General features: G+C 40.7%; 2 protein-coding genes and 2 non-coding genes across 11 annotated transcripts; all 4 read left to right on the forward strand.

Annotated features, from left to right (window-relative positions):
• The first annotated feature begins 4,941 nt into the window (after positions 1 to 4,941).
• Positions 4,942 to 71,258, forward strand: inpp5d.S (inositol polyphosphate-5-phosphatase D S homeolog). Its single transcript, XM_018265844.2, has 27 exons — positions 4,942 to 5,371; positions 6,105 to 6,168; positions 19,736 to 19,883; positions 28,148 to 28,301; positions 32,682 to 32,822; positions 39,098 to 39,185; positions 42,088 to 42,168; positions 42,271 to 42,342; positions 43,799 to 43,922; positions 44,618 to 44,724; positions 45,293 to 45,395; positions 45,500 to 45,696; positions 47,502 to 47,619; positions 48,376 to 48,472; positions 49,506 to 49,644; positions 52,390 to 52,498; positions 52,941 to 53,029; positions 53,158 to 53,239; positions 55,495 to 55,584; positions 56,057 to 56,179; positions 56,712 to 56,791; positions 59,877 to 59,964; positions 60,962 to 61,111; positions 61,775 to 61,844; positions 64,100 to 64,183; positions 64,416 to 64,646; positions 70,593 to 71,258. The coding sequence occupies exons 1-27, from the start codon at positions 5,238 to 5,240 to the stop codon at positions 70,927 to 70,929; spliced, it is 3,300 nt and encodes a 1,099-aa protein (XP_018121333.1). The 5' UTR covers positions 4,942 to 5,237; the 3' UTR covers positions 70,930 to 71,258.
• A 13,622-nt stretch (positions 71,259 to 84,880) lies between these two features.
• On the forward strand, positions 84,881 to 113,089 carry atg16l1.S (autophagy related 16 like 1 S homeolog). 8 transcript variants are annotated; one of them, NM_001097968.1, is given in 19 exon segments: positions 84,951 to 85,125; positions 88,104 to 88,197; positions 88,988 to 89,093; positions 89,947 to 90,020; positions 90,222 to 90,473; positions 91,706 to 91,771; positions 94,260 to 94,343; positions 96,350 to 96,409; positions 97,898 to 97,942; positions 99,248 to 99,350; positions 99,886 to 99,991; positions 101,382 to 101,452; positions 101,559 to 101,630; positions 102,066 to 102,186; positions 102,786 to 102,891; positions 103,751 to 103,900; positions 104,885 to 104,932; positions 108,952 to 109,053; positions 110,285 to 110,676. In NM_001097968.1, coding segments are annotated over 19 exon segments (1,869 nt in total). In that variant the 5' UTR covers positions 84,951 to 85,010; the 3' UTR covers positions 110,379 to 110,676.
• On the forward strand, positions 99,466 to 99,736 carry LOC121394381. Its single transcript, XR_005961703.1, has one exon.
• Positions 101,682 to 101,962, forward strand: LOC121394383. Its single transcript, XR_005961704.1, has one exon.
• Positions 113,090 to 119,166: the final 6,077 nt, after the last annotated feature.

Raw genomic sequence — 119,166 nt, forward strand, 5'->3', positions numbered from 1 at the left:
TTACTTTGGGGCTATGCTGCCATCTCCATTGGGTGACCCAAAGATCTGCTGCTGGGTACACAGAATAGGCCTTTGTACTTGTCCTGCTCTAGTCACAGACCAAGGAAGCAGTATTGTGTATGAAGTCAGGAAAGGCAGACAAGAATTGAGTTCTATGTTATACAATAGCCTGCTAGCTGCTGCCTTATATCCTCCGTGTTCTTCATAACGTCAGCTTGGGCCAATGATCAGGTTATACTGTGGGCCTATAGAGACTCATTGGAAGAGGACTGCATCAGTGCACTGTAGCAGTCCTCACCCAAAATAATTTTTAGATCAATATTGGTCAGGCCTGCTGTTGGAAGGGCCCCATAACCCAATGGTCGGATACCAGTTCAGTCTGGTGAGCTTTTTTCTATCAGTCTGTGTTTGGCAATCAGATGTTTTATGCACAGGCCCCCTCTTCTCTCCATTCTCATAACCACAGGCTATTACTAACATCACACAGTGGCACAGTGAGAAGAACCAGGTGCACAGTGGATCAGTACAGTGGGAAGCACAGGGAGAAGTAAAGTGGAAAGCTTTAGGGCCATATTGGCACCAGAGGGTCAAAGCCTAGGGCAGCAACTTTAGGGGGCATCTTTCTGGTGTCTACATTGCAAAAAAAAAATACACAAACAAAAACCCCCACAACCTGTTTCTGGATACTTGCTGTTAAATCAGTAGTCGGCAGGAAGTAGTGTTCTGGCTATTATGTTAGACATCCAGTCACTCCAGCCTTTATACATTAAATTTTTTTTTTAAGGAGGAAATACGTCTTCAATGACGAAAGCTTCCAATGCCTTTTTAAACCATGTGTATGTAATTGTTATTTAATGCCTATGATTACGTGTGGCAACACACGAAACGCGTTAGGATATATGTTTGTGCAATAAAGAAATAAGTTTTTACCGCTACCTGGAGTCCTGTGGAGTGCGTGCCAAGCAGTTGTCTTTTTACATTTTTGGTTAACTAACTATATTAGAAATATTTTTTAGTTTGAGTGGGCTTTCTATTTACCCAGATTTTATTTTCATACTGAACAATTCCTTTAAGCTGCTAGACTCGGTTCTCCCAAAAGACTTGCTTATCTTATTAGTTGTATCTTTGCTATCTTAAATTGTTAAAAATGTATCTAAGTGCAGGCGCTGAGTGTTCCCCGCTCTCTGCCAAAAGCCTCTTATTTCAATTAATAAGTTTCAGAAACTTTGTATATTTTCCTGGCATCAGTGCAGGAGATCAAAGAGAAACTTGGGACTTTTTAATAAAAATCCTGGACTGCAGGCTGAGTTGTCAAAATTGGGACTATCCTGCAGAAAACGGGACAGTTGGGAGCTATGACAATTGCAGTAAGCAGGCAGGCTTTGCGGACACTGTTATTAAGACAAGCTTGCTTCATCCCAAAATCTTGTGTATGTGTCTGAATGGGGAACCTAATGCCCACGCCCAAGCAATTAAATGGTGAGGAGGGAGGGGGGTATGTGGGCAGAGCAGGGACATTTAGGATATGGCGTAAAGTGGACCTGTCACCCAGACACAAAAATCTGTATAATAAAAGTCCTTTTCAAACTAAACATGAAATCCAATTTCTATTTTTTATTAAAGCATTCATAGCTGTTGTAAGCTCATTTAAAAATCTCAGCTGTCAATCAAATATTGTCTGCCCCTCCTCTATGCCTTAGGCAGACAATTACTTTCACTTTCCATTCAGCACTTCCTAGTCACTGCTCTCCCCACATTTCCCCATTCTCTTTACCATTTAATTGTGTAGCCAGGGCATGGGGATGGACATCAGGTCCCCTATTCTGGTGCACAAACAAGATTCTGCGATGATACAAGGCTTGTCTTAATAACAGTGTTCACAAGATGGCTCCTGCCCGCTTGCTATAATTTTGAAATCCCAGACTGAAGGAAGCAAGATTCAAATAATTTACATAGTGTAATTAAAGTTCATTTTGCTTGACTAATGTGATAAAATAGGATTTTGAATAATTTTTTTTGGGTGACGGGTCCCCTTTAAGGCATATTGGTGTGGCACAAGGCGGAGGGGATTTTTGTTCTTGGGAAGGCTACTTACCCTACTCCTTGCCAGCATGCTTTGACTTTACCTCTCTGCGCATGTCATAGAAGAAAGAGAAATTACTGTGTTTTTTCTGCTACCCCATATACCTTTCTATTTATCCTTTTGCTCTCTTTAGGGCCGTATTTATATACCTGTGCCTAGGGTGGCAGGTTTTGGGGGGCGGCCCTCTGGTGCCTATAAATTGAAAAAAAACATCGTCCATTGGAAATCCAGTGAAAGAGCTGGGAGGTGAGGGGTAATGGGCCGGGCTGCGCACATGCGGCGTGTGATGTCACTTCCACTCGCACACAACGTAGGAAAGTCTTTAGGTCTGATGCCTAGGGCAGCATCGGACCTAAATACAGTTCTGGCTCTCTTACTAGTTTCTCATCTGCAAGTGCCACTACTGTATCTATACTATTCCTCATTTTTCTTTTTACACTGCTTTCTACCATTGCCTATACATTCTATTTTTCCCTCCTTTTCTCTTAGTTCTTCTCATTGCTCCAATCCATCTTCTCATCTATCACTTTACAGATCGTTTGCATTTTTTACTAGTAACCTTACATTTTGGTGCCCCCCATAATTCTGTACTCAGGCCTGGATTTTTGAATTTTAAGGGGGCAGCATGCTGTCTACCCACATCCACATCGGTTTGGAAGCTCTAGTGCTGCTCATGAGATACAATAGTTTTTTAAATTTCCTGTGCGCCAATCCCCAGTGTTCCCGACCTGATGATGACAATTTGTGCACAAATGAAGGGGAGGGGACAAGGGTGATGAATGGCAGTGGGCCGAGGGTAGGGTTGCCACCCGGCCGGTATTTTACCGGCCTAGCTGGTAAAACACCTGCCAAGGCCGGGGCCGGTATTACAAATTTACCGGCAATGTACCCTTCAAAAAGACCCCTCAGCCTGCCCCCAATCCCCTGTAACTTAGCTTTTGTCCTCTGTCTTCGGTTCTCCGCGTCGTGGCCCACCCCTTTTTGTGCCATGGCCCCTCCCCTTTTGATGTCACATATATATATAGGAAAAGGTGGCAACCCAAGCCGAGGGGTGCCCGCTATGTAAATCCCGCCCTGTTTTTACTCTGACTTCATGTTCCCCTAACTTGATATGCACACTCTACTGTTATTTACTACTGTTTCCCAGCTGGTGGGGAAAGGGGCAGAAGGCAATTAAAGAAAAGGAATAAAGAAAAAAACAGGAACAGTTTATCATGGCAACAGACAAAGACTAAACTTTAACTTTTTCTCCCCCTCAAAGTGCAAGTCCCGGTCCAGCTACTAGGGGATTGGCTAGACTGCAGGAAGCTTCACATTTCTTGCACCAGCCTAGCCAGTCCTCTTAAAGCTGTAGTGGGACTTACTGTACACCTTGAGGGGAGGGGGGAAGGAAGTAAACCTCTTTTTCTTTTCTTTCCTCTCTTGAATTTATTTTAAGTAAGGTTTGGGAAGGCTTAGCCTCCCCTAGCCTTAGTGAAGATCCGCCCATATGTGGCAAGCATTATATGATTGACAGCTGAGATTTTTTTAAATATCTTTATATGGGTATGGGTGTGTTACTAAAAAAAGGAATTGGAGTTTAATGTTTTGTATTATAAAGCTTTTTATGTTTGGATGACTGGTCCCCTTTAACTAGAATTGGCACTCTTGAAGTATTGTGGGCGGGCCGGAGGCTAATAATGCTTATGTTCAGGATTGTAAAAACTTGTACTTGACTCATAGTCAGTTGCCATGGTCATTGCGGAGAATCATTGTTGACAAAAATGCTGCAAATTTTACATTTCACAGGTTCCGGCGTTTGCATAGCTGGGGCAGTGGTTTGGTGCATGACAGGTGCAGCGTCGAGTCTGCGCCCCTCCCCTTTGACCCAACCGCATACCTCCTAACCCAAGGATAACACACACACCACTGGTTTGGAAAGAGATGGCCGCAGTTGTTTATTAAACAAAGTGATCATAACTTAACATGTATAACATTTTTATAAACTTTTAACAAAACGTTTGTATAACAAACCTTTTAACAAGCTTTAGATTATTATTATTGCCCCCCGCCCCCCCCGGGGGAAAAAGAGGGGGTGGGGGGGTGACTGTGCCGCAAGAGCCAAGGTGGGTTCCTGCTCCATTTTCCCGGGCCCTAAACCCGTCTGCCTACCTTCCCATGAGGACCCGGCCTACCAGGCTACTTCCACTTGCTGTGAAATACCCCATTTTCACTTCCCCTGGGGGTCCTTGTCAAGGTACCCTCCGCCAACTGCGACAATAAACATACACATCTGATGGGGAGGGTGGGCGGGATGCTGCGTCCTGCTGCTTCCGCGACCTGGAACCGAATGGTGAGTACTAAGCGTAGCTCAGCCTCCTCTCCAATACCCGGGAACAGCCAGCCAATCACAGCGCGCCTTACCAAACGGGGGCGGGGAGTGGCCCTCTCCTAGCACCCTCAAGTCCCTGCTTTCCTAGGCGGGTCATTGGGTCCCAGGCTTGTGTTATACACAGTGTTTGGCAGGGGGTGTTCCAAAGAATCTGGAGGACTTTCTTTTGCCTGGTTAATAGTGTGGAAGAAGTTTAATATAATCAAACAATGAAGTGCTTAGTAAATAAGCTCACCCAGACATAGCTGTGCGCCTACCCGCAGGGATTGATAAGGAGTGTTTGCTATGGGGATAAGACATTTTTTGTGCAAGGAGTGTTTGCAGGGACTTACTCCACAAGCAGTTTTTGGCATGTTGCACTGACCGGTGTGGCGCACTTGGCAGAGAAAGCCGTTGTTTAGTTGTTCTATTTGCAGCGACTAACAATGAATATGTGTGTGGGGCACTCACATATAAAGTAACTGATGCCAGAGCAACCTGGAATGCCCTGTGGGTGAGGAAGGCAGCTAAAGGTGCACAGGTACAAAGCAGTCACATTCTCCCCTCCTTCCCTTCTCTGCTGTGGTTACAATAAGGAAGTCCCCATGTTTCTGTTTCCTTTTGCATCTCTACATTTAAAACAGGAAACTGCATGTTACTGACGCAGAAGAAGAAGAAGAAGGGAACTTAGGGAGATTATTCTGAACAAGTGCACTGCCTGCAGAGTGGAGTGCAGCTGAAGAGGGTGCAGCGGGCACTGAACAGGGACACTCTGCTAACTGCATCTCACTGACTCCACCTGACATGTCTTACAGCTGGTACCATGGGAACATCACTCGCTCCAAGACAGAGGATCTTCTCTCCCAGTCTGGCAAAGATGGGAGCTACCTCGTCCGGGACAGCGAGTCTGTCTGTCGTGCCTATGCGCTGTGTGTCCTGTAAGTTTCACTGGATTGTGTCCAGGCACTGGCTGATAGTGGGGATTACCATATTCTCTATGTTTCTATTAGAAGAGCTGGGCAGTAACAATAAGTATTGGGGTAATTTGTGTCCTTTGTATCTGTGAGTTTGGGCGGGCCTCCACTATAAATCATCTTTGTAAGCGTCATCACTAAACTCCCCAATTGGCCCTTTTGGGCCCAGTACATATAGGACATTTGGTTTACCCTGTCAGGAGCAAATTAAGGCAAAGTCAGAGATGACATTTAGATATGACTATAATAAGTATATATGAAATATTAATATGTTATGTAGTTATAGTTTGATTACAGTTTACATCCTTGGTGCTCAACTTGTAGTCATCCATCATTGTTTAGCCTGAACTCTGTGTTGATGCGTCAGCAAACAAGTTACTTAGCCAGTATATGAATAGAGAGTGTATGCATAATGTCATAGTTACACCTACTCACATCTGCACAGTTTTATTTAAAGGGTATACAAATGATAAATATTACATGATATTAAAGGGAATGGTGCCTTCCAGATGCTGAGAGGCCAGGGTAAATGCCATATATGTACTACCCTAAAATCAGCCTTATTCAAGGGAAGAGTTGAGGCAGCTGGCACATTGGTCAGTAGTTCTTAGTCTGCCATGATATTTAATGTGTTTGCCATTGAAAAATGTATATTTTAAAGCTGTGTTATAAGCTGATACTTTCTTTCTGTTGGCAGAAACCAGAGCTGCGTGCACACCTACAGGATCATACAGAATGCTGAGCACCAGCTGTCAGTGCAGGTCAGAGAATCTTCCTTGTGTATCTACCAGCACTTTCATTTGCCTACAGTGGTGCTACTAAACTGTTCTTTCTCCAGCTCTTTCAAAACTTTTCAAAATTTTTTAGTATTCTTAGCTATTAATAAAGGTGAATGTTGGGTGCTGTAGTTCAGTAATCACCGGAAGATTGCCCTCAAATGCTTGACTGGGTTCCACCGTTTTCCTGAGAAATCAGCGCCATGTCTGATAAAGGCAACCAATGCGGCTAGACTTTCACATGAGCCTGTAACCGTACTCTATTAAGATTGCTTCTAAAATGTTCTAGCTGCTATTAAAGAATAGCACCAAAAATCCACCAATTTGAAGGTTAATGGATTGTGCATGCATTTCCCATGGTGTCATTTAACTCTCATTTGCCCTTAAGCAATTTGTGAACTACAGCTCCCAGTATCCCTAGATAGGCAAAGACAAAAAACCAATGAATGAAGTACATTGACGTGAGCTAAACACAGTACAGATTTTTTTTTTTCTGTTCCAGAGGCCAGAGACAGGAACTTGTTCTGTTATACAATGTAACACTGTTATTACATGGTTTGGCTTTGTTTCACATCCCTTTTATTCAAGGTCTCTGTTTTATTGCTGTTGCAAAGCAAATATTTTAATGTTCAGTTCTGTGAACACACACATTTTAATTATTGTTAGCTGTGGCAACAAACAGGGGCACCATCAGGGGTGGATGGGCGGAAGTCCTATCAGGTGCTTCTCCCATTGGAGGCCCACTCACACATGAGCTCCTTCTGATAGTCCAGATTGGCTGAGTCCCAAGAGGGGCATGGCTGGTCATGGTTTAGGCAGATTGGTTTGGATGGTTTAGATGTAATAAGGCATGGCTGGGTGGAACAGGGGGCTTCATCTATTTAGACTGTGCAGCAGTGGGCTAATAAAATGACTCCGCTGGATAGGTAGGACCCAGCAACTAATTAGTATTGGCCCTAGTGATTTGTGATGGTTGCCCTAGTTACAAGCTTTATCAAAGGTTCAATAAAATGTACAGGTATGGGATCTAAAACCCATGATACAGAAAACTATAAATTACAGGGAGGCCATCTCCCCTATAATCCAATTTAAATAAATAATTATCATTATCATCATAAAATAGTAACTTGTTCTTGATCCCAACTAAGTTATAATTAATTCTTATTGTAGGTAAAACAATCTTATTCCATGTTTAAATGATTTTATAGTTAAGGATATAGATCCAAATTATGGAAATACCCCTTATCTGGAAAAGCCCGGGTCCCCAGTATTCTGGATAATAGATCCCATACTCGTGCAATGTGTTTAAACAGAAAGAGAAACTGCTATAAAAGATATTGTATTTTCAAAATGCTCTTTCCTCAGCTCTTTCCTTCTTTTTGGTTTAATACAACAAGAAGTAAGCAAAGCAAAGCAAAGTGTTTTTTAAAGTCTCCTTAACAGTAATGGCAACACCAATGACCTTGGTAACACAATAAAAGCAAATATTTGATTGGCTGTTGTATGTTACATCACAGGTGCAAATTTGCCCAATATTGATGCCCACACATGGGTGTACAGCCTGACCATTCCTTTGTAGTAGGCTCTATATACTGTATATTAGAATAAGAATTAGAGATGTTGGTATATTCCTACTGCAATACTGGTGAACTTAAAGGAATACTGTCATGGGAAAATATTTATTTTTCAAAATCAGTTAATAGTGCTGCAGAATTCTACACTGAAATCCATTTCTCAAAAGAGCAAACACATTTTTTTATATTCAATTTTGAAATCTGACATGGGGCTAGACATATTGTCAATTTCCCAGCTGCCCCAAGTCATGTGACTTGTGCTCTAATAAACTTCAATCACTCTTTACTGCTGTACTGCAAGTTGGAGTGATATCACCCCCTCCCTTTCCCCCCCAGCAGCCAAACAAAAGAACAATGGGAAGGTAACCAGATAGCAGGTTCCTAACACAAGATAACAGCTGCCTGGTAGATCTAAGAACAACACTCAATATTAAAAAACCCAAAACAGCAGCCTGCCAGAAAGCATTTCTCACCTAAAGTGCAGGCACAAGTCACATGACCAGGGGCAGCTGGGAAATTGACAAAATGTCTAGCCCCATGTCAGATTTCAAAATTGAATAAAAAAAATCTGTTTGCTCTTTTTAGAAATGGATTTCAGTGCAGAATTCTGCTGGAGTAGCACTATTAACTGATTCATTTTGAAAAAAACATGTTTTCTGATGACAGGATCCCTTTAATCAACTCTTATCTATCTATTTCAATAGTAGATTGATCATTAGGGATTCTCTGTGTTTAATGCACACAAACAAAGATATTACAGAGACCACTGACATTTAACAACTGTCGCTCTCTGTTTTTTCTTCCTCATTTCTAAACCACAGTCATTTTGCTTGTTAAATTTAGACACCCAGAAACAGAAGTTAGGAAAGTGACAGGTGTGAAATTATGTGTTTTCTCCTATTTGTTAGTTGTTGGAATTAGCATTATTACACTGATGTACAGTAACTGGGTACAAATGATATCTCCAGGGCTGCTTTGAGTCCTTTTGCCAGTGGAGGTAAAATTAGTTGATTGGCCCAGGCTTCCCCTTATCTCCCCTTGGTGGCCTCCAACTGTGCAGTTCTTCTCATCCAACTGCCATATTGAGAGAAAGAGAGGGTGAATGCCAACTTAGACTTCAAGTGTTCACCTTGCCTGATGGTCTAGATGCCCCTGGGTAACTCTGCTGATGCCATATAACTAGTTCACTTATTGTAAACTGTGAGTATCATGTACTATACAGTTGTTTGGTGTCAGCTACGCCCAGATTACATCATGATCATTAGAAAAGATGTGTCTTAGGCTAATGCCAGACGTGGTGCTTCTCAGCTAGTGCCTAAAATGGTTTTCAACTTAAGCAAACGCATAAATTCATTAAAGCAATTGCATATTTCTATAAAATGAATATGCATAGTGACTGCCTAATATTGTGTTCAGTGCTGATGCAGAGTTCAGCATTACTCAGTCAGGACAGCCTGGTTCCAAGCACTACTGTACATGCCCCATTTATCCCTGTAGTACAAACCCTATAGGCTGACAATTATGATTATACTATTCAAAAAGAGGCAGGTCATGCCCAATAACTTTTGAAGCTTCACTTCACATTGCCAAGCTCTGCATCAGCATAGATCAACCTTTTAGTTCAACCTCGGCTCTAAGCAGAATATATAACATTGTCAACCCTCCTTTGTACACAGAATACAGTTTAGAAAGCAATCGTTTGTGGGGCACTGCATCAAACACTTTGGCAACATTCCAAAAGATCACATCTACTGCTCCCCCACTATTCCACTTCTTACTAACCTCATCCTAAACTAACAAACTGAGCAAGTAACGAGTAGTCTATTTATCCGCAGGTTTGTAGAAATAATATACTACTTGTTGCAATTACTGAGACACAAAGGACAATGACACCTACAGTTTTGTGCCATTCATTTACCCTCCAGCGGACCAGTTCAGATGACCAATACCATTCGAGAATTTGAACACGGATAACTTCACTTTTATTACAATATATAAAACAAAGTTTGTACATGGTCCAAGTACTTTTCCAAAGACTCACTGCATATCAGACATCCATGCAAGTGCTCCTTATGCCCCTAACGAAGCCATTGTTATGGCAAAACGCGTTGGGCGGCATAGGTGAATAGTGGTGTGGCTAACTCCCATCCGCTCCCAATGTAGATACAGAATTGGCTACAATGGGTATTGGCTAAAGGGGCTTATCGAGCTCACTTAGTACATGTCTCAATGTGAGACTGATTTAACTGGAGTTATTTTGTGTAGCGGGAACAATGTGTAAACACCTTCCAACTTATGTATTTGTATTCATGTTTTTAAAGGATCCTGCACTGCATGGATATTTAATATGCAGTGAGTCTTTGGTGTTTTTGGAAAAGTACTTGGGTGGTGTACAAAGCATTATCCGCTTTTCAAACAAAGTGCTTGATTGCCCCTAATATATCTTGATAATATTTGAAATTGACAAGTAGGATGAGCCAAATACCAAAAGCCAAGCTGAGAGGAAGTGAGGAGATTCTGTGGCTCACCACCTGCAGTGACAATGTACATGCACTGGAAAATAATGTTTCAGAATATTAAAGTAAGCTATGTCCACTTGTGAGCATAGCTGGCTGGATCTTCTCAGTGGGAATGCACTCCCCCATGAGAATGGATCTCCACCTGTACATTAGCTAGTAAAGGTATTAGCTGCTTTTGAGTCAACAGCCAATCTCAGAACCACATTCAGCTAATAGCAAAGTACTAGTACTAGCAAATCCCCACTGCAAAAAATGCCTACCTATAATGTCACACTGGAAGAAACATATAGTTGCTATGTTTTCTGGCTTTCAGGCTCACTGAACCTGTCAACCCAAGATCAGATCCTATAAGGGTTTTAATTTTATTGTAATTCTTTCTTTTACTTCTTCTCTTTCTTTTCTTTCCCTCTCATACTGATCCTTTAGTCTGATTCTAAACTGCCACCTAGTTGCTAGTACTTAAAGGGCACCTGTTGGCAAAAACTATTATCCCCAACCAAAGGAGCAGGATAATAAAGCCCACATTCCAGTTGGGGGTAACAGAATTCTTTTTTTCTTAAATAAATGCCCCTCCACAACTAGGACACTTGCACTGGGAGGTAGCTCCCAGTTTCGAGCGACCATGTCGGTCAGTTGCGACATTCACTCATTGGGGCAGATATACTAAAGGGCGAAGTGACTAACGTTAGCAAAAATTCACTGGCGAAGGAGATAGACTCTAGCGGTAATTCGCTCCCTTACGCCTGGCGAAGTTGTGCTCTGGCGAATGGACGTAACTACGCAAATTCACTAAGATGCTGATTTTACTGAACGTTACCTCTTGCGCCAGACTTGCCTTCACCACCTCAGACCAGGCGAAGTGCAAAAGAGTAGATAGAAATTCCTCAAGAAATAGTTGATAGTCCCAAAAAACGCTGGCGACTTTTCATTTTTTAGGGTGATAGGCTGCATAAGATCGTAATTTTTTTCTGGGGTACCCCCCTACATTTCCTAACATATGGCACATAAACTATACACTGGGCTCATGTGTAGGACAATATAACAACTCTATTTCATTTTAATAAGGTTTCCCGGGCTTGTGTAGTGTAATTTATTGGCTGCAACATATACGTCCATTCAACTTTAACTTCCCGCCATATGCAAATTAGCCAATGCTAGCGCAATTTCACTTCGTTTGCTGCAGTCACGCTAGTGCAACTTTGCCAGAGTTCGGCGTCCTGGACGCAACTTCAGATTTTAGTGAATTAGCGCTGTCCAGGCGAATCTGCGACTGGCGAAGTGATGCGATGTGAGCGAAGCCATCGCTGGCGAATTTTCGGAGGTTAGTGAATTTGCCGCATTATGCACATGTGTGTGCCCCAACATGGCCGCTCGAAACGGGAGCTCCCTCCTGGTGTGGGTAGCCTTGCACTGACGGGGGGCAATTTAAAAAAAAACTACTGTTACCCCCAACTGAACTGAACCTTTGCTTGGGGGTGATATTTTTTGGCAACAGGTGCCCTTTAAACCCTAGCAACCAGTTAGCAATTAGAATTGCAAGTATAAAAGCATCATAAAAAGCTTATACTAGAGCAAATGAAGAATTTTAATTTGTGCAGACTCACACTCAATAAAATCTACAGATATACTGCTGATGTTCCTATTCAGGTGCTCCAGCCTTGATACAACTGGTCATGTATATTACACCTTCTACATTACATATTTCTCATCTAGGGGAGAGTCCATATTCCATACACCTGTTCTGCACTCCTTTACCCGTACACTTCCTCATTCAAAATAATAAAGCAGTGTTCTGTTCCACAGTACTCGCCTCATCATCAATAAAGGGAGAACTAAAGCTTAACTAAAGAAGTAGAGCAGAAATGGTGTACATTATGTTTTGGGCTTCTGTACCAAACCAAGACAAAGATGCCCCAGTAGCTCCCCATCTTATTTTCTGCTGATTTACTGCACATGCTCTGTGCTGCTCTCACTTACTAACTTAGGGGCCAATGCACAAGATACTAAATATATATCTTATGAATGTCACAATATAAGCCTGAAGAGAAAAACTGCAGCACCTCCTGTTTGCAAATTGTGAAAATTTATTACAATTGGTCAGTAACAGGCCTGTTACTGACCAATTGTAATAAATTTTCACAATTTGCAAACAAGAGGTGCTGCAGTTTTTCTCCTTTGCTGTATATTAGGCCCATGGCAAGGGCCTGTACGCTGCTTTGCACTCTGACCGAAAGGAACTTATATGAGGTGGTTGAAGCACACACATCTGTATACTTACAATATAAGCCTGAGGCTGATTAGTAAATAATTATTGGTATGCAGCAGCTCTGAAACCAGCACAATTATTAGCAGAATTAAATAATGAGCCCAGTAGCATCAGCTTCGATGACAAACCTTATCTTCTGCTTGACGATTTGTGACAACCCCTAAGCTTAGCTTCTTAACAGCTGCTCAAAGCCAATGAGCATGTGCATCACATAAACTCCTAACAAAATCCAAGATGGGAAACTCATGTGACAACTTTGAAGGCCTGGATCTAATATAGAGATGCTGAACCTTTAGGCTAGTTCAATAAGTTTAATATATTTAATATGGTATTTCTAGTATAATCATGCTTAGTGTTTAGTCCTCCTTTAAAAGGTACTTTAATAATAAGTTAATTGTGACAAATGACTAGCCAGTAGTAGATATTCTCCAACAATACTCTCCAAACCACTTATCACTGTGCTAACACAGAAAGCAACTTCCTTGCCAGGTACATTGTCACAAGCAATATTAAAAATAGACACAATCCTGTTCTTGCTACAGTAGCAATTTGTTCTGCTTATCAATGTTTCATTATTAAGAACCTAGGCTTTTCCAAGATGCAATGCAAAACAGATAGGGGAAGCCAGGTGCAGCTGAACACAGACAGGATCAAAGATCCCATAAATTACAAATGTATCAGATTATTATTATTAATAATAATAATTATGTAGATAGGCTGTCAGCTATATATAACGTTCTTAAGGTTTACATCTATCTATATCGGTATGAATGGGTTGCTCGATAGATAAATGTCTGTGAAGGTTCTCATTCATCCAGCTCATGATATATCTATATCAATAAGTCAAATCAACTGGAATTGCTGTATTTTTTTTCTTTCGCTAGTCATCCGATCGAATTGAGTGAGTCAGTCGGATGACTAGTAAAACATCTTCAAGAGAAAAATAAATACAGCAAGTCCAGTTGATTTTTCTTATTACTATAGATCTGATATCAGTGGTTTTCAGTGGCGTAACTACCGGGGGAGCAGGGGGTGCGATTTGGCCAGGGCCCGCACCCCCTCAGGGCCCCCCGGCAGCTCGCGCACCACTCAGTTCTGCGGCCGTTTCCGGCCGTACTGAGGGGGCAGGGCCCGGCTGCACGTCCCGCGCCAGGGCCCGCCCCCTCTAGTTACGCCTCTGGTGGTTTTAAAGTTGTAATTTAACTGTAAATGTAATGGCTATCGTAAGAAGTATTCAGTTGATTCTGAATGTAATGAAAGCTAGCAGATTATAAGGACTGTGAAGAAGCTTTCAAATTCTGACTTCCCTTTCATTGTGTCAGAACCAGCATTGCAGAAAGAGATGAACACCAATCAGATACATTTTTAGATTATGGAAAAATGTTATTCAGAATTATATTTATTTATAATTAGATATTTTTATAATACATTTTATATTTTTCTTTTAAAAGAGGTAATGGCCCATGGGGTGATTAAGGGTTTATTTTTTTTTATCTGGGCAATATTCACCTTGGTGGGCAGATGGCAAAACACTTCAAATGACTCATCATTCATTTCAGTGGCGATCACCTGACTTCAGTGTCGGACTGGGACACCTGGGGCCCACCCAAAAACCTTTGACCAGGGGTCCACCAAGTAATCTTAGACCAGGGGCCCACTCTCACTGCTATTATTCTTCCTCTCCTCACTCAACCTCTATTCTCCTAGTATCTTTTCTTTACTTACTATAATCTATTATTCCATCTATTAAGCCACTTAGTTCTCATTGAAATAGGGAATGGCCATGAAATAGGCCAAATGTCTAGCAGCATGAGGGCCCACTGACACCTGGGCCCACCGGGGCTTTTCCTGGTTTCCCGGTGGGCCAGTCCGACACTGCCTGACCGGTCAACCCAGGTTGACAAGCCAGGTGAATGAGGGTCAATTCTGAAATTTTTTTCAACTGCCAACTGAGCTGCAAATCATTTGCCAGATAAAACATCATGGATTGTCCCATGTTGTCAAGGTGCAAAAAAGAATATTAGGTTGCACCACACCCAAAGCGGGTACACAGTTACCATCCATATGGCTGCCGTTACTTGACTGTTTTTCAGTTTGATGAGGAAATATCAGTTTATTTTCTTGGCGGTGCTAAAAGTTAGGCACCCCAAGTGATTGTATTTACTTACCTGACACCCTGGTCCAGGGGCTCCTATCAGCAGAAAACGGCACCCATCCAGGGGTTCTTCCAGCAAGCAATCGGCTTCCTTCTTCTTCTTTCTTCAAATTTCCAGGGGCAGACACATGTGTAGTGGAGCGAAATAGCCGACTTCTTCATTAAAGTTCAGCTTTTCGCACTACTGCGTACCTGCGCGAAGAAAGAATTAGAAGTAAGCCAATCGATCCGTGCTCGCTGGAAGAACCCCCAGACCAGTGCCGTTTTCTTCTGATAGGAGCCCCGGCCCGGGTGTCAGTTAAATAAATACATTCACTTGGGGGTGCCTTACTTTTGGCACCCCCAAGTAAATACCAACTTTCTTTCTTTTTTAAAATGCATTGGTGCTAAGTAAATAAAGGGTATCTATAAATAACAAGGAACTGTCGTACTAAATCCTTCCTTGTTTTCGCCACACTATTTAAAACATCATGCCTTTGATATACAAATATCATCTAGAAACTGGCCTCATATATATTATGCTTACTAGCTCACATAATGAGTGCAAAAAAAAAAAAGTGACTTCCTCTAAAGTCCAGGGAGTTAATTTAAGACATACAAATACTTGCAGTGACTATTATTATTTTTAATAAAAACTCACATATTATAAATATTCAAAAACAACGCTTACTAGTAAATGATATGCTTCTGTTGTAACGGGATACATACTAACGTCAGATAATTCCCCCTGCATTTAATTATTTACCCAACCTGAACATTTTTTGTTGCTAATTTATGTCAAGTTTAGAAATAGTTTTTTTAATATTATCCTTTTATTTTGACTCAGAAAAGCATCATAATTACTTGCACTGTATCCCTAGACAATCTGCTATCATATACTTTAAAGTACCCCTAAAGAATGTGTTTTTTACGGGCCACATGAACACTTAGGGGCCGATTCACTAACTTCGAGTGAAGGATTCGAAGTAAAAAAACTTCGAATTTCGAAGTGTTTTTTGGGCTACTTCGACCATCGATTGGGCTACTACGGCCTTCGACTATGACTATGACTATGAATCGAACTATTCAAACTAAAAATCGTTCGACCATTCGACCATTCGAAGTACTGTCTCTTTAAGAAAAAACTTCGACCCCCCTAGTTTGCCATCTAAAAGCTACCGAACTCAATGTTAGCCTATGGGGAAGGTACCCATAGGCTTTCCTAAGTTTTTTTGATCGAAGGATTATTCCTTCGATCGTTGGATTAAAATCCTTCGAATCGTTCGATTCGAAGGATTTTATCGTTCCATCGAAGGAATAATCCTTAGATCGTTCGATCGCACTATTTGCGCTAAAATCTTCGACTTCGATATTCAAAGTCGAAGGATTTTAATTCCCAGTTGAATATCGAGGATTAATTAACCCTCGATATTCGACCCTTTGTGAATTGGCCCCTAACCAGAGGGGCACTGAACAAACACACTATGGGGAACACTTTTACGCACAGCAGATACATATATTACCCTGTTTTCTATGCAGATGATATACTTTTACTATACTTTTCAAAAGTACCCCCTTTTGTAAATTACAAGGATATTATAAGTTACCGAGGAGTTTCATGATCATTTAAAAACACGAGACCGGAGGCCAAATGTTTTTATACAGGTCATGGAACTCTAAGGTAACTTCTAATATCCTCATATTTTGCAACTGACAGTGAGTCATGTGACAAAAATGACATTACTACTCACCGTTTATAACTGATGACATCACTACTCATCGTTTATAAGTGATGACATCACTACTCATTGTTTATAAGGATATCATTTACAAAATATTCATGGCTTTTGTGTATTATATGCATATTATTGTAGATCTTTGGAAGCTTGGCAGGTACGTTTTTTGGCTACACTCTATATTTGCCTCCAATGTGTAGAGAAGCCTCTGAAAATGTATATGTTGCAGAAGCGTTCCATTACTGTGTTTTTCAGGGTCGCCTCTAACTCCATTCTATCAAATATAGTAATTATTTATATATTCATATTGTAATAGGCAAACAAATGAGGGCAATGCAAAGGTAACCTGCAGCCTGCAGGTAGCAGCGTCAGGCAATCCTGAAACAGTAAAGCTGATTAGGGGTGACACCTTTTGGCCTGGTTCAATCCAGGCAGGGGGCAGGCTGTGAACAATGGGGGTGGGGCAGTGACACTGCAGGGGCAGGTTGTGACATCATGGATGGGGCTATGACAAGGTGATCGCCGATTGGCTGCTCGCAACATCAATCATAAGGAATCCTGCCCGGTTTTCCTAATTTGGAAAACTGGGCAGGCAGTTTTGACCCTGGCAGCCCTTCAAAAAAACCGGGCAGCCCAGGTCAAAACCGGACAGGTGGAAACCCTAAGGCTGATGCCATGTGACTGTGTAAGGGATGATGGGTGAGAGGAAGTCAAGGGGAGACCATGCACAGATCTGGCAGCAGGGAGACAAGAGATCCCCTGGGATGTAAAGTTGGTAAAGTGAAGGAAGGGCATATGCATGGTAAATACTTAAATACTACTATTATAATTCACAAGTTTCAGTGAGTCATGTGACAGCAATGACATCAGAACTCACCGTTTATAACTGATGACATCAGAACTCACCGTTTATAAGGATATAATTTACAGGATATTCATGGCTTTTGTGTATTATAATAATAATAAACTTGTCCTGTACTCTAATGGCTATGACATACGACTAGGGCGGAGGACAAAATGCCCCTCTCCAGTTGTCATCAATCTTAATACTGTTGAATGGAAAATGTGTTACAAAGTGGTGACAGGTTGTCCTTGACCTCTTGGACTACTTAAAAATGCTCTCCATATAGACTTGTGTACCAGTTCTGATAGGTCATATGCCTTTTCACAGGGAGGTCTATTTCATAATGAGTGCTAATTGATACCACACTATGCTAGTTACTCTACAGGAAAACCAGGAGATTATAAAGAACCCCAGAAAAGCAAAGCAAGTGGTCATGCGTTAAGTGTGCAGTAGCCTCTTAAAGAGTTATTTCCTCTATATTTAATGTTTCTGTTTTCATATATACAGTATTTCATGTTTCCATTTCTCACTCACTAGTGCTACGTTGTGGTAGAATGAAGAAAATGAAAAGGCAAAAAAAGGAAAACGTAGAGAAGCATTAAGAGAATTCACTAGTGTGTGTGTGTGGCTATGGAGTATTAAAATGGCACCCAAAAAAGGAATTGAATTAGGTATTTCCTACTGAGGGTGAGCTTTTAGCTTTCCCACGATGATTTGTAGAAAATTGCATCCCTGATGCATATGAGAAGCTTTAGCAGTAGGGGTCTTCTTACATGTCCTTACATGTCTCTATCCCTTGCTCAGTGTTGGTGCATCCAGGATCAAAGCAATGCAGTTAGCATGGAGCAGAAAAGACATGGGCAGTACTATGTGCGGAGCTCTGCACTGCCATATTTTGATGATGTCCCAGGCATTCCCTGTGCTGTTTCTATAGATGCATGCTCAGCGCAAAAACCTCACTAAATGTTCTGTACTGCACATGCACTCACACAGGGCAGGCAGAGGATACATAGAAAGACTGAGGAATATGGTGGTGTGGTGCTTAGCATAAAATACCTTCAGTCTGAGCATTTCTTAAATAAGAAGCTCTTCCAGACCCCCCCCCCCAGTGATTTTAGGTTTGGTCTTGTAAATGTAATTATATGTATTAATCATACTGTATATTATATCATATTGTCAGTTGCTTTAATGGCCTGAAACTTCTAGGCCCGACCCATTAATGTGCACTGCAAATAAGGGTTCTAACCTAACCTCTTAATGGCCCTTTAGTGAGCTGGGCCATTTAAAACAAATGTTATCCCAGAAAATCAGGTACTGGAAATAACAGCACGATGAATTTTTAAAAACGTCTGTCAATATTTCTTAAACACACACAGAAAGGGAGGCAACTAAAAGTGTATTACTAGTATTTTAGTTTTATTTTACTCTGCCCTTGACTGGACCCAACAAAGCTAATTAATACCCTGGGTTCAAATTATAATTGTTTAGTGATTCACCGGATCCCAGATTTGGCCAAGTTCAGCATTTTTCAGCAGGATTTGGATTCGGGCAAATCCAAGTGCCTGGCAGAACCGAATCCGGAAAATCATTTGACTTTTTTAACCACGCACTCCACACACGGTTCTGTTCCACTGCTTTTGTCCCAAATATGCATATGAAAATTCGGATTTGGTTCAGTTTTCGGTCAAAACTGTGATGGATTCAGTCAAATCCTAAATTGGTGGATTCAGTGCATGCCTAGTATTGTTTCATTTCCCCTAAATGTGTTAGAGGAAGAAAAGTAACAATATAAATGTAAATGTTTTATTATGGTTATCAAAGACAATCAATAACCCATCCAAATTGTTGATCTTCAATATTCAGCACCCTCAAAAGGGTTAAACAAGAATGGGATCCATTGTCTGTAAACCCCTTACAAAAAGATATGAATTACGGGAATGTCATCACAGACTCCATTTTAATTAAATAATTAAATATGTTTAAAATCATTTCCCTTTTCTCTGTAATAATAAAACAGTATCTTGTACTTGATCCCAACTAAGATATAATTAACCCTTATTGGTGGCAAAACAAGCCTATTTCATTTCTGTTTAGATGTTTAATTAGTGGATTTAGGAACAGAGATCTAACTTATCCGAAAAACTGCTTTGAAACCATAGTTTCTTCAACAGAGACAATATCAAATGTTATTTTAGAAGACAGGCACATTTGTAATGCAGTCTTTAGTACAGAAACGGGGTTCTACATGCCATGGACTTACACAACATAGAGGTGTTGCCTGGCCATTCTCTGGCTAGTGAACTGTAAAATTTGCAGTTCAACCAGCTTCCCAAGCTGTAATTGTTCATTCCAGGGCATAGTATGGACACCGCATTTTCATGCTAACTTGGAAACATATAGATTAAAATGCCTCTTTGTGTACACTGGGCACAGCCTCTCTACCAATGGCCAGGAATAAGTGTAAATATTCTCTTTACAGGCATCAGAAGGAGTTCCAATGCGATTTTTCACTAACTTGGTGGAGCTGATTGAATTTTACAGAAAAGAGAATGTGGGTTTAGTCACACACTTGCAGTATCCCATAGAGAAGGAAGAGGAGGGCCCAGAAGAGCCAGATGAAGAGCAAGGTAAGGCTCAAACTGCAGCTGGCTAAAAAAATATTAATGACTGCTTGGTTGCTATGGGTTACTGCCCTGGTGCAAATGTGTCCAGTGTTAATACATGAGCCCCAAAATGTGTTATTAAACTGTGAGCACAGAGATGTGAATGGGTCAGAACGGATTAACTGAACGATTCAACACAAAAGTCTTTGTGTGCACCACAATTTGCCTTGTCCTGGTTTAAAGGGATCACTATATGTGCTCTGCTTATCATCTAAGCACCAGTAAAGGTGGCCATACACGGGCCGATAAAAGCTGCCGACAGACCGTGTCGGCAGCTTATTGGCCCCTTTATGGGGCCCCCCGACGGGCTTCGCCGATCTATTCGTTGATGCGGTACTGCGATCCGACCGCCAATTACTATTCGTTAGGATCCGATCGTTGGGCCCTAGGGATCAGCCCGATATTGCTCACCTCAAGGTGGACATATTGGGGAGAGATCCGCTCATTTGGCGACATCGCCAAACGAGCGGATCTCTCTGTGTATGGCCACCTTAAATAAGGGACTCCCTCATGTAATGTCACATTACAACTCATGTCACAATTACAAAAGACACCTCTCAGTAACTCTGTATTGCCAAAAAACCCCTTTAGCATCCACATGTTGCACCAGACAGCTCACAATACCCTCAACGTCTATCACATATTCTACAAATGACTAGAAAGCAGATTAAACCCAAGATACATTTAAAAATCTTTATTATGAATATTTTTAGCTCTTTTCCAATTGATCTTCCAGTCTGCAATCCGTAACCAGTGCATGGTTGTTAGGGTAGCAAGGACCTTAGAAAACAGTTTAGATTTTGACTAAAGAGCTACATTATAGCATAAGATAAGATAAACAAATGTTGAAATTTGATTTAGAATTCCATTCAACATAATACAAAAAGTTAATCAGAAGGTGAACTGCCCATTTAACAGTTTCAAATAATTATAAAGTAAATATTTAGCTTTAATTCTGTTCTATCAGTGAATTATTTAGCTTCGATTTTCATACAGTTGGTAAGTAAGGTGCTAGAATAGCTTACAGGCACTTTCCATCTGCTTATATGAATACATGAAAGTGCCATCTTAGTGGTGAAATACTTGACTATATATGTAAAAACTGTCAGCAGCACATCAACAATTCTTTCTTTTGTGGTGTCACTAAACTACGTTCTATGTAGGTTGCAATATTTACACACACACACTTAAGGACTGCATCGGCTATTTGATGCTGTCCTATGACCTGTTGGCGCCCATCTCCTTCATTGTAACCCTATAGTTTGAGCCTAGCGATGAACGATTGGATTAACCTGTTATCGCCCTGCCTTTGGTGGGCATATTGGGTTAAGATCAGCTAATTTGGCAACCCTTACGAGCGGATCTTATTGTGTATGGCCACCTTTAATCATGTGACTACTCAAGCTCTGCTTCTTTCTGTACAGCCACCACTAATACATAAGGAATTTGATCTGAAGGGTCCAATATTCATATAAGCACAATAATCTGGAATTTTTATGCACTTCCAAAACTGCCATTCCCCTGTCCTTGTGGTGAAAAAGGGCATTGGCAAGTACATTTTCAGAGCTGGAGAGTTAAAAGAGGAGGTGGATGGAGTTGCCTGACATCTTACCACATCCCCCAGAGCAAGGGAGAAGCAGAACTAAACCTACTGCAGCCAATATCTTCCCCTTCCACAAACAGTACGAAGAGTCTTGTGAATCAGTGTCTTAGTAATAACATAAAATAATACTTTCTTGCACTGTCTAACCAAACCACATAACGACATTTAGGAATCCAGCCAACTAACACAATAAAAACAGTGAATTGGGATTCAATGATTTATGCCACCAGCAACATATGAGGGTTATTGCAGTATGTAGATATGACATATTCCCTTACACTGTCTCTTAAGTTGACCTATTCTTTGCCATGACCAAAGCACAAAGTTATTCAGCAGTAAGAAATGATTGCTGGTCAAAGTATCAAGAAGAGAGAAGCAGGGCAGGGTGAGATTGATATGTGCATCTATACTGTATGTGTGATATTGAGTCTGAGTCTGGGCCCCAGGCCCCCCAGTCCTGCCTTGGCAACAACCCCTAAGCTCAGCTTCTCAACAGCTGCTCAGAGCCCACTGAGCATGTGAGTGTCTCAGACACTTTCCAAGATGGTGACCCCCTGTGACAAGTTTGAAGTCCTGGATCATTGCTGCTATTGACAAGCTGAAACTTTAGTCAGGTGCAATACGTTCAGTGTATACAATATGTCATTTTTACCCAAATAAATTTTTAGGGTTTATTTCTCCTTTAAGCTTACCGTCTGTTTTGGGTATATAAATGAAACTAGCAGTGCATTAGGTGCAGTGAGAAAGTAAAGAAACCCTAATGTTTTGTCGTAAATAAATGTTTCTTCTCAGAGGCGTAACTAGAGGGGGGCGGGCCTTGGCGCGGGACGTGCAGCTGGGCCCCGTCCCCCTCCGTACGGCCGGAATTAGCCGCAGAACTGAGTGGTGCGCGAGCTGCCAGGGGGCCCTGAGTGGGTGCGGGCCCTGGCCCAATCGCACCCCCTGCTCCCCCGGTAGTTACGCCACTGTTTCTTCTTTCCCTGGTTTAGTTTCCAGTGTTCTATACCATTATGTAACCCATTACAAAGCCACGGAATGGATAATCCTTATTTAATAATTCAGGCCTTGCATCCTAAAACTGGCCATAGTACTCATTTACAACTTACAGGCCAGGGTGCATCGTTCCCCGCAATTTGTACCATAGATGTAGGACGATGTAGAATGGAACTCAAAAGACCTGTGTTTCCCCCATGAATACAGTGTTATTGTCTTTCAGCAGCACTGTATTCATGAAGTTTAGGCTGGTGGAGCCATATAGGCATCCTCCATCATGCTGCTAACATGCACTTCATCCACAGTACTGGATTCATACCTGCCTGCTTTTTTTTAAAAGCGACATGATGTGCAGAGTGCAGCATTGTCCTAGACACAAGTGTTAAAGAATGACTTATGGGTGGTGATTTTTCATATAAACTAAACCCACTGGTCTTGTAGACCCTTGCCTATAGTAAAAGAACATGACTACAAAATATGAACCTGTGCTGTAAAGTATTGCCGCATATGTTATTACATGTATTATTATATACAGTTTATATTGCTGCATATTATTAACCAGTCCACATTGAAGCTTCTGTATTTTATCTCTTATACTGTAACTATAATCAGGTCTTTTGTAAACATTCAATCATCTTACATGCAATAATAAAAGGTAATGCAAACAATCACATACATGGTAAATAAAACTTGTGCAAATAAGAGGGTGGGTAAGATACTGTCTATGAGACATACAGTACATCGCAACTCCAACTGCCCTTAATTGGTTTTCTGAATAGAAGGTAATCTGTAGTGCATTTTAGTCCAAGTTAAATCAAATAAAAAAGAAAATGTGGAGAGTATTAGCAGTAGTTCCTGTTTTAAAACCCCAGAACCACACAAGTGCAGAAGTAACAATATTCTCAGGCGAGGAGAGGCAGCTCTGTTAGGAACAGAAGTGCAACTAAAAGCAAAAAAAATCAACTGAAAAGGATAAGTATTTGCTATTAGCTGCTATTAGCTGCTATTTTATAGTAAGGTTTTATATTTAAATACTGTGGTTTAGTTTTTTATAGTTTTTTTTCTGTCTTGGGTGCTAAATAGCTTGCTCTAGTGTTTAGCTGCTCTTAAGTGTTTGCTCTTTAAGTGGGGGATCTGTAAGTGGAGTTACAAGTGGGGGATGTGTAAGTGGAGTTACAAGTGGGGGATGTGTAAGTGGAGTTACAAGTGGGGGATCTGTAAGTGGAGTTACAAGTGGGGGATCTGTAAGTGGAGTTACAAGTGGGGGATCTGTAAGTGGAGTTACAAGTGGGGGATCTGTAAGTGGAGTTACAAGTGGCGGATCTGTAAGTGGAGTTACAAGTGGGGGATCTGTAAGTGGAGTTACAAGTGGGGGATCTGTAAGTGGAGTTACAAACACCGGAGTTTAAAACCAAAGGAGGTTGAAACTAGATCAAAAGTTTGTTCTAAACCCTAATTTTTATTTTATTTATTTTTTTATTCCTGTTTTGATCTGTAACTGGGATAATGAGTGCTAGCAAGATTGAAGGTCTGACTCAGGGCACAATCTGTCATATGTATGCAGATTTGGAACAAGAGATCCAAAATGCTTACCTCTGAGGTGGTTGTGAGCAAATTGCCACTTTGGAGGCTCGAGTTAGAGCACTAGATCTTGAAAGGAGTCTGTTGCTCACTGAGCAGGACCTAGCGGGGTCAGATAGTTTGTGGGCAACAGAACAGCAGCAGGATGTTGAGGCAGCTAACTGGGTGACAGTTAGAAAATCTAAGGTGGGCAAAAGAAAAATGGAGGCTTATCCGTAGCTTATACATCGCAACAAATTTGCCAGATTGTGTGATGATGATGAGAGTATGAACTCCGGATTGGCAATTCTAGACGGGCTGATCTCTCAGCCGGGAGACCAGTTTCTCTAGTAGTGGTGGGGAGGAGAGTAGAGACAGGCCTAAGCAGATTGTGGTTGTAGGGGACTCAATTATTAGGAAAGTGGATAGGGTAATGTGTCATCTGGATCGCTACAACCGAACAGTTTGCTGTCTACCTGGTGCCAGGGTTCGGCATGTGGTTGATCGGGTAGACAAATTATTGGGTGGGGCTGGGCACGACCCAACTGTCTTAGTGCATATTCGTACCAATGACAAAATAAATGGTAGATGGAAGACCTTAAAGATTGATTTCAGGGATCTAGGCTCTAAGTTCAGGGAAAGGTCTTGCAATGTCATATTTTCTGAAATCTTGCCCATGCCACGTGCAAGTTTAGGAAGACAGCGAGAGCTTAGGGAGCTAAATGCGCGGCTCAAGTCTTGGTGTAGGAAGGAAGGGTTTGGGTTCCTAGAGCAATAGGCTGATTTTTCCTTGGGGTACAACCTATACAGTCGTGACGGTTTGTACCTCAATGGAAGGGGGTCCACTGTGCTAGGGGAAAGAATGGCTAAGAGGTTGGAGGAGTGTTTAAACTAGGCAAGGGGTGGGTGGGTGAGATAAAGAATTATGGGGAAGCTAGGGTAGACGAGGCAGTGGGGTTAGTAAGGGGTCATTGGGGAGGAGTGAGGGGGGCATATAGTTTACCAGTTAAGGAGGTCCCTCTGTAGGAAAACAGAATAATGCTAACTTAACATATAATTCTCCAATAAGTAATGCAAATATCAAAAGTAAAAGTAGTAACCTCCGCTGTATGCTGGCAAATGCACGGAGTTTGTCAGATAAAATGGGAGACCTAGAATTAATTGCATGCTCTAAAAATTATGATATTATTGGTATCACTGAGACCTGGTGGGATGAAACATGTGACTGGGCTGTGAATTTAAATGGTTACACCCTTTTTAGGAGGGACAGAGGGATTAAAAAGGATGGAGGAGTGTGTTTGTATGTAAAGCCTGAATTAAAGCCATGCACTAAAGAAATAACAATAGCTGGCACTGGTGAGGGTGTAGAATCCCTCTGGGTAGAGATTTTGACTGTGCAAAAGGTAACAAAAAGAAATATCATTGGTGTATGCAATAAACCACCTTGTATAAGTGTTGAGTATGAAGCCCAGCTACTCTTGCAGATACAAGCGGCTTCACAGCTGGGTCAATTTGTTACTATGGGTGACTTCAATTATCCAGACATTGACTGGGGTAATGGGTTTGCTAAGACAGAAAAAGCTAGTAGGTTTGTAAATATGCTGAATGACAACTTTTTATTCCAGCTCGTTCAGAAGCCTACTAGGAATAACTCTCTTTTGGACCTTGTAATAACTAACAATACTGAACTCATCTCTAACATTTGTGTGGGTGAGAATTTAGGGAATAGTGATCATAACATGGTCTCCTTTGAGATTCTGTTGCAGAAAAAAATTCTATAAGGGAGTAACTAAAACACTAAATTTCAGACGTGCAAACTTTGACAGTATAAGGGCATCTCTGCAACATATTAAGTGGGAAATGCTTTTCACAGGGTTAAACACTGAACAAAAATGGGAAGTCTTTAAAATGCTGCTTAATTAATATACTTGTCAGTATATTCCACTTGTAAGCAAGGAACATCGTTGCAAAGAAAAACCTTTTTGGTTGAATAGAAGCGTTGGTGTTGAGGTGGGTAAGAAAAGACGTTCTTTTAAGGCTTTCAAGTTAGCTGGTACAGCCGAAACATTTATATGGTACAAAGAGGCCAATAAATCATGCAAATCCAAGGCAAGCTAAAATTTATATGGAAAAGGATATTGCAGCAAACATTAAAAAGAATCCAAAATTATTTTTTTTAAATATGTTAAGGCAGGAAGGGGTAGGACCTTTAGCATCAGAGGGGGGTCAGCCAGTTGATGAAAACAAAATAAAAGCGCAGATTCTGAATTCATATTTTTCGTCTGTCTACACAAATGAGGAACCAGGTATTGAAGGTTTCCTTCTTAACAGTCCCAATTCTAGTAATACAACTAATGATGCATGGTTCACACATGAGGAAATTCAAAAGAGACTAGAACATGTTAAGATCTGTCTGTTTTAGCCAAGGCACTCTGTTGCTGTTGATGATTTAGTATGAAAATCCTACTAAATCTTGTTGATTTGAGAAATTGATAATTACTAAAGTATTACTGAAATTATTAATGACTCTTTTGTGCCCTCTTCTTCCTCACCCTGCAACTCCCATGATTTTAGGAGACCCTTTTTGCCCTATTTGGGCTGTACAACAACATGACACTTTCTGCAGCAGGAGTGAAGTACTTGCAACTTGATGTGACTGTAAAGCCCAGTATAAGAATTTTTGGCCCATTATAATTGTGGGTATTAGGGATACCCTAGTTAAGCTTCTTCTATAGCTCGTCCTTATCAAACAAGTGTGTTCACACAAAGTTAAATCAGGTTGAAAAAAGACAAAGTCCATCAAGTCCAACCCCTCCAAATGAAAACCCAGCATCCATACACACCCCTCCATACTTTCACATAAATTCTATATACCCATACCTATACTAACTATAGAGTTTAGTATCACAATAGCCTTTGATATTATGTCTGTCCAAAAAATCATCCAAGCCATTCTTAAAGGCATTAACTGAATCAGCCATCACAACATCACCCGGCAGTGCATTCCACAACCTCACTGTCCTTACTGTGAAGAACCCCCTACGTTGCTTCAAATGAAAGTTCTTTTCTTCTAGTCTAAAGGGGTGGCCTCTGGTACGGTGATCCACTTTATGGGTAAAAAGGTCCCCTGCTATTTGTCTATAATGTCCTCTAATGTACTTGTAAAGAGTAATCATGTCCCCTCACAAGCGCCTTTTATCCAGAGAAAACAACCCCAACCTTGACAGTCTACCCTCATAATTTAAATCCTCCATCCATCTAACCAGTTTAGTTGCACTTAGTCTCTGCACTCTCTCCAGCTCATTTATATCCCTCTTAAGGACTGGAGTCCAAAACTGCACTGCATACTCCAGATGAGGCCTTACCAGGGACCTATAAAGAGGCATAATTATGTTTTCATCCCTCGAGTTAATGCCCTTTTTATGCAAGACAGAACTTAATTTGCTTTAGTAGCCACAGAATGACACTGCCCAGAATTAGACAACTTATCTACAAAAACCCCTAGATCCTTCTCATTTAAGGAAACTCCCAACACACTGCCATTTAGTGTATAACTTGCATTTATATTATTTTTGCCAAAGTGCATAACCTTGTATTTATCAACATTGAACCTCATTTTCCAGTTTGCTGCCCAGTTTTCCAACTTAGACAAATCACTCTGCAAAGTGGCAGCATCCTGCATGAAACCTATAGTTCTGCACAATTAAGTATCATCTGCAAAAATAGAAACAGTACTTTCAATGCCCACCTCCAAGTCATTAATAAACAAGTTGAAAAGCAATGGACCTAGTACAGAGCCCTGCGATACTCCACTAACAACACTGGTCCAATTAGAAAATGTTCCATTTACCACCACTCTTTGTAGTCTATCTTTTTGCCAGTTCTCTATCCAGGTACAAATACTATGTTCCAGGTCAGCATTCCTTAATTTAACCAGTAACTTAATTGTATCATTTATCTGCTCCTGTAAGGAGAGACGTCTCGGTATTAGCAAGGCTATAAGTGTGCATTAATGTTGTGATCAGTTTATGGTATGGTAAAATTATCCTGTTTTCTATTTATCTCTTAACAGAATCAGCTCCCCCTAATGTTCCACCCAGAAACTTTACACCAGTTTTAGAAACAAAGGAGTGCCAGACAGCAGTAGAGAGAGCACCAGCTGCAAATGCATCACTTCTTCTATCTGAGACATTGCTGCAGAGATTTCAGGACACAGACAGTCGTTGGTAAGTCCTCAAGCTGAGAAAAAGAGAACTACTCAGATCTCAATGAGCTGAGCTAGTAGTAGTCTAAGTTAAGTTAAGTTAAGTATAAAACTTATCTTCAGTAACCAAGTCATAATCAGGGGCAAGGATGGGCATTGGTAGAGCCTGTCTGCTCTATAATTTGACCAACTCTTACCTCCTAGACCAGACCCATGAGGGGTTGGGGAATTTCCAATGGGATGCGTTTTCTAATAAATTGCATACCTAGAAATAGTCAGTTCAGTAAAAAAGTGTTGCCAGTGTTGGTGAACCGTCTATTCTGCTGTTTTGATTCTGAAACTGAAAGATTGCTAAAGTATGCCTGTGCTATATTGTTACTGTGCATCACAGGCCAAATAGAAAGAGGTCACAAAGTTAACTCAACGAGTATAGGAAGAGTTTCAGGTGCACTGCCCTAAACCTTCAGCTAAGGGAGCCGATCCAAACTATAATGTAGTTGAACAGGCACTCATAGGACCATTCCTCCACACAGACATAATAAAAATCAAGATTATTTATTTGATTCTGTTAAGGCACAGCCTTACGCATTTCTTTGACTATGATTAAGTATCTGCTGTGAAAAGAAAGGCCATGTCTTAAAGGTAACTTTTAGTATGTTATAGAATGACTAATTCTATTGGTCTTCATTATTTATTTTTTATAGTTTTATAGTTATTTGCCTTTTTCTTCTGACTCTTTGCAGCTTTCAAATGGGCGTCGCTGACCCCCTTCTAAAAACAAATTCTTTCTAAGGTTACAAATGTATTGTTATTGCTACTTTTTATTACTCATCTTTCTATGCAGGCCTCTCTTATTCATATTCCAGTCTCTTATTCAAATCAATGTATGGTTGCTAGGGGAATTTGCACCCCAGCAACCAGATTGCTTAAAATGCAAATTGAAGAGCTGCTGAATAAAAAGTTAAATGACACCTTAAATAATAAAAAAAGAAAACCAATTGTGAATTGTCTTTGAATATCACTTTCTGCATGATACTACAAGTTAACTCAAATGTGAACCACCCCTTTAATAGAACCATATAAATATACAGGTATTGCATCTGTTATCCAGAATGCTCGGGACCTGGGGTTTTCCAGATAATGGATCTTTCCATTATTAATCTTCATGCCTTAAATCTACTAGAAATTAATTTAAACATGAAATAAACCCAATAGTCTGGTTTTGCTTTGAAAAAGGATTAATTATATCTTAGTTGGGATCAAGTACAAGCTACTGTTTTTTTATTACTGAGAAAAAGGAAATACATTTTTAAAAATGTGGATTATTTGGATAAAATGGAGTCTATGGGAGACATTCCGTAATTCGGAGCTTTCTGGATATTGGGTTTTTGGATCAGGGATCCTATACCTGTACTAGATTTTTATTGTCTGCGTGGAGGAATGCTCTTTTGAGTGCCTGTTTAACTACATTAATGTGCATCACAGGGCTGAGAAAACACTGATGTACAGTTGTACATTAGCGTCTAGCAGAAGAAAGTGATGTCCCCATGGAAATAAGCGTATTCCTTAAATCTCACCATAACTGCATGTCCATTAATGCGCATTTCAGCCTGCTGGTGAGATGAGCTAATGGCTTCCATCAATGTAATTAGTGACTAAAGAGAAGAAATTCAAAGTTGCTCCAAAGCAATTTCACAACATCTCCAAAACAGTTTCTCAAAAGCAGAAGCACTTTGTAGAATGTTAGTTTTTCTTTCTGTTTGAATCATTGGAAACTATTTTTTAATACAATTACTATCTCAGACATGGGCAAGACTTATTTACACTGTGCCATGGAAATGGCCCTTTTCAAACAGCAATAAAATTGCACGCATTATTTTCCTTGCCTCTGTGGTCTTTGAACCTTATACCTGCTTAGTTAGCCATGTAGCCAGACAGAAGCCAACTCCTGGTATTCCAACCTCTAGACCCACAGGCTGTATGGGCAGATACCATACAAGCAGCCATACATTTGTATTGCTTCATTTGTTTGGCCAACACTCCCGAAGGATCATATCAGCACAGTTTTGGCTCCTCTTCACTTCTTTACAGGCGACCAATGGAAACTTCCCATTGGGTTTGATAAACCCTCAAACCCCTGCTCAGATGGTCAGGCAGTCTGGTCCAAATTGGCCATACTATGAGGCCATCCTGGGCATATATAATCAGCTTTAACCAATAAATGTCACCAGTGTTTAAACCTCTTGTTCCTTCTGTGCTGTCTTTAACCCATATATTCACAGAACAATATAAAGCTATAAACCTATAAAAATTATTCTACACAGAATGAAACCCTATTTCATTCTTAGCTTAGGTTCCGACGTGCTGCTGTCTTAAAAAGTTGTTCAGGGTGGTAAATTGTTTCCAAAAAGGACCACTGGCTTGGGAATAAATTTAGCAATTTAATTCACTGAGTTTGCCTTATGTTTTGACACCCTCAGTGAATTATGGTTTCCTTGTTCCCATACACACATATTACACATTGCTGTGGCCTGACACATGATTTATCAGACCTGGTTGCTTTTCTGCTGGAATTTTGAATAAAATTGTATATTGTGGGTAAAACAAATGTGCCAGTTTTTGCACTTGGCAAATGGCACAAAAGAATAGGGGCAAGAGACCTAGGAGTGGCAAGGGATAAGTGGGGTCCTTCTATGGTGTACAATTTAAATATATATTTGCAAATAAGATTATTAAAAATAATTTTAATAAAAAGAGTGGTGGAAACACTTTGCCTATTTGCTAAAATACAAAGTTTCTCCTTGTCTAACTACGCCAGTTCACATTAATAGGTCAGGCGTATTTTCACAGCGACATTACAAGCATAGTTAGACAACATTTTGCTTCTTTAAACTGGAACTTTGGCTTTTATAGTTAGTGGCGGTAACTCATACAACAGGCAGCCTTAGTAGCTGCTATATGAGTGATCATGAGGCGTGGTGTACTGCTGAGGGTGCATGCCTCTCACACCCTCTATAACTGGGGGCCTAGAATTTTCATTGCTCTTGATCCCATCTCCCTAATGCAGTTGAGCTCTCTACACTAGAGACACAATGAAAATGTAATATAAGCTTCAGCATACTGAAATAAAAAACTTTCTAAATACAATCAATTAAAAATTGCTGAAATAATCAAGTTTATCTTCACTTTTCCTCTCCCAGCATCTGTTTCTCCTCATTCTCTCTTCATTCAGGAGTTGGGTGTCAGATGAGTGATCCAATAATTCTTATAGGGGGGCTCCTTTTGCCTAGAAAATGTATTAGAGCTCAGTCTGTTAAAATCACCAGACACCAAGTCTCTCTACATGTAGGATTTGTGCAAAAGGCAGTTATTTTCTTAGATTTTGTTTGTACTGGAATCAGTTATTTGAGTGAGCTCCAATTCAGCTGCCAGGAAAGGAAGCCCCCCTATAAGATATATTGGATCATTCATCTGACACCCAACTGCTGCATGAAGACAGAATGAAGAGAAACAGATGCTGAGGAAGGAATAGTGAAGATAAACTTGATTATTTCAGAAACGGTACAGAATATTTAATTGATTTTATTTAGAAAGTTTCTTACTTCAGTATGAGGAAGCTTACATTCATTTTTTTTTCATTTTTGCAATAGTTCCCCTTTAAGCATGGCAGTGGGAAGACTGGCTTAAATGGCACAGGGTGCACAATCACTCCTGCATGCTCACTGTGACATCAAACTCCTGCCTTCACTTAGTGCTTAAAGGGGAACTAAAGATTTACTGAAGAAGTAGCTAGATATGTTGTACATTATGTTTTGTGCTTCTGTACCAGCCCAAGGCAACCACAGTCCTTTAGCAGTAAAGATCTGTGTCTCCAAAGATGTCCCAGTAGCTCCCCATCTTCTTTTCTGCTGATTCACTGCACATGCTCTGTGCTGCTGTCAGTTACTGAGCTTAGGGGCCCACTCACAATATACAGTACACATAGAATATAAATGTCACAATATAAGGCTGATTAGTAATTAATACAGATAATTACTACCAGTGACCAGAAACCAGTGCAATTAGCAATCAGCCCTGTAGAATCAGTTTATATTACAGGGCAACCTCATTTTCTGCTTGATAATTTGCAACGACCCCTAAACTTAGTTTCTCAACAGCTGCTCAGAGCCCACTGAGCATGTGAGTGTCGCAGACACTTTCCAAGATGGTGACCCCCTGTGACAAGTTTGAAGTCCTGGATCATTGCTGCTATTGACAAGCTGAAACTTTAGGCTGGTGCAATAAGTTCAGTATATAGAATATGGCATTTTTAGCCATATTCATTTTTAGGACTTAGTTCTCCTCTAATGAATATGATGTTTCATTGCTGTAGTATAGTATAAACTGTAACTTTATTATTCAGCATTCCTGAGGAACATTTGCAAGCAATCCGTGATTACTTCAGCCTTCACATCGTCAGTGACTGTGAAATGGTACGCAGTGGATCTCAGAACCTGCCGCAGTTTAAGAAGCTTCTAATGACACTTTGCACAGGGCTACACAGGTAATAAAATTTGCCATATTCACAGATGCTGCAGGTGATTCCGTCCCTTTATAGGTTTGATACATGACCAGTATTTTGATGGCACAGCCATATGATCAGCATTATAAACTAAACTATACATTGTTAATTCATGCCAAGATTTGGTCGGCCAGTTGATTAAATCCTGCCATGGATTGTCAGCCCAAACAAAGGGTGTAACAAAATGAGGTCTCCCGTGGATATGGCCAGTCCTGTCATTTATGCCACAAGTTGGCCTGCTGGGAATTCTTTAGTGTCAAACAGTTTATGGCCACATTTACAGTATATTCCAAATAACATGGTGAGCATGATGAACTTTGACATTTTGTTATGGTGGGTTCTACTCACTTACTACAAAGCTCAGCTTGTCAGGACCAATTTAATATATGGAAAAAGGGGCATTTGCCTAGTGCAGGGGTGTCCAAAAGCAGGGTTGGACTGGGGGGCCACCAGGGCTGCTGTCTTAGGGCCCCCCTCCAGTCCCCCTGCTCCTTGCGTCCTTCTTTTTTTTGCCGTGCCTGTCCGTCTTTCCTCGTTTGCTTACAGCTTTTTTATATTGCCGATGATTCAGGGAGTGGGTCTGGGCCGGTGGGGCCCACAAGAGCCAGGCCCACCGGGTTTTTTCCCAGTGTTCTGCCAGCCCAGTCCAACCCTGTCCAAAAGGTAGACCGGGATCTACCAGTAGACCTTTAGCTGGTGATCAATCTAAAGACACAGTCAACAGCTTGTCTAAATTACCCTTCTGCTTAATGCTTTTCATTCAGATAATAATTATGTTAACGTGCTTTCATGGATGAAGATCATAATGGGACAACATCACTAAAAGTAGACCTCAGATTAGGGGGCCCATCATTATTCATTTTGTGTACAATTACTTTTCAATTAAGCATCTCTTAGAAATGTCAGATCCGTTGTTTTAATCAGAGGATATATATAACCAATGTCATATTTTAATGAAAAGTATGCAATTTATTTAATTGTGCTACAAAGCATCCAAACCTAGCTCAGGTTTTTTGCACTTATTTATTGTCACATTTTCCCGAAAATTTGCTTTGCAGGAAAAAATCAGGTTTTCAAGATTTTTTGGGATTTTTCATCCAATTTTCATGATTATTTCAAATTTTTCACTAAAAAACTAAAATTTTCGCCCAAAAACTTCGGGGTGTAGCACGAAACCCAGCTCACATCAAAAAATCATTGGGACTTCTCCAATATGCCACCTCGACAGGTCTGAGCAGCCGGACTTTCAGATTCTGACTTTTCTATCCTCTAGGTTTAATAAATTCAGAAAAATGTATGATTTTTTAAAAGTCCGATTTTATTAAAAAAAATCACAAATTTTTCATGACTTTTGCATGCGGAGTTTAGTAAATAACCCCCAAATGCAGCAGCATTCAAAATAAATCAGTAGGTCTTAGATCATGGGAGGAAACATTGGTAGAAAACTATGCCAACCTAAATTGAGCAAAAAAATTGTGCCCTGACCACAGAGATGCACTGGATATTCTAACTGACAGACCTAATATATACAACCCTTCCCAGCATTTAGGCTGTAGAGTATGGTAGGACAATATTTGAACAGATTTGTGGGGCTGAGGAGAAAATGAGAGATTGGGTGGACCCATCTGTGGCATCTCTGCCCTAGGCCCACCATTGTTTTTGCCCCTGAGTTTGTAATGTATTTGCACAGTTTGGCTTGTAAACTGCTGTCTAGTCTGCAGGGGGGTTCCTATTGCCTAAAGATGTATTAGTGCTCAATCTTTTAAATCCAGTCCTGTCTCTCTACATGCAAGATATGTCTGTTTTATTAAAGGATAAGTAAACTTTTAAAATAAGTGAATGCAAAATTGATGAAGGGCTATTCTAAGCACTTTTGCAAACTACATTTGTTATTTATTCTTTTTCATTTCCAAAATATTAAAGGGGTTGTTCCCCTTCCAAACATTTTTTTCAGTTCAATTGTTTTCAGGTTGTTCCCCAGAAATAAAGACTTTTTTCAATTGCTTTCCATTTTTTTTTTTGATCGTTTTTCCAAAATTTTAATTTATAGTTTAATATCCCTGTGTCTGGCAGCTCAGTAATTCAGGCGCAGACTCTAAACTGTTACAATTTTGCAACATTTAGTTGATACATTTTTCAGCAGCATCTGTGGAGTATCAGCAACTATTATATCAATTCTTTTCAATAGTTTTTTATTGATTTTCCAAGAAAAGAAAAAGGTTATACAATCAAGCAGTGTCGTCAGGTATTTTCAAACAGAGGAAAACAGAGAAGAGAGAAAGATAATGAAACGAGCTCATCCTCCCCCCCTCCAGACACTCTGTCAGAAGTGGGAAAGAGACGAGCTACAACAATGATAGTACTAACTTTAGATGACATGGTACAGTTGACGTATGCTTAACTGTATATGTGAAGCAGAGATGTTGGCGACTTCAGCGGGGTCCCTTGACTATGTAGAATATCTTGATGAGATGGATTCATTTTCGTTGGCTCACGGCTCAGGAAAAAACCAATGCTTATCCAAACAATAGTATCAAGTGCCCATTACCTCAGGTCACGTCAGGTACTGTCTAATGATTATAAACACTTTACATTCAGAGGGGATTACCAGAGAATAGAAGGGGTTTCTGCCAATGGAAAGGAATATCTGTACCATGGTTCCCAGATTTCCTTGAATTTTTGATATTTGTCCACAAGTATGCTAGTTAACCTTTCATTGACCATGATCCAAATTAGTTTCTCTTTAAAATGCAGTATTGGGATCTGAGACGATTTCCAATGTTTGGCTATTGTAATTTTCGCAGCAAGGAACATAAAAGTAATTAGGGACTTTGTATTACTATGAACATTGGAGATCTTCTGGTTCAATAAAGCCTGAATCGGATCTTTCTTAAGATTAACCCGTGTCACTGAATATATAATAGTATAGATCCGAATCCAGAATCTATGAACATGAGGGCAGGTCCACCAAATATGCATGACGGTCCCACTCTGACCACAGCCCCTAAAACAATCCTGGCTAAGTTGAGGATTAATTTTATGTAAACGAGTCGGGACCATGTACCATCGAGTAAGGACTTTATAGGCAGTTTCTAGTAACGAGACATTTCTGGAACAGTGGGCTGTAGTTTCCCAAATCTTGTCCCAGGTTTCCTTGTCAATGGTAACATTGAGATCTTTATCCCAAGCTGTCGTATATGACAAGGGGACCTGGGAGTCCATATCTAGCAGGAGACGATATAGATAGGAAATCAATCCTCGTGAGTATGGATATTTAATACAGGCATTTTCAAAGTAGGTAGTAGTCAAGGATATTTTTTCTTTGTTGTGCGAATGGAGAAAATGGCATATCTGCCGGTATCTGAACTGTTCAGACAATGGGAAATGGAAAGATTCCTGTATAGAGGACCAACTTTTGAGTCCCGAGATGGAATAGAAATGATATATATATCGGAAGCCGTTGGATGACCACCTGTGGAATGGTTTAGCCGATAAGCCAGGGGGGAAGGATGGATTCCCCAATATAGGGGCTGCTGGGAGTGTAGATGAAATAAGTTTAGCTGGATGTTTATATCTGTCCCAAACTTTGAGGGAGTGGGCCAAGGAAGGGTCAATGGCGTCAGGACGTAATACAGGGGGACACCATACCAACGCCTGTGGGGTGACCGGGTTTAATTGATGTTTCAACATTGTAGCCCATTTGGGTGGTATGGTAGCATGCATATGGATAAGTGGCACCAGTTGAGCTGCTGCATAATAATAGCGCAGATTGGGGACATTTAGGCCTCCTTGAGTTTTGGGGCTGTACATGGTTCGTCGAGGAATCCTGGGGTGTTTGTCTGCCCAGATAAATTGGAAAACCTTCCTTTGTATAGTTCGAAGGACATTTTCTGGTACGGGAACGGGTAGTGCCCTAAAGTAGTAGAGAATTTTAGGTAAAAGTGTCATTTTAAATGCCTGGATCCGACCGAACCATGAGAGGTCCATTTTCGACCATCTTTGTAAGGTTTCCTCTGTCATTGTCCATAATCTAGGGTAGTTCTGGCGATACAACCTGCTGGTGTCTCGAGGGATATCTACTCCTAGGTAATGGATGGCTACGTCTTGCCATTTGAAATCGAAGTTAAGCTGTAGTAACTTAACTGTATGATGGGGTAATGAGATATTAAGGGCCTCTGATTTAGTATGGTTTATTGTGAGTCCGGAAATCTTCCCAAATGTGTCTAATAAATGGATTAAGTTGGGTAAGGAAGTAAGAGGTCTTGTTATGGTCATTAGAATGTCGTCGGCATATAGACCCAATTTATGAGTATGATCTTGTTGAGAGATCCCTGAGATATTTTTGTCTTGTCGGATGAGTTCCGCCAAGGGCTCTATGGCCAAAATGAATAGTATAGGGGATAGAGGGCACCCCTGTCTCGTCCCTCGCTCGATGTGAATGGGTTCAGCTGTGTACGACCCCCATTTGGGGATTGCCTTGGGGGAATGGTACAGAGTCTGTATAATCTTAATGAAGTAGGGTCCGATGCCCCATTTATTTAGTATAAAATACAAATAGTCCCACGAAATAGAGTCGAAGGCCTTATGTATGTCTATAGATAGTAGCATCCCCTGTTGGTTAGTTTTATGTAATATATCTATGAGCTGTAGGGTTTTCCTAATGTTGTCTGTGGCTTGTCTGTTAGGGGTAAATCCCGTTTGATCTGGTTCGATCAGATCAGGGAGGAGCCTGTTAAGCCTGTCTGCTAGAATTTTTGTAAGGAGTTTGATGTCGATATTCATAACCGAAATGGGTCGGTAATTTGAGCAATCTAAATGATCTTTTCTTGGTTTGGGGATAAATGAAAGCTGAGCTTTCAGCGACTCTTCGTTACAGGATTCCCCTGATCTGATCGAATTGAACATTTCGGTGAGGTGTGGACTTAGTAAGGTTGTCAGTTTCTTATAGTATAGGCCAGTGAAGCCATCTGGTCCGGGGGATTTAGCTATCTTTAAATTTTTGATGGCTTTCGAAACCTCTTCATTCGTGATGGGTGAATCAATATGGTCAGATTGGGCTGTTGTTAATTTGGGAAGATTGAGAGAAGTAATGAGACTATTAGCTAATGCAGATGGGAAGGTTGCCGGTTTTGCATATATCTTAGAATAGCAGGCGGAGAATTCCTGCAATATTTTATGGGGATTACTAGTTAAAGTTCCAGTTTTAGTGCGTATCGTGGTGGGCGGCGATTTGTGGATAGTGGGTTGATTAAGTTTCCTGGCCAACATCGTCCCAATCTTATTACTATGGGCATAGAACCTTTGTCTGGTCCATTGTAGTTGTTTTTCTGTAATGTGGGATAAAAAAACATCTAGGTCAGTCCGAGCCTGACGTATAGAGGCTTTAAGGGTGAATGATGGAGAGGATTGGTCTTGTTGAACTAATTGATGTAATTTTAGTTCTAACTCCGTGATTTTCCGTTGGGTTTGCTTTTTCGTGACGGAAGCTAATTTAATTATCTCGCCCCTGATCTATTATATCAATTCTAACAGCTGCCTGTAATGAAACCCAGTGATTCTGCTCAGCAGGGACAAAGAAATGTTTCATCTAAATGTATCCATTTAGAACAGTCCCAGAGAACAGAGATGCTTTTAGAAGGTGAAAAATTGCACTTTACACTTCAATATAAGAAAAACAGTCACACATAGAAAATAGAAAGTAATTGGAAAAAGTCTTTATTTCTGGTGAACTGAATTTGAAACCAACTGAACTGAAAAAAAGTGCTGGAAGGTGAACAACCCCTTTAAAGGATGCATGTACTGTTAATATAAATGCATTTAGTTACAACAGTGCCACCTGCTGGTCAGTTACTGACCATTCTGACCACAAAGTAGTCGAGGGAGTTGTCAGGAGAAAGAAAGAGGCTGCTTTCTGCTTTGATGTTCTCCTGGTTAGGAAAAAAAATAGAAAACCTTTATAAAATCTAAAAATCTATGCAAACCTGACACCTGACTCCTGCATGAAGAAGGAATGAAAATAAACAGATGTAGAGGGGGTGGATAGTGAAGAATAACTTATTTGTTTCAGAAATGGCACCTACTGTAATTTTTCATGTTGTTTAACCCATCATGTACTAATAGTCGAAAGATCCCGGAGTAATGAGGGTGTGCTGGGAGTTGTAGGTACTACTTTGCTGATGGTTAAGCAGAGGTATTCAAAGTGAAAAAAAATGAATACCTTTTCTCAGTACACCCTAATTTCTGTTTCATTTCTATAGAGAGCTGTCACGAACATTGCCAACCTTGGAGTCCTTGCAGACCGCCTTTGAACCCCAGCTTTCTCCTGGATTGAAACAACGTTCTCCTGTAAGTGGTGCCTTTAATTCAGAGCTTTCTGGATAACAGGTTTCAGGATAAGAAATCCTATATGTGTTCTATACTTTTGGGTTCACCTCATTATATCACTGTAAGATATATTCCATCTAGTGATATGCGGGTCGGCCCGACTGAAGCAGGACCTGCAAGTTCACCGCAGGGTGGGGTGGGTTCAGGTCGACTTCCACCAGAGTTTTCTGGGTCACAGACGGCTTCAGGTTAAGTTCGTCCTTCTGCTCTCCCTGCCTGACCTCACACTGACGGCTTCTTCTCTATTTATAGGTGTGCACCTGTACTGCCACTTATAATGTCAAAAATGAGCTGGTTGGGCGCAGACGGGTTAGGGTCGGGTGTGGGTTGACATTTTGATGACCCGCATATCACTAATTCCATCATTCTGGGCTGGAAGAGTTGTCTGGCTAGGGTGCAACCATTTTGAGAAAGTAAGGGGGGTACAGTTGCAGAATATTAAATGCAGTGAGATTGTTAATGTAAGATGATTAGAAGGTACTATTCCACCTTTTCTCACTGTCCACTAATCCATACACAATCTTTTTCTTTTTTTTTTTTTACATTTGTTCACTTCTCCTGTCTTACAGGAAAATTAACTGGTATAATCACTGGCAAAGATGTGGGTGCCAAAATGTTAGGGAACCCCCAATGATTCTAATCGCTTACATTACCTGATACCCTGGTTCCAATTTTTGACAAGAAAGAGAATGGCCCAGGTTATGTTTTTTAGAAGTCCATTGTCGGATTTGGCCTTTTTTAGCAGGATTGGCCGAATCCTTTTGCCTGGCCGAATGGAATCTGAATCCTAATTTTCATATGTTAATTGTGCGCAGGGCGGGATTTCACGTGACTTTTTGTCACAAAACAAGGAAGTAAACCAATTTTTTACACGTTTTCCTTTCCCGCCCCTAATTTGCATATGCAAATTAGGATTTGGATTCCGTATTCGGCCGAATCTTCCACAAAGGATTCGGGAATTATGCCGAATCCAAAATAGTGGATTCGGTGCATCCCTAGTGTCAATGCCAATGTATGTGTGTGTCTGTGTGTAAAATTAACTGTTAGTGTTAATGTGTATAAGGGCAACTGTGTGTAAAAGGTCTGACAGACTATGTGACTTATAGAGACTATAATGAACCTGTGTATAACTGTGTAACTACATTCATTATTGAATCTTATAGGTACAGGTTGGCTTTGGGTTTTGCCTACAACCATTCTCCCAGTGCATTTGCCACAAAGCACATTAACCTCCACAGTTCCTTGTCCTGCTGCTCCATTGTATCCCCCGCCTATCCATGTCCTCACTCCATTCACTGTCCTCTTTTACCCTTTCCCTCCTCATTCTGCTGAGTTACCCCCACACTCACCTCTCCGTCACTAATAATCCTCTGCCTCACTCTATATATCTGTATAGAATTATCTATAATATTAATTCTGTATCAACCTCATTGTTTCTTTTTTGATCTCTCTTATCTTTTAACCCTTCTGCCACTCTGGGAACAAAGCAGCTTTCCCATAGACTGAAATATAATGTTTAAACATAGATTCTATGCTAGTAACATTTTGTGGTGCACAACCAGGACCACTTACAAGGGGCAGAAAAAGCCACCTGTTGTAACTTTCAGAGCCAAATTTCTGGGTTTAAACCCGGAAATTTGACTCCGACAGTGTAAGGGGGGCAATTGTATTCAATGCACTAGCGATGCTACCCCCTTTTGACTCGCTCTGACGGGGGGCGGCCTCAGGCAGCAGCAGCCCCGATATCGGCGCTGTGCGTAACCTTCTCCTGCTGTTGTTACTCTATTTTATGTACAGTAGAACTCCCATTTTACATTTTTAAGGGGGCCAAAAAAATGGTGTAAAGTAGTGTCAGACTCGGATGCCAGGGGCCCACCAGAAAGCCTTAGATTAGACCATGGGTCTACTTTTAAAACGATTTCTCCTCTTTCTCTCCTCACTCAACCTCTATTCTCCAAATCTCTTTTCTTTTTATTCAATAATCTATAATTCTATCTATTAAGCCTCTTTGCTCCCATACAGAAGTAGGTAATGACAATGGAACAGGCCAAATGGTGAGAAGCAGGAGGGCCCACTGACACTTGGTCCCAATGGGAGTTTTCCTGGTCTTTCGGTGGGCCAGTCCAACACTGGTGTAAAGTCAGGGAAATGTATTATGCATTTTATATGGGTGGAACCACAAAAAATGGTATAACATGAGTTTGTGTCACTAATAGAATGGCAATGCTATACATGTGCAACAGTTTTTTTATATATTTATAGAAAACCAAAATATGGGTACCAGTAATGTGTGTAATGTATTTTCTTCCCTGCCCCCCCCCTTAGAAAATTTTCTGCTTACGGCCATGTGCGTTACACAGTCCTGATTGACATCAGTTATCTGGCTTGGTGCATTGGGTGCATTTTCGGCAGATGTTTGGCTGCAATTATGCTGGAATTATGGGAAAAACTTGAGGCACACATTCAGATATTATATTTAGAAGTTCCTTTTATAATTAGTTATACTGCAGGGCTCTTACCAATGCCTTCTTTGTCCTGAGTTAGCAGTGGCCTTCAAATAAGCTACAGGAACTCTACATTTTAACAAAGGGACTAAAATATTCAACCTACGATACTGAGAGATGTGTTTTTTGATTTTCATACATTCCTTAGTCATGAATACTATACCAGTAAGTGAAAATGCTGTTGCCTATGGTTTTTAATTGTGTCCCAAGAGCTTTGCATTGACAGATTGATTTATTAACCCAGTAGGAGTATTATTTACCCATATATGTTTCATTTATGTATAATTTACCCAATATGTTTAATTGACCTTCCCAGATCATCTCACTCTTTTCTAATTAAAATGTTTGTTGTTTAACAGCTGCCTGGAGATTCTGCCACAAATAATATGGTCAATAAACTTACTAATCTCACCTCCATGGTCTCCAGCCTGGAAGAAAAGGTAGAATATTGTATAATGTTTAAACACTAAGATTATGCACATGTAAATTGCTCTAAATATTGCAATTATATCACTGCCATTGTTCCTTGATTCCTTTTCTAGGTAAAAACAGTGTTAATGGAAGGTGCTGCGGTGAAACATCGGCGGTCTCTAATCCCTCCAATAATATTCGAGGTATCTTGTATTTTCGTCTAAAAAAATTAAAATCCCCAGTTGAAAGAGATATTAAAAAGGCAGTGTTCCTTAATATGCCAGCTTTTATCAGATATATTGTTCAGAAGTATAGTTTCCCTTTTAAAGGAGACATATAGGATAAATGAAAACCCCCTAATTTTGTAGGCAATTGTGAGTAATATATGGTGTTGCTTTTACATGGTGCTAAAAATGAATATTATCTTTAAAAATAGCCCATTTATTGGAGCTTCCTATAGATGTTCTCTGGTCCCTGTCTGTGTTTCAAATGAGGGGTGGGCATGTCCTAACAGTCCCTGCCAGAAGCACAGTAGGAGGGAGACAACCAATCACAGCCCTGCACATAAGCAAAGACAGGATTCAGTTCCCTATCAGGTCCTGCTAGCTGCTGATTGGTTCTTGTCCTACAGTGCAGTGAGCTGAGAGCCGCCGATTCCCCTGCACAGCCTGGGAATTCAGGGAACAGGAAATGGAAGGGAGGGAGGGATTATTAGGGTTTTTGCAGAAATATTCAATAAATCAGCCTGAAACACTACTTTTTAATGAACAATTCTACATCTAAATGAGTATAATGTACTGGTACATTCTTATTTTTTACACAATATGTCTCCTTGAAGAGATCATTTTTATGTAAAAAATCTCCAATCAACAGTACAGGTATGGGACCTATTATCCAGAATGCTTGGGACCTGGGAGTTTCCGGATAAGGGATCTTTCCATTTTTCGGATCTTTATACCTACCAGAAAATCCTAAATAGATAGGCTGGTTCTGCTTTCAATAAGGATTAATTATATATTTTAGTTGGGATCAAGTAGAATTTAAAGTTTTATTATTACAGAGAAAAAGAAAATCATTTTGAAAAATGTGGATTATTTAATTATAATGGAGACAGCCTTTCCGTAATTCGGAGCTTTCTGGATAACGGCTTTCTGGATAACAGATCCAATACCTGTACTTGTGTTTTGGGCACTGTGTTTTCCATAGATTGCTTTGGCAGATGGGGGCATTTTAACTGTTGCTGTTTTCTGCCAGAGACATGATACAGGTATCAAATGGAAAAACTCACAGTTTTGGGTGAACCCCAAAAAAAGTTAATATGTTATTGGATCTCACTTTGCAAAATTACACTGGTCCCTCAAGTACTGAATTTTTATGTCTAACTCTCCTTAATGAGAGAACCTGCTGACCCTGTCCTACCTACTGCCAGAATGGCTAATGTTCCTCCTCCTCTTCTTCTCTCTCCCAGCCAGGTTGCAACCTTATCTCCCACAAGTAGCAGACCATTCATCAGTAACTTGAATATTACATCCCATGTCCAAAATTGCAGTTCCTTAGATTAAAGGTGGTCAACTAAAGTAGAGGGGGCCCAGTCAGCCTTTTATACACATTGGCTTATAAAAATAAAAACAAATAACGTGATGTCCCTTTATTGTGCAGGTGAAAGCCGATTCTATAGGTATCTCTCCGAAAACACACTTGAAGGTCGATGTTGAAACTGGGAAACTAATCATCAAAAAGTCAAAAGATGGTCCAGATGATAAATTCTATCCAAGCAAAAAAAGTAAGTTTGGATTTTATGGTTCAGTGTGCACCTTTTTCTGAAAAAAAAAATAACATATTCATAACATTAGCAGCAAGCATCAAGTTGCTACCCTATCCCCCAGGAGTGTTTGTACTGCATTATAAACAGGCAACTCCATCCATCGTTTTATAATGTACAGCTGCTCTGACCAAACCCCTTGCTCTGCCTTTACAGAATATAAATAATGGTGTCTTCCCAAAAACAGGTAATTTCATCCTTAAAAGAGGAGCATTGTGGGACCCTCACCCCTTGAACACTCCTAAAGAGATCCTGATGTCAAAATGCCGGGCTGCATAGCAAGATTGGTGGCTGCCATGTCTATTCACATTACTTCTTGTTTCCAGCTCCCTGGCACTGATCTACCAATGTGGACAAGAAGTGATTGGGTCAGACACTGCGTCTCCACTAGACAGCTCTTCTTTTTGACAAAAATGGGTTGCTGGATAAAATGAAAGGGCTATTTAATATCAGCTAAGAATTGCTAATGTTTTGTAGTTTCCAAAACATCTGGATAAAGTGTTTTCTTATGATGGCGGGCAAATTGGCCTAGATGAAGCAATGTGACTAATGCAGGACCTCACGCTAGACCCTTTCCTTGTGCTCAATTTGTTGTGTTATATGTGGTAAAGCTCCTTTCAATAGAATAGCATTTCATTCATGTATTCCATTCTCAGTTCTGCAGTTAATAAAGTCTCAGAAGTTCCCTAATAAACTGGTTATAGTGCTGGAAACAGAGAAGGAAAAGACTCAGCGCAAGGAATATGTCTTTGCTGACTCAACGGTAGGCCATTGTTTGAATGTTATTTGTGAAGCTTGAGTCCTGCTGATCAGCTCTTTACCAGCAAGTGAAGTGTTAAATATGCCCTTCCCAACACTTAAAAACTGCTGTACAAATATCTCACTTTTCTTTGAGCCGGTGTAGGTAATTCTAGGAATCATCTTTCGTAACCATTAAGGTGTGATACCCTTGGCTCAGAAATAATCTTTCAATAAAGTAATGAAAATTGTACTGCTATATATGTGTTGTAGCAATACAATAAAGTACAGTACAATTAAAAAATCAGTGGCTATTGGAGCTTTTAAAATAGGGTTGTCCATTCATTATTTTACCACTGTGGAACTGACGAAGGAAGCATTTGGGCTCTTATCTTATCATAATGCCACCCAAATCTGTGCCCAAATATGAGTTGTGCCTCAACCACAAACCAGAAATAACTAATCGCTGTATAACATAGAAATGCTGTTCTTTTTGGTTAGAAGAATTGAATATTCAGTTCCTTCTGCCATAATAAAAATGTGCCCAAAAGCCTGCAAGCAATCTCTATTTTTATGGTTCTCTTTCACAACAGAAACGGGAAGGGTTCTGCCAACTTCTCCAGCAAATGAAGAACAAACACTCAGGACAGCCAGAACCAGACATGCTAAGTGTATTCATAGGAACATGGAACATGGGTAGGTAAACGCTGTTCTCTTATACTACTGTTAGAATCCTCTGCACCTCATAGTTAGAAACCTCTGCATCCCATAATTCATTTAGCGCTGGGCTTGTTTCACAGGTGATGCTCCACCACCAAAGAATATTACTCCATGGTTCCTGTGCAAAGGCCAAGGGAAAACTAAGGATGACACCGCAGATTACATAGAACATGATATCTATGTGATTGGAACACAAGAGGATCCACTAAGTGAGAAAGAATGGACGGATAAACTTATTAATTCTCTCAGTGAAATTACATCAGTTGAATACAAAGTGGTAATACTCTTATTCAGTAGATTGTGTGCAATGTAAATCATCAGTGGTTCACCTTTAAGTTTACTTTTAGTATGTTATAGAATATATGTTTTTTTTTTAATTATCTGCCTTCTTCTTCTGACTATTTCCAGCTTTCAAATGGGGGTCACTGACTCCATCTAAAAACAAATGCTCTGTAAGGCTACAGATGTATTGTCATTGCTTCTTTTTAATACTCATCTTTCTATTCTGGCCTCTCCTATTAATATTCCAGTCTCTCATTCACATCATTGCATGGTCGCTAGGGTTATTTGGGCCCTAACCAAGAGATTGCTAAAATTGCAAACTGGAGAACTGCTGAATAAAAAAAAGCTAAATTACTCAAAAAAGCACAGGTACAAACTAAAAACCATTTGCAAACTGTCTCAGAATATCACTCTCTACATCATAAAAGTTAATATAAAGGTGGACAACCTCTGGTGTTTCTCAATAAGTATCAGTGTGCAGATATGACATTGTATGTATTAAGCCCACAACAAAGGGAGAGTGCATTTGAATGTTAGCCTTGTGACAGTATAGTCTACAGAGCTAGAGAGAGATAAAGAAGTCTCAACTGCCTCCCGTTGATTTTTGTGTATTTTCAGGTCAAACTCTACCCAATGTGCACAGTGACAGGCGGTTGGCTGTTAATGTTTGACTGCACATAACATGCTGTGTTAAGATTAAGCGTTTTTCCCATACATGGCAGTGTGACTTTAGCCTAACCATATCAAGGCTTTACCAATTTAAGGTGTCCATACATGGGCCAACACAAACTGTTGATTCCAAGGCTATAGGCACACACTTCAGCCTATCGGAATCAAATCAATAGGGATTAATAATCCCGTCGGATCGCGGCCGCATCTGTTCGTTGATGCGGTCCCGCGATCCGACCACCCGTTTGCGAATGCTAGGATCGGATCGTTGGGCCCTAGGGCCCACGATCGGATCAGCCCGATATTGCCCACCTCAAGGATCTCTCCATGTATGGGGACCTTAAGTAGGCAATTTATTGGCCAAATGTCTAGGGCGCTCTGATGGGCCTTCCAAATTTGTCCCAGGGTCCCTTAGTACTTAAAATGGCAACATATTGTATGAAAATGGTTTATTTAGATAAAGCAATGTTTTTCATATGGGCTGTTTAATACAATATATCTTTATAGAGACCAGGGGTATAGTTTTTCCGTAACTGCCTTCACCTTCTCCCACAACTGATTTCAGCTGTATTGTTTTCACTTTTTAGTGGAAATTATTACAAAAGTCGTTTCTAAGCGTTTTTTGTTTTTTTTTAGCAAAATGAGTTTCCAGCACAAGCCCTATATAGTGAACTTGTGGCAAAAATGTTTATGGTGTAATGTTTGAAGCCTTTTCCTTTTTCTGGCCTCATGGGGTTTATGTATCATGGTTTCAGTATAAGTGCCGGAGCATTAAGGAATAACCCAATTGTTACAGTAAACACTTGGATCACAACCATAGCCAGTGCAATGTAAACTTTGAGCATTTTCAGCTCAGTATAAGGCTTAGAGCCTTGTTTCATAATCCATGTATTAAATGGCCACCCACAGCAAGCATCTCTTAGAGTTCCTTCTTTGTGCCTCCTGAATAACATGCACAAAAGCAAGAGGCTGGCAAGAGGACATCCATGTTCTTTCCTTCGGTATGACAGGTGCAAGCAGCATGGAGTTGCAACATGAAGCTATAGTTCCATTAGCACCTGAAAAAAAAAAGGTACATATTTTGCCAGACCATTTCAACTAACTGGTTGGGAACATTGTATTTGACCACAGATTACAATCCAGACCCTGTGGAACATTCGAATTGTTGTCTTGGCAAAGTCAGAACATGCACATCGAATCAGCCATGTGTTTACCAACAGTGTGAAGACTGGGATTGCCAATACACTGGGTGAGACTCCATATTCTTCTTTTATCTCTTCTCTCCACCAAGATTTGTTGTAAATAGTGTCTATACAAAGGCCAAGGGAACCCATTTGATAAATAAGATGTACTGTAATGAAAACAAGCCGTTAACAAAATATGTTACTAGGCTCCATAGTAAATAGTTTTTAGCTGCTGAATCCCCAACTGCTTCCAGTGACCTCAAAGCATGTGCTTATTTTGGAAATCCTTTTATTAGCATAAAAAAACAGATGCACTGCCAAGTAGAACACCTGTAGTCCTGTAGAATTACCATATACTGGCTTGTCAGACCAAGCATGTTAGAGTGTTAGACCTGCAGTTAATGGCGTAGTTCACCTTTAACTTAACTTTTAGTACGTTATAGAATGTACTTAGCGTTTTTCCAATTGCTTTTTAGTTATTTGCCTTCTTCTGCCTCTTCTCAGCTTTTGAAATGCGGTCACTGACCCTGGCAGCTTTGAGGCTACAATTTAATAGTTATTGTTGATTTTTTCATTGCTTATTTCTCTGTAATTTCCGGTCTCTCATTCAGGTTGGTTTGGACCCTAGCAACAAGATAGTTGCTGAAATTCCAAATTGGAAAGCTGCTGAAGAAAAAGTGAAACAATTAAAAATTCCCAAAAAATGTAAAAAGAGCTGACTTGATAGGAACATGTCCATTCCACTACATGAGATTTAAGAATCTAGAGCAGGTAAAATAAAAACAAAAGGAATTAAACAGAGCTGTTTCTCTTATATTTAGGGAATAAAGGTGCAGTTGGTGCCTCTTTCATGTTTAATGGGACATCGTTTGGCTTTATTAACAGTCATCTTACATCTGGAAGTGAAAAGAAGCTCAGGTATGTAGGAACTTTTACATTTACCATTAGGTATTTATAGTTGTTGTGAATGGTATTTTCAAAGAAAGTTATTCCCTGTAAGGTATGTGCAGTATGTATCTGTCTGTTTCTGAAACAGACCTGAGCAATAACCCATAGCAACCACTCAGTGATTAGCATTATGTGTGCTTGCAGCAGTTTTCTAAGAGCATGTGTGGGTGCAAGTATCTTTGTTAATAGCATAACCTGCTTTCATGCTTTTCTCAGCCTGAGCTTACTGCTTTGGGAACTGCTCAGTATTTAAACTGCCAGTATAGGGAATGTGAAACAACATCGCCACCTGCAGGTCATTCGAACTGATTGCCTACAGTTAGCTGTAAATGAAATTCCTGAGAAAAAGAACATCTTGTAATATTGTTCTCTGCAAAAAATGAAGTTAGTGAGCAGAGATCTCGCATTTCTCTTGTCAGTTCTAAGCCGGAAATGTATTTTCAGCTGAATATAACTTGTCAACCAAATTAACCAGCAGGTGCTGTGGTTTCAAATTCATTATATGGGCAGTTTAAAAGCGGCTAATATATTGCAAACTAGAAAAATGCACGTACCTTGCCAAAGTGCTCTCTGAACAATTTCACATTCATTTGTTTACATATCCCTTAATATAATGTATATCGTAATGTAGTTGACTATTTAGAAAGTGTATCTTTTCCAAGAGATGAAGCTTATATTAAATTTGGTATTCATGACATATTCCTGTTATGTGGGTCTTCTAATGTATAGATGCCCTTATATATTTACAGTGTAACACTAATTCATTACTGTTGCCACTGCTTGGAGACTAGAATGAATGTGTAGACGTGTGTGTGCTTTGCTTTCTTCTACATTCTGGACATGTAGAGTGACATTAACATCCTGTGGTTTCTAGGCCAAAGGCATAAGAATCTCATCCTATTCAACCACACACATTGATGTGCCCATCTTTTCTGGCTAGGAGATCTAAACTACTGTTTATGGCTTCCTAACGTATGTCTCCTTGGCTCTCTCGTGCATTTAGGAGGAATCAGAATTACTTTAACATCCTACGGTTTCTGGTGCTGGGGGATAAGAAGCTCAGTCCGTTCAACCTCACACATCGATTTACCCATCTTTTCTGGCTAGGGGATCTAAACTACCGTTTACAACTTCCTAACACCGTAAGTAACTTCAGGAGAGGTTCTGAATTACTCATTTTATCAGCCTTTCTATAGCCAAACAACAAATTATGCAACAAATTTGGCCCTTAGTGATGTATTGCTTAAGTGATATTTATCTAGTGGCAGGCTGTTCATATTTGGACACTTGTCTTTCTTAGGGTAAGGGCACACCTGGCGATTCGGGGATATTTAGTCGCCTGGTGACTTTGGGGTGACTAATCCCCACGAATGGCTTCCCCCTGTCTTGCGCCAGCTATAATGAAAAGTCACCTGCGGCATGACACACGCGGCGCTTTGTTTTCCGAAGTCACCCCATGAGGAAACTTTGGGCAACTTTGAAATATGAAGCGATGCGTGTGCCATGCTGCAGGCGACTTTTTATTATATCGCCGGCGCAAGACAGGGGGAAGCCATATTGCTTATTTTCCCTTCATGGTCCATAACTCCCTCATTGTTGGGTTTCTACTTGCAGAATTAACCTTAACCTCCTTACATTTGCTTGTTTGCTTTTGTTACTCCTCATCTCCCAACTTTTGCTTTTATACCTGTTCCACGCTTAGGGGGTTATTGATTAGAGTCCGAATACCAAAAAATTGAAAAAACTATAAAATCCGGATTGTTTGTGGAAATAAAACTCACATTTTGTCAAGATTTATTATACCCCAAGGATGGGAAAAGTCTGAATCCAAAAATCCGGCATCTCAGATCTGTCGCGTTTGTATATAGTTCAGTGGGAGAGGTACCGGTCCTATTTGGAAGTTTCTGTGGTCTGCGCTGAAATTAGCCCGAAAATCTGACTATTTCAGAATTTTCGGAGAAAATTTCAAAAAAATTGGGGTTTTCGGGGAAATGTCCAAAAAAATTGAGCGATTCGGGAAAAAACCCTGAAAAAATGGTACGATTTAGATTTTAGCTCGATTTTATCGAGTTTGTCCCCGATCCACTTAAATTGTGCTTTTTTATTAATAAATAAGGTCACATCGGGGATTCTAGTTTGGTTGCACTTTTTTTTTTAAAATCTCATTTTAAATAAGGCCCGTAAAGTTTCAATTCCCACATCCGGCCCTTGTAAGCTACTTGATTTTTACATCTGCGACCTGAAGTGCTACTGTGTATTCCTCTTCAGTTCAAATTTATTCATCATCTTTGATACAGTTTTCTGGCATAGATATTCAAATGAGCTGAATGAAAGAGGCATGCACTGTAAAGCTTCATACCTGCACTACCTTATTAAGGGGCAAAAGTGGGAGAAATTTGGTCCTTAGCGATACATTGCTTTGGTGGTATTTATCTTGACAATTGAGTGTTTTATAAAATGGAGACTATTTGAGAAAACGTTTCTAGTTGCGGGCTGTTGGACACTTGTCCTCCTTATCTTCCCTTTAATAGATATTTAAAGCTTAGCGGGATTCTGATGCATTTTGTAAAAAAAAAATGTTTTCCTGTGACAGCAGAAAATTGCATTGAAATCTGTTTTTCAAAAGTCAAACAGATTTTTTTTGTATCTCATTTTGAAATCAGACATGGGGCTAGACATGTTGTTAGTTTCCCAGGTACCTTCAGCCTTGTGACTTGTTTTCTGATAGACTTCAGTCACTCTTTACTGCTGCCCTGCAAGTTGCAGTGATATCACAACCCCAGTAACCCATCAGCAGAACAATGGGAAGCAACCAGATAACAGCTCCCTGACACATGCATTGCTAAAAATGTGGTAGATACCACACCATTATCATTTGGGGGTCGGGAGTCCATATGACTGTTTGCGTAAATCCCTTAACTAGGCCAAAAGGGACCCGCCCCAGTTCCAAAGGCAATCAAACTGCAAAAAAATTTTATATCAAAAAAGATATATGTCCCAAGGCCTCTTAGAGTAAAAACAAGTCATTTATTAATAATCACATTTAAAAAAGTTTTCGATACATACTAACCCCACATATCCCACCTTACGCGTTTCGCACCCTCCGGCGCTTAGTCATAGGTGTGTCTATGACTAAGCGCCAGAGGGTGAGATACCACACCATATCTAGATGAATAGCACTAGTAAAAAAAAATCCAGCTCGGCCAAGTCATGACTCCTTCAGTTACATTGAGTAGGAGAAACACTGGCTTATCTGAAAGCAGTTCCATTGTGAAGTGCTGGCTCTCTCTGAAAGTACATGACTAGGCACAATGAACTGAGATGACTGCTTACACTCCAATATTACAGCTAAAAAAATAATCAATACAAGAATAACATTTTAAATAGTAGAATTCATTACTTACAGTGTACAAAGTGTAATTAGGTAATACAAACTATACCATTTAAAAATAATTTAAGGATCTGTACCAGCCCAAGGCACCCACAACCCTTTAGTAGTGAAGATCTGTGCCTGTGGATATGCCCCCAGTACCTCCCCTAAGTTTCCGAACCAACCCAATAATAAGTAGTAATGAATTCAAATTTGCATTTCATGGCAGCATAGAAATCATTGTATTCTGCATCAGAATGAATTAATAATCAGTACAATCGGCTTCAATAACTTGCATGACTTTCCTCCATTCCTTTGTAAATAGTAGAACCCCATTTTATGTTTTTCAGGGAACCAGAATAATGTAAAATCAAGGAAATGCGTTATGCATAATATATTTTGGTGGGACCACAAAAAAGGTTTAAGGATATGTAAAATGTAGGTTTCACTGTACTAGTTGCTTCCCTTTCTTCTGAATTATAGAAAGTATTATTGTTATTATTTGCACATTGAACAGGAAGCTGAGAACATAATCCAGAAGATTAAACAGCAGCAGTATCAGGAGCTGCTTTCTCATGACCAGCTGAATTTGGAGCGAAGGGAGAGCCTGATATTTTTTCAGTTCCGTAAGTTGACACATCCTATGTCTGACGTGAATTTGGAGCATTGCAGCACCTAAACCTTTTACAATCCAGCTGCGACTCTTCCTACACCATATTTTTAGTAAGTTGTTTATTGTGGGAACCAAATCATTTATAATCTTCGCTTGGTTATAAAGCCACAATACCTTCAGTTATATGGATGAAGTGCTTAGGAATCTGTTCTACGTCTTGGCTAAATCAAGCGTTTATCTAACTGCCAGATGTTTGTAAGTGAAAAGCTAATTACTGATCCTTATTTCAGCACCATAGATAGATAGGTAGACTAAACTGAATCTCCTGCATCTCTAGTTACTCACCATTATGCTATGGATGATTAATGCTAACATAATAGCAGATCACCAAAGTGAGGTCTGAGCCATGATTTAAAGGATTAGAAACACTACGGTAATCAGTCTCCTTCCCGCAGATGAAGAAGAAATCACCTTTCCCCCGACCTACCGCTATGAGAGGGGAAGCCGAGAACGATATTGCTACACCAAACAGAAAGCAACAGGGGTAAGGAAAAAACATTCAGTTACTGATTCTATAAGATGCTGAGATTGATGTAGCACAAACAGCTTGTGTATTACTGGCACAAGTGTCCAGAATTAAAATATGAACATGCAAGTTTTTGTTTCTTTCAGATGAAGTACAATTTACCATCCTGGTGTGACAGGATTCTCTGGAAATCGTATCCACAGATGCATATTTTATGTCAGTCTTATGGTAAGTGCCAGTTTTATTCTTGTAATCTACATTTGGTAGACTAGTGTCCGTTTAGACCTTTTGAGGCTGCAAACCCTTTCTTGCCTCGGCTATAGCAATATATAATTGACCCAGTTTACATCATAAAGCAGCCACATACTCGAAAGTACTTTTTAATACAGCCGGTACTCCTGAGACCCAATTCTAATGTAGCCAGTGCCATAACTATAGCCTCATGGGCTAAGCTGCAAAACATTCTAATGGGCCCCCGTACCCACTTGTATCCACCATTCTCCTTTACCTAAAGGCTATTTAGATGGTGCCACGGTATTCCCTAAGGGAAGCATTTTGGTTGTATAGAACACTTTGGGTCAGATTTACTATAGGGCGAAGTGGCTGTCCCTAGCGGAAATTCCCCAGAAATCCAATTAGCAGGGATATTGGCAATTTACTAACAGGTATAGAGAGAATTTGCTAGAAAAAGAGACCGTCGCTAACGTAATTTCGCACCCTATCGCCAGACGAATTTTCACTCAGTGGAACGATTGTTACTCCGTAAATTAACTAAATTTCGAATTTTACAGAATGTTACCTCTTACCAGTGTCTGACTGGCCCACAGGGATACCAGTTAAAGTCCCGGTGGGCTCAGGTGTCAGTGGGACCTCATGCTGCTAGACATTTGGCCTATTTCAGGGCCATTCCCTATTTGAATGAGAACACAGTGGCTAAATTGATGAAATAATAGATTATGGTATGTAAAGAAAAGAGACTAGGAGAATAGAGGTTGTGAGAAGAGAAAGAATAATAACAGTGAGAGTGAGCCCCTAGTCTAAGATTACTTGGTGGGCCCCTGGTCAAAGGTTTGTGGGTGGGCCCCTGGTGTCCCAGTCCGACACTGCCTCTTACGCCACCTTAGACCTGGCGAACTGATAAAATGAAGCTACATCCTCCTCAATCTTATGTCAGTGACATCATACCCTGTATGCCGGAAAGTCATAAAAGTTCTGAAAACCGCTGGCGTTTTTTCATATTTTAAAGCAGGATTGCCTTCAAAAGTCCTAACTGTTATAATTTTTTGTGTTAACAATTTTATTCAACCAATATAAGGGGCATGCCACATTTGATTTAGGATGGGCTCATGTCTAGGGCATTAGAGGATATCTTTATTCTTTATTTTGCTTCCCTGGAAATTGTAATAATAAGTGGCCACTTCAAGCATTTTAACCAACATCATAGTCATATATACAGGGCCGGAACTAGGGGTTGGCAGAGTAGGCACGTGCCTAGGGCGCAAATCTGGAGGGTCGCCAGGCACTCACCTTCTCTGCCTCTCCTACCCCCTAGTCCAGTCCTTGCTCTAGCCGACGTGTGCAATCTTTGTTTTGCGCATGCGCACTTGTCTTTTTCACGCATGCGCACTGGTGGCTTTTCGCACATGCACACTGGCGGTTTTTCACGCATGTGCACTGTCGTTTTTTCACGCATGCGCACTAGCGTTTTTCCGCGCACTCGCTTATTTGGCGCTTTGCCCGTCCAGGCTGCCTAGGGCGCCTGGCCGGGTTGGCCCGGCACTTCATATATATATATGACCTATATGTACCTGCCCTATTCAAATTGACCTAAGCATAAGAGTTCTAATAAAGTTTGACTAGGCAGAATTGAACGCTAGCAAAAGATCGCTAAGAAATGCTCGCGCTGATGAATTAACACTTGCAAAACTTCACCAGCATTCGGCTGCTGAGATGCAACTTCACATTTTAGCAAATTAGTGTAGTTATGAGTTTACGCCTTTCCAAGTGGCGCGTAGTGTGGTCGAGTGTTCGATGGCGAAAATTCAATTGATATTTAGAATACAGATCATTGGAAATGAGACAATATACTGTACTTTTCTTACAAGAGAAAAATATCCATAACTAGCCACACATTATGTAAACTAATTGTTTAGCCCTGCAGATAACTAGACTTGGAGAACATCTGGCCACTTGCATGGTGGACCAAATAGCACAGATTTGCTCCTCAATTCTTGACATACCGTATAACACATTTATGCTATCATCAAAGTCCATTTAATATCAATTTTGGACCCATGCAACACCAGAAAAACCTCAGAAAAAGCCCATGTTTGGCTGTTTTTGAACATCTGCATAATTACATTACCCAGTAGGTGGTGGAGAGAATTGGAATCACTCCTAAACAGAAAGCTGCACGTGGTGAAAAAAAGCATGAACTAATCTACTCTAATGGCCAATAACTTTTTTTCCCCCCAATCTTACAGGGTGCACAGATGATATTACTACAAGCGATCACTCACCTGTATTTGGCACATTTCAGGTTGAAGTAATGTCCCAGTTTGTCTCAAAAAACAGTAAGCATGTTTTCTTAACTACACTCTCCACAGAATACCTGGCAGTTCACACCATGTTAGTCCATCTCAATAGTAGATTTATAATCATATTTTATATAATTTTATAAAAATTTATGTACAGTGTATTGCTAATAGTAATGCATTTGTTATAAGGGCAAAACCGGTATTTTTCCCCTTTTCTATGCTGCTGTCACCCTTTTACTTCTGGCAACATTTTTTTTTCCTCCCTATTTCCCTTACTTCTCATCTGTTTATTGTCTCATTTCACCGTTTTTTGTTTTCTCTTCTGTGTCATTCATGTGCCCACTCCCATTCTATCATCTAGTGGAAAACCAAAGGGAGATTGAAGGGTCTCAGTCCTGTCAGGAAGAACTGTGACCATCAAAACATCTGTGTTCACTTCCAGCATCTTCTGCTGGTGTGTATTAAGTGTGTACCCTCTGAGACCTGTAATTTCCATCTTGTTCCTCAGATCCAGGGAACACAGGTGATTTGGAAGCTCAGGGACACATTGAGATGATGAATTGCAAGGCAACTTTGTACACCAAGAGTCACACCAAATTCTACATTGAATTCCATTCTCCTTGCTTGGAAAGTAAGTTTGTTGTATGAGTTTTACCTACTTTGTCTCCAACCATAGGGCATGTAATACTTGTATAATGCAATCATTGTATGTGTAATACACAAGTGCCACCAAAGAGTTTCATTTGCTGTTTCATTGCATTGTTAATGCACTCGTACCTTGACAAACACCTTGAAAGAGACATAACAAATTTGTTAACTTCCTATACCAATCATTCAGCAGATAGCTTACATCAATCTAAATAGTGCAGCAGTGTGAGTCCTTCTATTCTGGCCTGTACCATGGTGCATTTCCTCCCATTAGACTCTGTCTGAGTGCTGCTGACAATTCCATCTGTTGCTGAATTACAACTATAGCAAAGCTATAACTCAGCACCAGCCAGAGGACCCTAAACTGTCCAACGGTGCATTAGGTTAATAGGTACAAGAGGACAGCTCCTATATGTACTAAAAAATCACAAATTGTGGATTGTTTACACTGTGTTTCTTCTTGGTCCTGACTGCAATGAGTATTGTTTCCATGACCTACATTTTCACTGTTACAGATATGGTCAAAAGTTCAGAAGCTGAAGACCAGGAGGGAAACAATGGTACCTTAGTAGTAAAGTTTGGGGTCCTACCAAAGGTACTTTACTTTGCCTTTACTTTCTATGTACAATCAGGTTAACACATGATACACCGTAGTAAAGGTCTGGTATAATTAACTATTGTGGGTTGGTAAAAGAAAAAGAAAGTACCCAAACATCCAAGTTATCTATTGATATCTATCTATCTATCTATCATCATCATCTATCTATTATCTATCTATCACCACCATCATCTATCTATCATCTATCTATCACCACCATCATCTATCTATCATCTATCTATCATCATCATCGATCTTTCTATCATCTATCTATCTAAAAATAAAGTACCCAAACATCCAAGTTATCTATCTATCTATCTATCTACCATCATTATCATCATCATCAATCTATTATCTATCTATCACCATCATCATCATCTATCGATCAGATATCTATCATCATCATCAATCTATCATCTATCTATCTGTCTATCTATCTATCTATCTACCATCATTATCATCATCATCTATCTATTATCTATCTATCACCATCATCATCATCTATCGATCAGATATCTATCATCTATCTATCTGTCTGTCTGTCTGTCTATCATCATCATCATCTATCTATCATCTAGCTATTGTCTATCTATCTATCTATCTATCATCTATCTATCTGTCTGTCTATCATCATCATCATCATCACCATCATCATCTATCTATCTATCATCTATCTATCTATCTTTCTATCACCATCATCATCTATCTATCATCATCGATCTATCTATCTATCTATCTATCTATCATCTATCTATCTATCCATCATCTATCTGTCTGTCTGTCTATCATCATCATCATCATCATCTATCATCTATCTATCTATCTATCTATCTATCTATCTATCATCATCATCATCTATCTATCTATCTATCATCTATCTATTGTCTATCTATCTATTGTCTATCTATCTATCTATCTATCTATCTATCTATCTATCTATCTTTCTATCACCATCATCATCTATCTATCATCATCGATCTATCTATCTATCATATATCTATCTATCTATCTATCTTCATCATCTATCTATCATCTATCTATTGTCTATCTATCTATCTATCATCTACCGTACCAACTACAGTATATGCACTTGTACATGCTAAATGCTATATGCACTTGTATCATTGCACAAACCATTGAAAAAGCCATACACCATTTTTACCATGATATGTTGCCAGTATCTAAAGTTATAGCCTGGTTATTTAATGTTGGATTACAGGACTGCCAATGCAATCATTGTTTTGTTTAATCATATAGTTGCATCCATCCATTGTTTCCTGTTGGAACTAGTAGTAAAATTTCACCAATAGGTGAAACGGAAACAATGACCTTTAGCATTAGGAGTGGTACAGCGTTTCCCTAGTTTTAGTAAAGTATTACTTTAAATTACAAGCTAGCCATACACTTTTTAAGACAGGGGCACATGGAGCAGAACCTCCACATGAAGCAGATCCTCCATTGGGTATAAAATACAAGCAGAGGAAAATGGATCTGCTGTCATGCGTTCATTTGTATAGCTTTATTGACAGCCATGGCATTAGCCTCTATGAAGCTACATGGAGCAGATGTCAGTGCGGAAATGTGAATGTATGAATTTTTTCGTCAATATCTGCTCCATATAGCTCTATTTACAGGCTGATGACGTGACTGTCAATTGTGCTACAGGAATGAGCTCATGACAGTGGATTCGCTTTCCTCCTCCTGGGTAAAAGACACCGGCCTAGGATCCATTTTGTGTGTCTGGCTAAAGATCCGATCGTACGAATCCTCGATTCGTATGATTTTCGGACCATGTGTGGAGAGTCCCGACATTTTTCGTCCCGTGGAGATCGGTCGTTTAGACGATTGGCCTGGTTAAAGATTTCTGTCGGCTGCCGATAATATCTCTGCATGTATTGGTCAGTGGGAGACTGTCACCAGCTTTGTCGGACATAAACTTTCATATGATTGCTGTTAGGGGTTCTTCTACTACTTTATTTAAACTGAAGGTTAGTGGCAGGTCGGGAAATTGGGAAGTCCGATTGTTCAAGGATTCGAACAATCGGATCTTTGTGCCTATGGCCAGCTTAAGATTCGCTCTATTAGTGGTCACCAAATCAGCTCACCACTAAACAATTTAAAACCATTAGGGAGGAGGTGTAATAAGCAGGACCGGGCCATGCTGGCCGGGCACCCCAGGCAACCCAGCCAGCAGTGAGGCCCCCTCCGCCGCACATATAGGAATCATGCGCACTGACCGCACGCATAGGAAGCGCAAGCATGCGCACAGTGCATGGACTGAGCGGCACTCTCTCAGCCGGACTAGGGGTAGGTAGCAGTGAAAGGTACGTGCCTGGCGCCCCTCAAGCTTTGCGCCCTAGGCATGTGCCTACTCTGCCTACCCCTAGTTCCGGCCCTGGTAATAAGACAAGAGATCCTCTGCACTTATATTGATGTTGAGTGAGTGCAGAGGACCTCTTGCCTATATCTGCAGTCTAGCCAATTACTACATAATAATGAGGCCTATGGAGAGCCTTCTGGATATATTAAAAAAAAACAAAAAAAACTTTTCATTCTCTGTATTTCTACACATGACAGGCTGGGGAATCATTGCAGTTGTACTGTACACATTTAGAGGCCCACCAAATTCAAAATATAAAATATTACAACTTTTCACATTTGGCTTCTCTGAAAACAGACCCAAGTTTATTTCTGCGTGTTATGCCTTGTTCTGCCATTATGAGTGTGAGTTCCACATTGCTGGTTTAGGCTGAGTTATATAGTTACATCATTTATTTGGGTTGAAGAAAGATATTAGTCTGCCAAATTATCCCCAGTGCATATACTTAAGGTATGGTGATCCAAATTATGTAAAAACCCTCATTTGCAAAATCCCCAGGTCCCAAGCATAATAGATCCCAGTATCCTTAGTAAGGCATCAGCCAGTTGGGAATGCAAGGGATTGTGGCACATTGTAACTGGAGTGTGTTTTTTTATTTTATACACAATTTTCAGTTTCACATGCATGCAAGTATAATATGATTGAATTAAAAAATAAAGGAATAAAAGCATGTTCAGCCTTTTCTCATTATAATGTTTGTAGCTAACACCGATCATCTCTGACCTGGAGTACCTGCTGGACCAGCACCTATTGATTTGTATCAAATCCTCTGACACTGACGAGTCTTACGGTGAGCATTTCAATATGCTGTTTTTTTCTACTGGGAATAAACACACCAACATCACACTCATTTTGTTGTTGCTATGGGAATATAGCAGAAGGGCCCACTCTGCATAGCAGATTACAGACTAATCAGAATACACTGGTTTTAGTACATAAATGCTGGCAAACACAGATATAAAACATTTTGATATTTATTATTTTATCTGTTATCAATATAGCATATAGAGATCATCATTCATCATTCACACCTGTCCCTGCTCCAGTGGAGCTTACAATCTAAGGTCCCTATCACATCACACATAAATACTATGATTCATTTTATTAGGAGCACATTATCATGTTTGCATGTTTTTGGAAAGCGGGAGAAACCTTGAGTAGAGTAACCGGAGAAAACCCACAGGAAAAGTAAAAAATGGTTTGAACTGCAAATGCCGGAAAATTCACCAGGGATAAATAAGTTTTTAAGGAAAAAGAGCTAAAATTATAATGTAAAATATGGGAAATACTCCCACTGAAATTAGAACATGAAGGGACTCTTAAAATCTGGGTTTGAATGTAATTGCAAATACTGGCAGACCATTGTTAAATGTACTGTACTTCGTGTAAAATGCTTTCAGTTTCTGGTGTGAAAGATTTTATTCCATGTTTCCATTTTGTGTACTATGGGGTTAGGAATGTGCTAGAAATGTTTTTTGGAAATTTGGGAATTTGGCTCCTGGCAAAATAAGTTCTGCCGTGCACCACGTTTTTAATTGAGTTTTACTTTATTCCTCCTTTGTGAAAAATGTGAATAACCCCAACTGTCTGTGAAGGCTAATTTTAAATACTATTTATTGTTGCCTTGGTGCTCACTTACTTAACTGTGTCATTATACCAACGTCAATAGTTGAATTAATGGCTCATAGGTAGTTCATTCCTGTTACATTTGAAGGATGAATTGATTGTTAAGGTCAGTAGAATGTAGATGCAGTAGCGAACTGTTGCACCTTTTTGTATTCCTACAGGGGAAGGCTGCATTGCTCTCAGAACGGAAGATACAGAACAGCAGTTCCCATTCTGCACTATTCTCACCCACCATGGAGAGGAAACTGGGTTATTTTGTGGAGAGATCTGTCTTCCTGCTTGTGGAGGGAAACAAAGGGAGAAGTTATATGGTGAGCTAAAGTAATAGCTTTTAGTATGTGGGTGCTTTCTCTTCAGGCAAATGTCAGGCAGGCTATATTTCCCGGTAGAAACATTTTTAAGGGCCACACAAATTCATGGGTTCTAAGTTTCCTATTCCCAATACAGGTCTGGTACTTTACCACTTACAAAAGCAAGTGCAAAGCCAAAAATCGGGTGCTGTTTTGTGCACGCTTAAATGTTATTCACAAAGGCATTTTCACCCATACAAACTCTTGCAAGTATCACCAGGGCAATTATTAAACCTGCTCTACCGAACCGTGTTCAGTTGCATGCAAGGTGCAAAGTACAGGGACAATGGAATTAGCGCATGCTTTGAGCAGCAACTGACTTGTGTCATAGTCTTCCCAGAACATGCCCTGTGTCTGGGAAGAAATGAAACTTATATATTGGGTTGTTGAATCTGAGCATACTGCACTTTGCACCTTATGCATCAAAATAATCACAATCAGAACTGTGCTCAGCCCTAGTATATATGAATGCAAAAAGGCACAAGGCTGTCATTTTTTTCTCATTCCTTATTCATTGTGTGTGGGCTCCTTATCTAAATGTGAGCCATATATATTTTGCCATGTAGGTTATGTCAAGTGTGTGGATGAAACAGAACTTTACATTGTTTGGTTTTGTCAATACAGATTTTGTCAAGATTGAAAAGGACGAAACTGTGGCACAAAAACAGCTAAAACATACTTACAGTCAGTCAAGGTTGGTGGTTATGGACAGCTGGGATAAATATGATGATTTCTGTTAAATAGATGGAGCTGTAGAACTGGGTAGGGAAAAGTAGATAAATATGGTCATGGCAGGCACATAATGGATATATGCTATAATGATAAATATGAGTATACAATGAACAGGTAGGGATCAATTTGGTGCTGGCAGGGGAAGGATGATACCATTGGTTACGATGGGTTGAATATAGCGGTAGAAGGTGGAGATGAAATGACTATAACGGTAGAAGGAGGAGATGGGATGACTTTAGTGGTAGAAGGTGGAGATGGGATAACTATAGCGGTAGAAGGTGGAGATGGGATGACTATAGCGGTAGAAGGTGGAGATGGGATGACTTTAGTGGTAGAAGGTGGAGATGGGATAACTATAGCGGTAGAAGGTGGAGATGGGATGACTATAGCGGTAGAAGGTGGAGATGGGATGACTATAGCGGTAGAAGGTGGAGATGGGATGACTATAGCGGTAGAAGGTGGAGATGGGATAACTATAGTGGTAGAAGGTGGAGATGGGATGACTATAGTGGTAGAAGGTGTAGATGGGATAACTATAGTGGTAGAAGGTGGAGATGGGATGAATATAGCGGTAGAAGGTGGAGATGGGATGAATATAGCGGTAGAAGGTGGAGATGGAATAAATATAGTGGTAGAAGGTGGAGCTGGGATGACTATAGCGGTAGAAGGTGGAGATGGGATAACTATAGTGGTAGAAGGTGGAGATGGGATGACTATAGCGGTAGAAGGTGGAGATGGTATGATTATAGTGGTAGAAGGTGGAGATGGTATGATTATAGCGGTAGAAGGTGGAGATGGGATAAATATAGTGGTAGAAGGTGGAGATTGGATGGGATGACTATAGCGGTAGAAGGTGGAGATGGGATAACTATAGCGGTAGAAGGTGGAGATGGGATAACTATAGCGGTAGAAGGTGGAGATGGGATAACTATAGTGGTAGAAGGTGGAGATGGGATGACTATAGTGGTAGAAATTGGAGATGGTATGATTATAGTGGTAGAAGGTGGAGATGGTATGATTATAGCGGTAGAAGGTGGAGATGGGATAAATATAGTGGTAGAAGGTGGAGATTGGATGGGATGACTATAGCGGTAGAAGGTGGAGATGGGATAACTATAGCGGTAGAAGGTGGAGATGGGATAACTATAGCGGTAGAAGGTGGAGATGGGATAACTATAGTGGTAGAAGGTGGAGATGGGATGACTATAGTGGTAGAAATTGGAGATGGTATGATTATAGCGGTAGAAGGTGGAGATGGGATAAATATAGTGGTAGAAGGTGGAGATGGGATGGGATGACTATAGCGGTAGAAGGTGGAGATGGGATAACTATAGTGGTAGAAGGTGAAGATGGGATGAATATTGTGGTAGAAGGTGGAGATGGGATGAATATAGCGGTAGAAGGTGGAGATGGGATAACTATAGTGGTAGAAGGTGGAGATGGGATGACTATAGCGGTAGAAGGTGGAGATGGGATGAATATTGCGGTAGAAGGTGGAGATGGGATGAATATAGCGGTAGAAGGTGGAGATGGGATGAATATGATGGCTGTGGATACAATTAGGGTAACTATGAATATGAAAAAAGTTGAGGTGGGGACTGGTTCAGTTGCCCTTTGGATTCAGGAATTAATTCCACTGGAGATGGCTTAAGCAGGCAAGGAGGTTAAACTTGAGGAGCATTGTATTTTTGTTTTCTTTTTTTTTAAAACTCAACTACTGTGTAACCATGAAAATTGAAGGTTTATGATGGTTCTAAATGAATGATACAATTTTGCCTGATTTAGATATTAAAAGGGACTATGCTCCTGCTGTGCCGTGCATCCACAGGGATTCTAAATAGCACCCAAGGGAGTAACTACAGAGGAAGCGGGGAGCCCAGGAGGTATAGGGGGCCCATGAAGCCCTACTTAATGAGCAATTTAAATATATATTGGTAAAACAAGACAACCTCTGGATATTTTGGGAGCCCTAAAATAAATTTGCTGTGGGGCCCAGTAATATCTAGTTACACCACTGATAGCACCTAAGGAATAAAGCAGTGGTAACAGACATGCTGAATTGCTCATGAACACTAGTAAGCTGCCTGCCATGCAAAATCTTCGCATTTTTGGAATGTGGTGCAAAGATTCAAATTTGGACACTGTCAGGGATAAGTAAAGGAGAGCAAAGTGAATCGGTGCTTTTATTGAATAAACCATGTTTCTTACATTCCTTAGGATTATAAAAAGCATATCAGAGAAGTCTGCAATGATGGCTCAAATGCGGGGGGTCCCTGTTTGCCCTTCAGAAACCCAAAATAGGTAAGATTCATCACACGTGGGCTAAAATCTCAAATCTGACAGAATGTAACTTTATTTAATCTAAAAACAGCCTTTCCATTTACAGTTTAACTTTGTATTTTTTTATTTTCAGATTTTACTTTGTCCTTACCATCCTATTTAGTCATGGGATGGAATCAGGATTATCAATGTGTTAGGGTTTCCCTTAATTATTATTTTATTTTCACTGACTTGCGTATATGTCTCCCTCCAGCATGGATCACTCTGCATCTATAGCAGCCATTTCCAGCCAGGCAAAGCAGAGTCCCCCTACCACACCACCTGGATTCAGAGGGAGCGAGCCAAGACAGAAGTCAGGATCAGCAGTACAGGGATGTGGGGACACACCAATTACTCCACCTCCTCGAACTATATTGTCCATTCAGAAATTCCCCCACTCCAACAGCAACCGAGCTGCTCCAGCTGCCCGTCCACAGGACTCGCTGTAAGTACAACTGGAATTTTTCGGCACACCTGCATGATCATTCCTTGCACTTTTTCTTTTTAAATCTGCAGAAGCTGTCAAGCGAATCTCTGCTTAAATATTAAGGTAGAGACACACGTGGAGATTTGGCGAGATTAGTTGCCTAGCGACAAATCGACTCTTCTACGGGAGACTAATCTCCCAGAACTGCCGGCTAAAATCTAAATCGCAGGTGGGATGGCAATCAGAGCGTTTAGTTTTACGAAGCTGCCCGAAGTTGCTTCATGTGGAAACTTCGGACAACCTCAGAAAATGAAACGCTATTTCCATCCAGCTGGCGATTTAGAATCTAGCCGACATGAAGGCAGTTCGGGGAGATTAATTGCCCGAAGAACAGGCGATTTGTCGCCGGGCGACTAAATCTCCCCGAATCTTCACGTGTGTCTCTGCCCTTAAGGATACAATCATTTTTACAATACAGGTATCGGTGGGATCCATTATCAAGAAAGCTCCAAATTGCAGGAAGGCCATTTCCCGCAGAGTCAATTTTATAATTATTGTAGCACACCCTTGAGTGAGCTTTTGCTGTGTATTGAGGCTGTGTGTGACCAGGCTAGCACTGCTATTAGTGTGCCCCCGACCCCCAGTGTACCCGGGCAACTCCCGGTACCTGGTGTGGATAAATGCAGCAGTAGATTCAGCCAGACAAGTCCTTTGCAGTAAATTATAACTGGTTTATTAACAGAGCACCGGCAAGATCATAGGTTACAGTACTTTGATGTTCACTGGCAGTTATAGAGTAGCCTCCAACAACAATATTCCCTCCAGGGGGGTAGAAGATGCAAAAGACGGAGTAGAAATCAATATAGATCAGTAACAATAGACTTGGGAAATAGTTACCACTCTCACTGGCACTATCCTTTATGGTTGAACACTAAGGCATGGGTTTCTCAGCCTGGGGTCTTGTATCTTGGCACCGGACTTGATCCTCACCTCACCCACTGTATTCAGCCTGGGATCTTGGGTCTTGGTATCCTATCTGGTCCTCAACTCACCCACTGTAGTCCCTGCACTAGTGGTTCAAATACCACGGGGTCCTAACCCCACTATTTCTCCTCGTTGGAGCCACATCTGCTCACTAGCTACCCTGTGCTGACTCTCACTCCTAGAGCGACTATTACTGTAGTACTATCCCTATCTCACGCTTAACTAACTTTTCCGGCAGATCTGGACCTGTAGTACCTCACACTGAGGCAAAGTCCCAGGACAGACCCAGACCTCATGGTGCTAAACCCTTTTATATTATCACACAGTGCCATCTAGTGGACAATCCCCAGGTACTAGTGTGGACCCAGCTAGGGACATAGCTGCCTGAGTTAACTAAAGGACCCTTAGGTGTCCAAATACTAAAGAGGAATGCCTGAGATAAATACACCCAAATCTCAGGGTCTCTACATTCTCCCCCCACTTAGAAACGTCAACGTCCCCGTTGACAAACTAAACAGTTACTCTCAAGTGCACAATAAATCACATTTTAAATAACATTTACTATTTGTACATCACGCTTCAACAGCCTCTCCAGAGGACTGCCCATGGTACAATGGATCCTGTAAACAAAATATTGCAAACATGCATTTTTCCTGAGCACTGTATCAATACTTAAAATGCAACCTCATACTGGGTCCATGGCCGTGGCCCCCAAATCCTATTACCTCGGGATTAACCCTACATATTACCAACACTGTACTTAAATTCTTTATTCACATTTCTATTATTTATGCACTTAGGCGGGAAAAGGGAATTGGGATTTTGGGACAAGTGTCCCTTAACTATTTACAGTCTCTGGGTTGTTTGCCAAAGTCCTCCTTCCAGGTGGGTGCGATTCACCCCTAGAGTGGCTAAAAATAAAGAACCCACTACAGAGTCCAACATGGTTTCAGTCATGCTGCAGATCAAACCTGAATCTCTTTTCTTTATGAGTCCTGACTCCAGGGGAAGCCTCCCCAACTTGAAGTGTCTCAACCCAGAGATGAATAACAAAAATAAAGCTCCATTCCTTGAACTCCATAAACAGTTAGCAACGAAGTGCAAACAAAAGACTTACTCCGGTCAACTTTAACTGGGGGTGGTTACTTCACCCTTCCCCCCACAACAGAAAACAGCACCCTCCAGGGTGTGGCATGACCAACGGTCGCAGAACTCTATCACAGTCCCTGATCACCCTTAGGACTTACACCAGGTACGTGAAACGCCTTTTAACATCCTCATAAGACGTGTAATATCTGGGGTGAGGCTTCTCCACCTTCTGGCCTTGATCCCCAGTGACTTCCACACTGAACAGCCTCGGGATAGGATTGTACTGGCCGCTGCTGTGGACTGCGTGCTTCAGCACGGTGCGGCCCCACCACCATTCCTGCTCCAACATGCGGACATATTCCCAAGCCTGCATTCTCTTGGGCCTTTCTGAGTGTATCAGAATATTAGGGGGCATTTTCTCCTTCATGGTGATTTCTTCCACCACCCAGTCATCCAGCTCGTTTTCCACCCTCTCATACACCCAGAGTGGGGCATAGGGCATGTAATACCCCCAGAGTCGGTTCACCCTGAAATTTATGACTCTCTGGATGCGAGACACTGATTTGAATATAGTGGGATCAGCCCTTCCAGGCAACACCCAAAAGTTCTTTTCCTCCTCAGGACTAACTTTTGGCGGGGCCCAGAAACTTGGGGGGAGTTTAAACATAGGCTCAGCTGCCGCTCCTCCTTGTTCCTCTGGTTCCGCCTCATATTCCTCCCAGCCAGGGGCCGGTTCACCTGTGGATACACTACCCCCTTCGGCCGAAAGGGGCACACCACCCGTGGGCACTTTTCCTTCCTTTAACCCCTTCAGGTAGGATATCGGGGCCAGCACCTCTTCCTGCCCAGATTCCACATATGCCAGGGTAGATTTAGGTATCCCCCCATCTGAGCTTGTCCCTCCGCTGGACACCCCCCGGGATGTAGATCGGCCACGTGGTCCTCGGGCCCCAGGGGACCTACCCCGAACTTGAACCGGGACTCTCCGGCTAACGGGAGCATTAGAGTCTCCTTCTGCAGGCTTTCGCACTTCAGCGGAGGCGGGTGGACTAGCGGGCAAGGCCTTTGGGGTTTGGCCCATAAGAGTGGTGGGTGGGGTAGGTAGCGCAGGTGGCGCGGGTAGGGCAATGGCACTATCCTCCCCCTTGTTGGTGTCTACGACTTCAATAGGGGTGCCCTGAACTTCCGCTAACCCAGGCCCGGGTGCGGACAATTCCCCGCTCACCTTCCCATCTCCTCCTTCGGCTGGGGACGGCGCCGTAACAGTCGGGACCGGAGTGCTAGGCCTGGACACAACCGGGTCTTTGGCGTCCAGCAGAGGCCCGATCCAACAAGGCCGTTGACACTTTGGGCATACGGACGCAATCTGCTTCAACTCCGCATAAACCATGGCACTGCAGCCTCCACAAATAGGAACCGGGATAGGGTTCCCCTCATCCGTCACATCAGCCGCAAAAAGTCCTGCCCAAATATAGCGATAGCCGGCATCCAGCAGCATGACTCCGGCTGGTCTCTCCTGCAGTGACCTGTAACTGGCTTGGTCACTATCTGACATTTCTGCTTTTCGGGCTTGCCTCTATGACACCGTTAACAGAGCTCTGATACTGCGTCTGCTCTGCTCACTAGCTGGTCTCACAATGCCCTCCTAAGATGGCCGCCGTGACATCAGCAGCCAGACCACTCCTCCCAGCTGGGCGCCAAATTTCCCATACTGTCATTGGTTGGTAACACACCTCCTGATCTCGGGGAGGGGTGGCTAAACAGGGTGGTACGGCTGTCTATTCGGCCCACGTCACTCACCGCAGTTTCGCGCCTTTCCTCTGGCGCCACTTTACACGATCCTGATTGGTTCTCCCCACCAATCTGGAAAGGTGGGCACACAACTTTCCGGTCGGCCCTCTCCTTCAGGCAACAGTAAATTTAGGGCGGTCGGAACTCAGGCTGCAAGCTGCGCTAGGCCAATATGCCTTTTTCCTCTCTGGTCCGGCACTGCAGCGCCTGTCACACTTTTCTCTCACAGCAATGAGTTCAATAAAGCTATCCCGGACGAGCCCCCAAATGTAGCACACCCTTGAGTGAGCTTTTGCTGTGTATTGAGGCTGTGTGTGACCAGGCTAGCACTGCTATTAGTGTGCCCCCGACCCCCAGTGTACCCGGGCAACTCCCGGTACCTGGTGTGGATAAATGCAGCAGTAGATTCAGCCAGACAAGTCCTTTGCAGTAAATTATAACTGGTTTATTAACAGAGCACCGGCAAGATCATAGGTTACAGTACTTTGATGTTCACTGGCAGTTATAGAGTAGCCTCCAACAACAATATTCCCTCCAGGGGGGTAGAAGATGCAAAAGACGGAGTAGAAATCAATATAGATCAGTAACAATAGACTTGGGAAATAGTTACCACTCTCACTGGCACTATCCTTTATGGTTGAACACTAAGGCATGGGTTTCTCAGCCTGGGGTCTTGTATCTTGGCACCGGACTTGATCCTCACCTCACCCACTGTATTCAGCCTGGGATCTTGGGTCTTGGTATCCTATCTGGTCCTCAACTCACCCACTGTAGTCCCTGCACTAGTGGTTCAAATACCACGGGGTCCTAACCCCACTATTTCTCCTCGTTGGAGCCACATCTGCTCACTAGCTACCCTGTGCTGACTCTCACTCCTAGAGCGACTATTACTGTAGTACTATCCCTATCTCACGCTTAACTAACTTTTCCGGCAGATCTGGACCTGTAGTACCTCACACTGAGACAAAGTCCCAGGACAGACCCAGACCTCATGGTGCTAAACCCTTTTATATTATCACACAGTGCCATCTAGTGGACAATCCCCAGGTACTAGTGTGGACCCAGCTAGGGACATAGCTGCCTGAGTTAACTAAAGGACCCTTAGGTGTCCAAATACTAAAGAGGAATGCCTGAGATAAATACACCCAAATCTCAGGGTCTCTACATTATTAAATAATTCTAATTTTAAAAAATGTTTTCCTTTTTGTCTGTAATAAAACAGTAGCTTGTACTTGATGGTAACTAAGCTGTATGAATCCAATTTGGCGACAAAACAATCCTATTGGGTTTATTTGATGTTTAAATTAATTTTTATCAGACTTATGACATAGTCATTTTGCTTCCAATAAGGATTAATTATATCTTAGTTTGGATCAAGTACAAGCTACTGTTTTATTATTACAGAGAAAAAGGAAATCATTTTTAAAAATTTGGATTATTTGAATAAAATGGAGTCAGCCATTCCTTAATTCGGAGCTTTCTGGATATTGGGTTTCCGGATAAGGGATCCTATACGTGTATATATATATATATATATATATATATATATATATATATAGTGAATAAAGTACCCCCTCTTGTAAAATATAAGGATATTATAAGCTACCGAGGAGTTTCATGACCATATAAAAACACAAGGCCGAAGGCCGAGTGTTTTTATACAGGTCATGGAACTCCGAGGTAACTTCTAATATCCTCATATTTTGCAACTGGGGGTACTTTATTTATTATAATACACAAATTTAAGTGAGTCGTGACAGAAATGACATCAGAACTCACCGTTTATAACTGATGACATCAGAACTCACCGTTTATAAGGATATAATTTACAGGATATTCATGGCTTTTGTGTATTATATATATATATATATATATATATATATATATATATATATATATATATATATATATATATATATATATACAGTATATATATATAATACTGTATTGAAACAGTACACCTTTCCAGTCTCAGTTACTCACTGCTTGCTCAGAAACCAAGCTATATTGCTAGATTGCCTCATTGCCTGGCAGATAACAATCAGATAGCATTTCTTTAAGTGTCTCCTCTCAGTCTTGTACATCTTTTGTTTTTAACAGTCGAATTACAGTTCCATCTGATCCACTTGAAATGGTTGATAATCCATTATATGGACCTGTAAACAATTCTCTCTACCCCCAACCGGCCCAGACTCGAGCTCCGAAATCTCCTGAACCCATGGCCCGCACTTCACCTAGCATTCGCCCACGCTCCAGGACCTGTTCCTCTACAGAAAAGAAGCCCGTCCCTGCAGAAAAAGCTCAGCTGAAAAACACCATATCAGCCGCGAACAATCAGAATATCTGCCGACCTGAAGGTGGCCCAGCTCTCCCGAAACCACGTCCACCTGTACCAGCCAAGAACCAGTCCGTGGCTCGTGATGCTCAGAACAACTAGCCTTAAACAGATTTCAATTTAAGACAAAGGAAATGTCCTATGATCCATTAATCAAAGCTGTTTCATTGGTTAAATATCAGGAACAGTGAAATTTTCTACTTGCATATATTATGTTAACATTTAAAGCATTTCAATCACACAGAATAAGCCTAAAGCCTCTATATTTTCTTAGTCAGACATCTTCTAGAATGTAGATTTATCATTTACTGACTGCATGGATGTACAGTGCAGGATGTACATACTTTACTAATGCAGGGTCTACTTTTAGGTGCAGATTTATCTAATTCAAATTTTCAATTTTTTTTTATGGCCAAAACTGTGAAATCCGACTAGGGAATTGTTAAACTTAGATCTGAGTTTTTTTAAAAATTCAATTTGATTTTCGAGATTTATCATACAGTGGCCCTCAAATTTGACTATTCGCCACCCTAAACCTGCCGAATCTCTGTTTTAGCCTATGGAAGACGTTCTGGAATCAATTTGGAGTTGTTTGCAGCCTTCCTGACATTCGAGTTTTTTCCGGAGAAAAAACTCGAATCGAATTCGATCCTATTCACCCGAGTTTCAAAAATTTGATTTTTTTTTTTTAATAAATTGCAATTGGTTGAATTTCGAGTTCATGGGAGTTTTAAATAACTGCCATGGACTCGAAATTCGACCATTGATATTGTCCCATTATGATCTACATCCATAAAAGCATTAATATTACTTAAATATGGATTTATGAGAAAATGTATATTGCTATATTTAACAAACAACTATTTCTTATGTTAACTTTACATACTGTAAATATCTGAATAAAAAGCATGAAATAGGGTGATTTAGACAATCTGTTTGTGGACAGTGTCTTGAGATCTACTGATCACCAGCTAAAAGTCTACTGGTAGATCCAGATCTACCATTTGGACACCCCTGATGTACATTGTCACTAGTTTGACTGGTGCTGAAAATGTCAGACCCTTGTGGCTGCCACAGACACACATTTAGAGGCACATTTATCAAAGGTCGAATTTCTAATTCGTGTAAATTTTTAAAAACTCCCCTAAACTCCCATAAATTCAAAATTCGACCAATCAAAATGTATTAAAAAAAACCGAATTTTTCAAATTTGCATGTATTGAATCAACCAGAACATTTGAATCAAATTCAATTAGAATTTAAAAAACTTGATTCATCAAGAAGGCTGCAAACAACTCCAAATTGATCCCTGGACGTCTCCCATGACTTAAACGGCAATTCAGCAGGTTTTAGGTGCCGAATAGTCAAATTCAAGTTCTTAAAGGGCTAAAATATCGAATTTGAATTTTTTAAAAAAACTCCAACCAAATTTGAATAATTCAGTCGAATTTGACAGTTTTGACTAGGGATGCACCGAATCCAGGATTCGGTTCGGGATTCGCCTTTTTTCAGCAGGATTCGCATTCGGCCTGATCCTTCTCCCTGGCCGAACCAAATCCTAATTTACATATGCAAATTAGGGGCGGAGAGGGAAATCGCGTGACCATTTGTCTCAAGACAAGGAAGCAAATATTTTTTCCCCTTCCCACCCCTAATTTGCATTTGCACAATAGGATTCGGTTCGGTATTCGGCTGAATCGTTCGCAAAGGATTCAGGGGTTCAGCCGAATCCAAAATAGTGTATTCGGTGCATCCCTAGTTTTGACCTTAAAAAAAATGATAAAATTCTAATTTCGAATTTTCAATTCGACCCTTGATAAATCTGCCCCTTAAAGTGCCGAGCAGCTATTCACTATTTATTTATAGATTTGATCTGACCTTGGCTATTTTTGTATCAGGACCAACTCATGTAATACTGGAGTATTTAACTAAAAAGCAGTTAAAATACTGGTACCAATGAGCAGTAACCACTACCCACAATAAACTCCATGTTTTCTAAGTCAATATATGTGTGGAAACTTTTTGGCAATGGCACCTATGGTCCCGGCCTTCTCCTGACCACAAAATTCCAGAAAACAAATGTTATATAAAAAGGGCAAATCAACCCCAAAATAACAATTTGCCTAATAAAAGAAAACATTATTCTAAGCAACTCTGCAATATACATTCATTTCACATTTTCTATGGTTTTTAAGTTATTTGTATATGTATTTGTATTGCTATTGAAAGCAGTGTTTGTCCCTTTCTATTCTCTGCCCTGATGGCTCAGACTGTTGATACAATCCCCCACATGTTATAAAATGCACTAAGTTTGCCCAGGAGCAGTAACCAGTAGCAACCAATAAGATGTTTGCTTTTAAACATGTGACCAGGAAACAACATTGTTTAAAAAGTAACAACCAGGAGTTAAAGGGGTTGTTCACCTTTAAATTTACTTTTAGTATGATGTAGAGAGGGATATTCTGAGACATAAGTTGCTTAGAATTGTGTTTTCTTTTATTAGGCAAATTTTTATTTTGGGGTTGACTTGCCCTTTAAAGAAATGGGATGTTAGAAAAAAAAAATACTCTCAGCAAATGAGATCATTCATTAGTAATATGCCTTTCATAATATAACTCCCTCCCCTCCTTTTATTTTATATAAGGGCGTTATATTTCAGTTCTTTATTCCTGACAGTTGAGAATTTAAAGGTACGCCAGGAGAACTTCGCCATGAATATGAAACTTTTATTTCCAACTTTGCAGTGAAACATTACCCTTTCTATTAATTATTACATTATGCTTCCTCCTACCTTAATATATGCAAAGTGGGGTAAAAACAACAGAAGCGCTCAAAGGCCAAGCGTAAGCGTTACTGTAGAAATAGAAGCAAGAAGGGAACACTGCTCTCTTTCAAAATGTTTATTGGTTTCGTAAGAACAATGCTCTCATTTCAATTCTTTGTTAGAATTACTCTACCCATGAGTGTTTCCCTATATTTTGTCCTTCTAAATGAACAATGTTTGTGTTGAAAGAAACATATCAAAGGCTTAACATATACAGAATTAGACTGCCTTTGTGGATGTTAAAGCCGAACCAAGTTTAGTTGGAATGCAAAGTGTTAGTTGAATTAGATCAGTTTTATTGAGCTAGTAATAAAGCCTGTACCTGTAAGATCATTGCAGAAATATTTCCTGTTATAGGCCAGAAAATAAAAACTCTGGATTTGCTCCTCCTTGCACTTTATTGAATAAGTATTATCTCATCCAATTGTGTCAGGGCCCTTTACCATTGCTGTTTATTATGGGAATTCTTGTTCTGCAGGTTTGAGCGCACCTAAGCCCATGAGCTTGTAAGAAGGTGATTGGGTTTGTGTGCTGAATATGTGTAAGTTGTATATGTTAAATGAACGTTGAATGATGAAAATGTCGAATGATTGTTTATGCTGTAATGTGCAAAAATCACCACAAGATGGCAGTGGTGTCAAACAAGTGAATTACGGAGGTTTCATGAGGTTAGCAGGGGAAAGGCACATGTACAGTAGTAAAGCTGGCCACAGACGCAGACACAAAGGGGTAAATTTACTAAAGGGCAAAGTGAAGTCATTTCGCAACTTCGCAAATTTACTATCAGTCACCCTGGCGAAAATTCGCCAACGATGATGATAGCCTAGCGCAACTTCGCACCATAATGCTGGCGAAGTTGCACTCTGGCGAAGGGGCCGAAAATATGCAAATTTACTAACATTGGTCTTTTTCTGAACGTAACCTCCTTCGCCAGAGTTTACTTCGCCAGAGTTTACTTCGCCAGGTTAGAGCAGGCGTAGTGCAATAGAGTAGGAGTTTTAAAAAAAAAAAAAGTTGAAAAATTTTCTAAGTCCCAAAATAGTTTACATTTTTTCTAAGTCCTGAAAAAGGCTGAAAAAGATTGAACAATTTTTTAGGGTGCCCACCTTCCCCCCTACATTTGTGGCACCTTAACTATACTGTGGGCACATGTGTAGGGTATTAGAACACCTTAAATAAACTTTTATTAAGTTTCCCTGCGCTTGTGTAGTGTTCTGTATGCGCTGCTGCATACACGTCCATTGAAATTCAAATTTGGCGCCGTATGCAAATTAGCCTTCGCTAGCGCAACATCGGACCACTCATCATAACTTCGCTAGCGCAACTTCGGAAACGATCGGTAACTTGCGCGGAACTTCGGATCTTCGTGAATTTGCGATGTCCTGACGAATCTACGCCTGGCGAAGTTCGGCGAAGACAACACTGGCGGATCTACGGAGGTAAGTAAATTTGCCCCAAAGACTTTCCCATCTCCCAACCTGCTACTAACCATAAAGATCAAAGTCTTACCATTCAGAAGTAGTAAGAACAGCCGATGTTTGGCCCCTGACAGCAATCGTACGAAAGTTATGTCCGACCAAAGCTAGTGACAGTCTCCCACTGAAAATCGTACAATCGGCAATACACGCAGAGATATTATCGGCAGCCGACAGAAATTTTCTAACCTGTCTGATCGACCAAACGACCGATCTCTGCCGGACGAAAAATGTCGGAACTCTCCACACACGGTCCGAATATCGTACGAATCCTCGATTTGTACGATTGGATGTTTGTGTCTATGGCCAGCTTAAGAGCAGCACATGCAAAGTAAATGTTAGGGTGATGACTAATTGGGAAAGGTATTTAAAGGGGAACCACACCCATGGGTTGGTTGTTGAACACAGATGGAAATAGATAGTGCTAGGGCTACAAGTATAAGTACTAAGTACTTCAGACAGTTAGGTGATAACTAGAATGGGTAGCCAAGACCCCAACGAGGAGATAAAGGCTTAGGAGCCAAGGCTTTGTCAGTGAGGGCAGCAGTGTTAGTGAGACACGGACATCCTGAAGGAGGGGCAAGTAAATTCCTATCTGGAGTAGGCCAGAGTGGCATAGGACTTATGCCGGACTGGTAGGACCAGAAGGTGAAAAGGGAATTCCTTTGTAGATCTGTGTTGTAGCACAGTTTAATTCAAATGCAACATACAGCATTTTCAGAATACAGGTATTGGACCTGTTATCCAGAATGCTCAGGACCTGGGGTTTTCCGGATAAGGGATCCTTCCGTACTTTGGATTTCCATACCTTCAATCTACTACAAAATCATGTAAAGAAATAAACCCAATAGTCTGGTTTTGCTTCCAATAAGGATAAATTATATCTTAGTTTGGATAAAATGCAAGGTGCTGTTTTGCTATTACAGGGAAAAAGGAAATCATCAAAATTTGAATTATTTGCTTATAATGAAGTCTATGGGAGAAAGCCTTTCTGTAATTCGCTTTTTGGATAATGGGTTTCTGGAAAACGGATCCCATACCTGTATATTGAAATAGAGAAATGCAGGTTTAACTAAAAACATACTTATTTTCTTTAAACTAGGGATGCATCGAAGCCACTAGTTTAGATTAGACTGAATCCTTCGTGAAAGATTCGGACAAATACTGAACTTAATCTGAGCCCTAATTTGCATATGCAAATGAGGGTGGGAGGGGAAAAACTTTTTTTTTTTTTAATTCCTTGTTTTGTGATAAAAAGTCACATGATTTGAAGGATTCGGATTCAGTTTGGCCAGGCACGAGGATTTAGCCGAATCCGAATCCTGCCATGTCTTGCCTTACTGCCAGTATCTGCTACTATAACTAGGCTAATCATCTGATGTGTAGTAAAGTCAGTCCTAGGAGCAATATTAACGCTAATGTCACACCAAGCAGTTTCTCACCACTGGGGAGAAAGTTCAGCCTGAAAATGTAAACTTGGGACAGCAAAGGGGAAAACCAGTGTTTCTCCGTGTGTTTTGTTAGGGTAGAACTACATGGGTTATTTAGGTCAGATCCGACGCCACGCGACGAAACGCTAGCGCAAGTCGGATGCGCCGGAAATAGATAAGAACTTGAAATGTTGAAGTCGCAGTGTGCATCCGACATGACTGCGACTACATCCGACATTGCTACAACTAACCTTATCTTCGTTGCTTTCGACTTGACACCAGCATTTCATCGCGTGGTGTCAGATCTGACCGGAATCGCCCATGTAGTTCTACCCTACTTATTCTCTGACTTATGCCATCTGCAGCCAGATCATGAGGCTTCAGCTTTGAAAATATGGTTTCCAAGATGCTAACAGCTTCCACAAAGTAGTAGGCAGGTGCATCTTGTAAAGCTTTAGGTAGGAACTCCACGATGCGTCTGGTGCTGACACGTCGCCATGCGACAAAACGCATGCGACGTGTCGGATGTTGTGAAGAAACAGGAAGTGAAGGAGAAATCGCAGGTAAGAACTACATTTATCCGACGATGAAAATGCGACTTCAAATGTAGTATTAACGCTGTGGTATGGTTTCAATAAAATCCCTTTAGTTGAATTGCTAATGTTTCTATAAAGCCGCAGCAAGGTGCAGTTTCACAACATCTTCTCCCTTCCTGTTCCACAAGGGCCCAACTGGGTAAAGGTGTCAAGTGTGACCTATGTTCTACCTGTACTAGCTGGAAAGGCACCTTTAAGCCAAGATAGGGTTACATAAGCTTGAATAAAGTTCAGCTGTTAAGGTTTCATTTGCTTTATGGAGGCGCATGCAACTTTTCACAGCCCCTGAAGAAGGAATGCCATTTAAGATAAGGGTTTCACCTAATCCAGGAGAATAAAGTATTCACTGGCACACAAAGGCAGTTACAAGCAGGGACAGGCCCTTGTGTGTTTATTGCAGCTGTGCAACGTTTCAGTTAGTAAACTTGACAAAGGGGTTACTAGCCCAAAATGTTGCACAGCTGCAATAAACACACAAGGGCCTGTCCCTGCTTGTAACTGCCTTTGTGTACCAGTGAATACTTTGTTCTCATATAATAGAAGGGCCCATACGTGTGTGCATGGCAATTTATGCGTTGTTCTGTTCGTTTGGGATTGCAGCAGAAAGTGATGAAAAAATATTCTGTTGGGGCAAATAATCCTCAATTCACCATGGTCGCAGGTTTATCAATTGGAACAGCCCTAGGACAGGCACAGACGACTGAAACTGCATGCACAAATATGGCCAGCTTTAGTTGAAATTGCTTCTTCACACTCTTCAGACTCTGGTTTCACCACAGATGTGCAGCAATGTTTCCTTCCTTTTATCATCATTCTGTGGGAAGTACTGATGCACCACAACTTAATAAGGTGTAGCAAATCAAGCTTGTGGCCAAAACATCCACAACAATACTTAAAGTTAACTTTGAAAATGTTATAGAATGCCCTATTTCCATGGGAACTACTAAAGCTAATAAGGGGGGAAATTAAAAAGAAAAAACACTATTTTGAATGCTGAAGTCTGAGACACAGAATTCAGTACAGATAATGCAAAGGCTGACTCTTGAATGCTGCAAGCTTGTAGAAAGGAATTGGTGAGCCTATACCATAGCTATCAGAAAGGCAACTTTCCAGCAAAGAAGGTGTTGTGTATTTGCATAAACTGTGTTAAGTTTTATAAAGTTAATTACCTTTGAAGGATGTTAGAATGTTGCAGCCTTGGGAATAGTGGAGGAGACTAGGAAGCTAGTGTGTGTGTGAAATAAAGATGGTGAACTGATAACAGCCTGTCTGCATTACTGAGATATAACAATGGCGACAAGGACATCTGAACCTTCTGTGCATCCCCCTGAAAAGTTTCTGCAGCTCCCAGGAGAGCCTGCAGTGTCTTGGGATCTCTGGTATGAACAGTTTTCTATTTATTTACTGCCATGTATCCTGGATGAGACCTCACCATGAGAGTAAAAGGGTCCTGTTCTCTCCCTGGGCTCTGAAGCACACCGCATCTGGGAGCAGATTCATCATACACTGCCACAGTACAGGCTTTGGAGAATTACTTTAAACCTGCCCCAAATGCTTTAGTGGCCAGAGTTTCACAGACACTGTCAGGCTGAAGGGGAACTTATACGTCACTATGCTTGCAGCCCCCTGCAAATTTGGTCCCTTGAACGATGAAATGATTAGAGACCAACTTATTGAAAAAACTACAAATGCTAAACTTAGGGGTATATTTATCAAAGAGTGAAGTTAATAGTGAAGTTCCGCCACTAGAGTGAAATTTCGCCACTCTCCATTCATTTCTATGGGATTTTTATAGGCGTATTTATCAAAGGGTGAACTTTCACTTTCACCCATTGATAAATACGCCTTTCAAAATCCCATAGAAATGAATGGAGAGATGCGGAATTTCACTCTAGTGGCAGAACTTCACTCTTTGATAGAGGTTGCTTATGGAACCAGATACACTTACTTTACAAAATGCTGTGGAGCTGGGGTGCCAAATGGAAATGGCTTTGCTGGAGGCCAGGAATATGCTGCCCCCTTCAGGAGGGAGTGAGGTCCCTGTTCATGTACACAAGCTGACTGACAGTACATCCAATGCACACTGCTTCAATTGTGGAGGCAGCCGGCATAAAGGTGGCATGAAACTGTGCCCAGCACAAGGGAAAGCTGCAGGCGCTGTAACAAATTGAACCATTTTGCTAAATTCTGCTGCTCAGTGCCAGACACAACGGTTCATAATCTAGAACAAAATGACTGTAAACCTGATAATATAGTGAATAAAGTACCCCCTCTTGTAAAATATAAGGATATTATACGTTACCAAGGAGTTTCATGACCATATAAAAACACGAGGCCGAAGGCCAAGTGTTTTTATACAGGTCATGGAACTACGAGGTAACTTCTAATATCCTCATATTTTGCAACTGGGGGTACTTTATTCATTATAATACATATAATATAATATATAATTTCAGTGAGTCACGTGACAGAAATGACATCAGAACTCACCGTTTATAACTGATGACATCAGAACTCACTGTTTATAAGGATGTCATTTACAAGATATCCATAGCTTTTGTGTCTTATAGTGAGATTAATGCAGTGGGATAATGAAAATTTCAAACTCTGCCACTGTGTTATTGCTAATGTCACAATTCCACTGCTTTTGGACACTGGAGCAAAGGTTTCTATTATAAACTCTGCTACATACAATGCATATTTTCGACATTACCCACTCCAAGATACACTAACATGCTTAACAGGTTACAGTAATACCCATTTTTCTTGGGCAAAATAACCTTACCTGCTACACACCAAAACAAGCATTTGGGAAGCTTTCCATTTTTTGTCACAGAGAAGGGTGCACACCTAAGGCCAATTTCAAAAAGTTTAAAGCCCTGTCTAAATGATTCAAGTAAATATGCAAGTGCATGTAATTTTGAAATAGGGTTTTTTTTTGTTACAAAGTTATGATCAAAATATTGATAAGCCACCATACCACGTCAAGGTAAAACCCCACATGGTGGTCCCTAACTTATTTATCTTTAGTCATAGTAAAAAAGGAATATTACCTCTCTGTGTAGTAAGCTTTCATTTGAAGCTTCCACTCTCCAGGATGAACCTGGGCCTGGCTCAGAAAATCTAAGCAAACCAGATCTGGACTGGGATTGAAAAAATGCCCTAGCATTTTAAGTAATCAGAGGCCCAAACCGACCCCACTAGCCCAATAAATAGTGTCTGTCTATGGGATTTTACAGCAGCCCCTCTGGCATTTGGCAGAATCCCTAGATTGCCAGTCCAGGCCTGGCGCAAAAATTTTGACTGCCTGGCAAATAGAGAGCAGACAGATAGAAAATCCAGAAAATAGAGAGCAAACTTACAGGGGAGGAATGGAGAAGCAAAAGGAACTGAACAGCAGGAACCCCAAGCCAGACAGCGACGCAACCCAGAAGAAACAGGCACAATGTCATACACTTGACACTGCATGTCATCACGTTCCCCTGAACTGCTTCTCTGATGTCTGCCAAAAAGATTCACCGAATGCTGAAGAAATGCTGCCATTCCCCATAAAAGGCAACCCCTGCCCTGGCCACCTAACATGATTCTCAACTGTCCACAGCCAAATGGAGGGGATAAAAAGAGAGAGAACTGGCTCTGGCAGGGTGCATGGACAGGACACCCAGGTGAGTGAAAAAGAAAATATATGTGTATATACCCAACCAACCAAGGACAGGAAAATCACAGTGGACCCTAGATTAGCATCTTAATTTTCTGTAAACGTGTGCTTTATGAAAAAGCATTGCCATTTTTGTTACAATACTGTAGTTAGCAAAAATAAAGAATCTAAAATTTCTCAAACCTGCAGAGAAAAACAGGAAAATCAACACATGGACACAGTCTTTGCTTTTGCTGCAAGAAATGTAAGTGTGAGGCTGTAGCTTACAGGACAGAAATAAACCATATACATGTAAGAAAAGAGAATATTAATTAAACCTATTTGTGAAAAATAATGATTACACATGTATTAGAATTTTGTGCACTGAGGCTCCAAATGGGGTGTATCTTTGTTGAAAATTGGTGGATCATTACCTGGGATTAAGACAGGGGCATGGTCTGTCCCTTGTTCAAATTTTAGGAAATATGTTAGATACCCAAAGGGGCAGGTGTTTAAAAGTGAAAGAAAATGTGAAGTCAGTGTAGGTGCCAATGTGTTAGGCACTTCCCATTGACCCTGACTGCTTTTCTCCTACAGGGCAGCTAAATAGAATGGGGGCATTTTAAATCTTACCAACCGTGGCTCGTTACTCTCTAATCACTCTCAAATCCTGTCCATTTCTGCGATTCACAGGGTTAGAATGTCTAGACTCCCTATTGCTCTTGACTGGACTATCCCTATTGTCCCCTCCCTGATGGCAGCTCTGGCCTCCAACCTCTGCACAGTCCCGGGAGATGTTCCTGAACAGCTGGTTACTGCATATTTGCCAGTTCAAAATGTCTCAGCCATGTGCTGTACGGAATTATTCTGAAGATGTATTTACTCAGCGCCGATTCTTGCATAAGGGCCGCCTGAGGCGGCTCCTGCAATGCTGCCCCTCCTCGCCGACTTACCTGTCGGGAGGGGAGGCAGGAACACTAATGCGAGAGAGCGCAATTGCGCTCTCACGCATTAGTAAAGCCGAATTTCCGGTTTAAAAAACGGAAATTCGGCTCTTAAAGGTACCAGGAGTGGCTCTTTGCCGCCCCTGGAAACCTCTCCGGCGTTGCCGCCTGAGGCGAGCGTCTCAGCTCGCCTCATTGGCGGCGCGCCCCTGTATTTACTGCACATACGTCAAGTCTGTTGCTCACTCTACAATTAAATGAAAACCCAGGCCAGTGTGATTTTCATTGAAGAGGAATGCCAGGCCAGCCCTGGGTAGGAGACAAGCAATTTGTCTTTGGTAGGGGTTGCCAAGCTTGACTGGTATACACATCACAATGTTTTTTTTTTAAGGAAAGAAAGAAGGCTGGTATTTTTTTTCACAAAAGGTGGCAATCATAGTAGTGGGGTAAGGGGTGTGTCTAACGATTTGGAAACATCCAGTGGCTTTACATTTCCTTCTTCATTAAAGAAACTGTTTTATTATATTAGCTGACTCTTTTGGGGCTGCCTCCTTTTTCAGTGATCTGCCAGATCTGCCAGTAGGCTTGCCAACTTTTCTTGAAAAAAAAAATAAGATATTTATCTTTATTTCCTATTAATAACATTGGAATCAAGCATCATTTTTACTGGAGAGAGAGTGGATGGTGTGCAGTAGTGATTTGCGGGTCAGGGTTTTCCTGACTCGCACCCGACCCTAACCCGCCCTGCTCCAGCCCGCACCCCGCTTCTGGGGTCCTTTTATAGACTCGCCCCACCGATGACATCACAAAAGGGGTGGGGCGAGCAGACGCAAGACTATAAAACCGGAAGTCAGCATTTGAAGGTGGCGGGCACAGAGAGCAGGAGAAGAGCTCAACACGCACCCACCAGGAGCAGTGCGAGGTCGACCCGAACCCGCGGGTATCGGGTCGGCCCGCACATCACTAGTGTGCAGGCTCTGAATTATGAATTGTATATACACTGTATGAAAAAAGGAAAAGAACTTACCCTTGAAGTTGCACCTCCCCATTCCATAATCCGACATAATCCGACATTTACTAAATAGATTAAAAGGAAAATTCAGGAAAAAGCATTAAAATGAGGGAAGGAACAAGGACTTTGACAAAGCCAGATTACTGCGGGCGAAACACGCATCAGGTGCATTTTAGAACATAACGCAGGGGGGTGGAATGAGACTAGTACCATATAGAGTATTCTCTACCTACGGAATTAGGAGGGGTGCTCTGTGGGAGAAGGGGTTGGCGATTGGTGGAGCATGAATGGGTAGAACTCATCAACAACACTATTATAATTAATTGTTTGCCCCTTTGATGCAAGAAAGCAATTTAGCCAGGCAGGCTCAATATTTGATCATATTTATATGGCGCTTTAGTAACCTATCCTTGCCAACGCAACAGGGAGGGGTGCATTGCGGGTGAAGGGGTGGTTGATGAATGGCATATTGAAGGGGCAATCTTGAGGCGACCCCAGCAGCTGGCTGCAAGCCGATTAGGCGGGTCTGAGGCCCATTCTGATGCTCATAGACACAGATTGCCTACCCCATACCCTTAGGGGCAGATTTATCAAGGGTCGAATTTCGAAGTGTAAAATACTTCGAAATTCGGCCATCGAATTGAAATACTTCGACTTTGAATATCGAAGTATTTTTCACCGAATTTGGCCATCGAACGATCGAAGTAAAATCAAAACATCAAGCCATCGAACGATTTTAGCGTACGATCGACCGATTTTACTTCGATGTGTGAAGACTTAGAAAAATGGTCTCGAAGGTCCCCATAGACTAACATAGCACTTTGGCAGGTTTCATTTGGTGAAGTATTGAAGTCAAAGTTTATTTTAAAGAGAAAGTACTTCCATTATCGAATGGTTGAATATTCGAACGATTTTTACTTCGAATCGAAGTCGAAGTAAATTCGAAGTCGTAGTATCCTATTCTATGGTCGAAGTATCCAAAAAAATTACTTTGAATTTCAATTTTTTTTACTTAGAAAATTCCCTCCAATTCACTTCGACCCTTAATAAATCTGCCCCTTAAGGTGGCCATACACGGAGAGATCCGCTCGTTTGGCGATATATCCAAACAAGCGGATCTCTTTCCAATACACCCACCTTGAGGTGGGCAATATCGGGCTGATCCGATCGTGGGCCCTAGGGCTCAACAATCGGATCCTAGCGAACGGGAACGGCGGTTGGATCGCAGGACCACATCAGCGAACAGATGCGGCCGCTATCCGACGGGATTTTTAGTCCCATCCGATCGAGATCTGGCCGACTTTCGGCCAGATCTCTATCGGGGAAACCCGTCGGGGGCCCCCATACACGGGCCAATAAACTGCCGACTTGATCTTTTATCGGCCCGTGTATGGCCACCTTTAGTCTTTCCGTCTCCTTGTTCCTTCCCTCATGTTAATGCTTTTCCTGGATTTTTCTTGTAAAAATTGTAAAAGTTATGTTTTATGTCGGTTATGGTTGATTATGGGATGGGGAGGTGCAATTTCAAGGGTCAGTTCTTTTTTCATACATGGTAAAATACAGGTCAGGTCGCAACCCCTATCTGCCCCATATTTTAAAGGAGTTGTTCACCTTCAAGATAACTTATGGTATGCCATATCCCCAGCAAATGATCAATTGGCCCTCATTTTTTCATCATTTTTTTGAATAATTTCCTTCTTCTTCCGACTCTTTCCAGCTCAACCGGTAAAAATGTTGCTTGATGCTAATGTAATTTAAACAGGGGGGTCGCTGACCCCAGCAGCCAAAACACTATTGCACTGTGAGGCTACAATTTTTCAGTTCTTGTTAATTTGTATTACTTAATTTTCTATTCAGGCCCTTTACTATCCATATACCATTCTCTGGTCAAACAACTCCCTGGTTGCTAAGGTAATGTGGACCCTAGCAACCAGATAGCAACTGGAATCGCAACCTGGAGAGTGGCTGGAAAAGGAATTTAAAAAAACACAAATAAAACACACACTTTCATATCTTTTTAAACACCGTAACGCAGTTGCAAAAAGTCCTGAAAAAACGTCACAAAGCAGTGAAAACTGCGCGTGAGAACGCTTCCGGTAATCGCTAGCAATATATAAGACCTTCGCAGTCTTCTTCCGGTATCTGCGCGGACGCTTTCATTATGTTACGTCATCGAGATGCGACGCAGTTGTCGGACCCGAAGCTGGGATATGATATGGCGGCTACAGGGCTGGTACCATAAAGCAGGGAAGGGAGAGCGCGGAGATGGCGTCACGTTGCAGGGCACCCGCGTTCCCTTCGTGGAGGCTTCACATCTCCAGAGAGCTGAGGCGGCGAGACCGGGAACAGAGACAGGTGTTTGAGGAGCTCATCTTACAGTGTAACTATCATTTCTACTGCATTTTCATGTAATCCCTGGCAACATGTCCATTCACCTGGGGCAGCTACCGAGGATATTCATTCTACACACCCCTCGCATCAAACTTCACAAGCTCTAGTTTGTGTGGAATCGTCCAACTCTGTGTGTGTGTGTGTGTGTGTGTGTGTGTGTGTGTGTGTGTGTGTGTGTGTGTGTGTGTGTATATAGAGACACACACACACACACACCCCCCCCCCCTACACTTTGTGAGGCCCAACACATACTGCCTACATTAGAGCAACAGTGCATTATTTAGGATAAAAAAAATGGCTGGTTTTGTCTTGAGGCTTTTGAAACAATGATTCTAAGTTTATTTGAAGGAAAAGGAAAGGTGTTTTTACTTGGGGGTGCATCTGCTTACCTAACACCCTCAGCCTGTGTTCCTATTGGCAGAAAACTGCACAGGCTCTGGGTTATTCCAGCGATCACCCCTTATTAAAACAACCCTACCCCCCCCCCATAGACTCTCCTCATCCCCAGCCTAGCTGTTACCCCGAGCGAATGCCCCTAACTATTTTTTTTTTTTACCCCTCGGAGTAGATTCAGGGATTGGAGTTCGCAACAGCCATCTTCCGGGTCTTCGTGTCTTCTTCTAAGGCTTCGACAAACAAAACACCAATGGCACATCCGATGCTGTGAAATCAGTAGTGGGTTATTTATTTAACTCATAATAGTGGCAACGTTTCGGGCCTATACAAGACACTTTGTTTCTTCTAGGGCTTCGGCAATTTCCTTCCATTTCGGCATGTGTGCAGTTGTCGTGAACCGGGAAATTACTCCAACTGCGCATGCGCCGCTCCACCGCTCTCATTCTCCGATTACCGAAGACCCGGAAGATGGCTACTGTGAACTCCGATCCCTGAATCTGCACCGAGAGGTAAGTAAAAAGTTAGGGGCATTTCCCCCGGGGTAGCAGCTAGGCTGGGGGGAGGAGGGAGGGAGGTCAGTCTATGTGGGGTTAGAGCTAGGGTTTTTTCTTTAAGGGGTTTGTTTCCCCTTTAAAGTTTTTCGCTCTACTGTGCGGCCACAAGAAAAAAAGCTGGAAGCCATCGCTCTGTGATGTTCGCTGGAAGAATCCCGTGCCGGGGCAGTTTTCTCCTGATCGGAGCACCAGACTGGGGTGTCGGGTAAGTATATACAATCACTTGGGGTGCCTAACTTTTGGCATCCAAGTGTAATTCACCTTGCCTTCTCCTCTAAAGAATGCAAGCCTGCACCGGCAATCTGTGGATTCAGGCAAATGCCAGGACGAGACAGTCACTCTGTAGTGGGCGGGGGCTTTTATGTATTTTAAATCCCCAGCAACACATTTTTAGAACTACACTCCTTTATGCAACACTTTCTACCACATAGCTTTTACATTTTTATTTTGACAATTCTCTTTTTAATGTACCATAAAGCTGTGTAGAACCAAGTGTGTGAAGATGGGTAAAGGGCACCTGTCACCCTAAGAAAATAATTGTGCTAGCCAGTCAAATTAAACTTTACTTCTAGCTATATACATTCTATAAATCTTATTTTGGAGTTCACAATCACGGCAGACAGGTGCCATTTTGTGAACACTGTTACGAAGACCAGCTTTGCATCATCCCAAAATCTTGTTTTTGTGTCAGATTGGGGGACCTTAGGCCCATGCACAGCATACACAATTAAAGACAGTGAGGAGGGAGTGGGGATGTGAGAAGTGCAGTGACCTCTATAACAATATGTGTACAAAATGAAAGTGAAAGGAACTACCTGCCTTGCTTCTATGCATCAGGCATAGAGACTGTCTTGACTGCTGACATTTTAAGTACCTTTTTTTTAATGTAATGGGTATAGATATTTTAATTAAAAAAAAAAACTTGTTTTATTTTTACATTGAAAAATACTTTTGTTGTACATCCTTTTATATGTGGGTTACAGGTCCCCCTTTTAAAGTATGACATCTTGTGCTAATCGGTGAAATTAAAGCAAATGTGTCATGAAGTAGCTTCAGTTTCCCTGTTTGCCCTATTTAGCACAAGCCATAACAAAAACCATAAATGTTCTTGTGATTAAATCTATAAGCAGAAAGTATGTTCTGCACTAGCCTTGTTCAATTCACTCAATTTTAACAAGGTGGAACACTGCCCCTTTAAAGGAGAACTAATCCCTAAAAATGAATGGTTTAAAATATGGCATATTTTATATACTGAACTTATTGCACCAGCCTTAAGTTTCAGCTTGTCAATCATAGCAATGATTGAGGACTTCAAACTTGTCACAAGGGGGTCACCATCTTGAAAAGTTTTTGCGACGCTCGCATGCTCTGAGCAGCAGTTAAGAAACTAAGCTTAGGGGTCGTTGCAAATTAGGTTGGTCTGTAATATAAGTTGATGCTACAGGGCTGATTATTAAATGTTCATGCTAATTACACTGGTTTCTGTGCTGCCTTGTAGTAATTATCTGTTAATTACTAATCAGCCTTATATTGTAACATTCTATTCTATGTGTACTGTATATTGTGAGTGGGTCTCTAAGCTCAGTAAGCGACAGCAGCACAGAGCATGTGCAGTGAATCAGCAGAAAAGGAGATGGGGAGCTACTGGGGCATCTTTGGGGAGACAGATTTTTACTTCTAAAGGGCTGTGGTTGCCTTGGGCTGGTACAGAAACACAAAACATTATGTGCAAAAGTTATAGCTACTTTAGTTAGGCTTTAGTTCTCCTTTAAAGGGTGTATGTCTGGCTATTGTATTCCTTTAGTTGTATATGGAATTACTAGAGTAGTGGAAATAGATAAGCAATCTGCCGTACTTTTTAATAAAAGTGGTAGTTATTGACTTTGGGGTTTTTTTTTTACCCACTTGGGGCAGAGTAGATCAAGAGACATAGGTCAAAGGAACATGACTGCTTCCTGTGCACTAGCTGTTGGGGTGAGTCTTGTGGTACATTAATTGCATTTTTCCCTCTCAACAGATAACCGGCTGCTGGAAAAGTCTGACCTTCGGTCTGTTCTGGCTGACAAGCTGCAAACCGAGAAATATGAGCCGCAGAGCCGCCATGACAGCAGGTAGCAATATGGGGCATTATTTATGTTAACTCTGCTTAAAGGAAGAATTCCTCAATATGTTTGTATTTTGAATAAAGGCGTTGCCTTTTAGGTAAAGTATCATAATTTGATAAAAATACAATTTGTGCAATGCCATGAAACCTAATTTTATAAGAATATGGGTCCCACTGCAGAATCCCTTTTGTAGGTGAAAACAGCTTTTGTATCCTTAAATCCGAGTGTTTGGAGAGAAACTGGCCTACTGGTAATTTCAAACTTGCTAATAAGCCAATGTTTAGTCTATGCAAATTTGACAAAGTAAGAAATAACAATATAGGGCCCTCATGTGAGCCTTGTGCACACACAACCATGTTTGGTGATTGAAACTATTCCTTGCCCATTTATTTTTTAATCATACAAGTGATGAGACAACAGGTATTTTCTTTTTCAAAAACAATAGTAGTCAACACATTAGCAGTTACATTTTGCAATACTGTTTGAGCATTAACAAACATCTGTACTTTCTTGGGATTCCTGCTATCTGGTTCACTCTTGTGTGACACATTTTTTTTTAATTAAAAGCTAAATACGTTTTTGTCTCAGATTTGCTCGTTGGAGTTTATGGACATCATTTTGGCGGCAAAACTCTGCAAAAAATCGCTACCTACGAGTACGGTCTCCTAGTGTGGGAATCTACCTTATTACTGTGTTCATATTAGAAGAATCAGATATTTATGTGTAATATTGTAGGAGATAACAAAATAATGTAAATTCAGAGGTGTAAACAAAAAATGTTTCTGTAAACTTGCAGCCAAGGCCCAGATGGAATGCGTAATGATATGCTACTGCAGGACATGGCCCATATGAGGATAAAACACCAGGAGGAACTTACCGAACTTCATAAAAAAAGAGGGGAGGTAACCAGAACCATAATCATCCACATATGCAGCCTTTGTCTCAACATAATGGAATATACCTTTTCCAGCACACACACATAATTGTACCTGGCTGTTACAATTGGATTCTTTCCTGTCGGACCACAATACTTTGCGCACTGAAAATAACGAAGCCTGTTTACTGCCGTTTAAAAATATTTGTGAAATTAACCTTGATTGCATGCTGGGCTGTTTCACTGCTGGTGTATTTTAGCAGAATGAAAAAATGCCTGAAATCCCCTTGCTGTTCCCATTGACTATAATGGCAAATGCCATGGATTAGGCACTTTTTATTGAACAGTAGTAATGCTAGGGTTTCCTTTATTGAAAGTATTTTGTTTTTAAACCTTTAACGTGCAAATCCGGCAGTTCCCTCAAACAGCACTTAAATGCTGGTTGGTTACAACTAATCTCTGCTGTTTTTGCAACATTTAAAACAACAAAGCCAGTCTGTGCATGAAGCATTTAAGTATTACACACTCGCTGGAAGCAAATGAACAATGCAAGAGACTTGACAACGTATTTTATAATTTGGCTCCATATATTTCCAAGTCTGAATATTGACCCTTTATCTAAATTGCAGTGTTCACGATTTACATGGTGGCCATATTTGTTCAATATTTGAATGCAAATCAATAATGGTTCAAAATGTGCATTCATCTAAATCTATGCTAAAAGTATTTGGTGTAAAACTACATTTTACACCATATTCTGTACTGACATAGAGCTGATCAGCAGTAGCAACTGCTTCAGGATAAAGTGCTCGTCATGTGTCACATTTAATCTGTGCTTCTCTCCTTCCTCATCTGTAAATTCTAATGTCCCTCCCTTCTAGCTTGCTCAGACCGTTATAGAGCTGAACAATCAGATGCAACAAAAAGACAAGGAAATCCAAGCCAATGAAGAAAAGTAAGTGAAAGCCATATAGCACAGAGTTTCCAATGTTTCCTGTTTTGCAATTTATCAGATTTACGTAATCTTTTAAAGGTATATTGCAGATCTTATTCCCTCTGTTCTGCAATGTTTGTGTGTGCCAGCTCCCCATGAATTTGGTATTCTGTAGAACCTACTCACCACATTCTTTCAAATTCACTCCTGTGCCTGTTACAGGATAGCTAAGTACTTGCATACAATCCAAGATCTGGAAACGGAATGCCAGGAATTAAGGAACAAACTGCAAGAACTTGAATGTGCCAATCAGACCCTCAAAGACGAGTATGATGCTCTCCAGATTACTTTTACTGCTCTGGAAGAAAAATTACGGAAGACTACAGAGGACAACCAGGAACTGGTGTCCCGCTGGATGGCAGAAAAAGCTCAGGAGGCCAACAAGCTTAATGCAGAAAATGAGAAGGACTCAAAGTGAGTTTGACTATTTAAAGGAGAACTAACCCCCCCAATAATAAAAACCCCTACCCACTACTATAAACCTCTACCCTACATAGCCCCCCTCCCTGTTTCCCCCGGCATTGTTGATTACCCCTCAAAGTGGCCCTAATTAATTTCCTTTGTATGGAAGGAGCACACCTATGGCCAATGACTATTCAATCCATTTATTGCAGCAGAAAAAAACAGCACAAACTTTCGGGGGAGGAAGGAGGTATCCCTCGAAAGCTTGTGCTGTTTTTTTTTCTGCTGCAATAAATGGATTGAAAAGGCATTGGCCATCGGGGTGCTCCTTCCATACAAAGTCATTGGATATTATTTGGTTTCTGAAGCAGCCAAGAAGTGTATGGTGCCTTGAAGTGGAGTGTTGTGGAATTTTGTATTGCCCTAATTCATTACACACGTATAGGTGCAGAGTAAGTGCATGGGCGCCATCTACCGGAACTTCGGTATTCTTTGGGTCCTCTTCCCTCCCTTCTGCAATTTCAGGCACTTTTGGAGCATGCGCAGCTGCTATGAATCGTAAGACTGCTCCAACTGTGAATGCGCCAATATGGCGTTCACTTCCCGAAGCATACAGAAGAGCCGGAAGATGGCACCAATGAGCTCCACTTACTCTGCACCTATATGCGAGTAATGAATTGGGGGCACTTTCAGGGGTAATCACCTATGCACGCGGGGGGGGGGGGACAGGAAGGTCGGGGACTATGTAGGGTAGTGTTTTTTTAATATTGGGGGGGTTACTTCTCCTTTAATATATTTCTAAAGGGAAAGCATATAATTTTGAATGTCACTTTTTTTTTTTTTTTTTTTTTTTTTTTTTCTAATCTTCATAATCTGCGTGTACCCTATAACCAGTTGATCTCTCACAATTTGGCTTCACACTTGCATTATTGCAGAGGTGTGGCTTCATTCTATTTCTGTCTTGGTCAGAGGGTGATTTTAAATGGGAAGGCCAGGGTATCTACTCTTTGATCAATCCTTATGCCCTCAAAAGCTGCTGATTGGTTAACATTCTCCTGTGGGGCCCCAAACTGAATTCACTTATAAAGTGTGATCTCCAAGTGTATGGACATATTTAAATTGGTTAAAGTGGTCAGCGTTTTCAGTTTTCTCTTTGGTGTAGTTCAAAGAGAAGCCTGCACAGAAAAGGTTAAAGCAGACTTTGCAACTGTTACTTCCTTAATCAAATGACCCTATGCTTCCAGGAGGAGACAGGCCCGACTTCAGAAAGAACTAGCTGAAGCAGCCAAGGAACCTTTGTCTTTTGATCAGTAAGTACCCAAAATACCCACCCTTGCACTTCTGAGGATGTTATTTTCAGAATTACTAGCTTGTGTAGATATAGATAGTGATATAAAGATAGATATATATAATTTTATACAATAGAAGATCATGTCAATATTTTAGCTTTCTACTTTGACTCATTTTCTTAAAATGGCCTCCTTTTTGTTTAAACACTCTTCTTTTGTGGCTCTGCATTCCCCCTTCCCTGTTCTAAACTCCAATTCGTGCAAACTTGGTTCAGTAAAAAGGGTATCCTGTTTTATAAAGATACATTCTAAAGCTTCTACTTAATAATCCTAAAACTGATTAATGAAGTTTTAGTTCTGATTACCTTGTCACATAGAAAACACTTAAAACTTGGATTAATAAATATGTACTATTTTCTTTCTAATTATCAAACTAAAAGTTAAAGAACTCTGTTACTGCAGCATACCGGTGGAAGAAGGACTTCATAGTCATATAGTGCACATGTGCTGTAATCTGACAAAGCAGTGTTGTATCTACACTGCTATATTGTCTGTCTGAAATATGGATTAATTGGTTACCCTGCTTTGTTGGTTATACTGTCTGAGACTGCTGATGTGGTCCTTGAAAAACATTCATACTGGGAACTAAAGCTATAAAGTACAATAGTAGGCCCCAAGTACAAACAAGACCTGTTGATATACTTTGCACATTAACGCTTAGCAGGCCTGTTTTGTCTAGGCGCACCCTAAATTATCACAATACCCCTTTATTTAGTTTAGCAGGCTGTACAGTAACGTAAATAAGAATTAAAATATGCAAAGAAGCCAGGAAATGAACAGCTTTATAAAGACTAAAGGCTTCAACCCCCTCCTCCTCTTGGATTCTGATTTGAGGATTTCCTACATCCCTCACCATATACTTTTATAAGTGCAGATTGGAATACGTTTTAAATAGCTGGTATGAAAACATGGCAGGAAGAAACTTAACATATGTAACAACCTTTGGCTAGTTCCATACAGTGTCTCTCTATCCACTGATTTTCACAACTAGCCTTACTCTTCCTAATGTAAAACCATTATACTCTGCCTCAGAAAGGGTCGGTTCCACTGGGATGCTGTAGAACTAGAGTCACAAGTGTAATCCAAAATAAAAATAGTACTTTTAAACAGTAATTTAAGTCTACAATCCTAATACCATTACAGATAAAACTAACCCTTTTGTAAAATTTTAACAGCCTTCTAGTAAAGCGATACTATTCCGTTATGCCTTCATCGTATTCATGATTATGTGGTTGGTATTTGTGGCTGAAACACTTAAGGCAGAGACACACGGTCAGATTCGGGGAGATTAGTCGCCTGGCGACAAATCTCCTCTTTGGAGCAACTTATCTCCCCGAACTGCCTTCCCACCGGCTAGAATGAAAATTGCCGGCGGGATGGCACTCTGAGCGCTTCGTTTTCCGAAGTTGCCTCACGAGGAAACTTGGGGCAAGTTCAGAAAACGAAGAGCTCCGATTGCCATCCCGCCGGCGATTTTCATTCTAGGCGGTTCGGGGAGATTAGTCCCCCCCCCCCCGAAGAAGAGATTTGTCACCGGGCAACTAATCTTCCCAAATCTTACAGTGTGTCTCTGCCCTTAAGGTGGCTAGTTGTGAAATTATAGTAGAGTATACACTGGCTGATCAAAGCGGTCTGCAACTTATTGGCCAGTGTTGAATTGGGCAGATCGGGCAAGTTTAATATTCCCATCAGATCGAGGGCTGCATCAGTTCATTGATCTGGTCCTCAATCTCAATTGTATCAGTCTGATATCGCCCGCTCAAGGTGGGCATATCTGGCAAGCTTGCCAAAAAAGAGGATCTACCAATGTATGGCCACCTGTAATGCTCCCCACACAGTGGTATTGCCTCAAACTTTGTATATACTTTAAATCGTCTAAAATGCAATGCAAGGGCAAGTCAACGATGACGCACATCTGTTCTGGACTGTGCCCACTGAATGTAGTGGTATTAGTGCTTTTCCTACAAACACAGTACACATGCATGTTAACCACTAAAAAGTGGTTAGGGGTGGGGGTTTTGTTTCCCATGTCTTGTTGCTATAAGCAAAGTCCTTCATATTATGGGTGAGGACTTTAATAAAATTCAGTGGAATTGTCATAATTCCCATTTTTGAGGGGACATCATGGCTGAACATTTTGATCTACAACACGCCAATGCATAGATAAGCATTTTAGACCAAGCTTGTTTTACATTTAAGCCTTTTTGGAGGGTTTAAAGTTTTGTTTACTAGCTGTTCCCTGCATAACAATTGTAATTCAATCATTTCACATTCTAAAATCCAGCATTGGGTGTGTCCAGCCACTGCTTTGTCCAGCATTTGTATGCAAATTGCACTTTTACCTAAATCCTTGGTATTGTTAAGGCCCTTTGTGTACAGATGGGTGTTGGGTGTTCTGTTGCTTTGTGATTGGCTAGTTTAATGTGGGCTGTACTCTCCCCTGCTGCAGTGATGATGATATAGAGGTGCTGAATGATAATGCAGACCCTGTGGGAGACAGTGCTGGGGCACAAGCCACAGGCCGGATCATCAGGTGAGCAATGAACACTGTGTATTGAGTGAGCGTGAAGGGTCATAACATTAAATATAAAAAATAGTATTGGGAGACTAATGGTTTGATGGCATGTATATTTTTAATGTTGCATTAAACCATATTTCGCTGCAGTTTTATCAATTTAATTTAAAATACCACTGAAAGTCTCAAGTATGGCTCTTGCTGTGTATTTCTCTTACTACGTTCATTTAGCTCTTAAATTGCTCTGAAATGTGTGCTGTTTCTGAAGAGTGCAAAGGAAAGTATCCCCAAAATCCAGCATCCATTTATATAGCCTTTCATGGTGTGGAGTGGAAAATTCCTGCCCTTCAAAAATAGCAATGAGCTTGATTTGCTGCTTTTTGTGTTTGGAAGCTTTGTGCTGTTTCACTGAATGTCTCTACATCTATGAGAATAACTTAACTAAAGGGGCGCTTCCTATTTTTGTTTGTACTTGAGTAAGTTTAATGAAGCAGTCATAGGCATTGAACTGCAGCAAATCCGAATATGGCACTTTAAACCCACTCTTCACGTCTCCTATAAACTGCTTAGTTTGTTCAAATACATATAAAAAGCCAAGCCTTGCCTACTCTGATTTTGTTAGGCTTTGAGCTAAGCAGCAGCTCATTATAAAGGGGACTCATCCATGGACTGGTAATTTGTTTAACCAGCTTCTCGGCAGAACCAGTACATGCCTTATTTTTTAGAACAGGACGGTAGAAAGGGAAAGTGGCAAATCATATATTATACAAATAGTCCTGGAGGTTGTGTTTTCCAACTAGCAGTTGGACAGGTTATATATAGATATAAAAGGTTTTTGATGGACAAAGTCACTATAACCTGACTCTTTTATACAGAGTAATAGTATTTTATACCTGCTATTTCCTTTAGCAGTTTAAAAGGACTAAGATGGTTGGTAATAAAGATGATGAAATATGCTCAAAGCCTCATCCGTGTGTGGATCACTACTGAAAAACTACAAAAAAAAATAAACCGGCTCTTGCTAGTTGCTGTACAAAGCCAGCCTGTGAGCGGCAGTTTGTTATTATGTGACCACACTGATAATTCCCACTGCAGCCAATTTAGGTCACATGGGCTAAAGCTGGCCATAGATGTAAAGATTTTTAAAAGATCCGATCCTCATCGTGAGACCATGATTATCTCGGTACGATCGTTTGAATTGTCCATCAACTAAAAAGACGTAGCTGCCTGCTTGTCCCTGCAGACATAGATTGCACTGGGACCGATAAAGATTTTTTTAACCTGGCCGATCAATTTTTGGACAGATGTCGGCCGAAAAATCGTAAGATGTACGATCGTTCGAATCCCACTTACCGCACGATAATTTCGAAGGTTTGGTCGGACTTTGCTAAAACCGGTTGTTCGGCAAGAAAAATCTTTCAGTCTATGGGGACTTTAAAGGTGGCCATAGACACACAGATCCGATCGTACGAATCGAGGATTCGTATGATTTTCGGATCGTGTGTGGCGTGTGCCGACATCTTTCGTCCGGCGAAGATCGGTCAGGTTTGATTTTGACCCGACTGATCCCGCCGGAGCCCATGGCACATCGTGATCTGACCGGCCGAACAATCAGATTACCTCCGATATAGCCATGCCTGTTAATGGCATATCGGGGAAAGATCCGCTCGTTTGGTAACATCACCAAACGAGCGGATCTTTGCATCTATGGCCACCTTACTTTCCATTGGTTCTTTGAGCACTGTCTGATAAGGACACATTTTATACCCTTTGTCATATACTGCAGGGTGTCCTGGGACATTCTTGCTTAACCTCCTACTCTAGAATCTTTGAAACCAAATACATTTGCATGAATTTTAGTCATCCATTAGTGTTTGAATCAGAGAAGTGTGTGTATGCCACAAAGTGGTCTTGCATATGTGAATTTGTAGCAGTTAGCATAATTCAGTGCTTTTTGCTGGTGCAATTTATGGTGGCTGATTATTCTGAACAACCGGTTTATCCCTGTGCTCCCTCTTCTGCAGTAAGAGAAACTCTCAACCTGCCTCAGGAGGCCTTCTGGACTCTATCACTAATATTTTCGGGTAGGTCTGCTCCTTCCTACACTGTTTTTCCAGCTCATGCTCATTTGTGATCTGCTACTGAATAGTGAAAGGAGTGTGGCACAAATGTCTAAAGGAAATCCTAGTGAAATGACATACTACTTGTTCAGTGGTGTTGCCTCAGCAACTTTGGGCTACTTTTTAGTGCAGGCAACTTTTCATTCTAGCCTATGGGGGAAAAACGCTGAGGCAGTTCGGGGAGATAGTCGCTCAAAAGACGAGGCGACAAAATCTACTCGTGTTGCCTTACCCGAACAGTCATGACATTTCACAGTATACATTTGCTGATCTCTAATCCAAGGCAATAAAATGAGGATGTCTTGCTATATGTTGCCTTGATGTGGTTTTAGTCCAATGCGGGCTCTAAAGCTGCCATGTATATGTTCAGCAGGTCCCATACACTTTTACTATAAACTTCCATTTTGGTCTGGAGAAACTGAATCTGCAGCTTTTGTGAGCCAGTGCATGGCCAGCTTTAGGCATCTTTAATCTCTTGTATACATGCCACCAGGCCCAATTCAGTCCCTGAAGTCTCTGTTGGTTATTTGATATTTCATGTGGCTATATTCACAACAACAGAACTGATTTTCAGTGCTTGTATTTTAAGCAAATTATCTTGACCGATAGCTTTTCTACCATGAATGCTGGCTTGTGTTTTGATTGCGCAGGATAGCAGCAGCAATATATGTACTTGTATTTTGAATGTGACTTGGTGTGTGACCGATTGTGTGTGGTTTTTTTTTTTTTTTTTTCCTTCTCTTCTGCTAGCATTTTACATTTCGAGGCACATTTATCAAAGGTCGAATTTCGAATTCATGTGTTTTTTTTAACAACTCCCCTAATATCCCATAAATTTGACCAATAGAAATTTATTTTAGGTGGCGAATAGTCGAATTTGAATTCTTAAAGGGCCAGAGTATGATAAATCCTGAAAAATTAATTCAAAATTTTTTTTTAAAAAACTCAATCAAATTGGAATAACTCCCTATTTAAATTTGACAGTTTTGACATAAAAAAAAAATTAGAAAATTCCTTGATATATCTGCCCCTAAATCTACCCTTCCCAATCTTTCCCACAGAGACTTCCCGGCTATAGCACACAAGTTATTTGTGGCCGTTGAGTTGGTGGAAAGCAGTGAGTTTAACATCACAGGCTTAGGCTAACCAGACAGTGGCCAGTTAAATGCAGCATATCCCGTTCAGCAGAACCATTTTGTCAAGCTAGGTACACAGACATTCCAGCACTTGGTTATGAGATGTCCCCCTCCAGTGACTACAGCTACTCTTTGCCATGTGTATATAATGTTTACTAATCCTGTATGTGTTTTTCTAACCCCTGTGATTGAGCATTGGGCAACCAAATATCGGTTTTGTGCCCCAGGGGTCAATCTTTTATTCCCATCTTCTGTTTCTACCTCCTTCTTGTTTATCCCTTCTCTGTGCCTGCTGATCTCTGAGCTCTCCTTACAGCTTGTCTGAGTCTCCCTCCTTGAGTCATCGTTCTGACAATTCCAGGTGATGTTTCTTCTATTTATGCTTTGTACAGTCTAGGGCTGTAATAATGATATTCCATTACAGATTTAATGCACTGAAACCAAGGGTTTTTTCTCTTAAAGGGATACTCTGTCTAACACATCAGTTAATAGTGCTGCTCCAGCAGGATTTTGCACTTAAATAAGTTTCTCAAAGGAGCAAACCATTTTTTTTTTTTTTTTTTTTAAATCTGACATGGGGCTAGACATGTCGGTTTCCCAGCTGCCCCCAGACGTGTGACTTGTGCTCTGATAAACTTCAGTCACTATTTACTGCTGTACTGCAAGTTGGAGTGATATCACTCCTCCCTTTTCCCCCCAGTAGCTTAAAGGACCAGTAGCAGCAAAAAATTTCTAAAAAAAAAAAAAAAAAAAATTCATTAGTATGCTACAAACAAAAAAAGACTCCAACATATATTAAACTTTAAAATCTCAAAGTCTTTAAAAATAACTTAACGAAACTCTGCTTGCGCTACTCTTCAGAAATGGCGACAGGGCGATGATCCATCGTGTGGCGCTCTTTGTCCTTCCAGGCTATTGCCTATAAGGAAGACAGAGAGGAGAAATGGAGTGCCGCACAATGGATTGCCGGTTGCCTTTTCTGAAGAGGATCGCAAGCGGAGTTTCGGCAAGTTATTTCTTAATAAAGACTTGGTGATTTTAAAGTTTAATATGTGTTGGTGTCTTTTTTTTGCGTAGCATACTGACTAATTTTTTAAACATTTTTGCCGTTACTGGTCCTTTAACAGAACAATGGGAAGGTAACCAGATATTTGCTCCCTAACACAAGATAACAGCTGCCTGGTAGATCTAAGAACAGCACTCAATAGTAAAATTCAGGTCCCACTGCGTTACATTGAGTAGGAGAGACAACTTCCTGCCAGAAAGCAGTTCCATCCTAACATTCTGGCTCTTTCTGAAAGCACATGCCCAGTCAAAATGACCTGAGATGCACCTACACACCAATATTACAGCTAAAACAAAATACCCTTGCTGGTTCAGGAATGAAATTTTATATTTTAGAGTGAATTATTTGCAGTGTAATTTAGAAATAAAAACCACATCATAAAAAAAACATGACCGAATCCCTTTAATCGATGCATTTTTATAACGTATTTGAATCAGAATGCCATGCTATTCTGATATTTTACTCAATTTAGGAAATGTACTGATACTTTAGTCCTCAGTTTGACACTCGGCAGGCCACTTGTGTACGTTTTTGTTTAGGAGATTTATTGGTTTACTGTGCCCTTTTAGTGTTAAGTTTTTGTCTATTTTTTTTCTTTAGGAGACGGTCTGTAAATTCTTTCCCTGCCTCACAGGACTATGCAGATTCTCAGGGAGCTGGAAACCAAGAAGTCAGGGTTCCTTCTGCGGCAGTTTATTCCTTTGTAAGTATCCGCTGCAGTTTTGTTTGCACTGTGATCTGTTTCATGCATAATGGTACAACCATATTCTAATACACGTTGTCACTTCCTTATAAATACTGTAAATCTTAATATCTGAGGTCAGTGATGAATAGTAAAAGGTCTGACTGCCTGAAAAGTTCTCCCATATCCAGTTTCTCTCCCAGCAGCCTCTCTGTTTTCCCATCGGGCTCCAGCTGTGCTTTGATTGGCTACTTATGCTGCTGACAGGTTTTGATACTGAATCCTGCATTTCCAAAAGAATAGGGAAAGTGCAGTAACAAGTATTGTACATGGTTATGTAATAAAGGAGAGCAAGGATGGGGGTAGAATTCTGTGCAGTGCATGATAACACATTATAAACTGAGACCTCGTCCTTTTCTGAAAAATCAAAAGTAATCCCGATATTAGTGAGTCCTATGTTTCTACAGGGAAGCATTTCGATTTTCAGAACAAATCACACACTTCCCCACATCAGCCATTTGTCTAAATGGTTCTATTTTTTTTCTTTTTTTAAAAGGATGCCCATGATGGAGAAGTTAATGCTGTGCGATTCAGCCCAGGCTCCCGTTTACTGGCAACAGGTGGAATGGACCGGAAGGTGAAACTCTGGGATGTGATTGGAAGTAAGACTTGTCATGAAAATCCCTTCCTTTAGATTGTTAGAGCACACCCATTTCTCTTGTCTTCAATTCCATTTAGGGGTTGTTCACCTTCAGACAACTATTGTTTTCAGATAGATCACCAGAAATAACCTTATCCAATTACTTTCTATTTTCAATGTGTGACTGTTTTTTTCTAATATCAAAGTGTAAAGTGTAATTCTTCACCTTCTAAAGCAGCTCTGGGAATGGGGGGGGGGGGGTCGCTAACCCTGTTAACTGTTCTAAATTGATACATTTTAGTTGATACATTTGTTATCTTTTTCCCTGCTGAGCAGAATCCCCGAGTTTCATTACAGGCAGCTGTTTGAATTGATACAATAGTTGCTAATATTCCACAGATGCTGCTGAGAAATGTAGGAACTAAATGTTGCGAAATTGTAACCGTTTAGAGTCTGCGCCTGAATTACTGAGCTGCCAGACTGAAACAACAGAGACAGACATTTAAATTTTGGAAAAACAGTAAAAAAATAAATAATGGAAAATAATTAAAAAAAAAGTATTTCTTAGGAACAATCTGAAAACAACTGAACTGAAAAAAGTGTTTGGAATGTGATCAACCCCTTTAAGAGATCATGTATAGAACTGAGAGATGTAGGAGCTCGGCAATACTCTATGCAGGGTCACAAGCCTTCATGTCCGGAGACCTCATTTTAAAGACCTCACCACTTTTCCCTGTTGTCTTGCTGCAGGGTCTGTGCAGTGAACACTTCAAATTCTTCTGCATATGCTTTCCCTTTAGTTCTTTCTTTTTCACTCTCGCGCTCATTCATTCGTTTTCGTGCTCTCATTCATTAGTTCGCTCTCTCGCTCATGCATTTACGGTCACATTCTTTCATTCTCTCTTGCTCCATCTCTTTTGTTTGCTCTCGCTCTTTTGTTCACTCTTTTTGTCTCTCTCTCTCTGTCTCTCTGTCACTCACTCACTCACTGCATTGGCATAGATAGTGCTATATAGTTAATTTTCGTGCTCTCATTCATTAGTTCGCTCTCTCGCTCATGCATTTACGGTCTCATTCTCTCTTGCTCCATCTCTTTTGTTTGCTCTCGCTCTTTTGTTCACTCTTTTTGTGTCTCTCTCTCTCTCTCTCTCTCTCTCTCTCTCTCTCTCTCTCTCTCTCTCTCTCTCTCTCTCTCTCTCTCTCTCTCTCTCTCTCTCTCTCTCTCTCTCTCCTCTCTCTCTCTCTCTCTCTCTCTCTCTCTCTCTCTCTCTCTCTCTCTCTCTCTCTCTCTCTCCCCCTCCCCCCCCCCCATTGGCATAGATAGTGCTATATAGTTAATTTAGAAATAGAGGGTTCTGTTCAAAGCTCGCCAAAAGTGAAAATCCCCATTTAACAATTTTCTTTTTCTACAGATAAATGTGAAGCAAAGGGTTCATTAACAGGCAGCAATGCAGGAATCACCAGCATAGAGTTTGACAGTGCTGTAAGTAATCCCACTTTTTTTTTTTTTCTACATTACAGGAAAACTGAGCTTGTATGCTGATTTGTCTGCATTTAAGTTTGTAATGTAATAATTGTGTTTTTCATAGGGTTCCTACCTTTTGGCTGCTTCAAATGACTTTGCAAGCAGAATCTGGACAGTGGATGATTACAGGCTTCGGGTAAGCTATTGTGGAGTTTTTTTTATTTCCCCCCACCCCATTATTTCAAGAAGTCAGTGATGACTAGTAAAAGGTCTGATTGCATTGCGCTTCCCTAACACACCAAATCATCTCCCGGCAGTCCCTTTTTTTCTTTTTCCATCCTGCTCTAGCTGTGCAGTGATGGGCAACAGGTCTGCTGCAATTTAGGGATAATCCATAATACCAAAGCTCTGTAAGAATTCATAGCTGTGGTAGCATTGGGCATCCAACATATCCATTATAAAGGAGACTTAAGGTGTAAGGTTTGAAGCAATACGCTTTGCATGATCTCTAGTTTTCAATCTGAGACTTCTCTCTGCTCTCATTAACAATTTGTAAAAATAGACATTTATAATGTTCCCAGTAAGCATAGATTAGGGTCCCTTTCTTACTGTTCATTTCTTCTCCATGCAGCACACATTAACTGGACATAGTGGGAAAGTTCTATCTGCCAAGTTCTTGCTGGACAATGCCCGCATCGTCTCTGGAAGTCATGACCGGACATTGAAGCTGTGGGACCTGCGCAGCAAAGTTTGTAAGAAAAGCACGCCCTTTTATTTTGGCTTTAAAGGTTTCGGCACTTGGATTAGGGAAATAGAATGGTTCCTTTAATCTGCCATGCAGATCTGGACTGAGAATTAAAATAGGCTCTAGCGTTTTAGGTACATAGAGGCCCAAACAGCCCCCACCAGCCCACTAATTACTGACTTTCTATGGCACCTTATAGCGGCCCCTCTGGCATTGCCAGAACTCACAGATTGCCAGTCCGGGCCTGCTGCCATGTATATGAGATTCTTCCTTTGAAATCATTTTAATAAACCTCTAAACCTTTTTTTTTTTTTTTTTGACCTTCAGTAATGGTTTAAGTGGAATTAGGAGTGAGTTCACCTTTCTTATCTGGCACACTGGTATTGCCCTATAGTGTTTATATGGCTCCCTATTGATTCTAGCTTGCAATTACACAGCCCTCCAAAGAAGTGACCAATAGTGTGACCTAAAGAGTAAAGATCTACAGAAACAACTTCATGATGGAGCAAAGTGACTTCAATAAATATGTTATAAAGCCAGATTATTTTAAATGTTATTAAAGTTGTTTTCTTTTTTTTTTTTTTTTTTTACTTTTCCTTGTCCTAGGCATTAAGACAGTGTTTGCTGGTTCTAGCTGTAATGACATTGTTTGCACAGAGCAGTGTGTCATGAGTGGTCACTTTGATAAAAAGATTCGGTTATGGGATATAAGGTAAGATCTCTTGACATTTTATGTTGCGTTTTTTTGTTTTTTTTAATCAACTCTCAAGACAAGGTCCTCTTTACCTCTCGTATTGGCTGTTCGATATGTTTTCTTTGTTTGTTTAACCGCATTGGCCCATTAATGCAGTCCTTGCCCGACTGTTTCAATTTTCTTCTGTTGTGATTCAGTCGTTTGGCTTGATCAATGGCTTTGCCACAAGTGAATCTTTTAAATGTATGGCCATCTTAAAGGGATTCTGTCATGATTTTTACGATTTAGTTTTTATTTCTTATTCACACTGCAAATAATTCACTCTACAATATAAAATGTCATTCCTGAACCAGCAAGTGTATTTTCTTTTAGTTGTAATATATAATATCTCAGGTCATTTTTGCCTGGTCATGTGCTTTTAGAAAGAGCCAGCACTTTAGGATGGAACTGCTTTCTGGCAGGCTGTTGTTTCTTCTACTCAATGTAACTGAATGTGTCTCAGTGGGACCTGGATTTTACTATTGAGTGCTGTTCTTAGATATACCAGGCAGCTGTTATCTTGTGTTAGGGAGCTGCTATCTGGTTACCTTCCCATTGTTCTGTTTTTAGGCTGCTGGGGGAGGGGTGATATCACTCCAACTTACAGTAAAGAGTGACTGAAGTTTATCAGAGCACAAGTCAGATGACTGGGGGCAGCTGGGAAACTGACAATATGTCTAGCCCCATGTAAGATTTCAAAATTAAATATAAAAAATCAGTTTGCTCTTTTGAGAAATGGATTTCAGTGCAGAATTCAGCTGGAGCAGCACTATTAACTGATGCGTTTTGAAAAAATGACAAGCTTTATACTTACCTGTCATTGTGTTTTGGTTTCCAGAACAGAATGTATCGTGCGGGAACTGGAGCTGCAGGGTAGAATCACAGCTCTAGATCTAAATCCTGAAAGGACCCAGCTGCTTAGCTGTTCTCGGGATGACCTTATCAAAATCACTGACCTGCGTGCCAATGCTGTGCTGCAAACCTTCAGGTATTGCACAATGAGTGGGTGAAAAGAACAATTATATTAACTTCTTTTCTGCAAAACACTTTTTTTCTCCTTAGTGGTGTTGCTTTTACGGACACTGGTTACATGTGCATACTAATGCATTACTGGTTGCATTGAAGTGTAACATTGGGAAGTTTGCAAAAGTCCAGTTGTACAGGAAAGTTATTAGTACAACAGATGTTAGTGCCAGACATTTGGTGCATTAGTCTTTATTTAAGGGATACATCTATATTTCATTTCCTTACAATCCCTAGTTTTGTTAATAGTTTTTGCAATAATGTGGTAAAGACTTTGGTTTTGATCCTTTTTCTTGTCTTGCCCATTGGCTGCACACCAGTGGGAAATGTACAGAAGTAGTCATTGTAATGCATTATACGTATGGGAGTGTGCTTTCTACAAAGGGATGTGCAGGAAAAACACTGCTTTTGTAATTTACTTCTAATATAGTTATCTATTATTTGTATTTAATTGGTTTAGGGGAAGGGCACACAGGCAGATTCAGGGGATATGAGTCGCCCCGGCGACAAATCTTCTCTTCTTTGGGCCGACAATCTCCCAGAACTGCCTTCCCACCGGCTATAATGAAAAATCGCCAGCAGGATGGCACTCGTGGCGCTTCGTTTTCCCAAAGTCGCCTGAAGTTTCCTCGTGAGGCGACTTCAGAAAACGAATCGCCGCGTGTGCCATCCCACTGGCGATTTTTTCATTATAGTCAACGGGAAGGCAGTTCGGAGAGATTTTTGCCCCGAAGAAGAGGCGATTTGTCGTCGAGGTAACTAATCTCATCGAATTTGCACGTGTGCCCTTACCCTAAAAGGGGTTTTAGTGATCACTGTAGTTCTTCACAAAAGGGCTTTTTTAAAGATCTAAATGCCTTCTTTGCCAGTGTTCTAAAAATGTATGATTTTTTTTTTTTTTTATCGCTTCTGTGTGAAGGAAAGTCTTATGATATGTTACCTTTTTCAGTGCCCCAGGCTTTAAGTGTGGATCAGACTGGACTCGGGTTATATTTAGGTAAGTTTACACATGCACAAACCTACATGCTTAACACAGACACAAAGGAAACTTACCGTGACTACAGTAGTGTTAAAAGAAAAAAATAGTTACACATGAACTCTTGTCTTGCCCTCACACGTTTATTCAAGTACACATAGTCATTCTCACAAAACGCTGTCAAAGAACGGAACACGCTGAAAGAAAGACCATTGCCCGGAGACCAAGGAGCGCATAATCAACTACTGGTAGAGCCCAAACCACTCTGGTCACGTGGTACAATACATACGTCCATTAGATGCGCACCTAGAGCTCACCAAATTGCAGGATACAGCTAGTGTGTATAATAAAATCCACATTTATTTATTATTCCATTAAGAGCATTATATGGACACACACATAAAGCAGGCAGGGGAGAGCACGGCTCAGAAGCCAGTGTGCCCTCTGCTGCAATAACCCTTACAGTGGTGTGAAAAACTATTTGCCCCCTTCCTGATTCCTTATTCTTTTGCATGTTTGTCACACAAAATGTTTCTGATCATCAAACACATTTAACTATGAGTCAAAGATAACACAAGTAAACACAAAATGCAGTTTTTAAATGAGGGTTTTTATTATTTAGGGAGAAAAGAAATCCAAACCTGTGTGAAAAAGTAATTGCCCCCTGAACCTAATAACTGTTTGGGCCACCCTTAGCAGCAATAACTGCAATCAAGCGTTTGCGATAACTTGCAACGAGTCTTTTACAGCGCTCTGGAGGAATTTTGGCCCACTCATCTTTGCAGAATTGTTGTAATTCAGCTTTATTTGAAGGTTTTCTAGCATGAACCGCCTTTTTAAGGTCATGCCACAACATCTCAATAGGATTCAGGTCAGGACTTTGACTAGGCCACTAGTCTTCATTTTGTTTTTTTTCAGCCATTCAGAGGTGGATTTGCTGGTGTGTTTTGGGTCATTGCCCTGCTGCAGCACCCAAGATCGCTTCAGCTTGAGTTGACGAACAGATGGCCGGACATTCTCCTTCAGGATTTTTTGGTAGACAGTAGAATTCATGGTTCCATCTATCACAGCAAGTCTTCCAGGTCCTGAAGCAGCAAAACAACCCCAGACCATCACACTACCACCACCATATTTTACTGTTGGTATGATGTTCTTTTTCTAAAATGCCGTGTTACTTTTACGCCAGATGTAACGGGACGCGCACCTTCCAAAAAGTTCAACTTTTGTCTCGTCAGTCCACAAGGTATTTTCCCAAAAGTCTTGGCAATCATTGAGATGTTTTTTTAGCAAAATTGAGACGAGCCTTAATGTTCTTTTTGCTTAAAAGTGGTTTGCGCCTTGGAAATCTGCCATGCAGGCCGTTTTTGCCCAGTCTCTTTCTTATGGTGGAGTTGTGAACACCAGGGCCGCCATTAGAAATCACGGGGCCCCGTACAACAAAATTTTTGGGGCCCCCTGGGCCCCGCCCACACTGACGACCAAGCTCCACCCCATATCCCGCCCACTCCACATCGCAGTTAAAAGACCACACAGACATCAGCGCTAAAAAAGTAACCCCCCCCCCCCCACACAAGTTGTAAAAAGCTATTGATGGTCCGGGCCCCCTTATAAAAAATTGGGGCCCCAAAAAAATTTAATTTTTTTTTTTTTTTTAAAAAAACATTGGTGGCAGGGGCCCCCTTATAAGTTAAAAACAAATTGGGGCCCCAAAAAAAAATTTGAAAAAAACTGGTGGCAGGGGCCCCCTTACAAGTCAAAAAAATTTGGGGCCACCAAAAAGAAAACTAATTTTTTTTTTAAAAAAAAAAAACAAAACAAAAAAAACAATGGTGGCAAGGGGCCCCTTACGAGTTAAAAAAAAAAATTGGGGCCCCCAAAAAAAAGTTTTAAAAAAAAAAAAAGATTGGTGGCAGGGGCCTATAGAATATTAAAATAATACATTGGTGGCCAGGGGATTAAAAAAAAACACACTGGTGTTCAGTAGGATTGAACTCATGGCTTCAGTACTTCAACTTCGCCTCCTTTCGTGACTTCGGGTCTTTGCGCTGCTTCAGGGCTTCGGCTGTTTTCGTGACTTCAGGTCTTTTCGGCGCTTCGTGACTTCGGCTTTTTCCGTGACTTCGGGTCTTTTCGGCGCTTCGGCTTTTCGGCACTTCCGCATTCGGCACGCAAGACGTACGGCTCGGGCGCTCGTAAGGGGGGCCCGGATCTTCAAAAAATGCAGCGCTGCCGGGCCCCCCTTCATGCCCGGGCCCGGTACGCTTGTCCCCCCTGTCCCCCCCTGATGGCGGCCCTGGTGAACACTGACCTTAATTGAGGCAAGTGAGGCCTGCAGTTCTTTAGATGTTGTCCTGGGGTCTTTTGTGGCCTCTCGGATGAGTTGTCTCTGCGCTCTTGGGGTAATTTTGGTCGGCCGGCCACTCCTGGGATCGTTCACCACTGTTCCATGTTTTTGCCATTTGTGGATAATGGCTCTCACTGTGGTTCGCTGGAGTCCCAAAGCTTTAGAAATGGCTTTATAACCTTTGAAATTGAACTCAGGTGTGATAAACCGCAGTTAAGTTATTTTTTAACAAGGGGGGCAATCACTTTTTCCCACAGGCCCATGTAGATTTGGAGTTTTTTTTCTCCCTTAACGTAAACCTTCATTTAAAAACTGCATTTTGTGTTCAATTATGTTATCTTTGACTAATAGTTAACGGTTTTTGATGAGCAGAAACATTTAAGTGTGACAAACATGCAAAAGAATAAGAAATCGGGAAGGGGGCAAATAGTTTTTCACACCACTGTAGTTCTCCAAACTCAACATTAAAAATCACTGCACTAAGCATCAAGACATCTAGGATACAGACATGCAGGAAAATTCAGAAACCTGCATATAAACACCAGTAAATAGAGTAAAGGGAGAGGGTGCATCGTATATGAATAGATAAATAATTGATATGTTCAGAATACAGTTCCAAAATTCTCCAGATTTTATAATATAAATATCCAAAAGACCAAGAACCACAACCCTCATAAAATACGGTAGACTCACAAACGCGGTCATACCGTGCTTTAATTCATCTTGCTGGATGTCTGATATATTTGACTGGCAATATCTTTTGTATTTACTGTAACTGCAGTTTCACACAAAGCTTAAAGATAACACATTTGTGATAATTCAGCAGAATTCTTATTCGACCGAATCCTTCTGCCCAGGCCGAACGGAATACAAATTATCCTATGTAAATTGGGGAGGGAAATTGTGTGACCTTTTTGTCACAAAGCAAGGAAGTAAATGTTTTGCCCTTCCTATCCCTAATTTGCATATGTGGATTTGGTTCGGCCGAATCTTTCAAGAGGTATTCAGAGGTTCGGCCGAATCCAAAATAGTGGATTCGGTGCATCCCTAGATAATTCTGGGGACCCGTCACCCAAAAAAAATATTCAAAATCTTATTTTATCAGATTAGTCAAGCAAAATTAACTTTAATTACACTATATAAATTATTTGAATATTGTTTCCTTCAGTCTGGGAATTCATAATTATAGCAAGCAGGCAGCAGCCATTTTGTGGACACTGTTATTAAGGCAAGCCTTGTATCATCTCAGAATCTTGTTTGTGCACCAGAATGGGGGACCTGATGTCCATCCCCATGTACTGGCTACATAATTATATGGTAAAGAGAACTGGGGGAATGTGTGGGGAGCAGTGACATCTAAGAAGTGCTGAATTGAAAGTAATTGTCTGCCCCGCCTCTATGCCACTGGCATAGAGGAGGGACAGACAATATTTGATTGACAGTTGAGTTTTTTAAATGAGCTTACAACAGCTATGCATGCTTTAATAAAAAATAGAAATTGGATTTCATGTTTAATTTGAAAAGGACTTTTATTATACAGCTTTTTGTGTCTGGATGACAGGTCCACTTTAAGATTTGAAGTGAATGCTGAGAGTTGTAATTTACATAGACTTTATATAGATTTATTCACTGAGATTCTGAGTGCTGTTTATGGAGGTACTTCTTCTGTTCTTAACATCCCTCTTTGGTTATTTAGCCCTGATGGCAGTTATGTGTCGGCTGGTTCGGCAGAAGGAACACTTTACTTCTGGAACGTCGTCACAGGAAATGTGGAGAGGATGTTTAGCAAGCACCATAGGTAAGACTGTAGCACGATCATGCCACAATGTAGCTGGGAATGAATACTGTAAAACTACTAACTGATGCAGAGGGCACAGAGGGCACAAACCATTCAACTCATAAACACTTATGTGAAACATATGCCTAGATTGAATATACTGGTAGGGGGCGCTTTATAACCGTCTTTAAAGGAAATAGTCTTTGTAGAAAAAAGCCCAAGTTCCAATTAAAGTTGCATTCTGTGGTCCCAGCAGGGACCATCAATTTATGGGGTGCTGCCCCTATACCAACGCGTTCTGTCACTCAAGGTGACTTCAGGGTTAAAAAATAAATATAATGCCTCTTAACATAAAAATTTCTAGAGGCAGAAAAGTTCTCTGCTATCCAGCAGTCATATCTGTCTAGACTGATCAATCAGTAGCAGAAACCTTTTGAACAGCACCAACAACTTTTCTTGTGGTTAAAAAGCCTTTATTAATGCTTTTGTGGGCATCACAGCAACGTTTCAGGCCTTGTGGCCTTTTATCAAGCTTGACTGATCAATCAGAACATTAATTTGCCTATTTTTCCAAACATGCTGTAAATTCCAGGGATTGATCTGAGAGCCAGAATCCAAAGTTATTTCTCTTGCTAATTGGGGACATCACCTGCTGCTCTTTGTCACCTGTTGTAAAAAAAATTCCATTAAACCACCACAGCCGTTCACTCTGGATTTGTGGAACAATTGTACTGCCAAACCCTTCCAATACACACACACCACACACAATAGTGTATGTCCTGCCTCTAGGACACATGTTAAGTCTAAACTGCATGGGAAATAGATATCTGGTGCAGACCATCACATTAGTCTGGGTAATGCATCCTTGAAGTAGTTCTGTTTCTTCCAACTGTGGACTTTGTCAATCTGCAACTGTGAAGGCTAACATTTTTAGTGAAGTTTGCCCTTCAAATTAAGCAAAGAACAAAGTCTTAGTCCTACTTAGTAGTTTTTAGAACCCCTCAGTCATTGTGTCCACTGGCAAGTTAAACAGAATGATTTTAATTATTGCCTTTCAGAGGTACTTATTGTTTTAGCTTACATGGTTGTATCTATTTATATATTGAATAAATGGATGTTCTTTTGGCAGGGCCCTTTTTCTTTTTTTTTTCTTTTTTTTTTTTTAATTTTGAGTATTTATATAACCATTTTTGGTAAAGGCCTATGGAATATGTTGGTACATGTTAAAAATCTAAACTTTGTTTTTCTATAGTTCCTCTATCAATGCTGTGGCTTGGTCATCTTCGGGGACACATGTGGTCAGCGTTGACAAAGGAAGCCGCGGCGTGTTGTGGTCGGACTTTTAATTGAATATGGGTTTTAACTAGGTCTGTGGCACAGTGAAGATGTGGCCATATGCTGCTTTTGTTTGTGATGGCTCCGAGTGCCGACACCAAGCTCTTTCTGTGAAGTCATTGATGTTTGGCAGGAAGCATGCCTGAAGATGTAGCTTGTGTTCTCTTCACTCCTTTAACAGGAGTCATTCAGATCTGTAATTCATTTAAATTGGTAAAAAATACATAAGGACACAAGTGTCTATCTGACCTTTTGCTTCAAAGACTTCCACGTGACTTTTTAAACCGCTATAAATGGAAAACTCTGCCGTATCTTGTGTAACGTCCTCTGTTTACCGCTAAAAACCAATTGATACAAGTGCATCTGTCCTGTCATCCCCACTGCCGACATTGTCTTCTACTTCACCGAAGAAGAGCTCATCCGGATCATTGTGGTGGAAACTATAACCAGAGAAATTCTTTATTTTTCTTATTTATCCAGCAGCATCATTTTGTCTTTCATTTTTGGTTAATGCTTTAAGCAATAATAGTTGAAAACCTAAACATGAAAGGAGAGAGAACCCCTGAAAATAACCCGCTGTTCAAAGTGAATACATTGCTGCCAAGCACCCAACGCATATATATCGGCCACAAATAGGGAGCATAAATTCCAACCCCACCACTGCTGTATTGGGAAAAATTATTTAAGCAAAAAAAAAAAAAGTACTGCTCTGGGTACAGGCTTCCCACAAACATGACTTATTGCTTTAGTTGACTTCTTGGCTAGGACCAAAGACCTAAAAACATACAATCTTCTTTTCAGTTATTCTTCTTGCATATCACTCCAACCTTAATTAGGTTGGCTTGGGGTTTTAATCACATAAGAAATCCAGATTCTGGGATTTTAAGACAGACGGGCTTGTTTTAACAGATCCAGCTAACCGCACCTTGTATGGCAAGAAATGCCCAGGAATGGTTTGTTTATTGCAAGCAAACACACTGTAGTAAAGCAACAAGGCATCTACTTGATACAATGTTTACATGTTCAGAATAACATACGGTGAAGCTGAAGTTTTGGGCGGTTTCCCTCTGTTTAGAGCATGGGGGGTGGGGTAGAAATGCCTTGAATCTCCCTGCTGGTTGGCTATTGGGTTGTTTTTTTTGTTTAAATTCTTGCTAGAAGATGTTGTCATGCACACATCTTGAGATAGATATGGAGATATATTTATATTGTGTTAAACTACTTAGTGCAATATGAAATGTATTGGGTTCCTAATAATTTGATCATTTCTCTTGACGGGTAGTACAGAGTCCTGCCATAGTAGAATGGTCAGTGATCCAATACATGTATCAAATCAGGTCACTGGTAAGCCTATCTTGATCATTTACTGACAGTCCGACTGTATGAGAAATTGGTGAGTGAAATTCTACGCAGCTTTGAAGTGCTTTCATGGCATTGCTTTTTGAAGCAGGCTTTGCTGTAAAGCAGTGATCTCCCAACCAGTGGCTCATGAACAATGTTACACTCTGAATCCTTGGATGTTGCTCCCAGTGGCAGGTGCTTAATTTGAATTCCCGGCTTGGAAGCAAGTTTTGGTTTCATAAAATCAGGTTTACGGCCAAACAGAGCCTCCTGTAGGCTGCCAGTTCATATAGGGCTACCAGATATCCAATCATAGCCAATGTTTGCCATTCCCAGGAACTTTGTGCTTGTTTTGCTCTCCAACTCTTCACATTTTAAAGGAGAAGGAAAGGCTCGGGGCAAATGTTAGGCACCCCCAAGTGGTTGTATTGACTCACCTGAAACTGCCCCGGGTTATTTCAGTGAGTACCATGGAACAATCTTCTACCGTCTTCCTCCTTCTTTGCGCGTGTGCGGTAGAACGAAAAGTCGAACTTTAACTAAAAAGTTGGCTATTTCGCCCGTCTGCCCCGGAAAATTTGAAGACAGAAGAAGCCGGAAGAGGATCGCTTCATGGTGCTCAGTGGTATAACCCTGGGCCGGTGCAGATTTCTGCTGATAGGAGCTACAGCCCAGGGTTTCAGGTAAGTCAATACAATCACTTGGGGGTGCCTAACATTTTGCACCCCTAAGTGCACCAAGCCTTTCCTTCTCCTTTAAACCCCTGCTGTAAAGGATCATCAGTTCAGCTTTCATTGAATGGCCCATGGTATCATTACTAAAGAGTCCAGAGTTTTGTTTCTACGAATAGTGTCCGGTGCTTGTTCTTGCCACCGCAGCTGCAACCGTTTTGCTTATATTTTTTAAATATGAGTAAAAACATAACCCAGAATTTGCTACTTTGTTTTATTGCAAGTTTATGTAAAAAAATAAAACTCTTCTGTATTTATGTTGCACAACCCCCTCTGCTATTGCAGTGCCACCACACATACCCATGAATGGGTTTTCCTTTATTTATTATAATGATTTTGTAAATAGTAAAACTAATTATTCTATAATTAAAAACGTACCTACATTTTAGACCAACTTGCCTTATAGGCCATGTTTCTTACAGAAGGCAGAGCAGATTTTAATTCCCACACACAAGCTTTATTGGCTTCCCTGTTATGCACTGCTTGTTCCCTGTGGGTTTGAGTTCAGACAATGAGAGATTGTATCCCCCTAGGAAAGCTGCTGTTATGAGAGGTGTCTCTGCGCCATTCCTGTTGGGTTTTTATTATTTGTTCATAGCTGCTGGTTTGCACAGGCCACTTTGTAAAATAAACTTGCTGTTTTCTCTCGGCTCGAGTGTTAAGGGTTGTTTTTTAATGTAAAATCTGTAAATGTATACGATGTGTAGTTCTGAAACTAAGCGGAGGTATTCCAATTCATCAGAGCTGTGGCATTGGAAGCAACTTTTGGTACCTGGAGTTAATAATAATAATAATAATAAATACATTTAAATTGTAATGAAAACAAAGTACAAATCAGTGCAAATAGAGGATTGGATGGAGAATAAGGTAGTGCGGCTGCTTCCTATCCTGTGATTTGTTCCCAAAATCAAACACTATCTTCATCTAGCCTTTCTGTAATTTGGAGCTTTCCTGATAATGGAACCCGTACCTGTATATTAAAACAGAGGAGTCGGAGGTACCATATACGGAGGCTTTGAAGGAAGTCTCTACTTCACAGCTCTGCTCTTTTATTTCAGCCAGTGGAATTTGAGGTGGAATGTATATTTACTGTCTTTGAGACCTCTGCAAATATAATAGAACGTATTTGTTTCCATTCAAATAGATAGAAGAATAGCCAATATGGCCAATGATCAGCTCCAGATAATAGGTGTAAAGTTACCTGTGATACTGTTACAATTAGAAGAGGCCTATGTGAAGCCAATCTATCGGCAAGAAACCCCTGCAACGTGCCATTGTTGAAAAAAAGAAATGGGTTTGAATCCTCAATAAGTTTGTGAATCCACAGCGTGTGTTTCATGTGAATTAAGTGTTTAGCACAGTTAAAATCTTCAAGGCATTGGTGATTGCTGTGCATGTTGGGTGCAAGGAGGGAGTAAGTGCAAATCACTGACCGTTGTGTCTGAGTTTCATCTCACTGAGGTAAGCCACTTTTTCTTTTCTCTGAGTGTGGGGTAAGCTGGTGGATACACTTAGAAACTATATAGGGACACATTTGTAAAAGTTAACAATGGTTTTTAAAAAAAAAATTAAGGGGAGGAGTAAGTCAGGTAAATTCTGACCAGGCTTAGTGTTCTTTGGTTTGATACCTCAACAAGTTGTGACTGCACAGCGAGTGCGGGAGCTGCTTAGCGAGTGTTGCATGTGATCTAAATGTTGCATGAATTAATTATTTAGCTGTGTTAAAAAAAACCTTCAGGCGTTTAAAACTAAAAGAAGCCAGTTTTGAGGAATTGCTCTTGGGAGACTGTAAGTACCCAGTGTAAAATGCAAGTGGGTTTTCTGGTATCACTCTGTGTGTGTCTTGTCACATGTATGTGGTGTTGAAGCAGCAGTTATTTATATATATATATATATATATATATATATATATATATATATATATATATATATATATATATATATATATATATATATATATAATTTACATGTGAGAGACCCAGCTGGGTTTTCATCTTGGAATCTGAACTGCAGACTCTTAAGGGGGGGAACTTGCAGCAGCAAACTTGAGGGAGGAAAGGAGACTCGCAGAGCAACCACTGGCAGGGGCCATGGTAGTGGGGGGAGGAGAAGGGGCAGTGAAGGCTAAGGAGGGAGACAGGTTTATGACAATTAAGAGGGGACGATGCAAGTAATTGAACCCCTGGGTAATAGTGACCATAATGTGATCTCATTTAATGTCTGGTGCAAAAAACAAACACTGGGGCAACAAAAACCATGGATTTCAAAAAGGGCAACTAAGCTGGTAAACGGTATGGAAATTCTTAGCTATGAGGAAAGACAGGCCAAATTGGGGTTGAAGAGGCGCTAAAGGGGTGATATGATAACTATGTTTAAATAAATGGTGATCATATAATTAATTTATCTAATGCTTTATTTACCAGTAGGTCTTTACAGCTGACACGTGGTCACCCATTCTGATTAGAAAAAAGGAGGTTCTGTCTAAATTCTCGGAAGTGGGTTTTTTTTATTTTATAATGAGAGCTGTGAAGAATCCTCTCCCTGAATCAGTTGTACAGGCTGATACATTAGATAGCTTTAAGAAGGTGGTTGGATGGCTTTTTAGCAAGTGAGGAAAATACAGGGCTGGTGGTAAAAATGATGCTTGATGCCAATGTTATTAATAGGGAAAAATGGCAAGATTATAGGAAGGCCGGTATTTTTTTCAGAAAAGGTGGCAACCCTAGAGATGGCTCATAGTACAAGTTGATCCAGGGACTAGTCCCATTGCCATTTTGGAGTTAGGAACGAATCTTTTCCCCCAAATTGCAGAGGCTTCAAATGGTTTTTTTTTTGCCTTCCTCTGGATCAACTGGCAGTTAGGCTAGTTATAAATATACTTGAACTTGATGGATGTGTGTTTATTTTTTTTTGTTTTTTTTTTTCTTCAACCAACTTACTATGTTACATGTGCTAAAAAGGTTACACATTAAGTGGCCTAAACAGAAACGGCGCAACATTTTGTGGACTGATGAAAGCAAGATTGTTCTTTTTTGAATCTAAGGGCCGCAAACAGTTTGTCAGACGATCCCCAAAACACTGAATTCAAGTCACAATACAGAGTGAAGACACAAGCATCATGATATGGAAATGTTTCTCATACTACATCAAAATACTTAGAGGTCATGTTGCCTCATGCCGAAGAGTAAATGCCCTTGAAATGGGGGTTACAAGAAGACCATGACCCTAAACACACCAGTAAACAACCAGCAAGATTGATGTTATGGAGTGACCAGCCCAATCCCTGGACCTTAATCCAACAGAAAACGCTTGCAGTGACATGAAAAATGCTGTTTCTGAGGCAAAAGCAAGAAATGCAGAAGAAATGTGGAATGTAAGAGGTGCCAGAAGTCGGTGGACTCCATGTAACACAGATGTGCAGCAGTTCTCAGAAACAGTAATTATACAACGAAATATTCAGTGATTCAAAGGAAAGCAAATCTTGAAACATTTCAGTTTATACAGTGAATGTGTGAGTTTATAAAGGAGAATGTAGACACTGCTATTTTTTGGAATAGCCTCCTATTCCCTTATCTTCCCTTTCTGTAAATAACAGAAATGTGATAATTTTTCATGTTTTGATTTGGAATAGAATGTACAGTGTTCCCAGTGCATTTGCATGTATGGAAATAAAAGCGATTATAAGGATTTTGAGCGTTTTTTTTTCTTTACTTTTTTCAAACACACGGCTGTTATTCTGAACACAACTGTACATGCACAGTGCTTGATACATAATCCATATAATTGTCTGACACTGTTAAACACTAATTAGCCTTGCCTAATCAGGGAGATTATATTGTGAATAATCTGAGGTGCATGGTTACAAGTAGGTATGAGGTCAGGTATGCAGGAATCAGTAGAGATTTGCCATTCATTTTTAAGGTGATTGTTAAGAGTAGTGAACTTGTGAATGAGAAATGTCATATTTACTGGTTGTGAGTTTGCAGTGTGCTTGAGTGCAGTAACACAGCCAGGTGCGGATTATTGTGCAACCTGCAATGGTCTACCAACACAACTGCCGCCTGTGCCTCCCTGCCAGTTCTTGTAGAATCTGATTGTCCAATCTGGATTGCTGGATGGCTCTGATTTCATCCCTGGGCACAAAGTGCACAACAATGTGGGCTTTGGCTTTTATCACATGATGTTGCCTGATGAGCTCCCCTACACAGCAGTTGGAGGCATGACTTGGGTTTCTTTGTATCTTGCAGTGCTCTGCCATGAGCCCTACATACTGGTGGCCCAGTACTAGGGATGCACTGAATCCAGGATTCAATCTTTTTCAGCAGGATTCGGCCGAACCCTTGTGCCTGACCGAACCAAATCTGAATTTGCATATGTAAATTAGGGGCAGGTAGGGAAAATGCATGACTTTGTGTCATAAAGATTATTTTTTCTACTATCTCCCTTTGCTGTCCCTAATTTGCATATGCAAATTCGGTTCGGTATTCAGCCAAGTCTTTCACAAAGGATTTCTGGATTCGGCCGAATCCCAATTAGTGGATTCTGTGCCCAGTACTATTAAAAAAGAAATGTCCAGGCTCTGAATGTTTATCGGTGGCCTATCTGTAAACAGCCTCAGTGAAAGGTGAACATTAAAGAGACACTTTTACATGACACTGATGTAGAATAACAGAGATAACAGCCTGGGGCTCCTCATTCTGCCGCCAGTTATAGAGCTTAGCACTGGCAGGTGCAAGGCAGCACTTAAAGCCACAGACCCCCTTCTCTGATCCTAATAAATGAGCCCTACGTTGGTTTCCCATAAAGAAAAAATATTGAGAACAACGAACATCCTTTGTAGTGAACTAGAACATTTCTCTTCACTGTAGCACTTCTTCAAGGTCATGTAATAATTGGTTCCATCTTTTCAATACTATGGCCCCCAGCAGTCAAATATTTCCAAAGAGCTGAATCTCTTTCCCCAGCACATCTTGCAATATAGCATTAGGCATAACTCCTCGGAAGCACCCAGTTGGGTCCACTTGCAGCCTGACGCACGCACCCACTTTCCTTTTATGATGCTGGCCTTGCCCATACTTGCAGGCCCTTTGTTTTCCAACACTGTCCTAATCCTACTTGCTGGACCAGGTCTATTTTCAGACTGAGATTCAAAACAGGCCCTGCCACAAAGTTCCAAAAAGCCCAATACAGGCACAATATGAAGCACTGGTCTGTAGCAACTTAAAGTTTGCCAGTCTGAGTCAGGTGGACTGTCTACCTTGTGAAAGCAGCAGAGTTATGTGCCCAGTGTCCAGTGCAGTGTGTGCGCTAATGCCTCTTGTTGCCTAAACCCCAGCTCTGTCTCTAAGGTGAGCAATAACCGTTTAGTTTTACAAATGTGATTGTCTTATAGAAAGTTGTATCAGGCGAAAGAGACCTCACCGTTCCTTTTTGATAATATATATATATATATATATATATATATATATATATATATATATATATATATATATATATATATATATATATATATATATATATATATATATATATATATATATATATATATATATATATATATATATATATACTGTATGTGTGTGTGTGTTCCAGTAGAACTTTGCTCCTCTCCCAAATAAAGAGGAATCTTAACCAGGCCCAATTTTAGAAGTTGACCTCTAGTAACGAAAGTAGGACATTCCATTTTTAATCATATTTACAAAAAGCAAAAATTTTCTTTCTATGAAGATTTTTTCCACCACCTATACAAAAATGTTTTTGTTATATCAAAGGTTGGAGTAACACATTTAACAGCAATCTTCACTGCTAAAAATTTCAAATTGCCACCTTCCTACAGATCTGTGTGACTCAAAGATGCAGCTCCAGATTCACCCAGAACTGCTATTGAACACATTGTACAGAAATGCTTATATATATGAATTCTAAATTATTAATCCCTCCTGCCCAGAAATATATTGGGTTGAAGCATAGATAAATCTCTCAAACTTCACACGGGGACAGGATTGGAATTAGTGAAAAGGGAAGCAGTCGCCACCTCTCTTGCAGCTTTGACTCAATTTCCAATACATTTTACAGCGCTGTCTTTACAGGCCTGCTATTCACAGAACATCAGGGCCGATTTACATAGCGGGCACCCCTTGGCCCGCTGCTGTTCGTTGCCCTGAATCTCCCTTTTATAGACGCAAATTTTCAATCTGCACTTCAGGGGAGCTGGCAATGCAGAGAATGACATATAGAGTATAACCTTCTATAGGGTAACAGCTTACAAGTTTCATATTGTGTTTTCCTTAAAGGGATACTGTCATGGGAAAAAAAAAAATTTCAAAATGAATCAATTAATAGTGCTGCTCCAGCAGAATTCTGCACTGAAATTCATTTCTCAAAAGAGCAAACAGGTTTTTTTTATATTCAAATTTGAAATCTGACATGGGGCTAGACATATTGTCAATTTCCCAGCTGCCCCAAGTCATGTGACTTGTGCTCTGATAAACTTCAATCACTCTTTACTGCTGTACTGTGATATCACTCCCTCCCTTTTTCCCCCCAGCAGCCAAACAAAAGAAAAATGGGAAGGTAACCAGATAACCAGATTTTTTATTTTTTTTCGCCTTGAGAAAGCTATTAAGCGAAACGCGCATTGGCGAGTCGCTCAAATCCTGTATTTTAAATATTGTTTCCTGGTGCCTTTACTGGGGTTGGATCTAATCCTTATTGCTACGGTCTTTTT

Source organism: Xenopus laevis, chromosome 5S, assembly GCF_017654675.1.
Source record: "Xenopus laevis strain J_2021 chromosome 5S, Xenopus_laevis_v10.1, whole genome shotgun sequence".
Lineage (NCBI taxonomy): Eukaryota > Metazoa > Chordata > Amphibia > Anura > Pipidae > Xenopus > Xenopus laevis.

What these genes read in the sequence shown, in the direction of transcription:
- inpp5d.S (XM_018265844.2), top strand. Translation starts at nt 5,238, where the DNA reads ATGTCTTACAGCTGGTACCATGGGAACATCACTCGCTCCAAGACAGAG. An exon ending in GGAAGTGAAAAGAAGCTCAG is followed by an intron (nt 48,473 to 49,505) that starts GTATGTAGGAAC and finishes TCGTGCATTTAG; the next exon opens with GAGGAATCAGAATTACTTTA. An exon ending in TGACACTGACGAGTCTTACG is followed by an intron (nt 59,965 to 60,961) that starts GTGAGCATTTCA and finishes GTATTCCTACAG; the next exon opens with GGGAAGGCTGCATTGCTCTC.
- atg16l1.S (XM_018264191.2), top strand. Translation starts at nt 85,011, where the DNA reads ATGGCGTCACGTTGCAGGGCACCCGCGTTCCCTTCGTGGAGGCTTCAC. An exon ending in GCCACAGGCCGGATCATCAG is followed by an intron (nt 94,344 to 96,349) that starts GTGAGCAATGAA and finishes CCTCTTCTGCAG; the next exon opens with TAAGAGAAACTCTCAACCTG. An exon ending in TGGATGATTACAGGCTTCGG is followed by an intron (nt 101,631 to 102,065) that starts GTAAGCTATTGT and finishes TTCTCCATGCAG; the next exon opens with CACACATTAACTGGACATAG.